Below are 144,179 nucleotides of genomic sequence, written 5' to 3'. Positions count from 1 at the left end.
AACTGAAATAATGGTGACTTCTGACGCAATTCAGAGGATTCTGAAACATCAGGCCTGCAAGTGCCAGAGGATATCTCTGGTGTACCAAGAACATGTTCTCCAGCTAAAAGCAGCATGCTCAGGCCTCCCATTTGAGTAGGATCAGCCATCCCAAAGTCAAGCTGAGGCATTTCTTCAGGCTTTGTTTTCTTGGGGCTTGGCAAGTCTCTTGAAGAGTCAGATGGGAAGGCCCATAGTTTCTCCCGTGGATTGACAGTGGATGTTGGGGATTTCACAGGCTTGTTTGTGGTAGCACACCATTTGTAGCCAGGATTTGCTTTCATAAATGCATGTTTATACTCCTTGGCCATGTCTGTGTATTTCTGCTTTTCCTTTGGATTGAGAACAGCCCACCAATCAGCTAGTATCTTGGTAGCACCTCGGTTATCAAGCCTGTTCCTGTGTTCCTGACGTACAAGAGAGCGATGACGTTTGCAAAATAAGAGAAATGCATTCATTGGTCTCCGGGCTCGCTGTTCTGGTGATTCATCATCTTCAGTTTCACCATCTTGCTCTAGACCAGCGGCCCCAACAAGTTGAACCTTATCAATATCCTCCTCTTCGTCTTCCTCTTCTTCCTCTTCTGAAAAGTCAAGAAGTTTCTTTGCTAGCAATGGATGCCACTGAAGGCACTTTCGTTTTGGTCGTTTTCCAGCTCCTTCTCCTTCTGCGGAATAATCTTTATTTCTATACTGCCTTTCATTACTCTGACCGGTCAAGTCAAGACTTTCCATCATGAGTTCAATGGAACATCAGAACTTCCAGCTTCTGTGATGCAGCAGAATTCCAGGAAGGCAAACGGAAAGTACACAGGGAGGAAGATGAACTGCGGCAAAGCCTGTGTCCTATGATACTGACCGCGCGGGTTCGCCAGGCACGAGGGCGTGTGTGTGGCTCGCCCTCAGCGGCCAGTCAGGGCTTCTCTATGGGAAAGTGGAGAGAGAGGAGCTTGCGGAGCCGCTTGGCCTCCCTTCACTGTACACTCCAAGATTCTGATTTTTAAAGATGGACTCTCATAACCACTAAGGACCTACTCTAGAGCACAGGGAACTATACTCAATATTTTGTAATAACCTATAATGGAAAAGAATCTGAAGAAGAATATATATATATGAATCAATGTGCTGTACACCTAAAACTAACACAACATTGTAAATCAACTATACTTCAACTTAAAATGATGAATTAATTAATCTAATTAAATACAATTTCTTCCCTAAAAAAATAAGAATGACTCTCAACTCTTCTAAACATATAAAATATTTTCTTAAACCTTAATCCACCCACTCCTGACACGTTAGGACCTGAGGCAAGACTGCGCTGTGCTGGAGGCTGAGGCCCTGCCCTCCAGCTCTGGGTCTGCCCCGTGTCCTGTAGGGCCTTGCTTACGGGACGGAACGTGGACGCCCAGCCACGTAGCCAAGCTCCCGCCTCCCCTGCTGCACACAGATGAGCTTGGCCCCCTGGGTCCTGCAAGCGTCACATCTGTGGCTGGGCTCGTCTTCTAGACCATGGTCGTCACCTGGAAGCTTCTTAGAAATGCAGAATCTCAGGTCCCACCCAGACCTACTGAACAGTAGTCTACTTTTTCATAAAATCTCTACGTGACTTATGTGCAAGTTAGAGCTTGAGAGCCTTTGCTCTCACGTGGGAGGCTGAGGTCAGAGGCACCCATCTCTTAAGTTTAAGAGACTCCCTGTTAAAATGCTTTGTTCGTCTTCTGACCTCTGAAGGACTTGAGAAGATTCTGGCCAATGATCAGTTCTGTTCAATTCCTTGTTGGACTTAAGGTACATTCCAAACTATAGCTGATTTTTCCTCTTCTACATTTCATTTTTTTCGGTCGGGTAATTTTCCTTAAGCTGTTTTCCTAGTTGGAATGCACCCCACCCATCGTACTCTGTCAATATCACATGCATCAGGGTGGCCACCTCTTCCGTGAAGCCCACCGCAATACCCCCAAGGAAGAGCTTCGGTTCTGACCCCATCCTCCTTATTTGAAAACTCTGGTAGCTCATTCACTGGGTCTGCTCTGGTTATACAACTGAATCCTCCGTGAGACAATCAGCTCCCTGACATAGGAGCTGAGTCCCATTCAGATTTAGATTCTCCATTACCCATAGCTGAGTCTATTAGATTTTAAATACACATGTGAAATTAAATCTGCCTCTCTTAAGTTTATTTTTGTGGCTCCTGCAATTCTCTGCTTGTGCCAGAAAGGAGATGAAAATAGCCCTGCAATTTTAATGAAGGTGGGTTTTACTCCTGGGTCTTACCACATTTAGGAAAGTGTATACATTTTGTACTTTCATGCAAAATTGTGCTTGGCACCGACCTGGTGGTCACGAAGGGAAGCAAGGGTGTTCTTCGATGAGAATTCTTGGGCAGCTGGGTCTAGTTCTGTTAGTGAACAGTATTCAAATGGAGGAATTGCTTTAGCTTGGAAAGTAGACCTCAGATATAGGAGGAATAGAGCAGAAGAAAAAGGAACTTATGAAAAACGGAATACAGAAGTGTAAAGGAAAGGTCAATGTCTATGACTGGCCCAGCCTTCTGGCTCTCTGTGTCCATGGATCATAACTCAGGAGTCATGGGAGTGCAGAGAGGGGGCAGGAACCTGCAACGGGGAGTCTGTGCTCTAGTTTTGGCTCTTCTGCTAATTAACTGAGCCCCTGAGAAACTCACTAAACATTTGTGGGTCTCTGTTGTCACATCTGAAACATGAATAGTTGGTCAATGCTTCTTAACCAGAGAAGAAAGCTAGAAAAATGGGGGGGGGTAGGGGATCTTGTTTAAAGACACGTGGCCAGGTGGGACACCCAGAAATGCGTATTTGCTGGGTTTGTGATGGGCCCCAAGTATGAGGTGCCTTTCTGATATTCAGTTCTGGTTAAGCATCAGTAAATCAGATGCTCTCTTAACATTCCTTCTAGCTCAAATGTTCCCCAATTTCATGACTACCAGCCCCGTAGTGAATGCATGGTTAGGAGTCTACGGGTCTGGCAGACACTGCTGGTTGTACCCCTCTTCCTTTAGGAACAAAACCCAAAGTTTTTGCTCCACACACGCCTCCCAGAATAACTATGACATTTCCCAGCTTTCCTTTCGGTATGTCCGTGGACTAAATTCTGGCCAAAGGGAAGTGGTGAGTGTAGGTTCTGGGAGCGCTCTTAAAAGACAGAGGTGTGCCCTCTTGCTTCTTCTTGCTGACAGGCATGCATAGATGATAGTGGAAGATGGGCCAGCTGGGTCAGTGCCGGACATGGGAGCTGCCATAGGAGATGGGAGGGAACCAAGACAGTGTGGCCTGGGTCCAGGACACCAGGGAGTTATGTCAGGAGGGAACTTCCTACCCCCAGACTTCCTTTATGTGTGAGAGAGAGACATTATCATCTAGTTAAAGTAACTGCAATTTTGCTCTTACTCTTTCTTTCAGCCAAACCCATTTTAAACTAAAACAATATGGAGCATGGAAAACACTTTACGGACTCCAGTTATGCTTCCCAATCTTCATGTCAGCACGAATTCGAATGTCTGTTTACTGTGGCTTCTTGTTTTCTACTTCTGTAAGTGTAGTATGTTTATAAGACAGAGAATACTATTGTCTTTTACAGAGAGCACTTCTTTCACAGCCAAAAATTCATGGAGAGGTATCACAATTTTAGGAAGCACAGTTTTCTTTTTATGATTTTATCTTATTCTCTACAAACATATATTATTTCCTTACCATATGCCATATATATATATATATATATAATTTTTGCCCTCAAAAATGGTCAGTCACCATTAATTTTGTGTGAAATTTGGTAGGACCTGAGCTACAGTGAAATACCAAGAACTGCCATTTAAATTACATATTATTGCTAATAATGTTATGATTGGCAATAAGCAAACATGTGGTGTTGAGTTTTTTAAACGCTTCTACATTTTTTTTGAAAGTTTGGGCTTTGACAAGAGCTCATTAGGAAAAAACCTTTAATTCTTTTCCTTCTTATTTATAGTTGAACAAAAACGCACACCTCCACACACCATATATGTATACGATAATGGAATTTGTTTCTTGTGAACTTGCATTTAGCCTGTGAAAATTACCTTTAATGACTTTGAAAGATATTGTGCTTTTTGCACATTTTAAGTTTCTGATGGGGGACAGGGATAAGGGGCAGGGATGGGAGGATGGTGAAAGAAAAATTATATATATACGTATATATATATATGTATATATATATGTGTATATATATATATATATATATGTATATATATATATATGTGTATATATATATAATTCAGGGCATAAGACCTGCAAAATTCTGGGATTAAAAGTCATGTAAATAATCCTTTCCATTTCCAAACCTCTCTTAATGAATAATGGTAAAATGCCACAGTAGATATTTCAGGCTATTTAATAAAACTCTCTTTCTCTCTCTCTCTGTCTCCTCTCTTTCATACACACACACACACACACACAGAACACCCCAAAACAAACTCATTCTCACATACAGAATAGAAACTAAACCAAATCAAACCATAAAGAAAGATGATTGGGTGGGGAAAGGAAACGGGGACTCTTATGAAGAGCTCTCTCTGTTTACCTTCATTCCTCTCATCCAGGTCAGTGTAGATGGAAGCCAGAGTAAAGAGGGAAAAGATAACAAAAGCCAATAAAATGAATGCCATTTCCAGGTTGGTAAATGGAAGCTCCATGAAAGACCACAAACTTCTTCGCCTGCAATAGAAAGCAGACACTGGCTTAGTATACCCTGGTCCAGAGAGAACTTGTTGAGTAATTATTTATTGTAGAATGAGATTTACTAAGACTTTTTAGGATACTTCTGTGCACCTGGAACAACACACCTGGCACTAGCAGAAATGGAGGGTGCTCTCGTTTTTTGAAATTTGGCATCAGTCTTGGTGTAATTGAACTTAGACTTTGCTGTGTAGACTGCAGGAGAACATGGGAGTCTGAAGGGCAGAGTCAATTTATGTTTTATGAGTTTTTTGGACAAAACCCTGGGAGTAAAGATAGAGTATATTTCATATCATGAAGGAAAAAATAATGTTGGTTTCTATCTCACTGACCACACCCAGGTTCAGAGTAATGTTCTTGTGCCTGAAGTTATCCAGCGTTTGCCAACCAGGTGATAAATCTACAATTGAAGCAATTTTTAGTGAAGAAACCATAGTCTTCAGAGTAGCTGGATCAAACTCAACGCAAATAAAGATAAATGTGTTAACAATTCAACCATGAGAACTTCCAATCTCAGACTCGAAAAAGGAGAGCTCATGTGTCTAGAAAGGAAAGCATAGTTCCATTGGGGGGAAAGGATAACATCTAGTTGGAAATAACCTCTGTCTTTCTGTCTTTCAATGTTTACTACATAAATGGAAAATATTTAAAACACTGCAGACATATGTGGGAATGTTATAATTTTAAGAAGACCCAAAGAAAGATTTCACATCTATCCACTGCAACTCATTCCAAATTCTTTATTTACTGTCTCTTTTAGGGAAATAACTTATTGGGGTCTTTCACCGAAGGGTTCAGTCTCCTTTAAATATATATTTTAAATGACTTCATCATACCCTGTAGTTGAGAGACAAGATTTGAGGTGGGAGTTAGGCTTGCTCTCTTTCCTAGTTGCAGTCTTCCAGTGTTGCTATAGCAGAACAGAGGTGGGTGAGGGGATAATAAGTTCTTTAAAATCTGCTGGTTTTGAACAGATTTCTGATTCTTTTTTTTTCTTTTGGACATACTTCTTACAATAGACAATAGTTTGGGGGATATTGATCAGAAGTCTGTAGCTTTTCGTAGGTTTGTAGGACAGAAAATTAGACATGGAATTTATGTGTCATAGGTATGCACATTTTAAGATATGAAGAATACTACCGGGGCTTCCCTGGTGGCGCAGTGGTTGAGAATCCGCCTGCCAATGCAGGGGACACGGGTTCGAGCCCTGGTCTGGGAAGATCCCACATGCCGTGGAGCAACTAGGCCCGTGAGCCAGAACTACTGAGCCTGCACGTCTGGAGCTTGTGTTCCACAACAAGAGAGGCCGCGACAGTGAGAGGCCCGTGCACCGTGATGAAGAGAGGCCCCCGCTCGCCGCAACTAGAGAAAGCCACGCACAGAAACGAAGACCCAACACAGCCAAAAATAAATAAATTAAATTAAAAGAAACAAAAGAATACTACCAAGGGGGTTAAGATGTATCTTGGAAATTTTTCACATCAGTGCACATTGGTCGAGCTTATTCTGGTTACTGGAAGCTGAGCATTCTAGAGTATGGCTCTACTGTCATTTAACCGCTCATTTGATTGGAATTTGGGTTCCTTCTAATTTTTTGTCATTGCCAACAATGCAGCAGAAAATATGTTTTTGTAAATATAAATTTGCACACAGGTACAGATATCTCTAGGAAAGATTTGTAGAAGTAGAACTGCTGGATGTATAAAATTTTGAAATGTTCTTCACAAATTTCCCTGAAATTTACAACCATATCAGTACTATATGTAAAGAAATGATTCCCAAATCCTTCCTCAACACTCCCTCTTTAGGTTTTCCCCCCAATTTGAAGTTAAAAATACTATCTCATGTTTAAATTGGCTTTTCCCTGGTTTCTAGTGAAGTTGAACATTTTTTTTATGTGTTGATTTATTATTTATACAGTTTGCTCTGTGAATAACTTGTCTTTATCTTCTGCCCAGTTTTAAACTGGGCATTTGCAATTTTCTCAATGATTTGTAGACACTCATTATAAACTTTGGATAAAAAATTCCTTTCAGGGCTTCCCTGATGGTGCAGTGGTTGAGAGTCCACCTGCCGATGCATGGGACACGGGTTCTTGCCCCGGTCCGGGAGGATCCCACCTGCCGCGGAGCCTCTGGACCCGTGAGCCATGGCCGCTGAGCCTGCGCGTCCGGAGCCTGTGCTCCGCAACGGGAGAGGCAGCAACAGTGAGAGGCCCATGTTCCGCAAAAAAAAAAAAAAAAAAAAAAAATCCTTTCAATCTATCTCTTGTCTTTGTTTATGATCGTTTTTGTTATTCAGATTTTCAAAAATTTAATTATCAATTTTTTGGGCTGTGCCATGTTGGACAGCTTGTGGGATTTTAGTTCCCCGACCAAGGATTGAACCCGGATCCTGGCAGTGAAAGCGCCAAGTTCTAACCACTGGATTGCCAGGGAATTCCCTCAAAAATTTATTTTTAACAACGTTAAGTCCACCTTAACTGAAAAACTCTTATCCATCTCTGGTCTCATTCCTAGTTCTCTCTGGTGTCTTGCCATGTCTGGGGTAGGGATTGGAGGTTAATTATTACTTGTGAGTGCCAGTGCTTTGTTAAAAACTTTATGATGCCAACACATCTGCCTCACCATTGCTCTTTATCATCTGTCCCCTGCCACACTGAAACCAAGCTCACAGTTACACACTCAGATGGAGAAGACATGGGGAGAAGTTGTCCAACACAGTGATTAAGGAAAACAGAACTGGGTGTTCCAGATGGTTCAGGGAAATCAGTGTAGGAAAAAGTGATCATGTTATTCCGTGGTATGTCCAGATTTATAACAGTTGATGGATTCTGTTTATTTCTCTAAAAATGTATTGATTTTTAAAAAATTAATTGATTGATTGATTGATTTTGGCTGCATTGGGTTTTCATTGCTGCACGCGGGCTTTCTCTAGTTGCAGCGAGTGGGGGCTACTCTTTGCTGTGGTGCATGGGCTTCTCATTGCTGTGGCTTCTCTTGTTGTGGAGCATGGGTTCTAGGCACAAGGGCTTCAGTAGTTGTGGCGCACAGGCTCAGTAGTTGTGGCTCGCGGTCTCTAAAGCACAGGCTCAGTAGTTGTGGCACACGGGCTTAATTGCTCCACGGGATGTGGGATCTTCCCAGACCGCGGCTCAAACCCACGTCCCCAGCATTGGCAGGTGGATTCTTAACCACTGTGCCACCAGGGAAGCCCTGTATTGATTTTTTTCATTAGTATTGTGTTTCCAAAACCCAAGGTATATCTGTTAGTAGAGACAGAATCTGTCACATCATGTTGACATTAAGAATCTGGGCAGTATTATGGGAACTGGCTGTTAGTAAGTCACCTTGGCATAAGTAAGTCGAATTTAGTGATTTATTCAAATGCACAAATCTTTGCAATAAGTAAAAGAATGTTTTGTGATTTTTAGAGTATGTCAACATGTTATTGGCTGCTTCCAGAGTCACATATACATTTTTCTTCTTACATCATTTATATATTTAAAAATAAGAAACAGCCTTACTTTTGTAGCACAGTTTTCAATTTACAAAAATATTAAACAGCACAGAGAGGTCGGTGTACTCTCCCCGTCTCTGCGATTTCTCCTATTATTAACATCTTGCAATAATATAATACATTTGTTACAATAATGAACAAATACTGACACATTATTAACTAAAATCCATAATTTACATTGTTTAATTCTTCGCACTGTACAGTTTTAACAAACGCACATCAATCACCACTACTGTATCATACAGAATAGCTTCTCTTGTGCTTCCTTTACTCATCCCGGTCCTCCAAACTTCTCAAGTCCTGACAACCACTTATCTCTTTACTGTCCCTAGTTTTGCCTTTTCTAATTGTCATAAAGTTAGAATCATATAGTCTGTAGCTTTTCAGACTGTCTTCTTTCACTTAACAATTAGTATTTACTGTATGTCTCTTTATGGCTTGATAGCTCATTGCTTCTTACCACTGAATAATATGCCATTAGATGGATGTATCACAGTTGGTTTATCCATTCACCTATTGAAAGACATCTTGGGTGTTATGAGTTTTTGGAGATTATGAATAAAATTGTTATAAACATTCAAGTGCAGGTGTTTGTGTGGACATGATTTTTCAGTCTAGGAGAATGTTTGATGGACCATATGGTAAGATCAGTTATATACATACATATATCCCCTCTTTTTTAGATTCTTTTCCCATATAGGTCATTATAGAGTACTGAGTAGAGTTCCCTGTGCTGTACAGTGGGTCCTTACTAGTTATCTATTGTATATACAGTCGTGTGTAGACGTCAATCCCAACCTCCCAATTTATCCCTTCTTCCCCTTCCCCCTTGGTAACTGTAAGTTTGTTTTCTACATCCGTGACTCTGTTTCTATTTTTGTAAATAAGTTCATTTGCACCATTTTTTTTAGATTTCACATATAAGCAATATCATACGATATTTGTCTTTCTCTGTCTGACTTACTTCACTCAGTATGACAATCTCTAGGTCCATCCATGTTGCTGCAGATGACATTATTATTTTTTCACATGTGCTCTCTATCAATCTTTTAATTGTATCTATCCAACTCTAGATGCTAACCACTGGGCAGAAATCATAGCGGGTGCCATGAGAGGGCAAAAAACAAGAGCCTCTGTCCTCAAGAACTCGACCTTCTCACAGAGGGAAACGGGACAAAAGAGAGGTCCGGTCAATATTTACTAACCTGTGTTCCTTATGGAAAGTAAGGTAGATGATAGACACCAAGTGCTAGGGAAATCCGTCTAAGAATGAGAACCCTTGGGGCTGAGGTAGTCAGAAAAGACTTGGAAGAGGAGGTACAGCTCCATTTGGGAGGTGAAGGGTGAATAGAAGTAGGGTAGAAGGGTCTTGTTAAGGTGCTACAGAACTCCACTATCTTTATATCTACTTCACTATTTTTGTTTGCCACCTGAGTTTCTTTTTCTTACCTTATGCTAGACAGTGGAAAAGATCAGATTGAAGAGGCAAAGGAGAATTGATAGAATTTAAGGTGAGGCCTTAGTTTTTATTTAAATGCTATTAGAAAGTAACTATAGGTCTTTAGTCGCATGACAACATGACGAAGCAGCATTTTGAGAACAGTAACTGCATCTCCCTGTGAAGGATAGATTGAAGGAAACGAATCATATTTGGAAAAACTTGGAGTGACTTAGCTCTGCATTAGGTTCAGCAATTGAAATAGAGAGGATGGGGTGAAGCTAAAGCCACTTGGAAGGAAGGATGGGAGGGTTTTGGATGTTTGCTGGCTATATGGGTGCACAGGGTGCCCTGACACTAGTTAAGATGCAGTACAAGGAGGAAGAGGGGAGATGAAATGAGTGGAAAAAAAGATCCATGGAATCATGTGAATTCAGCAGTAGAGAATATTAATTTCTCAAACTTCCTCAAGGTTAGTAGAATAAATTCTCATGTGTTCCACAATCCTTCAGCATTTGGAAATTAGACTGCTCACACTCGTGCTTCTTCAGAGGATATGAGGACTATTTCGGTTTGTTCCAGCAGCTCAGAGAACAAAAAATAATTTTTATTGCCAGTATCTTAGTGAGGACTGTTCCTGAAACAATAGAAGCAAAATAACAGAGAAGAAAAAGAAATGATGCCATCTAGCGGCAACCAAGTGCTGTAGGTCGGAACAAGAAATGAGGAGGAAATACCCAAGGTCGCTAACGTTTCCTTACAGTACATGGTAACCAAGACGCAACTATGCAGACAGTCTCCCATAGCCTTCAGCTGTCCCACACCCAGAATATCCACTGACTTTAAGGTAGCTGTTTCTAGAAGGAGGCATCCATTAGCATTTTCTACACATGTAGATCATACACTGTGAGTTATCTCTAGCTCTGCATACTGGATGCTGTTATCCTAGACATAACGAACCCAAGGTTCTTGTTGTATTTTAAGTAGAATTTGAAAGCTGAGTGAAACGATGTGGTAGGTAATACGTATTGTGAGATATCTGCGAAACCAGGTCCCCCTAAAACCGAGTTCCCTTACCAAGTTTATGCTCAATCTCCCTGTCCAAAACTTTATTCCCTTTCTTGTGCCCCTGACCTCAATCATGTGCTAACTGACCGCTAATCAACCAGAGTCAGGTGACTAAATTGGATGTCATCAATAACATAGTTAGTGCAATAGAACTGCTGTTGTAGGTATCATTGTTAACTTACAAGCTCAGGCTGTTTCTCCAGGGCAAAATGAGCTCACAGACCCTGAGCCATGGACCACTTGGCCAGAGAGTCTAAACCAGAGACATTCTGACTCCTGAGCTAGATGAAGAAATGTCACAAGGTGATGATAATCCTAGCTTCTTCATTCTTCCCCTTTAAAACACTCTCGGGGCTTCCCTGGTGGCGCAGTGGTTGAGAGTCCGCCTGCCGATGCAGGGGACACGGGTTTGTGCCCCGGTCCGGGAATATCCCACATGCCGCGGAGCGGCTGGGCCCGTGAGCCATGGCCACTGAGCGTACACATCCGGAGCCTGTGCTCCACAACAGGAGAGGCCACAGCAGTGAGAGGCCCATGTACTGCAAAAACAAAAACAAAAAATAAATAAAAAGGAAAAAAACCACTCTCAACTCCAAGACCAAGTGGGAGAGGATCTGAGGCTTGTCTCCCACACCCTTGCTTGGTGTCCTGCAATCAACCTTTACCTTGCTGTAAATTCCCGCTGCCAGTGTTTGGCTTTCAGTGCTGTGGGCATGCAGGCTCGGTAACATCTATGGCTCTTGAATGTGGAAACTAATTATGTCCTTCCCGACTGCTGGGGCAGAGAGCCCGTATCCAGCATCCCTCCACCACCATGCCCTCAATTCCAGGAAAGGTGGCTTCTGGGTCTCAAAGTCAAACGTTTACTGTCTGAAGGCAAAGCTGATGCCTTCAGAAGATGAAGCTCTTTGCTCTCTCCCCACTCTTGAGTATTCTTTGTCGGAGCATCTGAAACATAGACGGTTGTGCAACCTGCATTTCTTCCTGGGTCAGGTACCTACCTACAGCCTGATCTCTGGATGCTTTTGTCCATCTCAGGTTACTCCGTGTATAAATGAATCACGTGTCCCCTGTCGTAGGATTAACTGCAATTATAATTTAGTAGCAGGCTGTAGATAAATCATATCTATTTTTACATAATAAAAATAAATCTTACTCCTTTTGTCATATGTATTTAGATCATATCATAGTGCATCTAAGCTTATTTAAGTTGCAGTCGCTTACTAATAACTACAGCATGGCATCTTGGTTTGTCATTATTACTTAGATGATCCCCAGAAACCAACTAACTTCAGACATTATCATCTCGATTTGGGGAGGGAAATGGGTCATTAAATTAATGTCGCCCCACCATCCTGCACTCCTGCTGTCCTTCAACATCTAGAATCATCTTTATAAGTGTAAATCTGATCACGCCACCCTTCTGCTTAACTCGCAAGTGGCTTCCCCTGGAATACAATCCTAATCCCCAGGCCTTCCCTGTGATGCCCTGCATCACTTGCCCTGCATCCCCTCTGATGGTCACACCTGTGACACGTCCTGTGCTCCCTCGAGCTGATCTTGTCTGTATCCCTGGTTGCAGCGAGCTCACGCGTGCTGAGCCCTGCACAGCTCCTCCTGCCCGGGCCTGGCCATCTTCCCTACATTTTCCCTGTGTCTAGTTCCTGTCCCAACACCACCTCTGCACAGAGGCCTTTCCTGACCTTCAGGCTAAACCAGGCTCTGAGCACTCTTCATTGTCCTGTTTTCTGTTGATCACAGTTCTTCTCCCTTGCATATTTTGTTTGTCTCTCCCCATGAAAGCAGGCCCCTCTATTGTTTGCACTTATGTTCTCCCAGTCTGTGGCTTGCCCATTCATTTTCTTAAATATGTAGTTTGACGAGCACTAGTTTTAAATTTGATGAAGTCTAATTACCTATATTTTTGTATGGTTATTAATTTCTGTGTGCTATCTAAAAGCCTTTTTTTAATTCCCAAGTTGCAAAAATACTCTTCTATCTTTTTTGCACTAGAAGCCTTATTATTTAATTTTTTTAGATTTATTTTTATTGAGGTAACATCAGTTTATAACATTATATGTTTCATGTGTACAACGTTATATTTCTACTTCTGTAGAAAATATTTACAAATCATGTATTTGATAAGGGGTTAAGATTCAGAATATAAAAAGAACTGCATATTATATATCTGACACAGGACTTGCAGCTGCAATACATACTTACAAGAACTGCTCCAACTCAGTAATAAAAAGAAAAGCCACTGAATTTTTAAAAAAATGAGCCAAGTACTTAAATAGGCATTCAACAAAGGAAGATATATGAATGACCAATAAACCCCTGGGGAAATGCTTAGCAACATTAGTCATTAGGTTAATGCAAATAAAACCACAGTAAGACAGCATTACCCAAACACCAGAACAACAAAAATTAAAAGGGCTAACCATCCCAAAATTAGCAGGGATGTCGAATAACTGAAGTGAGGGAGATGAAATGATGTAATCATTTTGGAAAGGCTCTGATGGTGTCTTATAAAACTAAAACTATTAGTACATTATGACCCAGCAATTCTACTCCTAGGTGTTTACACAAGAGGCTGAAAACATAAGTCCAGTGAAAGATACATGTAAATGTCCATAGCAGGTTTCCTCATAATAGCCCCAAACTGGATAAAACTCGGGTGTCCATCAACAAAAGAATAGATAAACCGTGGGACATTCGTACAATGGAATACTCATAGTAAAAAAAAAGGAATGACTTACTGATACACTCAAAAACATGAATGAATGTAAAAAGAATCATGCATGTATACTGTATGAAGGAGAATAGTGTTTGCCTCTAGGGTGGGGAAAGGGACTGACTGAGCAGGGGTATGAAGAGCCTTGCTAGATCTGGAGTGATGGTGATGCTCTATATCTTGACAGGGGCTTGGATTACACAGATGTATATATCAAATGGTATACTAAAGATATGCGCATTTCCCTGCATGTGAATTTTACCTCAAGGAATAAACAAGTATTGAACTCTAGTTAGTGATATGTATCCCGAAGTATTTAGGGGTACACTTTAAATTGAGATCTGCAACTTTAAAATGCATCATAAAAGTAAATAAGACAAATTGATGGATGGATAAATGGATATTGGATAGTATGTAGAGAAGCCGATATAGGAAAATGTTTTTATTTTATTTTTATTATTTAAATTTTTTTTTTTCTATTTTCCCACACTGCCCGGCTGTGGTATCTTAGTTCCCCGACCAGGGATCCAACCCATGCCCCCTGCATTGGAAGCGCTGAGTCTTAATCACTGGACCTCCAGGGTAGTCTCAGGAAAATGTTAATTATAGAATCTGCATGGTAGGTATTTGGGTGTTCATGGTATAATTATTTCATTTTTCCCGTATGTTTGAAAATTTTCATAATAAAGAGTCTTCGCTGCTAAATCTTAGGTAAAATGCCTCTAGTTTGGGCCTGTAGATATGAAAAACAGCATTTTGCCTGTGTTTGTATAGGTTGATTATAAATATTGCATCTCAGGGAAATTTTGTCTTTAATTGTTGCTAATGTAATTGCTGGTCTGTCTCAACAGACAGCTGTTCTGTGAGCCTGGGTGGCTTTTCTGTACCTTATTACACGGCACAACAGGCCATGACATCAGTTTGATTTAACCTGAATTTTGAGGCATATTCCATAACATTTTACCTCAGGTTGCTGGTTGAATATCTAGAACAAAATTATGTTGGTCACAGAAAGAAATATTATTTATCTTCTTTATTCTAAATTAAAAATAAATAAATCATTATTTAACTCTGTTCCTCAGAAATATTTGAAATTATTGAATTTCAAATTATTGAAATTGAATTATTGAAATATTATTCAAATATTTGAAATTATTTCTTGCTGTTACCAAAATATAGCACTATATTTCAACACAAGGAAAGTTTGGGAACAGAGTGAGGTCTTGTGATTCCATTTAACTTGCTTAATTCCACCTTGGAATTAAATGAAAATACATATCTTCTAATTTGGAAAAAAAGAAAAACTAGCACAAAGAAACCAATCATAGCAAAGGAGAAGAACAAAATTCAGAGGGGCTATTCTACAAAGTGGAGATTTCTCCTCCACCTTTTAAGCCATATTTCTTTGACTTTAAAAAAACTCTCCGGGCACGAACAATACGTGGAATTTCAAAGATATGGCGATGAAATATATTACTGGTTAATATAGACTAATAAAAAAGAGTTTCATTTTGAGATTAAAAAGTATGTGGAGTTTATGAAAACTTACCAGAAGTATTCCTGTCCCTGAGAAAGGCTAGGAAGAAACCCATGAGTCTGGTTCAGACAGAGGCTTCAGTGTCTTGGGGTCAGGACGGGCCGCGTCACGTCTGTTAATAAACATGTCACTGAACTCGACTCGTCCATGAAAACACAGGCGTGTCCTTGTGCCCCTTTATTAACCAAAGTTTAGTAATCTCCTAGTTGGAGTTTTAATTAGGATTTGTCCAAGGACAATCTGCACCCCTATAGGGAAAAAAAAAAACCCTTCTGAAGAATCAAGAAGGAAACAGGAACAGTATGAATGCAATTCAGTTATTTACTTTTTCTATCGCACCCTTCTGCAAATACCATTGTATATACAGCTCTCAGGAAGCAGAGACGGCCCTCAGCTGACACGCCCTGGAGGTTCAGCAGGTGGTTTATAGGAGTGAGTGCCAGAGCACAATTTCTACAGCCTTCTTTAAGTATAATGTAGGCTGAACAAATATGAGTTTGGTAAACAATTAACTCGACAACCACTTGGGACTTTACAGCTAGTTGTCAGCTTGTCTTGTTTTTTATTGTTGCATTTAAAGCAACCCTTTCGCTGTTTACTTCACCAGGAGGTCTCATTCCTTTACGTTCTCTTATTCGTTATTTTTTTTTACCTTAAAAGCATTAATGAATAAATTAATTAAGGAGTGAAAGCAACACTTATGGAAAGACTTCAGCAATTTTAAATGTTCCCACACTGAGGCCTTTGCATGAAGGGAGTTATTATAAGGGGCTGCTAAATTCTTATGTCCAGTGTATAAAAGTTTGTGATCTCTCCCCAAATGCCAGAAATACTACATTAATGTTAAAAAAGCAGGGGAAACTTGAGGCCCTCTCACAGAGCACATTCCATCGGGTTCTCAGTCAGCCTCTTCACTCCTCAGCAATACTTCCATGACCGGAATACCCGGCAAGTTAGGAGTGGAAGGAATCTTCCTCCATCTGATAAAAGGCATTATAAAAACCTAGAGCAATCATTATACTTAAAGGTGAAATACTGAATGCTTTCCCCCTAAGGCAATCCAGCCACTTTGGATGTTACACTGGAAGTTCTAGCCAGTGCAGGATGTGCCCTTCCTAATATTTGCACATAGAAATTTCCTTCTTTTGCTCGAGCTTTCCAGCATCGAGAGACACTCTACTTCTGGAGGTATTCCGTCCCGTGTTTGTAGAGTTCTGACTGTTAGAAAAGATGAAATTATATTACAGCAAATTTGGTTTCCCTGAAATTTCTTCCAACAGAATTTAGTTTTATCCTTTCAGGCACATTGAACATTTCTACTTCCTCTACCACCTGGAGCAATTGGGATATCTGAGGACAGCTACCATTCCATCTGAGACTTCAGTTTGCTAGTTCTTTTCCCTGTATTTGCTCTCTGTCATGAATTCAAATCCCCTCAGAAGCCTGCTTGTGTTCACTTAAATCATTTCTAGCTTGTCAAGGGTCCATCTAGGAAGTGTGGTGTCCAGGGGTTTCGCATCTACAGGGCTTCAGCTCTGTACACAGTAGAACAGGAATATTGCCTCTGCATTCTAGGTAATGATCTTTCCATAAACAGAAACATCATCCTTACTATGAGCTAACATTCCCAAGTCTCTTTTACACCTGCTGCAGATAAACCAGACCTTCCGTATCCTGCACTAGTGAAGACAATTTCTTTGAGCATAGGTGTAAGTCTTTACATTTCTTTCTCTTAATTTCCATTTTATTAGTTCTCACACAACCTCAGGGCCATCTATTTCTGTTGTAAAATGTATACTACAGCTTTGTGTCTTTCACAAAATTGATAATCATATTGTTTTCTCTGTCTAGTTGCTGGTAACACTCTTGAAAAGCATGGGCTGAAGATAGCACTTGAAATCTGCAAAATGATTGAAATCTATTAATCAATATTTTTTGGTTATGTTGTTCAACTAACTATTAATCCTCATACCAACATTGCCATCCACTTAAGCTTCTCTATTTAATCAGATCATTATGAGGACTCTGTCAAGGACTTGCTGACAGCCATTATATTCTTTTTTTTTTTTTTTTACTAATCATTATTTGTTTTATTTATTTATTTATTTTTATTTAAAAAAATTTCTTTGGCCACACTGCGCAGCATGCGGGAATCATAGTTCCCTGACCAGGGACTGAAATCATACCCCCTACGGTGGAAGCACAGAGTCTTAACCACTGGACTGCCAAGGAAGTCCCTATGCTCTTCTGTTGATTACTCTAAATTAACTCAGGGAAATAAGTTTGGTCCAAGACCACTGTCCTTGATGATACCCTGTGGTCTCGATGACCAGTGTTTTCTCTTCGGGGGTTTGACAATTGTTCCCTTTAATAGTGAACCCTCTCTGGAGATAAGATACTTCTGGCTGCTGATTAGGGACCTTGGACCTCTTAAACTATGGTGAGGATATAGGATGGGGAGCAAACGATGACTTTTTTTTCAGAGTAGAGAACTTCCGGTAGTTTGGTTTTTCTCAGAGTGTTTAAGTTGTCTTCTGGACTGGACCCTAAAGAGATTATTTGGTTCTGTGAACCTCTGAGTTTTATTTCAAGGAAAATCCTACTTTAACATGTGATGCAGATAAGATATATAAATATTAGGGATGTGTTTATAACATCATTACTCTGAAAGTTACACAGAGCAAGAGCAAATTTTCCTTAGGTATGGACTTTGTTTTTAATTCGCATTTTATACTAAGGTTTAAAATTCTAAAGGTTCAAAAGGGAACATACACAAAGGTCCTCCTCTCATCCCTATTTTTTAGCCATTTACTTATCTTCACTAAAGACAACCAACTTCACTGGGGGGCTGTGATTTCAGAGATATTTTATGCATATACAATCAAATATGCAAAAATACTCTGCTTTACTTTTAGTACAAATGATAGACTACTACATATATTTTTCTGTACTTTGATTTTTTCCATTTCATATATCTTGGGGATTATTCTAAGATATATTTTTTTTAGATAAAGTTGTGAGGGTTTGTTCTTTTATTTTTAGTTTTTAAATTATTTTAAATTCTTGATAATTGAGAAATTAAAACATGTACACAAACAGATTCCAATTTACCCACTATGCAACTTCAACAATTATCAACTCAAGGTCAGTTATCAACTCAAACCAATTATCAACTCAAGGCTGACCACTCCTTATCATTTTTTAAGAACAGAGTTATAATTAACACACATTATTATGTTAGTTCCAAGTGTACAACATCGTGATTCATTACTTTTATACTTTATAACATAATCACCACAAAAAGTCCAGTTATTATCCATCTGTCACCATACAAATTTGTTACAATATTATTGACTATATTCCTTATGTATACATTACATCCCTGTGACTTATTTATTATATAACTGGAGGTTTTTACCTCTTAATTACCATTCACCTGTTTCATCTGTCCCCACCCACCCCCTCTGGCAACCACCAGTTTATTCTCTGTATCTATGAGTCTGTTTCTGTTTCACTGTTTGTTTGTTTTCCAGATTCCACATATAAGTGAAATCATAGGGTATTTATCTTTCTCTGTCTGACTTACTTGACTTAACATAATAGAGGGTTTGTTATTTTAAAATGCCTTATTAAAAGTAAGCTTTTCCCTTGCTGTAGTTATTTGTTTTTATTTTAATATTAATATATTATTCAATATCACATAACTTAAAGTTAAAATATTTTAAAAGTTAACATAGACCACTAGATGGTGCTGTCATCACAAAGAAATGAAAAATATACATAGTATTTTAAAAATAATTGGCACACTGTAAGGAAAAAACACAACTACTATGAAACTGTACAAAGCAAAAAGTATAGGCTAAATGTCTAAGTACTATTCTCCAAAGGCAGTCAATGATAACATGGAGACTTTTCTCTCTTCCCAGTTATTTTATCCATACTTGTCTATCTATCTATATCTATATATTAATTTCTCAATTATCTATATATTCTTTAATAAAAACTCTCATACACACATTGTTATTTTGAAACTTACTTCTTTAAACCTAATAATATATAATGGAGTTCTTTCCATGCCAGTACATATAATTAATTTCATTCTTCAGTAAAATGTGTCGAGAAAATTGTTTTAAATGATCAGAATATTATAAAATGTTATGATATTTTACTTGTATAATTAGTATACTTATTTAATGATATGTTTATTTGTTATCATTGATTTCATTGCTCATAATAGATATTTAGGCTGTTTCTGAAGTTTTGCTTATCCAAACAATAGTGCAGGAAACATCCTTGCGCATTTATCCTGGCGTGCTGGCCGTAGAAGTCCACGTTGACATCATTTTCTCTTGGAAACTTAGAGGCATGATCTCCTTGACTTAAAGCTTCTAGCCTTGCTGTAGAGCAGTCCAATGGGCCATTCTTATTCCTGATTCCATTTAACCCCTTTGAATCTGATGTGTTCTCTCTGCCCATCCCACTCCCTTTCTCGGCTTTAGGGACCATTTCTTCTGAACACTCTTGACCATGTCCCTGGGTGCCATTCTTTTCTTCCAAACATTGTTTTGGGCCCTCCGTGAGCCCTTTCAGTCCTTCTTCCTAGCAAATGTTCTTTTTTTTTAAATTTATTTTAATTTATTTTTGGCTGCTTTGGGTCTTCGTTGCTGTGCATGGGCTTTCTCTAGTTGTGGCGAGAGGGGGCTACTCTTTGTAGCGGTGCACGGGCTTCTCACTGCAGTAGCCTCTCCCGTTGCGGAGCACGGGCTCTAGAAGCGTGGGCTTCAGTAGTTGTGGCACACGGGCTCAGTAGTTGTGGCTTGCGGGCTCTAGAGCGCAGGCTCAGTAGTTGTGGCACACGGGCTTCGTTTGTCTGTGGCACGTGGGATCCTCCCAGACCAGGGCCCGAAACCGTGTCCCCTGCATTGGCAGGCAGACTCTCAACCACTGAGCCACCAGGGAAGCCCCCTAGCAAATGTTCCTGATTAGTTCTTTAATAATTTCCTCCCCTCCATTTTCTTTTAAGAATTCCTATCATTCAGATTAATAATCCTATCAGACAGAGTCTACATTTTAAAAAATATTTTTCTCTTCTATTTCTTTTTATCTTTGTCTCTTTGTTCTGTTCCTGCTTCATGTCCTCAACTTTATTTTCTAATCTTCTGGCTTTTTATTTCTGCAGTCGTATCTCTTTTTAAAAATTTATTAATTCTTATGTGCCATATAATCAATAAATTGAGGTGAATCAAGCCGCAGCACTAAAATAAGGTTCAGGTTAATGTTTTAGTCATTCGTTGTGCTTTATGAGACCAAGTGTGGCAAAACGGAGCAGGCGCTGGCTTAGGGGTCAGGAGGTTTACGTTCCTATGCCAGGTAAGCCAATAATTAGTGGTGTCAGCACATCTCTGGGTCTCATTCCTCATTTATTCATTAATTTATTCAGCAGATATTGTACTCAACTATTACTATGAGTCAGGCACCACGTTATAAGAAGAGAATGTTGAACCAGGTGGTGTCTGAGGTGTTTTCCTCCCTTTGAAATTCCAAAGCCCTTGGATTCTAAGGCCCTTGGATTCTACCTCTTAGCTGGTTCCTTCCTTTCTTGTCCTACTTTCACCACCTGAGGTCAGGACCTTACCTTCTATTGAATAAATTTCTGCACCATCTCTTAGCTGGTTTTTGATGCCACAGCAGGAAAGACTAGGGAAGGAGGAGAGGAAGCAGGGCACATGGCATGATTCAGTGAGCCTGTGGGATTTTGGAGTTTTCTAGTCTCACCCCGTATTGCTGCCGTCATATTTTTAATTTTATAGAGCTTTCTCCTTTTCTAGTGGGGTCACCAACTATCCTGGTTTACCTGGGACTGTGAGTTTCCTGGGATGGGGGACATTCTGTGCTAAAATGGAGGCAGTCCAGGACAAACCAGGGTGGTGGTCACCCTACCTCTGGATACTCTTTTTTGGTAGCAGCTTTTTCTTTTTTCTTCGTTGCAATCATTTTTTTTCCTCTCTGCAAATATTAATGATAAGTTTTGTTTTAAAAGGTTTTTGTTTTTCATAGTATTATGTTGTCTCTGCTTCCTTTGAGCTCCTCTGGTTTACTTATTTTAGCCTCTCCTTTGCATTGGAGACTTTTCACAAATGTCTTGTAACAGGCTGATCACATTTGTGAGTATTGACTGAATGCTCTAGGAGTTTGCTGGGGTCTGTCAGCCGCTGGGTTTTACTGTGGGAGGATTGGGAAGGGACCTACCATATCACCGTGAGATTGCCAAATGTCAGCCTAGAGAACCCCTTTTTTTTAGGCGGGCCAGTTTTTTGTTTTACATCTTTATTGGAGTATAACTGCTCCACAATGGTGTGTTAGCTTCTGCTCCATAACAAAGCAAATCAGCTACACACACACACGTGCTCCCATATCTCTTCCCTCCTGCGTCTCCTCCCATCCCACCCTCCCTATCCCACCCCTCTAGGTGGTCACAGAGCACCAAGCTGATCTCCCTGTGCTATGCGTAGGCGGGCCAGTTTTCCCAAACAGAAATCCTCCATGTGCTGCTGGGAGTCTGCCCTTCTGGGGGAGCAGTGTTCGGAGGAGAGGACGCAGTAAGCAGAACGTTCTGGTAAGCGGGCTTCCAGGACTACCCTGTTCTCAAGTAGGGACTTCACTCTCTCTGTTGTGTCTCTGAGACTAAATGCTCTGTAGTTCAAACTTTTCAAGCATGTAAACCTCTAGTCTGCCCCTATAGCTGGAGAGAGGTTCTTTCCTAGCTGTGTTGGAAGAGGAACAGTTTCTGGAAGTCAAACTGCTCTTTGAAGATGACTTTCAGTTAATTCTCCAGATTTCAGCTTCAAACACTTGAAAGTCTCCTTGTCTTATTCCAAGAACCTTGTAATGGTGTCCTAGTTATTTCCTGGTTACCTTCTAATGCCTGTCCTTAAGCCCCCTCCCCAAACTAGCTCCCACAAGCCAGGCACAGTCCCAATTCAGGACACTCACATTTACTGTGCCATCTCCCACCAGGTCTTCGCATGACTGGCCCCTCAGCTCCTTCAGTTTTTGCTCAAATGACACGTTTTCAGCAAGGGCTTTCCAGATCCCCATACGTTAAGACACACTCCCCAGACCATGACTACCTACATGTATTCTGACTTTTTTCCACAGCCCTTGTGACATTATATATATATATATATATATATATATATATATATATATATATATAATATATTTAATATATATTATAATTATATTTAATTATATAAATAATTATATATATATATAAATTAGAATGTAAGCTCCCTATTAGAAGAATTAGAAGATTAGCTTCATGAGGACAGGCCTTTTGACCTCCTCATTTCACACTTTTAAGGAGTGCTTGGAGTTCTGGGCAAACAGAATTATTTGCATTTCATGTCTGCGCTGCATTTGCACTTTTACTAGCAGCTGGCGCCTCGACTCCTGGGTCTTTCCAGAACAGGAGTACTTGGCAAACAGAATGATCTGCATTTCATGTGTGCCCTGTGTTTGCACTTTTAGTAGCAGCTGGCGCCTCGACTCCTGGGTCTTTCCAGAGCAAAGCAAATAGGCTCGATTCTTCCTAGCTAACCCTCTTCCACCTGCTGCTTCCCATAGGCACTGAATTTTTGGACGTCGCTGTTCTAACTCAGTTACCACTTTCTTGCCTGCATTTTGATTCTAAAATTTTGTGATCTCTTTGGTCTTTTGTTCTCATTTCATGCTCTCTTTATCTTTACAAATGTCATAAAAAATCCTCCACTGTAATTTTAGTAGGGATTTGGGAAAGGATGGAGAAAATCATATGTGTTCAGCTCGTGTAATTTAAGAAGTCCTAAAGCATGGCTTTACCTATTTTGGCTACTTGTATTTACTGTCTTTTGAAGCACCTGCTTATGCATTGTGCTCAATTTTCTTTAGGGCTGCTCTTCTTTTGCTGCTTGATTGTGATTTCTTTTGTAAATTCAGAATATGAGCTCTCTGTCTTTTGTGCTGCAAAAATTTTCCTCAGAAAGTTATTTGGTTTGCATTTTGTATGACTGTGTGCTTGCTGTTTCATGAAATTTTGTTTGATCACATCTTTTCCTATGTATCAGTTGTTTTCATTCTTTGATTCCATTTCTGAATTCTCTGGTATGTTTGATCTGCTTGTGTTTTTGTTTGTTTGTTTTATGTATAGCTTTGTTTTTTCCAATAAACACATAAAGTTTACAAGAATAGTGCAAAAAACTCCCCAAATAGTTATATTTTACCACATTTGCTTTATCTTTCTATTATTGTTATTATTATTTTCTGAACCACTTGAGAGTAAGTTGTACACACAAAGACTCTTTACTCCTAAATATTTCACTGTGTATTTCCTACATCTTAAATAGCCTCAATATGGTAATCAAAAGCAGGAAATTAGTATTGATTTAATGCATCCATCTTGAGTAAAGACCTTATTCAAATTTTGCCTATTTTCCTAATAAGTTACTTTATAGCAATAAGGAAAAAGAAAAAGAAGTCCCCTGCCCAGGATCTACCCAGGAATGTGCTCTGCTAGTTGTCATCCCCTCTTAGTCCATAATCTGAAGCAAGCCCTTAGCCGTTTTTGTGTTTTATGATTTGACACTTTGAAGAGTACATTTCCTCTGTTGAGGTTTGTCTGACATTTCCTCAAGATTAGACACAGTTTATGCTTTTGGGGTTGGAATACGGAGTAATGTTGAGACTTCATAGTGATATTAACTTTGATCATTTCGTTATGGTAGTGTGTGACAGGTTTTCCACTGGAAGGAGATGTTGAGACTATATAAATACCTTGTTTTTATTATGGTAGAGTCTAGAGACAGCCACCACCAAATCCTCCTGTACCACGTTGCATGCTGCTTCTCACATCAAGAGGTAGAATCTAATTTTCCTCCCTTGAATCTGAGCTGGCAGTGATGAACTGCCTCACCAATAGGATGAGGTGGAAAGGACGTTCTGGTGCCTCAGAGGCTAAGTCACAAGTAGCTTCCCAGCCTCCACATGGATGTCTTGAACGGCTTGCTCCTTGCATGTTGCCTCTTAGAGCTCAGCTATCATGCTGTGAGAGGCCCAGGTTATGTGGAGAGGTTCTGTGCAGGTGCTCTGGGTAACGGTTCTAGCTGAGCTCCCAGCTCACAGTCAGCATCATTTATAAGTGAGCTAGTTTAGGGGTTCAGTCCACACGATGACTCCAACACGAGATGCCATCTGACTGCAGCCATATGAGTGACCCTAAGTAAGAACCACGTAGCTGGGCCCTGAAAAGCCACAGGGCTATGAGAGGTAATCATAAATTTTTGTCTTAAACTTCTAAGTTTAGGTTGATTTGTTGCATGGTAATAGATACATGCAACAAAAGTTAGCTGGAACTGGGTTTCTGCTGTAATAAAGACCTAAAACTTGTGGCATTGGCTGTGAGACCAGGCAGCAAGCAAATACTGGAAGGGCCTTACGGACACTGTTAACAAAATCTGAGGGACAGTTAGGAAATTCTTATTGGAAGCTGGAGAAGTAAGGACTCTTGCTATGTAGTCTCAGAAAGTTTGGCAGTAATGTTGCCTCCAGAAATGTGGCAGGTAGAAATGAGCTAATGGATTTGGCCCAGGAGATTCCATGTAGAATGTTGAAAGTCCCTCCTGTTTCTTTTAGCTACATAGGTTAAAAGTAAAGGATAGAGAGAATTGAACTAAAAAGAGGTACTCTTAAGTTTGGGGACAGTTCCCCAGGGAATTAAGTTTTCTCAAGATAAGAAAGGGCTTCTGGGTAAAGACCAAACCTAGGACATTAATAGTAACACTGGTGTCAAGGTAAAAACATAGTTAAGGGTGCAGCTGTAATCCCCATCGCTGAGTCGTCAGAAAGACTTAAGGGTGGAATATTTCTTAGTCATGTAAAGAATGAAATCTTGCCATTTGGAACAACGTGGTTGGACCTAAAGGGTACTTATGCTCAGTGAAATAAGTCAGACAGAGAAAGATAAAATATATGAGTTCACTTGTACATGTAAATTCAAACAAAATCACGGTCAATGACTCCCACGTATGAAGGTCTCTTAAGCAAATAAAACACAGAGCAGCAGAATCATCTACCTCAAATGAGTGCTGAAAATCTCTTTCCTAGAGCCAGAAATTACATCCTTCCGTGAGGTGCACTGGCAGGACATCCTCACAAGAGGGCGCCGTTGCTCTGCTCTCACCGCCTTGACACCGGCAATGCTGGTGGTTGTTATTCATCTTTCAGTAAATTGCACAAACTCCCATCCTCTGAGGGGCAGGCTTTTCAGGAAAATGTATCAAATTACTAGCTGTAAAGTCAGTATTAAGGAATACCAAAGGGAAGCCGGAAAGTGACGGCTCTGAAGACAATTCAGTATGAAAACACTTTTCTTTCATATATATATATCAAACGCCAGCGAAAAGTCTCCAGTTTTACTAATGAGTTCAACGGCCAATGCAGTTTTAATAAACCAGAAGAAAGCTGATGAAAGTTTGGACTGAACGTGAGGCAGATTTAACCTATGCTATTTTATATTATCACCAGAAAACATAACCACAACTAAAATCTGTAAAATGTTATGTATGGCTTTGTAAAACATCTTACATAGTAGTTCCCACTGTTCTGAGAGTAGATTATTCAGCTATTTTTAACCCTACTTCATAGAAAAATTAGAAAAGTTAATTAACTTGTCCGAAGACTAACAAGTTTGTGGCAGAATTAGGACCTGCGCTGAAGCAGAATAAGTTCTTGTTTTTGTGTTTTTGTTGTTGCTGTTGATTTTTTTGAATCCATGAAACTACACGTGCAATATGCTTTACTGCTCAACCTAAGGAGGCTTCAGAATTCTGTAAACAAGCCTAGGCCACATTCTTGAAAGTTAACAAGCCCTGTAACTGCTAAAATAAGCAGGACTTCATTTTAGCTCATGACTAGCGCTTCCTCACTAAAGAGTCTCATCGGCGTTCCTCATTGATATCATCAGAAAAGAGTATCACTACACACAATTCTATTATAAATAAATTACTTACCGCCAGCTAACAAGGATGTGAAAACAGCTTGCTAAGGCAACAAAGATCAAGATGAATGAAGAACAGAATTTGACCCCCAGACCACTGTAGCTTTATGAGAGAACCATCTGCTGCAGAGTTTCTGGGCGATGAACCTCCAAGCTGAATATCATGACAGTAGCTCAAAGTATCTTTAGAAACCAAGTCAGAGGTCACACGTCAAATGCCTTAGGTGCTAGACAGATAACCCAGTGATGATGTGGAACAAGCGTAAGAATTTGTTTTGTTTCTGTGAAATACTCACTCCTCTTAGTAGCTTTCATTTTCCAACTTTCAAGAGAGACTGTTATGTAAGAAAGACTTCACTTTTCTCTTAGCTCTGTTCTAGGAAGAACAAGCACACAAACAGCTTGACAGTGGTGCCTGGAACTCCAGGCGTGGGATAAGCCCAGAATTCCAGCCTGGAATAAGGGTTATGGTGATCTGGACTGAACATTCCCACCTAAGGGGGAGCCACTTCCCAAGCCTCACCCTTTGCTAGCTCAAAGGAATGTGGATTCAGCCTTACTAGATTTTCAACTTTTCTTCAAAAAGTTGAAAATCTGGATTTTTCGGTGCAGTCTTCTCTCTCTCTCTCTCTCTCTTTTTTTTTTTTTTTTTTTTTTTTGCGGTACGTGGGCCTCTCACTGTTGTGGCCTCTCCCGTTGCGGAGCACAGGCTCCCGACGCGCAGGCTCGGCGGCGATGGCTCATGGGCCCAGCCGCTCCGCGGCATGTGGGATCTACCCAGACCAGGGCACGAACCCGTGTCCCCTGCATCGGCAGGCAGACTCTCAACCACTGCGCCACCAGGGAAACCCCAGTCTTCTCATTTTTAAGGTTTCAACTAACACAAAAAAATTTTTTTATGTGCTAAGTAAGTCTGTGGGCAGAAAGTTGGCCACTGGTTTGCAGCCACTCAGCTGTGCCTTAATTTCTGGGAGAGATGTGTGTCCTAACTTCCTGACCAGAGTCATCAATCATCTACCAGACTTCCCTACTGAGATGTTCACAGTCCTCATAAGTTTGACATACATGTAAAACCAAACCACAGTCTTCCCTGGCAAACCCTCTCTTCTGCTGTTACTGCATCTGATCCACAGCAGCCCCATCTCCTCAGCTGCTCAGGCTCCAAATCGGCAGTTGCTCTGGACACCTCTACCTTGCCACCCACATGTGGTCAGTAACCACGCTGTTTCTTCTTCTTCTTAAAACTCTGACAACTAGTGCTCATTTCTCCATCCCCACTCATCGGGGCTGCCTCCACCTGGACGTGTGCCACAGCTCCCTGACTTTCTCCACTTGCCCTTCCTCACTCTCCACCAGCATCATCCTTTACCCTGAAATCTGATCATGTAACTTCCGAACTTGAAACCTTTTAATGACTTCTGGTTGCTATTAGGATGGAGTCCAAAGTTTAACCTGGTTTGTAGGGCCTCCAAGATCCGAACACCATTCAATCCTTCACTTGACAAATATTTACTGAGTGCCTGGCAGGCACATTTTGAGCTCTAATGCACAGTAATGAACAGAACACACCAACATCTCCACCTTCAGGACTACTTTCTGGGCATGACTCAGAAAGCATGGTTTCTCATGCATGTGCAGCTCTACTGGATTTACTGTTAGTTCTTCCACTTATACCTAGGACCTATCATGTCCCAGGTAGTGTTCTAGGTACTGAGGGGACAAGGGCTGTGCGGGCACAGCTCCTGTGGTCTTTGTCCCAGTGCTATCATTCATAATTGGGACAGGAAAAAAGAAATATCCCCACGGCTAACATTTCTACCACGATCAGTGGTCCAGTCTTCGAACTCTTTTCTATTTTTTTTTTTTTTTTAGTAATGTTGAAAATGCAAGTATGAGTGAGTCATGTGAGTTTTACTTTGGTTTTTGAAATATAGTCCCCTAATATCAATAATGAATAATAATGAAAAAATCAAATTGTTCAGATTTGCAATATGGCCTCAAGTCCCCAGAGGGTGGTGTTTCACCTGCTGGATGAATAAAACTTTAAATCCACGAGAGCCCCCTGTTAGGGTAGCCTCAGAGCATCACTGTGACAGAGCTGTTGTCACTCACTCAGTCTCCCCTAGAACATGCCTCAAACTTCTTTCAGCTCCATGATCTGCACACAAACTTCTTGCCTCCCCCTGTATGCGGTCAGCCCTTTCTCTCCATTCTGAGTGAGCTTCTTTGGCACGTTTGCTGTAGGCCTAACGTTGGAAAGACAGTGTCAGGTGCTAGGACAGTCCTGGCGATCACGAGCATCGATGTAGAGAAGGAAGCAGACAAGGAATGAGACCCAGACTCTAAGGAATGCGGAGAAAGGAGGAAAGCTGAGGAGATGAGGACATGTGTATTTGACTGATCCTCAAAAATGGGTAGATTTCACCAGGCAGAAAAGAAGATAAAGACAGTACCAGTCCGGTGGAATATTCAGAGTAACTTGAGGGGTGTGAAGGTACTTCTTATGTGTTGGGAGGGTCCTGTAAGGGGAGTGACGGTGTGGAAAGGGAAAGGCAGCGAAGATCCAGCCGGGCTGGGGTCAGCTTATGCTACAGAGGGTGGAGAAGGAGGTCGTGACAAGCAGCGGGACAGAAGGCATGTGCGGGGTTCCCAGGTAGACACCGCCAAGCAATTCCAAGTAACCATTGCGTGTCTGCGAGACCAGAGCCACCACAGACCTCCTGGCTGCAGCCTCAGACGTGCGGTTTTCCTTTTGGATCCACAGCATCGCGCCAAGTATGAATCCAGATAGATTAAACCGATTAAACACTGGTCTATAGTTTTCTTTTCCGAAATGTCATGTAAATGGAATCGTACAGTGTGCAACATTTTAAATGCAGCTTTTTTCACTTTAGCACAGTAGTTCTCAACGGAGAACAATTCTGCCTCCCACAGAGGGTATTTGGAATAGTTGAAGACATATTTGGTAGTAAAACCTGGGGGGAGTGGGAGAGGGCTACATGCTCCAGTGGGCAGAGGCCAGGGATGCTGTGAAACGTCCTAGAACACAGGGACCGCACCCACTACAAAGAAGTCTCTGGTCCAAAACATCAGTGGTGCCAAGGCTGGGCAACGCTAACTTAGCGTAATGCATTTATGACTCATTCGTATTGTTGCGTATATCAGTAAGTAGTCCATTGTTTTTTATCGCTGAGCAATATTCCACTGTGTGAGTGTGTTCTAGCCTTTATCCATTTACCTGCCAAAGGACAGTTTGGTTGCTCCCAGTTATGCAATTACGGAAGTTTTTGAGTGAACGAAAGTACTAGGGGTAGGATTGCTTGGTCATATGGTAAGTGGAGGTTTAACTTTATAAGAAACTCTCCACACTGTTTTCCAGAGTGACTGCACCAGCTTAGTTTGCCTTCTCCCCAGCAACATGCAAACATCCAGGTGTTCTGCATCTTTGGCACTGTTTGGTATTTGTACTGTTTGTTTGAATGTAGTCATTTTACTAGGTGTTTAATGGTATCTCATTGTGGCTTTCAGTTTGTCTGTTTTGGTTCATTTTTAGAATTCTATACTCTAATGCACATATTCTGAGATCACAAAAGTAGTATTATGTAAATGAGGTCTTGAATAATCAGCACAAGCTTATTAATGCCTGTGGACCTTCACTCTGTTCTTCCTCACTGTAGAGCTGCTGGTCCTTTGACAGCTTCTATTGTAAGAGAGACCAGTTTTGCAACATTAGGATGTGCTGATCTACCAGGTCTTCTCAGGACATGCCTGGCCCAGGACTTGAGCCAAGGAGGAGGAGAAGGCAGAAGCCATCCTCTTTTTACGTATCACTAAGGGATTATCCATCTGAGTGGACACCTTCCTCAGAGTTCACTGGGAAGGGACAAAGTGAATTCCACAGAAGCAGCCCCTGAGCACAACACAGCAAGACTGCTTTCTTGGATGCAAGTGTTTGTAAAACATTTCCCTCTACTGGCTGGCTGCTGAAAGTGCTCCTAAGAAATCTGAGGAAACAATTCGCTACCTGCTCTCAAAATCTGCTCTTATTCCCACCTCTAACAACTGATTATTAAATGCTTTCTTGCATGTTTTCCTTCTTTTAAAATATCCCTTTGATCAAATATTAAATTTGGGCTTCCCTGGTGGCGCAGTGGGTGAGAGTCCACCTGCCGATGCAGGGGACGCGGGTTCGTGCCCCAGTCCCGGAAGATCCCCCATGCCGCAGAGCGGCTGGGCCCGTGAGCCATGGCCGCTGAGCCTGCGCGTCCGGAGCCTGTGCTCCACAACGGGAGAGGCCACAGCAGTGAGAGGCCGAAGTACCGCAAAAAAAAAAAAAAAAAATTAAATTCATCCCCCTATTTCCCTCAATTAGTTGTGACAGGAGTATTGATGCAAAGAGGATGCCATGATTTCATTTACAACGAACTTGAAATTTGCCCTCAGAAATAAGCATCTGTAGCCCTGAACCATCCCATCAGGCTCCTGGCTTCCAGGTGGAAGGAACAGAGAGGGTGACACCAGTCCTGTAGCGGCCATGCATTCTTAACCTGGGATATGAATCATAAGGGCGCAAGGCTCACGGTGTCCAATGGGAACATAAAAATTGCAGGAAATACCACTATGCTTACAAACAGTGCATCTACAGACTGGCCAGCAATCTCAAGTGGTCTCTTGCTAATAGGGGCTTTCCTCACTTTTATGAAGTGAAGGCAGAGGAGTCCAGTTTGGGATCCACACATTCTGGCATTTTACTCCCAACAATTTGACTGGAAACCTAGGTGCCTGTGGCCTTCGGCACCCGCAGTATCACAATGTGATATTAGTTCAGCACATCCAGTAGTTCAACCACACAGCACGAGTGAACCTGGGGTGACCAAAACACCAACCCAACTCGAATTCCTAGAGAATCAGAAATGAGCACACACTGTCCTCCCTGACCTTCTTTAAGAGCCCACTGTTACCCTAATGCTCACTTCCCTGGGACCAAAAGACATTTAATTTACATTCCAATTTCGGTAATTTATTTTCAAACTTAGGTCATTGCGAACAAGGCTTTAAGGGAGTCAAGAAGCCCTCAGTTGAAAATGATATAGTTGGTGCTCTGGTTTTCCATGGGTACCATCCATTCTCAATACTATTGATATTTTTACATTTTCTCAGGGTGGGAGGCTACTTTTTATTCACAAAAAGCTCAGGGTAAACAGTGGTGGATGGTCTTTGCTCATGGAATTGAGGTGTAAGGGTTCATTTGGCAACTCGCCCTCACAGAGCTAGCTGTGCCCTCAACACAGCTAGGTTGGTGCCCTCAACCTCACAGCTGGTTCTGAATGAATCCCACTTTCCACACGCATGTCTGCGTGCCCCGTGCTGAGTAACAACGCGAACTGCAGTCATGCACCAGACCAAGACCCTGCCTCTTCCCAGCTGGGGCCCTGGGCATGTTGCTCATGGGACTTTCCTGTCCTCATCTCTCGAGCAGAGATGATGATCCATTTTTACAACGTGGTCATGAGTCTCGAACAAGGACTAAACATGTCAAGGGCTTGGCATGAAGTAAGCGCTCAAAATCATGTTCTTTGCTCTATAGATATCAATTCTTGCAAATGTGTTATTTTACAGACAACTCAAATTGTGTACAAAGGGGAATAACCTTGTATCAAGTCAAATTACATGGGTAAAATCTGCACGCTCCGTACTCTGTTTCTGCCTCACTGCTCCTGATGCTGTAAGGATCCTGTCTTTTGGCTACTTGTTGACTGTCATTTGTAAGCCAGGTCTAGAAAAAAAGGTAGGAATTTTCTTAAATGATAAATGTATTGTACTCGGTGCTGTTTGATTAGCGTGAAATAATTGCGGGGTGATTTTCCTTTACAAACAGACATCTTCAAATCCACCCTTCTTGATTGGCAGATCCATGAAACCTACAGAGCAATTTGTTCTAAGATGAGAAATCTGTTCACTTTATGCTCATCTGATTTCATGGTTTTTGAAATTATTCTTTTTCATTTTTATTTTTCAATGACATTTCTTTCAGAGTCCCAGTGGTGCTGAGTGGAAACGCATCCAGTGACCCTTCCTTGCCCAGGCTACGTCTTGCCAGGCTACCTCTTAACAATGCATACCTAGTCACGTCCCCCCACCCCTACCCGCCCAGCTTAAAATCATTAACTGCTGTCCCTTTGCTCCTGGGGTAAAACCAGAGACCCTGAACATGGCCTCTGGTGCTCTGACCTCCTTTGTCCCAGCCACCCTGCCTGACCCTTGGTCATCAAACCATACTAGACGTCCGGGTAGTTCTTTGTGTCCCTTTCCATTGAACGGCCTGCCCATTCAGTGACTCCAGAGAAAGAATGTGGCTCTCTTTCCTCCTCCGCCCTTGCCTTACGCTGAAGTCCGTCAACCTTCAACTTATATGTCATTTGTCCAGAGGTGTTTTCCTGGCTCTCCTCTGTGTAGTCAAATTTACATATTATACGCACTTCGCCCGTTTGTATTTCTTCCTAGCATTTATCATAGCTGTAACAAAATAGGTAGTGGTTAGATATTCACCCAACACTGTGTATGTAAGCTTTATGAGGGCAATTTTATTGATTGAAAGAGTCAACATCCGCCCAAACCAAACATTAGTTTAGTGAACGCAGACCACACTTTCAATCAATATTTGTCAAATGCACCATTGAACGGCATATTCAGTACCACTCCGTCAATGTCTAGTATATAGCAGATGCTCAACAAACGTTTGTTCAATGAATAAATGAACATTTTGATTGTTCAGAAGGAAAAGGGGAGCTACCGCAGTGTGGAGAGAGTTTCAGGGGATTACAGTGAAAGGATCTTCTGCAGGAGAGCCAGAGATCCTATCTGCCTGACCATCAGTTCACAGGGCTTTCTGGGCGGAGACTTCTGCTTACCTGGGAGTTTACAGGTCACTGCACTCGTGTCAGGGCATATGGTCTCTGCCGCCAGAGGGCTGGCTGCGTAACTTCAGGAAGTCACGTGTCTCCATTTCCTACATAAGGAAGGACACAGGGCTCTTCCTGCCTCCCCAGCCAATGTCACAGGTTTATGAGAGTCCGGTGAAAAATGTGAGAGTACTTTGTAAACTCCAAACAGCTCTAGACGTTTGAGTACTGAACTGTGAAAGCATTTATAACATGTTAGGAGGAAAATCGTTAACAGTCAATCAGTTCAGAAGGGTGTAAAGCCCCTCCTCCCAATTCCTCCGTCCAGAGTTACCCACTCTTGCCAGTTTCTGTGTGTTCCTGTCCTTGTCAATATGGTCAATAGACTGATTTATCTGTATATACATACAGATAAACGTATACATATATATATATATATATTTATATATATACTTATAAACACACACGCAAATACCTACGTAAACTTAAAAGTACGAACCAGATCTCATCCCGTTCAGCAGTGTTCCGCTCCACTTACTGCATTGTGGGCTTTTTCAGCGACAGTGCACGTGGAGGTTTCCCAGCCACTACATAGGACTCCCCCTGTGTGCACCTGCTATGATTTGTCTTTTCCATATTGGTGGATGTCTGGCTTGTTTCCATTTTCACCACTGTAAACAGGGCTTCAACAAACATCCTTGTCCAATTTGATTTCTTACCTTCTCTGCTTAAAATGATTGAATAGTTTCCTCTTTTTACACTCTGCACTGATATCTCATGCCACGTGACAGAAGCCTGGTGCTCATTGATGGTATAGCTGTAGAGCCAAAGTTGTCTTTATCATGTTACCTCTAGCTCTGGGGCGGCTTCAGAATTATCTCTGGTGTAGCCTACCTGCTCAGGCAAAGTCGGGCTGTTTACTGCTTGTGACTTTCCACATCTATCTTTTTGCCTTTACCGCTTAAATGGTGGTGCCTTTACCACCCTGCTTAAACACGTTTCCTGAATTCTCTCTTTATGATTTTCCATGTGTTTTTTCTTCCCTCAAGAAACAGCCCCAAATCCACCTCCTCTCAAAAGTCTGTGTAGGCTAATTCCATGACAGTTTTCTGATGCCTTAAATGTTCTGTTATTTTTTAAAACCAGCATTTATTGACTGTCCATCTCACTGCACTAGAAATGCATGTGGATATGAGTACCTTGTGAGATTTCTTCAGCTCTTCCTTGTCCATAAACTGCCACATCTAAGTGAACGATGGATAACAAGGTGCCATAGTCTGCCCTTCAGAGCTCTACTGTCAAATTCTATCAGCATCTAAAATTTTGCCTTTGCTTCAGCTAGGTGCATGGGGCTCTCTGTGAGATGGCATGCTATGACCAAAGTGGGATGAAGTGAAAAAGAAAGAGGAGTTTCTTAGCATCAGATCAGTCCCAAAAGATTATGTATTCACTACAATGTGCAGGAATTTTGCCTCAGGAGTATCTGAAAAGCTTGTGGTCAGAGCAGCGAGGTGTCTGATCAACAGTGACGTACACGGGTCCAGCTGTCCAGGGGAGTAACTATGGAGGCCTTTATAGGCTAGGTAAGAGTTGACTGGGCTGGAACCGTGACTGGGCTCTAACCACTGCTCTTTGTGATCTGTTTTGATCTGTTCAATGATCCTCTACAGACACAGACAGCTAAATTCTAGAATTCAAAAATGTACTGGGGGGCTTCCTGGTGGCGCAGTGGTTGAGAGTCTGCCTGCCGATGCAGGGGACACGGGTTCGTGCCCCGGTCCAGGAAGATCCCACATGCCGCAGAATAGCTGGGCCCGTGAGCCATGGCCACTGAGCCTGCACGTCCGGAGCCTGTGCTCCGCAATGGGAGAGGCCACAGCAGTGAGAGGCCCGCGTACCGCAAAAAAAAAAAAAAAAAAAAAAAAAAAAAAAAAAAATATATATATATATATATATATATATATATATATATATACTGGGAACTATTTTTTGGCCAATCAGCAAGTCTTTCCAGATCAGAGGAGGTGTCTTTTCTTGTTTTGAAGAAAGGTCATCTCTGCTACGGATCTCCAAAACAAAAAACCACAATGAGAATAAAATCAGAATAGCTTATATGTCACTATAGAAAAGAGTCTTACTTCAACATAATTCTGCTTCTGTGGAGCAAATAGACAGCATGTATAGGAGATATGCCAAAAGAGTATTCTATTAACAACAGCAAAGCATCAACTTAGCAGACAGCGGTCTCCCTAACTGCAGCAGGCTGGTAGTTACAGAGTCATGAACAGTTTCACCCTACAGACAGCTGATTACAGACACAAACCAAACAACAGTCAGAACAACAACAGCATAATAATAAAATAATGAAAGCAGCAGCTATGATTTCATTCTTAAAATAAGGAGGTAGTGCTTGTTTTAAATGTTTCATCATATTTTAATTTTCACAACAGCCTTGTGTGGCCAATTACTATTATATAGATAAAGTGAGCCTTGGAGCATTTATGCAGTTTGCTCAAGTCACACAGAGCAAGTAGCAGGGACAGGAGTCCAACCATTCCTCTCTAACAAGTAGATTCTAACCACTGTTTTCTACTGACCCTCCATCCAGTCTCTTCGGATGTAAGGGTGGGAAGGATCCTTCATAGGGCTTTTTGCTCACACTGACACAGCTGGATAACAGCAGCTGAAACATGTGAAGGACTTCTTAAAAAGGTTTTTGGATCTTACTAAAGGGTTTCAACATAATTTAAAATTTTTCTTAATGAGGAGGGTGGCTCACCAGCCTTGGGCTTAATTTCTTTCTCTCAAGCTCCCTGTATCATGGGTGGAGTCACCAAGGCTCTCACCTGGCAGCTCCCACAGGGTCTGGCATGGGGAGGGAGTAGTGGGGGGGTTGGAAGCCCCTGTTTGTCAGGAGGCTGGACACACCTTTGATGAAGGATCATTACCTACCCAGATTATCCTTAACATTCCCTGATGGGTCACTTACATTTTATCACTTCCTATTGGTCATTAGAGCAGACAGCTTTCAAAGACAGGGCCTGGTGCAGGTGGACAATATAATCCGGGCAGGAAATAGCTGCATCACGCCGTGCTCTTCTCTAAAGGTATCAGGAGGTCGTCACACTTAGCTCTTCTAAACTTATGCTCCAGCTTCACAGTGTTCAATTTGAAAACTAAGGGGTGATAAAATGGGTGGAAAATGATTCTTCATAATTCAAGGAAATAAAAGGAAGCAGTTGTCTGGATGATACAAAACGTGGAAATCCACAAATCCTTCATCCCTGACTCTGGCATGCATTAATAATTTCTTCTATCCAGCAGGTATACCCTTCCCAGTTATGTTTTATTTGACTGAGGTTAAAATGTATTTTCCATTCATGGATATATCAAACCTGAACATTACAGAAGGGTGATCCAATGTACGTCAAGCACACGGAGAGCCTTTCTCTATTGAGTTGTGTTTTCTCAGGTCGTTTGTGCTGCCTTATCACTGAGTTTTCAAGAAGGAGGTTTATAAATATTTCAGAGGCTGTCTCTGTCCACAAACCAGCTTCATCATGGCAGTTCTGTTGATTCACCAGTTCATGGGACAGGACCCTGCTCACAAACAACATTCCAAGTGGTATTCTTTTGGGATTTTAGATAGAGTACCATAGAAATATCTACCTCATCAGTTTAGGATGAGGATTAACTGACGACTATACATAAAATAATATGAGCTATTAGTAGCGGCAGTAGGAAAAGCTAGAGAATGAGTCAGAAAGATGATGTATTCTGCTAATACTATTTGGTACTCAAGTTGAGCCTGTCTAAAGAAATCAGCTGTAGGTATTTATTAATTCATTCAGTCATGAATTATTGAGAACCACCTATGTCCCAGGCAGTGTTGTAAGTGCTGGAATGAAGCAGTGACTAAGACAGACCCAATCTCTGCCTTATGGATCCGATATTCCAAGGGACACACAAAGTGGCTTTTCTTACTCTCTTTAAAACATGCTTTTGGTGGTTTACTATCTTATCTTTTTTTCTATGAAAAATCCATACAGAGATAAAGAATGTTATTTTGATGTGAACAAGAATTACTATTTTTTACTTTTCTCTACCTATTTCATCTCTCCTGTAAGTCTCTAAAGTTTAAGGGCAAGACTGGGGATTGGTTAATTTTTTATTCTCATTCCATGCCTAGTAGTGTCTTTTTGTAGATAACATGAAATAAAAATATTTTTTCTGAATAGCCAACCAATCTCATAACAAATTATGCAAATCTCTCTCATTATTTTGTAGTTACGTTTCCTATACTCACAAACATAATGAATTTTTCCAGGCACCACAGGCTTGGTTTACTGGTTTTCACCTTTTAGACACTGAAATCTCTCCTCAGAGGATCAGAACTAGCTCTGAGTTTTAATCTACTTATGCTGGGTGTCACAGAAGGGGAAAGGATGGGCATGTGGCTTTACTCCCTGCAGGGCAAAGCCTGCCTCACATATAAACGAGAGCGGATTCATCTTGCTTGGCCACGTGATCCAGGGACTGGGGAACAGTTCTCAGGGCCAGGCTAGGGAGATACAAGGTGATAAAGATAAGTGCCATATTAATGATATATAAAAGATATGTTATGAAATTCCCCAGGAAGAGAGCACATTTGGAGTTACCGTGAATACAGAAGAAAGGAAATGAATTTAGGTTTGAAGAATAAGATTCTGGTAGAAGAGAAGGAGGAGGACACTATTAGTAGGTAAGTGGAAACCTCCCACTTGGAAGAATACCAAGAGCCTTGGGAATTTTTACTTTATTCTCTAGGCAATGGTAAGTTAGCAAAGGTTTCTGCCTGGGAGATTGACATATAGCTTGTGAAAATGGTCTTCCCTGTTAAACTTGATGCTATTGCGTGAATTTAGAATTGAGAAATGATTAGAATTTAATGGAATATGATAGTACTTAATTGGAATTTAATAGGTCACATAGTCTATTAGGTGGATTGCCATCAGCATTAAAAAAAAAGAAAAATAGAATAGAATACAAAGTATTAAAATATATCACCTGTAGTGAGGCTAAGTATTTTTTTATGAAACTTTCACTTTTGCACATGTGGGTAAGTGGGTGGGTAGGGAATCTGGAAGTGGATTTCAGCCAAAAAAGTTCAAAACCACTGAGGTAGAGTCGCTCATGGGATTGTTTACTAGAGTTCTCTTGTTTCTTTCTTCCATACCAGAAATTGTTGTATTCCAACTAGCAACTATAGTATTTATTTTTATCATATACATATCAGATTATCCTATAAGGAAGAAGATTGTGCGTTGTCAAAGACAGTAACGAAGAAAGCAATGATACTGATTTGATTCAGTCTATTGCAATAGGGAGAGCGGCCCAGATCTGAGATCATGGAGCCTCAGCAGCTGGTTTCTCCTTAGCTTCACAGGGAGGAGTGGAGACGCCCCAGGTGGGATGCTTTACCCTATGCATTGTTCTGTCATCAAGGGAAGTCTCCATCAGTTAGCTGTGCAGGAAAAGTTGATCTCTGTGTCTAGTTAATTGCAGGGGGGACAAACAGTTCTAATCTCAGCTAAGCCATCCGTGAGACAAAGAACAAGGAGCTGTCTGTCTTTGCCAGCATGTGCAGGTAAAAGGGGAAAGGTCTGTGTTTGTCCCTGCCATAGGTAAACAACGGGGTCCTCAAGAGTCTCTGGGGGTCACGAGAAAGAGTGGCCAGTGAGTCTTTCTCACATAGTATGGGAAAGGTTGCTCTTTGCGGTCAGCCATTTCCTGGAACACAAGAGTGAGGGGATTTTGGAAAACAAAAGCTTGGGGAATTTCCTACCTGAGAGCTCAGGTTAACTTCAACATTGTCAGTTTTCTCCTCTGGATTGGCTTTAAAGAAAGCACAGGACCAAATTTCACACCCACTTCCTACAAATGGGCAGAGCGTGAATCCAGCTAATTTCTTGGATGATAATTGATGGTGGTTAACGCTGCTGAGTGCATAATTCTGTAACAGGAAACTTCTTTTTAATCTAAGACTACTTAATACTGAAAATGATCATTTAAAATGGATCTCCTTTCAGGGCAAAATTTAATAGAAGACAGAAAAAATAATTTGAATGGACATTTATCTTGAAAAATGACACTTAAAATAATAAAAATAAATTTGCTGAATCACTTATTTAATAAAAGGCAAGTTATAATTGCAGCTGTAAGCTAATTTTAGCACAAAGAATGGATGAGGCATTGATTTGAAGCCATAGCTTCATACAACACACTTTACTTGTGATTTTCATAGCACAATTTGATGGAAGATACCATTTGCAAAAACTATTCAAGACTTCTTCAATTTTCTGAGATGTCTCAGTCTTTTGATGCTCACTTTATTCCTTTTTGAAGTTTCTGTATATCCTCTTCTACATTTGGTAAGCAGTCTAACTCTATTAAATGTTCATTTGTCAGTGGAGTCCTTACCGTTCCCTGACATCAGGTTTTTATCCTTTCCATGTGATGTCATCTTGCAGTTGATTGGCACTGAATATGTTGTATTGCTGGATATTTAAAACATATATGTTGACTCAGTGTGTGGACTGACAGAGTAAACATTTTCTGGGTTCTGCAGTAAATATTTTCCTTTAGTTCAGGATGAACCTCATTGTTCTATTAAATTCCTAATCTTGGGGCTTCCCTGGTGGCGCAGTGGTTGAGAATCCGCCTGCCAATGCAAGGGACACGGGTTCGAGCCCTGGTCTGGGAAGATCCCACGTGCTGTGGAACAACTAAGCCTGTGCACCACCACTACTGAGCCTGCGCTCTAGAACCTGCGAGCCACAACTACTGAATCCTGTGCACCTAGAGCCCGTGCTCCACAATAAGAGAAACCACCGCAATGAGAAGCCCAGGCACCGCAACAAAGAATAGCCCCCGCTCACCACAACTAGAGAAAGCCCGCGCACAGCAACGAAGACCCAACGCAGCAAAAAATAAAATAAATATATTTTTTAAAAAAATTCCTGGGCTTCCGTGGTGGCGCAGTGGTTGAGAGTCCGCCTGCCGATGCGGGGGACACGGGTTCGTGCCCTGGTCCGGGAGGATCCCACAAGCCTGGAGCGGCTGGGCCTGTGAATCATGGCCGCTGGGCCTGCGCATCCGGAGCCTGTGCTCTGCAATGGGAGAGGCCACAACAGTGAGAGGCCCGTGTACCACAAAATATATATATATATATATATATATATATATATATATATATTCCTAATCTTGAAGACTTCAAAACAAAACTCCAATAGCAGCCACCCCTCTGCATTTTCATGCTTTAGTTCATGTAATTCTCACTTCAACTCTATGAGACAGGTGTCATTATTATACCTAGTACATAAAAAATGAAGGCTTTGAGAATTTGTGTAATTTTCCCTAAATCCCACAGTCACCAATGGCAGTGTCAGGACATGAACGCAGGAATCTTAATAACACAATTTGTACTCTTTGCTGAAACGAGATGCTAGCCTTCTCCTCACCAAGACTACCCACTTTCTATTTTTCCTACTTTTATTGTTCCCTTTGCCTGGATTTCTTTATCTACTTATTGGAAATTTAGTTTTATCTTGTTATAGATTTTTAGCCAATTTAAATTCTTTGTAGGAAAAAAGAGAGGTGTATGCATTTTTTAAAAAGCAAATAACTTTTTCAAGGGAATCTGGAGGGAAAGTGCACAAGGTTCTGGATCCTGTGAACTAGAGCCTCACTTGGGATCTTCACTCACTAGCTGAGTGGTCTGAGGTCAAGGTTAGAGCTCCAAGGTCCTCACTTGTAAACAGTGAAGTTATTATTACCTCTCTCATAAGGTTATTTTAAGAGTAAACACAATAATACATCTAAAGTGCTTGGCATCTTGTCTTCTACATGGAAGGCACCTAATAAACATTTCTATCATCAGTGTTTTTATGCTGACAGTGAGACAGGTCTTCCAGGAAACAGTGTCCTGGGCTGGGAAAAAGCAGCCCTACTTCATTCTAGTTCCACTACCATTATGTAACATTTATTTTTCTCGATTTTTAAGTCATGAAGATGAGACGACCATTATTTTTTTCAGGTTGAGTGGATTCTTAAAACTTCTTTGGAGAGGCACCATCTAAGTTAATTCTGTAATGATCAAGTTACAAAAATTTTATTAATTTGAAGATAGACAATATGGCACTGATGTAAGCACCTATGACTCTCAAAGGAAAGCGACACGATCCTGGCATGACTAATTCTGGGTGCTCATGTAATGCTAGAACCTGTTGGTGTGATTAGAAAGTCCATGGGGGGCTTCCCTGGTGGCGCAGTGGTTAAGAATCCACCTGCCAATGCAGGGGACATGGGTTTGAGCCCTCGTTTGGGGAGATCCCACATGCCATGGAGCAACTAAACCCAGGAGCCACAACTACTGAAGCCTATATGCCTAGAGCCCGTGCTCTGCAACAAGAGAAGCCACCACAATGAGAAGCCCGTAGATCGCAACGAAGAGCAGCCCCTGCTCGCCGCAACTAGAGAAAGCCTGCATGCAGCAATGAAGACTCAACACAGCCAAATAAATAAATAAATAAAAGAAAGTCCACATGCGATCATGCTTTTGATCACGGTGGTGGTAGATGAAATTTCCTTGCCCAGTCAAGATTTCTGTGGGCTACATGTTTTTCTACAGTGACTGATTTCTGTTCTTATTTGGACTCATATTTGCAAAGAAGCACTATATGTTATGTTTCAACTTTAAATTTTAAAATATATCATATGGTCCAGAACAAAAGCAATGTTCTTAAGTACCTCTGAAAGGTCAAATGTAGATGATCTATGTAAATTCAGTTAGGGATCAAAATAGCCAGACTTCTTCCAGTGAGAAGAACTGAACTGACAGTCTTTGAAAATCTTTCTCTGGAGACTTCTTACAGTAACAGGGAAAAATGTGGGTTCTTGGTCAGTTTCTCAACAAATACAATTTCCTGAAATATCTGAGGGCTTTGTCATACCTTATACCCTTTTCAACAAAGAAAGTTGTCTTAACTATTCCCTTATAAAAAGGCATAGAGTAAGAGAATTGAGAATGTTAATTACAAATGAGATAGTGGATTTACAAACTATTAAGAGCTGCAGAACTCTTGCAATACTAAAATATTCTGAGTTTTTTTTTTATTTTTTATTTTTTTGCAGTACGCGGGCCTCTCACTGCTGTGGCCTCTCAGGTTGCGGAGCACGGGCTCCGGACGCGCAGGCTCAGCGGCCATGGCTCACGGGCCCAGCCACTCCACGGCATGTAGGATCTTCCCAGACCGGGGCACAAACCCGCGTCCCCTGCATCGGCAGGTGGACTCTCAAACACTGCGCCACCAGGGAAGCCCAATATTCTGATTTTTCATTAAATATTTTTTATTCAGTTTTAAGATCACAGTTAAAGTACTTTAGCATGTTATACACATGACTTACATGTCCAATTTTTAGAAATATCAAATTAAGTATAAGATTTTGAAGAAAGAAATTATATAAATGTGTATATTGACTTTTACTACACATACATCTAAGAAAGCAATAATTCTGTTGTACCATTAAGTGGAAATCATTTATTACATTGCACGTTTACATCAACTCTAAAGAGAACCATACCAATTTCTGAAAGCAAGAAAAATGAGCGATTCTGTCATGCTGAAAACTGTCAACAGACTTAAGACCTCGTGGCCAAATGAAGCTGTAGTTAATTTATAATAGGTAAGTAAGCAATTCAAACCTATTGGAAAAGTTCATAATCTGGTAATATGGACTCTCAGGTGGTTTTTATTCCTTTTCGACAGATTCCTGAGAGCAAGCCACGAGTGCTAAGGAAATGAGAAACATGTTGCCGAGCATGTGCTGAGCTCCAAATCACAAACCTCCCCCACCCCAGTTCTGCCGCTACAAGCTGAGGCACTAAAGTGAGGTGTCAGGGGACATGAGCACTCCCCTGAGGCTGCCAGGGGAGGTCATGGTTAGTCCACGAAACGCGTGCCTCTGTGATTGAGGTTAGAGCTTTTGAGGTAAGACGTGTGGTGCGGTTCAGTGGTAGGGTGTGGAGGCATGGAATTAGGGCCTTGCTGCTCGGTAACCAGTCCTGGCCCAAGTTATTAGAAAATCTTTGGAAAGAGTAGTAATTTTCACAATGACTAATTCTGTGCATAAAGATCAAATTAAGGGCAGGATCAATTTTGACCACTGACAGCAACAAGGAAACAGTGGCCACCGAACTTCTAAGTACAAGGTTTCTTCTTTTCCATTATTAGTATAAATCATACCACCACAAATAAAATTTGGCCAGGAGAGGAAACTTTTTTGTATGTGTGAAGAAAATGTATATTGATATTTTTAAGGAAAGCATAGCACAAACAGATGGACGTGTATGAGGGGAATCAAATGTACTTGTCTTGTTCACTCCTTTGCTGCTTCTTTTTCTAAAATGTAAGATAATGTCCCCAGTGAAAAGGACAAGGTCATTTAATATGGGGTATAATAAACTTCACTATCACTTCCAAACTATATAAAAGCAAAGCAGTCCATCAAACCCTTAATACATCACCAGACATATCTGGTAAGATGAACTGAACCACTGTTTCTTTTTTTATTGTAAGTATGAGGTTAGTCAATCTAAATAAGATAACTGTAAAATAAAAAATCCCCAAACTCAAAGAAACACAAAATCCAAATCTAATTCTTTGGGAATGCTTGTCTAAATAAAAGCAACACCTAATTAACAATTAGTACACTCTTTATAAGGTGCAAAACAAGATCCTATGTGGGGAAAGCTAAATTTTAATTCCCACCTAGCAGTCACTCTGAATACTTTATAGGTCAAATGTAATAAGAGCATTTGCTTCTACTGCCCATTTTCAGCAATACATTGTTCTCTCTGGAGAAGGTGGTTTGGGAAGTCAAAACACTGCAGTGGAAAACAGTGGCCCTGACGGTAGAAGCAAAAAAAGACAAACCTTTGAAACAGGACTTACTGAAATTAACCGTTAAAGCCGAGGTAGCCCATTAGGATTGGCCTTATCTGAGGGCTCTGTGGAGCAGTGCAATCAAAGGTGAACCTTCTCACAGCATCACGTACACCCCGACTTCCCCTTTACAAATGATGACTCCAGGCCTTGCACGACTTCCTTCCTTTTCCCCCAAGAAGCGGCGATGCTTCCCCTTTGCTGTATGGATGCTGGCCTCCAGCCTCCAGCTGCTGGTCTCCAGAACACTTAGGATTCATACAGTACTTTAGCAGGCAGCATGGTCCCACTGCTTCACATTAATGCCAAATGCCAAACTTGGAACAGAGTTACTTGATATTCCCCATCCCTCCCCCGGAACTGTATAAACAAAACAAGTCATTCAGTTTTCAGCTTACTCCTAGTGCTGTATCGATTTATAATCTGCTTGAGATTTTACATAGGTGCAAACATTTCCAGAGGATGAGCCAAGGACTACAGAGTGCAAACAAAATTTTCTGTGACTCAGGCAGAGTAGCATCTGACTTGATAAGAGAGTGACAGGGATTACACAAGTTGGATTCTAAATAACCAGACCCGTTCAGATGCTTCATTTTGTTCACAGTGTTCGATCACTTTTTTTCTCGGCAGCAGTTTGAATGGCAGGAACTATAATAACAGTGATAACGTGGGAGTGAGTTGAGCATGGCTTTGAGGGGGCACTGGTAGAAAGCTCATCTGACGGAATTAAATAAATATATTTTCGGGGGGGAAAAGACTGTCAGAATTACAATGGTATGATATATCCTTTTAAAAAAGAGGGCTTTAAAGAATTCACCATTTTCATCTAAAATCTGGGACCTAACCTAGTTTGGGGATAAGAACCTGTGTCTTCAAAGTGGCTGTGGGACCTTTTGCCTTTTCCTGGCCTCATTACAGTTATCCAAACAAATAAACACTTAAGAAGGGCGTCTTACAGTATTTTCTCTCTTTCACTCAGCTTCTTGGAGCTGCAGCTTCAGTAACTATAGTATACTCTACACACTTCAAAATTACATAGGAAAATACCCAGAATAACTAAATAAATAAAAGGCTAAAGAAAACTGGAACAGTACTGTGTCTCCATCTGAGACTAAATCATCCACTTCCAGCAACACAGAGAAGGGCTAGGACAATTTTGTTCCAAAGATTTATATACAGGTTTGAATCTAGAAATTAAGGTAAAAGCATAAATATTGAGAATTTCAACTAGATTCAGAATGGTTTCAGAAAGATATGATACAACAATTTAGAATAAAACAAAGGCAGAAGAGCATCATATTTTGGTTCGCTTGAGATATACATAAGGTGCAACAACTTTTTCTCTTGAGGATGCTTGTGGGACAAATGTTAGTGTAGATGGTGTTTGCTGGCAGATTAAGGTACACACCATAGCAATATGATTTTCCAAAATAAAAAAGAATGACAGAAGTGAAATGAAAATGATAAATGGGGGAGGGTGTTACATGTTGGTCTGCAATATGTGTGCTCACAAATGTTGTTACCTGAAAATACCAACACCCCTCTCCAGTGGATTCAGGGCATAAGAAAAGCACTATTTTTGAAATCAAGACATTACTCAGAGAAATGACAAGGTGAGGGTCTAAAAGACTACAAAGCTTGGCAGGATTTCTGCTACACTCAGTGCCTAACCGCTTAAAAATTAAGCATGTCTACAAAAAGGTGGGTTTTTTTTTTTTTCTAAAGTATCTGAGAACAGTCGTATCCAGTAGGTTGCCCTCCACCCCGACCCCTGCCTAAGGGAAAAGCCACTGAGGTTGAGGAAAAGCAGATCAAGTAAGATATATTAATCACATAGAAAAAAGTCATCTTTTGTTTTGCTTCTTTTTAAAAAACGTCCCATGAATATACAGCACTCTGTTAAGGAACTCTAGTGAAATGTAATCAGAGGACTGGAGGAGAGGGCACTGGCAAAAATAGACCTATTCTAACATGTTCTAGAGAATAACAAGTTAGTGCCATTGTCAAGGTGCATGTTCTGCACCAAACAACTTTTGTTGTTGATTTTATTTTTTTTTGGATTTTAGCTAATTATAATTTTTAAATCACTGCTAGCAAGTGGTCCAGAAACTCCAACAGCCACCAACACTGGGACCCAGCAATTTTCAAACATTCACTTTGTGTTTCGAAATTTAGAAAATATTAATACAACAGCATCGTAGTAAAAATATCATGCTAAAATCTAGGGTTGCTCACCTGATTTATTTCTGTGTGAATGGGGCTAAGCTTCTGCCTCTGATTAACCTTGCTTACTAATTCCTTCTTCCTCCATGCCCACAAGGAATAAGCATTTTTGAGGACACCGTTCCAATGCCCTGATGCCGTCTTTACCTGCTTTGAAAAAAAAAAAGCCCAAATCTCTCTGTTCTTTTTCAATTCTGTTAGTATGTTGTACATATTTTCCATCACCGAAACTGAAGTAATATCTACAACCGTGAAAAGCTAAACCTAGTCAGTACTAATAGAGTCATTTTTTTGTATGGCTATTAGGTCAAATTACGATGAGAAAAAAAATCATCATTACAATTCAGTCAAGTATAAATAAGATAGCTAGATAAAACCTTGTAAACTGTCACCATTTAGAGATCTAATTCAAAAGTTTCAAACTTGAACTAACACTATCAAAATTCCGCCAGTTAGAAAACCAGTAAAAATTATTGCTGGAATCCAATACTTAAAAGTTGGTAGTTTGTGCTGTGATGCAAGAGTGGGGAAATACTTTGTGCTATGGAACAAATACCCTGTAAAATCTGTAGCCGCCGACGAATTTTGATTTATCACTTTGCATCTGTTGCTAAGAAACAAGATACTGTGAACGTCAGGTGGTGGAGTCAATATTTTGAACGTTCTAAGCCAGTTAATCCAGTTGCACTGGCATATGTATGGTTGGTTTTATGTTCAAAAGCAACAAAACATGAAAAGGAAACAGGAAACTTGCAGGTGGATCTATAACTGTGAGTCCCACTCTGGTCAGGCACACCTCCATCATCAATACGTCCGTAACCACAAAAACACAAAATGGCTCTAAAAACCTGCAGTGCCAATTAGGCTGTGCATAGCAATTGCTACCTGTCCAGTTTGTCTGGGATGGATGTAAAGGGGCTGTAGCTCAAAGACCACACAAAGTGAGTGTGTCTTCAACGTGTTCTGAATAGTGAAGTAATCCTAAGGTCACTTCTGAATACTGTTTTTCTTTTTTTGTCTGTATGAACGATCCATTGGTCACTCAGACCCTTGTGTAAAAATAAAAGAATCCTCAAGGCATGAAAACATCAGTAATCTGTAATCTGCTGGACTCTTCCCCTGTCTGGGAAAATATTCGCCACAAATGGACCCAAGCAAATTCTTCTTGGTCACTCCAGGCTAAGAAAAAAATTCTGCTTGTAAGAACTGTAATTTTTCTTCTTCTCTCTCTTTCTCTTTGTGCCAGCAAACTACCACTCTGGTGGCAAATATAAAAGTGCAGAATATATGGACCACAAGGCCGAGCATACACCGCTAACAGCGGTACATCTGCCTGCCCGTGCTGTTTGGGAGTCTCTGGAAGAGGCTTTTTAATATTATTCTACAATGTAAATGTAGGTATAGCCTATTATAAAAACCATCTTAGAACATAAACCTCCATGTACAAAAAAGACTAAGAATATCTAATAATAACTAGTGCAGTGTGTCAGTTTTTGTTTTTTTGCTTTTGGTTTTTGTTTTGAAAGAATAACTAGGTAATATATGAAACTAGTTTCACACTCTCTGGTTGGTAAAAGAGATGCTGGATGAGCTACAGTAAAGGCAGCCTTTTACCAAGTTACCACCTATTACCATCAAAAGCCTTCCATAGAAAGCAAAGCTCTAGGATCATCCCATTTCTGCTCATTATCAGACAGAAAACATCACCCTCAAAGACTCTGGGTTCTGAAAGAACAAACTGGCCCAGGGTGCCAACTTCTGCTTCAAGTGAATCTGGTCCGTGTAGGGCAACAAGCACTTGTTTGCTGTCTCTATTTGCCACCACATGGACTCACTAGCATCTCTCAATAAAGACAAGGCTAGGGTAGTAGGTAAAGCACAATGTTTTACAATTAAAGGGCGCTTCACTGGTCAGCGCAAGAAATAAGTACAGGAGTCTGGGGCATTTCTTTTGGCTGTCCATCATGGGGGAGCGGAGTTGATCTCTGACTTCTATGCATGTTCCATGGCAGCCACTTCGGCCGGCACAGCGAGGCTGAAGAACGCAGACACGGCGGGCATCTCCGGGGTGCTGCTCCGCGTCTCCGTGGCCTCTTGGTTGTGTGAGCATGCGTCATTGCAGCCTGTCTCGGTCACCTTAACAAGACTCCTCTGCAGGTGTTCCTTTGGTTTGTCATCCAAAGTACCTCCTGCTGGTGATACCCGGCCATCTGCTGTCCTGACAAGGTGTGTGATCTTGGTTTTCCTTGCTTTTCTCTTTTGACTGCCCACCAAGGGTTCTTGCGCCCTTGTTGGCTCTGGAGTGTTGGGAATGGATGGGGCATTTGTAACCTTATAAGCAGGCTCTGTGGTGTTTCTGTCTTCTGAAAATATGGCTTCTGTAGGGTGAATGGCAGCCAAGAAGAGTTGCCTGTTTGACCATTTATCCCCACTTCCTTTTTCCGGAACATTAGGCTTCTCCTTTTTGTGCTTGTATTTGCTGACAATTTTGTGGAATAAGTTCTTTTTCTGAGACTGGAAAGGACCTTTGCTGGTTTGGGTCGGTTCTGGGGACATATGTCCGGTCTTCTTCTTTTTTCTTGGGACAGGTACACATTTCTGGTCAAATGTAACAGGACTATACTGAGGGAGGCTGTTGAATTTCTTTTCAAATTCTTCATCCAGCTTTGCTGAGCCAAGGAGAGAGTCTTCCTTTGGCTTTGTCTTCTTGAACTTCTTGCTTCCACTGGTCCCACTCTGGTGAAATGTCCAGCTTTCTTCATGCCAACACTCTTCATGATCAGAGGACTTTCCTTTTCCTGACCTTCGTTTCCCTCTGCCAACATTAGCTCGCAGAGAGGTGAGCATACCCTCAGACACCAGGGTTTTATAAAGAGCACCTTTGCAAGACCTCTCAGATTTCCGGGAGCCACAAGTCTCTATTTTTCTGTGACACTCACTGTCCTCAGGCTTGGCCTGTCCCGATAGACTGGGTGGTAATGCATCCTCCGTAGGGGTCAAAGGTTCTGCTTTTATACCCTCTGGGACCTCACCAGAAATGTTCTTGCTGGCAGAAATACTGATAAAATCTTGAGGTCTTGACTCTTGGGTGGTGTCTGAGGATCTCTCCTTTGACATTTTCTTCTCTCTTGATTTCACTTTCTTCTTTGGTGGCTTGGCATCCAAAATGCTTCCCTTGCCACTCGAGGATGTATGCACCTGCTTGCGAGGGGTATCTCCAAGCTTCTCGATGCCCCAGTCTCCCTTTGCAACAGCTTCAATGGTGTACATGACACTCTCGATATCAGATTCCGAGGACTGCCTCTTTTTGCAAGTCTTCTTGGGTGTGGATTTATCATTTCCCTGTCGATCCATTTTGGTTTTCTTCTTTTCCTTTTTTAGCTTTTCTGGTTTGCTTAACGCTGTGGGAATCTCGATGATCCTAATGCCATGAGGATGGCACATGTGATCCTTCCTACTGGGAACATCGCTTATTATTATCTTGCTACTGCCAGAGTAAGAAAAATCAGGGAAGTGACTACATTTTTGATCTTCCTCTAATTCTTCCTTTTTAATTGCTTTAGGAGCTTCCATTTTTATACCCATTATATCATCCATTCGCAGCTCCTCAAAATTTCTTAATTCCTTAGAATCTCTTACATTTTCCTTAGCTGATTTTTCAAATTCTGCTTCTTTCTGGAACCTGGCTTCATCTATTTTCTCCATTTTCATTTCTCTTTCTTCCTTGCCCTTCTCCAGTTCTTGAATTCTTCCGCCATCTGATTCTTTGGCTTTTATTAGCTTTGATTCTTCCATTTTCACCCCCTCTGATGCCAGGCACATCTCTGCCAGTTGAAAGAGTGCAGACTCTCCACAGCGTTTTACAGGTTCAGCACCGCCCAACTGTGAAGTCTTCGAACAGATCTCTGCAAACTGAAACAAGGCTGATGCTTGACATTGTTTTGACGGAACATCAGGGTGGGAGGTACCTGAAGATATCTCGGCAAACTGAAATAATGGTGACTCCTGACGCAATTCAGAGGATTCTGAAACATCAGGCCTGCAAGTGCCAGAGGATATCTCTGGTGTACCAAGAACATGTTCTCCAGCTAAAAGCAGCATGCTCAGGCCTCCCATCTGAGTAGGATCAGCCATCCCAAAGTTAAGCTGAGGCATTTCTTCAGGCTTTGTTTTCTTGGGGCTTGGCAAGGCTCTTGAAGAGTCAGATGGGAAGGCCCATAGTTTCTCCCGTGGATTGACAGTGGATGTTGGGGATTTCACAGGCTTGTTTGTGGTAGCACACCATTTGTAGCCAGGATTTGCTTTCATAAATGCATGTTTATACTCCTTGGCCATGTCTGTGTATTTCTGCTTTTCCTTTGGATCGAGAACAGCCCACCAATCAGCTAGTATCTTGGTAGCACCTCGGTTATCAAGCCTGTTCCTGTGTTCCTGACGTACAAGAGAGCGATGACGTTTGCAAAATAAGAGAAATGCATTCATTGGTCTCCGGGCTCGCTGTTCTGGTGATTCATCATCTTCAGTTTCACCATCTTGCTCTAGACCAGCGGCCCCAACAAGTTGAACCTTATCAATATCCTCCTCTTCGTCTTCCTCTTCTTCCTCTTCTGAAAAGTCAAGAAGTTTCTTTGCTAGCAATGGATGCCACTGAAGGCACTTTCGTTTTGGTCGTTTTCCAGCTCCTTCTCCTTCTGCGGAATAATCTTTATTTCTATGACTGCCTTTCATTACTCTGACCGGTCAAGTCAAGACTTTCCATCGTGAGTTCAATGGAACATCAGAACTTCCAGCTTCTGTGATGCAGCAGAATTCCAGGAAGGCAAACGGAAAGTACACAGGGAGGAAGATGAACTGCGGCAAAGCCTGTGTCCTATGATACTGACCGTGCGGGTTCGCCGGGCGCGAGGGCGTGTGTGTGGCTCGCCCTCAGCGGCCAGTCAGGGCTTCTCTATGGGAAAGTGGAGAGAGAGGAGCTCGCGGAGGCGCTCGGCCTCCCTTCACTGTACACTCCAAGATTCTGATGTTTAAAGAGTGACTCTCATAACCACTAAGGACCTACTCTATAGCACAGGGAACTATACTCAATATTTTGTAATAACCTATAATGGAAAAGAATCTGAAGAAGAATATATATATATGAATCACTGTGCTGTACACCTAAAACTAACACAACATTGTAAATCAACTATACTTCAACTTAAAATGATGAATTAATTAATCTAATTAAATACAATTTCTTCCCTAAAAAAATAAGAATGACTCTCAACTCTTCTAAACATATAAAATATTTTCTTAAACCTTAATCCACCCACTCCTGACACGTTAGGACCTGAGGCAAGACTGCGCTGTGCTGGAGGCTGAGGCCCTGCCCTCCAGCTCTGGGTCTGCCCCGTGTCCTGTAGGGACTTGCTTACGGGACGGAACGTGGACGCCCAGCCACGTAGCCAAGCTCCCACCTCCCCTGCTGCACACAGATGAGCTTGGCCCCCTGGGTCCTGCAAGCGTCACATCTGTGGCTGGGCTCGTCTTCTAGACCATGGTCGTCACCTGGAAGCTTCTTAGAAATGCAGAATCTCAGGTCCCACCCAGACCTACTGAACAGTAGTCTACTTTTTCATAAAATCTCTAGGTGACTTATGTGCAAGTTAGAGCTTGAGAGCCTTTGCTCTCACGTGGGAGGCTGAGGTCAGAGGCACCCATCTCTTAAGTTTAAGAGACTCCCTGTTAAAATGCTTTGTTCGTCTTCTGACCTCTGAAGGACTTGAGAAGATTCTGGCCAATGATCAGTTCTGTTCAATTCCTTGTTGGACTTAAGGTACATTCCAAACCATAGCTGATTTGTCCTCTTATACATTTCATTTTTTTCGGTCAGGTAATTTTCCTTAAGCTGTATTCTTAGTTAGAATGCACCCCACCCACCCTACTCTGTCAATATCACCTGCATCAGGGTGGCCACCTCTTCCGTGAAGCCCACCGCAATACCCTCAAGGAAGAGCTTCCGTTCTGACCCCATCCTCCTTAGTTGAAAACTCTGGTAGCCCATTCACTGGGTCGGCTCTGGTTATACAACTGAATCCTCCATGAGACAATCAGCTCCCTGACATAGGAGCTGAGTCCCATTCAGATTTAGATTCTCCATTGCCCATAGCTGAGTCTATCAGATTTTAAATACACATGTGAAATTAAATATGCCTCTCTTAAGTTTATTTTTGTGGCTCCTGCAATTCTCTGCTTGTGCCAGAAAGGAGATGAAAATAGCCCTGCAATTTTAATGAAGGTGGGTTTTACTCCTGGGTCTTACCACATTTAGGAAAGTGTATACATTTTGTACTTTCATGCAAAATTGTGCTTGGCACCGACCTGGTGGTCACGAAGGGAAGCAAGGGTGTTCTTCGATGAGAATTCTTGGGCAGCTGGGTCTAGTTCTGTTAGTGAACAGTATTCAAATGGAGGAATTGCTTTAGCTTGGAAAGTAGACCTCAGATATAGGAGGAATAGAGCAGAAGAAAAAGGAACTTATGAAAAACGGAATACAGAAGTGTAAAGGAAAGGTCAATGTCTATGACTGGCCCAGTCTTCTGGCTGTCTGTGTCCATGGATCATAACTCAGGAGTCATGGGAGTGCAGAGAGGGGGCAGGAACCTGCAACGGGGAGTCTGTGCTCTAGTTTTGGCTCTTCTGCTAATTAACTGAGCCCCTGAGAAACTCACTAAACATTTGTGGGTCTCTGTTGTCACATCTGAAACATGAATAGTTGGTCAATGCTTCTTAACCAGAGAAGAAAGCTAGAAAAATGGGGGGGGGTAGGGGATCTTGTTTAAAGACACGTGGCCAGGTGGGACACCCAGAAATGCGTATTTGCTGGGTTTGTGATGGGCCCCAAGTATGAGGTGCCTTTCTGATATTCAGTTCTGGTTAAGCATCAGTAAATCAGATACTCTCTTAACATTCCTTCTAGCTCAAATATTCCCCAATTTCATGACTACCAGCCCCGTAGTGAATGCATGGTTAGGAGTCTACGGGTCTGGCAGACACTGCTGGTTGTACCCCTCTTCCTTTAGGAACAAAACCCAAAGTTTTTGCTCCGCACACGCCTCCCAGAATAACTATGACATTTCCCAGCTTTCCTTTCGGTATGTCCGTGGACTAAATTCTGGCCAAAGGGAAGTGGTGAGTGTAGGTTCTGGGAGCGCTCTTAAAAGACAGAGGTGTGCCCTCTTGCTTCTTCTTGCTGACAGGCATGCATAGATGATAGTGGAAGATGGGCCAGCTGGGTCAGTGCCGGACATGGGAGCTGCCATAGGAGATGGGAGGGAACCAAGACAGTGTGGCCTGGGTCCAGGATACCAGGGAGTCGTGTCAGGAGGGAACTTCTACCCCCAGGCTTCCTTTATGTGTGAGAGAAAGACATTATCATCTAGTTAAAGTAACTGCAATTTTGCTCTTACTCTTTCTTTCAGCCAAACCCATTTTAAACTAAAACAATATGGAGCATGGAAAAGACTTTACGGACTCCAGTTACGCTTCCCAATCTTCATGTCAGCAGAAATTAAATGTCTGTTTACTGTGGCTTCTTGTTTTCTACTTCTGTAAGTGTAGTATGTTTATAAGACAGAGAATACTATTGTCTTTTACAGAGAGCACTTCTTTCACAGCCAAAAATTCATGGAGAGGTATCACAATTTTAGGAAGCACAGATTTCTTTTTATGATTTTATCTTATTCTCTACAAACATATATTATTTCCTTACCATATGCCATATATATATATATATAAATATATATATATATATATATATATATATACATATATAATTTTTGCCCTCAAAAATGGTCAGTCACCATTAATTTTGTGTGAAATTTGGTAGGACCTGAACTACAGTGAAATACCAAGAACTGCCATTTAAATTACATATTATTGCTAATAATTGTTATGACTGGCAATAAGCAAACATGTGGTGTTGAGTTTTTTAAACGCTTCTACATTTTTTTTGAAAGTTTGGGCTTTGACAAGAGCTCATTAGGAAAAAACCTTTAATTCTTTTCCTTCTTATTTATAGTTGAACAAAAGCGCACACCTCCACACACCATATATGTATACGATAATGGAATTTGTTTCTTGTGAACTTGCATTTAGCCTGTGAAAATTACCTTTAATGACTTTGAAAGATATTGTGCTTTTTGCACATTTTAAGTTTCTGAAGGGGGACAGGGATGAGGGGCAGTGATGGGAGGATGGTGAAAGAAAAATTATATATATACATATACATATATATATAGATATAGATATAGCTATAGATATAGATATAAAATTCAGGGCATAAGACCTGCAAAATTCTGGGATTAAAAGTCATGTGAATAATCGTTTCCATTTCCAAACCTCTCTTAATAAATAATGGTAAAATGCCACAGTAGATATTTCAGGCTATTTAATAAAACTCTCTTTCTCTGTCTCTCTGTCTCCCTTCTCTCATACACACACACACACACAGCACACCCCAAAACAAACTCATTCTCACATACAGAATAGAAACTAAACCAAATCAAACCATAGGGAAAGATGCTTGGGTGGGGAAAGGAAATGGGGACTCTTATGAAGAGCTCTCTCTGTTTACCTTCATTCCTCTCATCCGGGTCAGTGTAGATGGAAGCCAGAGTAAAGAGGGAAAAGATAACAAAAGCCAATAAAATGAATGCCATTTCCAGGTTGGTAAACCGAAGCTCCATGAAAGACCACAAACTTCTTTGCCTGCAATAGAAAGCAGACACTGGCTTAGTATACCCTGGTCCAGAGAGAACTTGTTGGGTAATTATTTATTGTAGAATGAGATTTACTAAGACTTTTTAAGATACTTCTGTGCACCTGGAACAACACACCTGGCACTAGCAGAAATGGAGGGTGCTCTCGTTTTTTGAAATTTGGCATCAGTCTTGGTGTAATTGAACTTAGACTTTGCTGTGTAGACTGGAGGAGAGCATGGGAGTCTGAAGGGCAGAGTCAATTTATGTTTTATGAGTTTTTTGGACAAAACCCTGGGAGTAAAGATAGAGTATATTTCATATCATGAAGGAAAAAATAATGTTGGTTTCTATCTCACTGACCACACCCAGGTTCAGAGTAATGTTCTTGTGCCTGAAGTTATCCAGCGTTTGCCAACCAGGTGATAAATCTACAATGGAAGCAATTTTTAGTGAAGAAACCATAGTCTTCAGAGTAGCTGGATCAAACTCAACCCAAATAAAGATAAATGTGTTAACAATTCAACCATGAGAACTTCCAATCTCAGACTCGAAAAAGGAGAGCTCATGTGTCCAGAAAGGAAAGCATAGTTCCATTGGGGGGAAAGGATAACATCTAGTTGGAAATAACCTCTGTCTTTCTGTCTTTCAATGTTTACTACATAAATGGAAAATATTTAAAACACTGCAGACATATGTGGGAATGTGATAATTTTAAGAAGACCCAAAGAAAGAGATTTCACATCTTTCCACTGCAACTCATTCCAAATTCTTTATTTACTGTCTATTTTAGGGAAATAACTTATTGGGGTCTTTCACCTAAGGGTTCAGTCTCCTTTAAATATATTTTTTAAATGACTTCATCATACCCTGTAGTTGAGAGACAAGATTTGAGGTGGGAGTTAGGCTTGCTCTCTTTCCTAGTTGCAGTCTTCCAGTGTTGCTATAGCAGAACAGAGGTGGGTGAGGGGATAATAAGTTCTTTAAAATCTGCTGGTTTTGAACAGATTTCTGATTCTTTTTTTTTCTTTTGGACATACTTCTTACAATTGACAATAGTTTGGGGGATATTGATCAGAAGTCTGTAGCTTTTCGTAGGTTTGTAGGACAGAAAATTAGACATGGAATTTATGTGTCATAGGTATGCACATTTTAAGATATGAAGAATACTACCGGGGCTTCCCTGGTGGCGCAGTGGTTGAGAATCCACCTGCCAATGCAGGGGACACGGGTTCGAGCCCTGGTCTGGGAAGATCCCACATGCCGTGGAGCAACTAGGCCCGTGGGCCACAACTACTGAGCCTGCGCGTCTGGAGCTTGTGTTCCACAACAAGAGAGGCCGCGACAGTGAGAGGCCCGCGCACCGTGATGAAGAGAGGCCCCCGCTCGCCGCAACTAGAGAAAGCCACGCACAGAAACGAAGACCCAACACAGCCAAAAATAAATAAATTAAAAAAAAAAAAAAAAAGAATACTACCAAGGGGGTTAAGATGTATCTTGGAAATTTTTCACATCAGTGCACATTGGTCGAGCTTATTCTGGTTACTGGAAGCTGAGCATTCTAGAGTATGGCTCTACTGTCATTTAACCACTCATATTGATGGGAATTTGGGTTCCTTCTAATTTTTTGTCATCGCCAACAACGCAGCAGAAAATATTTTTTTGTAAATATAAATTTGCACACAGGTACACATATCTCTAGGAAAGATTTATAGAAGTAGAACTGCTGGATGTATAAACTTTTGAAATGTTCCTTCACAAATTTCCCTGAAATTTACAACCTTATCAGTACTATATGTAAAGAACTGGTTCCCAAATCCTTCCTCAACACTCCCTCTTTCGGTTTTCCCCCCCAATTTGAAGTTAAAAATACGATCTCATGTTTAAATTGGCTTTTCCCTGATTTCTAGTGAGGTTGAACATTTTTTTATGTGTTGATTTATTATTTATACAGTTTGCTCTGTGAATAACTTGTCTTTATCTTTTGCCCAGTTTTAAACTGGGCATTTGTAATTTTCTCACTGATTTGTAGACACTCATTATAAACTTTGGATAAAAAATTCCTTTCAGGGCTTCCCTGGTGGCGCAGTGGTTGAGAGTCCGCCTGCCGATGCAGGGGATGCGGGTTCGTCCCTAGGTGAAGTAGGTGAAGCTTCCTTGCCCAGTCAAGATTTCTGTTGGGCTACATGTTTTTCTACAGTGACTGATTTCTGTTCTTATTTGGACTCATATTTGCAAAGAAGCACTATATGTTATGTTTCAACTTTAAATTTTAAAATACATCATATGGTCCAGAACAAAAGCAATGTTCTTAAGTACCTCTGAATGTTCAAATGTAGATGATCTATGTAAATTCAGTTAGGGATCAAAATAGCCAGACTTCTTCCAGTGAATACTGAACTGACAGTCTTTGAAAATCTTTCTCTGGAGACTTCTTACAGTAACAGGGAAAAATGTGGGTTCTTGGTCAGTTTCTCAATAAATACAATTTCCTGAAATATCTCAGGGCTTTGTCATACCTTATACCCTTTTCAACAAAGAAAGTTGTCTTAACTATTCCCTTATAAAAAGGCATAGAGTAAGAGAATTGAGAATGTTAATTACAAATGAGATAGTGGATTTACAAACTATTAAGAGCTGCAGAACTCTTGCAATACTAAAATATTCTGAGTTTTTTTTTATTTTTTATTTTTTTGCGGTACGCGGGCCTCTCACTGCTGTGGCCTCTCCCGTTGTGGAGCATGGGCTCCGGACGCGTAGGCTCAGCAGCCATGGCTCACGGGCCCAGCCACTCCGCGGCATGTAGGATCTTCCCGGACCGGGGCACGAACCCGCGTCCCCTGCATCGGCAGGTGGACTCTCAAACACTGCGCCACCAGGGAAGCCCAATATTCTGATTTTCTATTAAATATTTTTTATTCAGTTTTAAGATCACAGTTAAAGTACTTTAGCATGTTATACACATGACTTACATGTGCAATTTTTAGAAATTAAATTAAGTATAAGATTTTGAGGAAAGAAATTATATAAACGTGTATATTGACTTTTACTACACATACATCTAAGAAAGCAATAATTCTGTTGTACCATTAAGTGGAAATCATTTATTACATGGCACGTTTACACCAACTCTAAAGACAACCAAGCCAATTTCTGAAAGCAAGAAAAATGAGCAATTTGGTCATGCTGAAAACTGTCAACAGACTTAAGACCTGGTGGCCAAATGAAGCTGTAGTTAATTTATAATAGGTAAGTAAGCAATTCAAACCTATGGGAAAAGTTCATAATCTGGTAATGTGGACTCGCAGGTGGTTTTTATTCCTTTTCGACAGATTCCTGAGAGCAAGCCATGAATGCTAAGGAAATGAGAAACATGTTGCCGAGCATGTGCTGAGCTCCAGATCACAAACCTCCCCCACCCCAGTTCTGCCGCTACGAGCTGACGCACTAAAGGGAGGTGTCAGTGGACGTGAGCACTCCCCTGAGGCCGCCAGGGGATGTGATGGTTAGTCCACGAAACGCGTGCCTCTGTGATTTAGGTTAGAGCTTGTGAGGTAATACGTGTGGTGCGGTGCAGTGGGAGGGTGTGGAGGCATGGAATTAGGTCCTTGCTCCTCGGTAACCAGTTCTGGCCCAAGTTATTAGAAAATCTCTGGAAAGAGTAGTAATGTTCACAGTAACTAATTCTGTGCATAAAGATCAACTTAAGGAATTGACAGACCATTAGCCAGACTCATCAAGAAAAAAAGGGAGAAGACTCAAATCAATAGAATTAGAAATGAAAAAGGAGAAGTAACAACTCACGCTGCAGAAATACAAAAGATCATGAGAGATTACTACAAGCAACTCTATGCCAATAAAATGGACAACCTGGAAGAAATGGACAAATTCTTAGAAATGCACAACCTGCCAAGACTGAATCAGGAAGAAATAGAAAATATGAATAGACCAATCACAAGCCCTGAAATTGAAACTGTGATTAAAAATCTTCCAACAAACAAAAGCCCAGGACCAGATGGCTTCACAGGCGAATTCGATCAAACATTTAGAGAAGAGCTAACACCCATCCTTCTCAAACTCTTCCAAACAATTTCAGAGGAAGGAACACTCCCAAACTCATTCTACGAGGTCACCATCACCTTGATACCGAAACCAGGCAAGGATGTCCCAAAGAAAGAAAACTACAGGCCTATATCACTGATGAACATAGATGCAAAAAGCCTCAACATAAGACTAGCTAACAGAATCCAACAGCACATTAAAAGGATCATACACCATGATCAAGTGGGGTTTATTCCAGGAATGCAAGGATTACTCAATATACGCAAATCAATCAATGTGATACACCATATTAACAAATTGAAGGAGAAAAACCATAGGATCCTCTCAATAGATGCAGAGAAAGCTTTTGACAAAATTCAACACCCATTTATGATAAAAACACTGCAGAAAGTAGGCATAGAGGGAACTTTCCTCAACCTAATCAAGGCCATATATGACAAACCCACAGCCAACATTGTCCTCAATGGTGGAAAACTGAAACCATTTCCACAAAGATCAAGAACAAGACAAGGTTGCCCACTCTCACCACTCTTATTCAACCTAGTTTTGGAAGTTTTAGCCACAGCAATCAGAGAAGAAAAGGAAATAAAAGGAATCCAAATCGGAAAAGAAGAAGTAAAGCTGTCACTGTTTGCAGATGACATGATACTATACATAGAGAATCCTAAAGATGCTACCAGAAAACTACTAGAGCTAATCAATGAATTTGGTAAAGTAGCAGGATACAAAATTAATGCACAGGAATCTCTGGCATTCCTGTACACTAATGATGAAACATCTGAAAATGAAATCAAGAAAACACTCCCATTTACCATTGCAACAAAAAGAATAAAATATCTAGGAATAAACCTACCTAAGGAGACAAAAGACCTGTATGCAGAAAATTATAAGACACTGATGAAAGAGATTAAAGATGATACAAATAGATGGAGAGATATACCATGCTTCTGGATTGGAAGAATCAATATTGTGAAAATGACTCTACTACCCAAAGCAATCTACAGATTCAATGCAATCCCTATCAAACTACCAGTGGCATTTTTCACAGAACTAGAACAAAACATTTCAAAATTTGTTTGGAAAAAAAAAAGACCCCGAATAGCCAAAGCAATCTTGAGAACGAAAAACGGAGCTGGAGGAATCAGGCTCCCTGACTTCAGACTATACTACAAAGCTACAGTAATCAAGACAGTGTGGTACTGGCACAGAAACAGAAAGATAGATCAATGGAACGGGATAGAAAGCCCAGAGATCAACCCATGCACATATGGTCAACTTATCTTTGATAAAGGAGGCAGGAATGTACAGTGGAGAAAGGACAGCCTCTTCAATAAGTGGTGCTGGGAAAACTGGACAGGGACATGTAAAAGTATGAGATTAGATCATTCCCTAACACCATACACAAAAATAAGCTCAAAATGGATTAAAGGCCTCAATGTAAGGCCAGAAACTATCAAACTCTTAGAGGAAAACATAGGCAGAACACTCTATGACATAAATCACAGCAAGATCCTTTTGGACCCACCTCCTAGAGAAATGGAAATAAAAACAAAGATAAACAAATGGGACCTCATGAAACTTCAAAGCTTTTGCACAGCAAAGGAAACCATAAACAAGACCAAAAGACAACCCTCAGCATGGGAGAAAATATTTGCAAATGAAGCAACTGACAAAGGATTAATCTCCAAAATTTATAAGCAGCTCATGCAGCTCAATAGCAAAAAAACAAACAACCCAATCCAAAAATGGGCAGAAGACTTAAATAGGCATTTCTCCAAAGAAGATATACAGACTGCCAACAAACACATGAAAGGATGTTCAACATCATTAATCATTAGAGAAATGCAAATCAAAACTACAATGAGATATCATCTCACACCAGTCAGAATCGCCATCATCAAGAAATCTAGAAACAATAAATGCTGGAGAGGGTGTGGAGAAAGGGAACACTCTTGCACTGCTGGTGGGAATGTGAATTGGTACAGCCACTATGGAGAACAGTATGGAGGTTCCTTAAAAAACTAAAAATAGAACTACCATATGACCCAGCAATCCCACTACGAGGCATATACCCTGAGAAAACCATAATTCAAAAAGAGACATGTACCAAAATGTTCATTGCAGCTCTATTCACAATAGCCCGGAGATAGAAACAACCTAAGTGTCCATCATCCGATGAATGGATAAAGAAGATGTGGCACATATATACAATGGAATATTACTCAGCCATAAAAAGAAACGAAACTGAGCTATTTGTAATGAGGTGGATAGACCTAGAGTCTGTCATACAGAGTGAAGTAAGTCAGAAAGAGACAGACAAATACCGTATGCTAACACATATATATGGAATTTTTTAAAAAAATGTCATGAAGAACCTAGGGGTAAAACGGGCATAAAGACACAGACCTAACTTGAGAATGGACTTGAGGATATGGGGAGGGGGAAGGGTAAGCTGTGACAAAGCGAAAGAGAGGCATGGACATATATACACTACCAAACGTAAGGTAGATAGATAGTGGGAAGCAGCCGCAGAGCACAGGGAGATCAGCTCGGTGCTTTGTGACCACCTGGAGGGGTGGGATGGGGAGGGTGGGAGGGAGGGAGATGCATGAGGGAAGGGATGTGGGAACAGATGTATATGTATGACTGATTCACTTTGTTATTAAGCAGAAACTAATAAATAAATAAATAAATAAATAAATAAATAAATAAATAAAAAAGATCAACTTCAGGGCAGGATCAATTTTGACCACTGACTGCAACAAGGAAACAGTGGCCACCGAACTTCTAAGTACAAGGTTTCCTCTTTTCTGTTATTATTATAAATCATACCACCACAAATAAAATTTGGCCAGGAGAGGAAACTTTGTGTATGTGTGAAGAAAATGTATATTGATATTTTTAAGGAAAGCGTAGCACAAACAGATGGACGTGTATGAGGGGAATCAAATGTACTTGTCTTGTTGTTCACTCTTTTGCTGCTTCTGTTTCTAAAATGTAAGATAATGTCCCCAGTGAAAAGGACAAGGTCATTTAATATGGGGTATAATAAACTTCACTATCACTTCCAAACTATATAAAAGCAAAGCAGTCCATCAGACTCTGAATACATCACCAGACATATCTGGTAAGATGAACTGAACCACTGTTTCTTTTTTTATTGTAAGTATGAGGTTAGTCAATCTAAATAAGATAACTGTAAAATAAAAAATCCCCAAACTCAAAGAAACACAAAATCCAAATCTAATTCTTTGGGAACGCTTGTCTAAATAAAAGCAACACCTAATTAACAATTAGTACACTCTTTATAAGGTGCAAAACAAGATCCTATGTGGGGAAAGCTAAATTTTAATTCCCACCTAACAGTCACTCTGAATACTTTATAGGTCAAATGTAATAAGAGCATTTGCTTCTACTGCCCATTTTCAGCAATACATTGTTCTCTCTGGAGAAGGTGGTTTGGGAAGTCAAAACACTGCAGTGGAAAACAGTGGCCCTGACGGTAGAAGCAAAAAAAGACAAACCTTTGAAACAGGACTTACTGGAATTAACCGTTAAAGCCGAGGTAGCCCATTAGGATTGGCCTTATCTGAGGGCTCTGTGAAGCAGTGCAATCAAAGGTGAACCTTCTCACAGCATCACGTACACCCCGACTTCCCCTTTACAAATGATGACTCCAGGCCTTGCACGACTTCCTTCCTTTTCCCCCAAGAAGCGGCGATGCTTCCCCTTTGCTGTATGGATGCTGGCCTCCAGCCTCCAGCTGCTGGTCTCCAGAACACTTAGGATTCATACAGTAGTTTAACAGGCAGCATGGTCCCACTGCTTCACATTAATGCCAAATGCCAAACTTGGAACAGAGCTACTTGATATTCCCCATCCCTCCCCCGGAACTGTATAGACAAAACATGTCATTCAGTTTTCAGCTTACTCCTAGTGCTGTATCGATTTATAATCTGCTTGAGATTTTACATAGGTGCAAACATTTCCAGAGGATGAGCCAAGGACTACAGAGTGCAAACAAAATTTTCTATGACTCAGGCAGAGTAGCATCTGACTTGATAAGAGAGTGACAGGGATTACACAAGTTGGATTCTAAATAACCAGACCCGTTCAGATGCTTCATTTTGTTCACAGTGTTCGATCACTTTTTTTCTCGGCAGCAGTTTGAATGGCAGGAACTATAATAACAGTGATAACGTGGGAATGAGTTGAGCATGGCTTTGAGGGGGCACTGGTAGAGAGCTCATCTGACGGAATTAAATAAATATATTTTCGGGGGGGAAAAGACTGTCAGAATTACAATGGTATGATATATCCTTTTAAAAAAGAGGGCTTTAAAGAATTCACCATTTTCATCTAAAATCTGGGACCTAACCTAGTTTGGGGATAAGAACCTGTGTCTTCAAAGTGGCTGTGGGACCTTTTGCCTTTTCCTGGCCTCATTACAGTTATCCAAACAAATAAACACTTAAGAAGGGCGTCTTACAGTATTTTCTCTCTTTCACTCAGCTTCTTGGAGCTGCAGCTTCAGTAACTATAGTATACTCTACACACTTCAAAATTACATAGGAAAATACCCAGAATAACTAAATAAATAAAAGGCTAAAGAAAACTGGAACAGTACTGTGTCTCCATCTGAGACTAAATCATCCACTTCCAGCAACACAGAGAAGGGCTAGGACAATTTTGTTCCAAAGATTTATATACAGGTTTGAATCTAGAAATTAAGGTAAAAGCATAAATATTGAGAATTTCAACTAGATTCAGAATGGTTTCAGAAAGATATGATACAACAATTTAGAATAAAACAAAGGCAGAAGAGCATCATATTTTGGTTTGCTTGAAATATATATAAGGTGCAACAACTTTTTCTCTTGAGGATGCTTGTGGGACAAATGTTAGTGTAGATGGTGTTTGCTGGCAGATTAAGGTACACACCATAGCAATATGATTTTCTAAAATAAAAAAGAATGAGAGAAGTGAAATGAAAATGATAAATGGGGGAGGGTACTACATGTTGGTCTGCAATATTTGTGCTCACAAATGTTGTTACCTGAAAATACCAACACCCCTCTCCAGTGGATTCAGGGCATGAGAAAAGCACTATTTTTGAAATCAAGACATTACTCAGAGAAATGACAAGGTGAGTGTCTAAAAGACTATAGAGCTTTGCAGGATTTCTGCTACTCTCAGTGCCTAACCGCTTAAAAATTAAGCATGTCTACAAAAAGGTGGGTTTTTTTTTTTTTTTCTGAAGTACCTGAAAACAGTCGTATCCAGTAGGTCGCCCTCCACCCCGACCCCTGCCTAAGGGAAAAGCCACTGAGGTTTAGGAAAAGCAGATCAAGTAAGATATATTAATCACATAGAAAAAAGTCATCTTTTGTTTTGCTTCTTTTTAAGAAAGGTCCCATGAATATACAGCACTCTGTTAAGGAACTCTAGTGAAATGTAATCAGAGGACTGGAGGAGAGGGCACTGGCAAAAATAGACCTATTCTAACATGTTCTAGAGAATAACAAGTTAGTGCCATTGTCAAGGTGCATGTTCTGCACCAAACAACTTTTGTTGTTGATTTTATTTTTTATTTTTTTGGATTTTAGCTAATTATAATTTTTAAATCACTGCTAGCAAGTGGTCCAGAAACTCCAACAGCCACCAACACTGGGACCCAGCAATTTTCAAACATTCACTTTGTGTTTCGAAATTTAGAAAATATTAATACAACAGCATCGTAGTAAAAATATCATGCTAAAATCTGGGGTTGCTCACCTGATTTATTTCTGTGTGAATGGGGCTAAGCTTCTGCCTCTGATTAACCTTGCTTACTAATTCCTTCTTCCTCCATGCCCACAAGGAATATGCATTTTTGAGGACACCGTTCCAATGCCCTGATGCCCTCTTTACCTGCTTTGAAAAAAACAAAAGCCCAAATCTCTCTGTTCTTTTTCAATTCTGTTAGTATGTTGTACATATTTTCCAGCACCGAAACTGAAGTAACATCTACAACCGTGAAAAGCTAAACCTAGTCAGTACTAATAGAGTCATTTTTTGGTATGGCTATTAGGTCAAATTACGATGAGAAAAAAAATCATCATTACAATTCAGTCAAGTATAAATAAGATAGCTAGATAAAACCTTGTAAACTGTCACCATTTAGAGATCTAATTCAAAAGTTTCAAACTTGAACTAACACTATCAAAATTCCGCCAGTTTGAAAACCAGTAAAAATTATTGCTGGAATCCAATACTTAAAAGTTGGTAGTTTGTGCTGTGATGCAAGAGTGGGGAAATACTTTGTGCTATGGAACAAATACCCTGTAAAATCTGTAGCCGAAGACTAATTTTGATTTATCACTTTGCATCTGTTGCTAAGAAACAAGATACTGTGAACGTCAGGTGATGGAGTCAATATGTTGAATGTTCTAAGCCAGTTAATCCAGTTGCACTGGCATATGTATGGTTGGTTTTATGTTCAAAAGCAACAAAACATGAAAAGGAAACAGGAAACTTGCAGGTGGATCTATAACTGCGAGTCCCACTCTGGTCAGGCACACCTCCCTCATCAATACCTCCGTAACCACAAAAACTCAAAATGGCTCTAAAAACCTGCAGTGCCAATTAGGCTGTGCATAGCAATTGCTACCCGTCCAGTCTGTCTGGGATGGATGTAAAAGGGCTGTAGCTCAAAGACCACACAAAGTGAGTGTGTCTTCAATGTGTTCTGAATAGTGAAGTAATCCTAAGGTCACTTCTGAATACTATTTTTCTTTTTTTGTCTGTATGAACGATCCATTGGTCACTCAGACCCTTGTGTAAAAATAAAAGAATCCTCAAGGCATGAAAACATCAGTAATCTGTAATCTGCTGGACTCTTCCCCTGTCTGGGAAAATATTCGCCACAATTGGACCCAAGCAAATTCTTCTTGGTCACTCAAGGCTAAGAAAAAAATTCTGCTTGTAAGAACTGTAATTTTTCTTCTTCTCTCTCTTTCTCTTTGTGCCAGCAAACTACCACTCTGGTGGCAAATATAAAAGTGCAGAATATATGGACCACAAGGCCGAGCATACACCGCTAACAGCGGTACATCTGCCTGCCCGTGCTGTTTGGGAGTCTCTGGAAGAGGCTTTTTAATATTATTCTACAATGTAAATGTAGGTATAGCCTATTATATAAACCATCTTAGAACATAAACCTCCATGTACAAAAAAGACTAAGAATATCTAATAATAACTAGTGCAGTGTGTCAGTTTTTGTTTTTTTGCTTTTGGTTTTTGTTTTGAAAGAATAACTAGGTAATATATGAAACTAGTTTCACACTCTCTGGTTGGCAAAAGAGATGCTGGATGAGCTACAGTAAAGGCAGCCTTTTACCAAGTTACCACCTATTACCATCAAAAGCCTTCCATAGAAAGCAAAGCTCTAGGATCATCCCATTTCTGCTCATTATCAGACAGACAACATCACCCTCAAAGACTCTGGGTTCTGAAAGAACAAACTGGCCCAGGGTGCCAACTTCTGCTTCAAGTGAATCTGGGCCGTGTAGGGCAACAAGCACTTGTTTGCTGTCTCTATCTGCCACCACATGGACTCACTAGCATCTCTCAATAAAGACAAGGCTAGGGTAGTAGGTAAAGCACAATGTTTTACAATTAAAGGGCGCTTCACTGGTCAGCGCAAGAAATAAGTACAGGAGTCGGGGGCATTTCTTTTGGCTGTCCATCATGGGGGAGCGGAGTTGATCTCTGACTTCTATGCATGTTCCATGGCAGCCACTTCGGCCGGCACAGCGAGGCTGAAGAACGCAGACACGGCGGGCATCTCCGGGGTGCTGCTCCGCGTCTCCGTGGCCCCTCGGTTGTGTGAGCATGCGTCATTGCAGCCTGTCTCGGTCACCTTAACAAGACTCCTCTGCAGGTGTTCCTTTGGTTTGTCATCCAAAGTACCTCCTGCTGGTGATACCCGGCCATCTGCTGTCCTGACAAGGTGTGTGATCTTGGTTTTCCTTGCTTTTCTCTTTTGACTGCCCACCAAGGGTTCTTGCGCCCTTGTTGGCTCTGGAGTGTTGGGAATGGATGGGGCATTTGTAACCTTATAAGCAGGCTCTGTGGTGTTTCTGTCTTCTGAAAATATGGCTTCTGTAGGGTGAATGGCAGCCAAGAAGAGTTGCTTGTTTGACCATTTATCCCCACTTCCTTTTTCCGGAACATTAGGCTTCTCCTTTTTGTGCTTGTATTTGCTGACAATTTTGTGGAATAAGTTCTTTTTCTGAGACTGGAAAGGACCTTTGCTGGTTTGGGTCGGTTCTGAGGACATATGTCCGGTCTTCTTCTTTTTTCTTGGGACAGGTACACATTTCTGGTCAAATGTAACAGGACTATACTGAGGGAGGCTGTTGAATTTCTTTTCAAATTCTTCATCCAGCTTTGCTGAGCCAAGGAGAGAGTCTTCCTTTGGCTTTGTCTTCTTGAACTTCTTGCTTCCACTGGTCCCACTCTGGTGAAATGTCCAGCTTTCTTCATGCCAACACTCTTCATGATCAGAGGACTTTCCTTTTCCTGACCTTCGTTTCCCTCTGCCAACATTAGCTCGCAGAGAGGTGAGCATACCCTCAGACACCAGGGTTTTATAAAGAGCACCTTTGCAAGACCTCTCAGATTTCCGGGAGCCACAAGTCTCTATTTTTCTGTGACACTCACTGTCCTCAGGCTTGGCCTGTCCCGATAGACTGGGTGGTAATGCATCCTCCGTAGGGGTCAAAGGTTCTGCTTTTATACCCTCTGGGACCTCACCAGAAATGTTCTTGCTGGCAGAAATACTGATAAAATCTTGAGGTCTTGACTCTTGGGTGGTGTCTGAGGATCTCTCCTTTGACATTTTCTTCTCTCTTGATTTCACTTTCTTCTTTGGTGGCTTGGCATCCAAAATGCTTCCCTTGCCACTCGAGGATGTATGCACCTGCTTGCGAGGGGTATCTCCAAGCTTCTCGATGCCCCAGTCTCCCTTTGCAACAGCTTCAATGGTGTACATGACACTCTCGATATCAGATTCCGAGGACTGCCTCTTTTTGCAAGTCTTCTTGGGTGTGGATTTATCATTTCCCTGTCGATCCATTTTGGTTTTCTTCTTTTCCTTTTTTAGCTTTTCTGGTTTGCTTAACGCTGTGGGAATCTCGATGATCCTAATGCCATGAGGATGGCACATGTGATCCTTCCTACTGGGAACATCGCTTATTATTATCTTGCTACTGCCAGAGTAAGAAAAATCAGGGAAGTGACTACATTTTTGATCTTCCTCTAATTCTTCCTTTTTAATTGCTTTAGGAGCTTCCATTTTTATACCCATTATATCATCCATTCGCAGCTCCTCAAAATTTCTTAATTCCTTAGAATCTCTTACATTTTCCTTAGCTGATTTTTCAAATTCTGCTTCTTTCTGGAACCTGGCTTCATCTATTTTCTCCATTTTCATTTCTCTTTCTTCCTTGCCCTTCTCCAGTTCTTGAATTCTTCCGCCATCTGATTCTTTGGCTTTTATTAGCTTTGATTCTTCCATTTTCACCCCCTCTGATGCCAGGCACATCTCTGCCAGTTGAAAGAGTGCAGACTCTCCACAGCGTTTTACAGGTTCAGCACCGCCCAACTGTGAAGTCTTCAAACAGATCTCTGCAAACTGAAACAAGGCTGATGCTTGACATTGTTTTGACGGAACATCAGGGTGGGAGGTACCTGAAGATATCTCGGCAAACTGAAATAATGGTGACTCCTGACGCAATTCAGAGGATTCTGAAACATCAGGCCTGCAAGTGCCAGAGGATATCTCTGGTGTACCAAGAACATGTTCTCCAGCTAAAAGCAGCATGCTCAGGCCTCCCATTTGAGTAGGATCAGCCATCCCAAAGTTAAGCTGAGGCATTTCTTCAGGCTTTGTTTTCTTGGGGCTTGGCAAGGCTCTTGAAGAGTCAGATGGGAAGGCCCATAGTTTCTCCCGTGGATTGACAGTGGATGTTGGGGATTTCACAGGCTTGTTTGTGGTAGCACACCATTTGTAGCCAGGATTTGCTTTCATAAATGCATGTTTATACTCCTTGGCCATGTCTGTGTATTTCTGCTTTTCCTTTGGATCGAGAACAGCCCACCAATCAGCTAGTATCTTGGTAGCACCTCGGTTATCAAGCCTGTTCCTGTGTTCCTGACGTACAAGAGAGCGATGACGTTTGCAAAATAAGAGAAATGCATTCATTGGTCTCCGGGCTCGCTGTTCTGGTGATTCATCATCTTCAGTTTCACCATCTTGCTCTAGACCAGCGGCCCCAACAAGTTGAACCTTATCAATATCCTCCTCTTCGTCTTCCTCTTCTTCCTCTTCTGAAAAGTCAAGAAGTTTCTTTGCTAGCAATGGATGCCACTGAAGGCACTTTCGTTTTGGTCGTTTTCCAGCTCCTTCTCCTTCTGCGGAATAATCTTTATTTCTATGACTGCCTTTCATTACTCTGACCGGTCAAGTCAAGACTTTCCATCGTGAGTTCAATGGAACATCAGAACTTCCAGCTTCTGTGATGCAGCAGAATTCCAGGAAGGCAAACGGAAAGTACACAGGGAGGAAGATGAACTGCGGCAAAGCCTGTGTCCTATGATACTGACCGCGCGGGTTCGCCGGGCGCGAGGGCGTGTGTGTGGCTCGCCCTCAGCGGCCAGTCAGGGCTTCTCTATGGGAAAGTGGAGAGAGAGGAGCTCGCGGAGCCGCTCGGCCTCCCTTCACTGTACACTCCAAGATTCTGCTGTTTAAAGAGTGACTCTCATAACCACTAAGGACCTACTCTATAGCACAGGGAACTATACTCAATATTTTGTAATAACCTATAATGGAAAAGAATCTGTAGAAGAATATATATATATGAATCACTGTGCTGTACACCTAAAACTAACACAACATTGTAAATCAACTATACTTCAACTTAAAATGATGAATTAATTAATCTAATTAAATACAATTTCTTCCCTAAAAAAATAAGAATGACTCTCAACTCTTCTAAACATATAAAATATTTTCTTAAACCTTAATCCACCCACTCCTGACACGTTAGGACCTGAGGCAAGACTGCGCTGTGCTGGAGGCTGAGGCCCTGCCCTCCAGCTCTGGGTCTGCCCCGTGTCCTGTAGGGCCTTGCTTACGGGACGGAACGTGGACGCCCAGCCACGTAGCCAAGCTCCCACCTCCCCTGCTGCACACAGATGAGCTTGGCCCCCTGGGTCCTGCAAGCGTCACATCTGTGGCTGGGCTCGTCTTCTAGACCATGGTCGTCACCTGGAAGCTTCTTAGAAATGCAGAATCTCAGGTCCCACCCAGACCTACTGAACAGTAGTCTACTTTTTCATAAAATCTCTACGTGACTTATGTGCAAGTTAGAGCTTGAGAGCCTTTGCTCTCACGTGGGAGGCTGAGGTCAGAGGCACCCATCTCTTAAGTTTAAGAGACTCCCTGTTAAAATGCTTTGTTCGTCTTCTGACCTCTGAAGGACTTGAGAAGATTCTGGCCAATGATCAGTTCTGTTCAATTCCTTGTTGGACTTAAGGTACATTCCAAACCATAGCTGCTTTTTCCTCTTATACATTTCATTTTGTTTCGGTCAGGTAATTTTCCTTAAGCTGTATTCTTAGTTAGAATGCACCCCACCCACCCTACTCTGTCAATATCACCTGCATCAGGGTGGCCACCTCTTCCGTGAAGCCCACCGCAATACCCCCAAGGAAGAGCTTCCGTTCTGACCCCATCCTCCTTAGTTGAAAACTCTGGTAGCGCATTCACTGGGTCGGCTCTGGTTATACAACTGAATCCTCCATGAGACAATCAGCTCCCTGACATAGGAGCTGAGTCCCATTCAGATTTAGATTCTCCATTGCCCATAGCTGAGTCTATCAGATTTTAAATACACATGTGAAATTAAATCTGCCTCTCTTAAGTTTATTTTTGTGGCTCCTGCAATTCTCTGCTTGTGCCAGAAAGGAGATGAAAATAGCCCTGCAATTTTAATGAAGGTGGGTTTTACTCCTGGGTCTTACCACATTTAGGAAAGTGTATACATTTTGTACTTTCATGCAAAATTGTGCTTGGCACCGACCTGGTGGTCACGAAGGGAAGCAAGGGTGTTCTTCGATGAGAATTCTTGGGCAGCTGGGTCTAGTTCTGTTAGTGAACAGTATTCAAATGGAGGAATTGCTTTAGCTTGGAAAGTAGACCTCAGATATAGGAGGAATAGAGCAGAAGAAAAAGGAACTTATGAAAAACGGAATACAGAAGTGTAAAGGAAAGGTCAATGTCTATGACTGGCCCAGTCTTCTGGCTGTCTGTGTCCATGGATCATAACTCAGGAGTCATGGGAGTGCAGAGAGGGGGCAGGAACCTGCAACGGGGAGTCTGTGCTCTAGTTTTGGCTCTTCTGCTAATTAACTGAGCCCCTGAGAAACTCACTAAACATTTGTGGGTCTCTGTTGTCACATCTGAAACATGAATAGTTGGTCAATGCTTCTTAACCAGAGAAGAAAGCTAGAAAAATGGGGGGGGGGTAGGGGATCTTGTTTAAAGACACGTGGCCAGGTGGGACACCCAAAAATGCGTATTTGCTGGGTTTGTGATGGGCCCCAAGTATGAGGTGCCTTTCTGATATTCAGTTCTGGTTAAGCATCAGTAAATCAGATGCTCTCTTAACATTCCTTCTAGCTCAAATATTCCCCAATTTCATGACTACCAGCCCCGTAGTGAATGCATGGTTAGGAGTCTACGGGTCTGGCAGACACTGCTGGTTGTACCCCTCTTCCTTTAGGAACAAAACCCAAAGTTTTTGCTCCGCACACGCCTCCCAGAATAACTATGACATTTCCCAGCTTTCCTTTCGGGATGTCCGTGGACTAAATTCTGGCCAAAGGGAAGTGGTGAGTGTAGGTTCTGGGAGCGCTCTTAAAAGACAGAGGTGTGCCCTCTTGCTTCTTCTTGCTGACAGGCATGCATAGATGATAGTGGAAGATGGGCCAGCTGGGTCAGTGCCGGACATGGGAGCTGCCATAGGAGATGGGAGGGAACCAAGACAGTGTGGCCTGGGTCCAGGATACCAGGGAGTCGTGTCAGGAGGGAACTTCTACCCCCAGGCTTCCTTTATGTGTGAGAGAAAGACATTATCATCTAGTTAAAGTAACTGCAATTTTGCTCTTACTCTTTCTTTCAGCCAAACCCATTTTAAACTAAAACAATATGGAGCATGGAAAAGACTTTACGGACTCCAGTTACGCTTCCCAATCTTCATGTCAGCAGAAATTAAATGTCTGTTTACTGTGGCTTCTTGTTTTCTACTTCTGTAAGTGTAGTATGTTTATAAGACAGAGAATACTATTGTCTTTTACAGAGAGCACTTCTTTCACAGCCAAAAATTCATGGAGAGGTATCACAATTTTAGGAAGCACAGTTTTCTTTTTATGATTTTATCTTATTCTCTACAAACATATATTATTTCCTTACCATATGCCATATATATATATATAAATATATATATATATATATATATTTATATATATAATTTTTGCCCTCAAAAATGGTCAGTCACCATTAATTTTGTGTGAAATTTGGTAGGACCTGAACTACAGTGAAATACCAAGAACTGCCATTTAAATTACATATTATTGCTAATAATTGTTATGACTGGCAATAAGCAAACATGTGGTGTTGAGTTTTTTAAACGCTTCTACATTTTTTTTGAAAGTTTGGGCTTTGACAAGAGCTCATTAGGAAAAAACCTTTAATTCTTTTCCTTCTTATTTATAGTTGAACAAAAGCGCACACCTCCACACACCATATATGTATACGATAATGGAATTTGTTTCTTGTGAACTTGCATTTAGCCTGTGAAAATTACCTTTAATGACTTTGAAAGATATTGTGCTTTTTGCACATTTTAAGTTTCTGATGGGGGACAGAGATGAGGGGCAGTGATGGGAGGATGGTGAAAGAAAAATTATATATATACATATACATATATAGAGAGATATAGATATAGATATAGATATAGATATAAAATTCAGGGCATAAGACCTGCAAAATTCTGGGATTAAAAGTCATGTGAATAATCGTTTCCATTTCCAAACCTCTCTTAATAAATAATGGTAAAATGCCACAGTAGATATTTCAGGCCATTTAATAAAACTCTCTTTCTCTGTCTCTCTGTCTCCCTTCTCTCATACACACACACACACACAGCACACCCCAAAACAAACTCATTCTCACATACAGAATAGAAACTAAACCAAATCAAAGAAAGATGATTGGGTGGGGAAAGGAAATGGGGACTCTTATGAAGAGCTCTCTCTGTTTACCTTCATTCCTCTCATCCGGGTCAGTGTAGATGGAAGCCAGAGTAAAGAGGGAAAAGATAACAAAAGCCAATAAAATGAATGCCATTTCCAGGTTGGTAAATGGAAGCTCCATGAAAGACCACAAACTTCTTCGCCTGCAATAGAAAGCAGACACTGGCTTAGTATACCCTGGTCCAGAGAGAACTTGTTGAGTAATTATTTATTGTAGAATGAGATTTACTAAGACTTTTTAAGATACTTCTGTGCACCTGGAACAACACACCTGGCACTAGCAGAAATGGAGGGTGCTCTCGTTTTTTGAAATTTGGCATCAGTCTTGGTGTAATTGAACTTAGACTTTGCTGTGTAGACTGGAGGAGAACATGGGAGTCTGAAGGGCAGAGTCAATTTATGTTTTATGAGCTTTTTGGACAAAACCCTGGGAGTAAAGTTAGAGTATATTTCATATCATGAAGGAAAAAATAATGTTGGTTTCTATCTCACTGACCACACCCAGGTTCAGAGTAATGTTCTTGTGCCTGAAGTTATCCAGCGTTTGCCAACCAGGTGATAAATCTACAATGGAAGCAATTTTTAGTGAAGAAACCATAGTCTTCAGAGTAGCTGGATCAAACTCAACCCAAATAAAGATAAATGTGTTAACAATTCAACCATGAGAACTTCCAATCTCAGACTCGAAAAAGGAGAGCTCATGTGTCTAGAAAGGAAAGCATAGTTCCATTGGGGGGAAAGGATAACATCTAGCTGGAAATAACCTCTGTCTTTCTGTCTTTCAATGTTTACTACATAAATGGAAAATATTTAAAACACTGCAGACATATGTGGGAATGTGATAATTTTCAGAAGACCCAAAGAAAGAGATTTCACATCTTTCCACTGCAACGCATTCCAAAGTCTTTATTTACTGTCTATTTTAGGGAAATAACTTATTGGGGTCTTTCACCTAAGGGTTCAGTCTCCTTTAAATATATTTTTTAAATGACTTCATCATACCCTGTAGTTGAGAGACAAGATTTGAGGTGGGAGTTAGGCTTGCTCTCTTTCCTAGTTGCAGTCTTCCAGTGTTGCTATAGCAGAACAGAGGTGGGTGAGGGGATAATAAGTTCTTTAAAATCTGCTGGTTTTGAACAGATTTCTGATTCTTTTTTTTTCTTTTGGACATACTTCTTACAATTGACAATAGTTTGGGGGATATTGATCAGAAGTCTGTAGCTTTTCGTAGGTTTGTAGGACAGAAAATTAGACATGGAATTTATGTGTCATAGGTATGCACATGTTAAGATATGAAGAATACTACCGGGGCTTCCCTGGTGGCGCAGTGGTTGAGAATCCGCCTGCCAATGCAGGGGACACGGGTTCGAGCCCTGGTCTGGGAAGATCCCACATGCCGTGGAGCAACTAGGCCCGTGGGCCACAACTACTGAGCCTGCGCGTCTGGAGCTTGTGTTCCACAACAAGAGAGGCCGCGACAGTGAGAGGCCCGCGCACCGTGATGAAGAGAGGCCCCCGCTCGCCGCAACTAGAGGAAGCCACGCACAGAAACGAAGACCCAACACAGCCCAAAATAAATAAATTAAATTAAAAAAAAATAAAAGAATACTACCAAGGGGTTAAGATGTATCTTGGAAATTTTTCACATCAGTGCACATTGGTCGAGCTTATTCTGGTTACTGGAAGCTGAGCATTCTAGAGTATGGCTCTACTGTCATTTAACCACTCATATTGATGGGAATTTGGGTTCCTTCTAATTTTTTGTCATTGCCAACAACGCAGCAGAAAATATTTTTTTGTAAATATAAATTTTCACACAGGTACACATATCTCTAGGAAAGATTTATAGAAGTAGAACTGCTGGATGTATAAACTTTTGAAATGTTCCTTCACAAATTTCCCTGAAATTTACAACCTTATCAGTACTATATGTAAAGAACTGGTTCCCAAATCCTTCCTCAACACTCCCTCTTTCGGTTTTCCCCCCCAATTTGAAGTTAAAAATACGATCTCATGTTTAAATTGGCTTTTCCCTGATTTCTAGTGAGGTTGAACATTTTTTATGTGTTGATTTATTATTTATACAGTTTGCTCTGTGAATAACTTGTCTTTATCTTTTGCCCAGTTTTAAACTGGGCATTTGTAATTTTCTCACTGATTTGTAGACACTCATTATAAACTTTGGATAAAAAATTCCTTTCAGGGCTTCCCTGGTGGCACAGTGGTTGAGAGTCTGCCTGCCGATGCAGGGGACGCGGGTTCGTCCCTAGGTGAAGTAGGTGAAGCTTCCTTGCCCAGTCAAGATTTCTGTTGGGCTACATGTTTTTCTACAGTGACTGATTTCTGTTCTTATTTGGACTCATATTTGCAAAGAAGCACTATATGTTATGTTTCAACTTTAAATTTTAAAATACATCATATGGTCCAGAACAAAAGCAATGTTCTTAAGTACCTCTGAATGTTCAAATGTAGATGATCTATGTAAATTCAGTTAGGGATCAAAATAGCCAGACTTCTTCCAGTGAATACTGAACTGACAGTCTTTGAAAATCTTTCTCTGGAGACTTCTTACAGTAACAGGGAAAAATGTGGGTTCTTGGTCAGTTTCTCAATAAATACAGTTTCCTGAAATATCTCAGGGCTTTGTCATACCTTATACCCTTTTCAACAAAGAAAGTTGTCTTAACTATTCCCTTATAAAAAGGCATAGAGTAAGAGAATTGAGAATGTTAATTACAAATGAGATAGTAGATTTACAAACTATTAAGAGCTGCAGAACTCTTGCAATACTAAAATATTCTGAGTTTTTTTTTATTTTTTATTTTTTTGCGGTACGCGGGCCTCTCACTGCTGTGGCCTCTCCCGTTGTGGAGCATGGGCTCCGGACGCGTAGGCTCAGCAGCCATGGCTCACGGGCCCAGCCACTCCGCGGCATGTAGGATCTTCCCGGACCGGGGCACGAACCCGCGTCCCCTGCATCGGCAGGTGGACTCTCAAACACTGCGCCACCAGGGAAGCCCAATATTCTGATTTTCTATTAAATATTTTTTATTCAGTTTTAAGATCACAGTTAAAGTACTTTAGCATGTTATACACATGACTTACATGTGCAATTTTTAGAAATTAAATTAAGTATAAGATTTTGAGGAAAGAAATTATATAAACGTGTATATTGACTTTTACTACACATACATCTAAGAAAGCAATAATTCTGTTGTACCATTAAGTGGAAATCATTTATTACATGGCACGTTTACACCAACTCTAAAGACAACCAAGCCAATTTCTGAAAGCAAGAAAAATGAGCAATTCGGTCATGCTGAAAACTGTCAACAGACTTAAGACCTGGTGGCCAAATGAAGCTGTGGTTAATTTATAATAGGTAAGTAAGCAATTCAAACCTATGGGAAAAGTTCATAATCTGGTAATGTGGACTCGCAGGTGGTTTTTATTCCTTTTTGACAGATTCCTGAGAGCAAGCCATGAATGCTAAGGAAATGAGAAACATGTTGCCGAGCATGTGCTGAGCTCCAGATCACAAACCTCCCCCACCCCAGTTCTGCCGCTACGAGCTGACGCACTAAAGGGAGGTGTCAGTGGACGTGAGCACTCCCCTGAGGCCGCCAGGGGATGTGATGGTTAGTCCACGAAACGCGTGCCTCTGTGATTTAGGTTAGAGCTTGTGAGGTAAGACGTGTGGTGCGGTGCAGTGGGAGGGTGTGGAGGCATGGAATTAGGTCCTTGCTCCTCGGTAACCAGTTCTGGCCCAAGTTATTAGAAAATCTCTGGAAAGAGTAGTAATGTTCACAGTAACTAATTCTGTGCATAAAGATCAACTTAAGGAATTGACAGACCATTAGCCAGACTCATCAAGAAAAAAAGGGAGAAGACTCAAATCAATAGAATTAGAAATGAAAAAGGAGAAGTAACAACTCACGCTGCAGAAATACAAAAGATCATGAGAGATTACTACAAGCAACTCTATGCCAATAAAATGGACAACCTGGAAGAAATGGACAAATTCTTAGAAATGCACAACCTGCCAAGACTGAATCAGGAAGAAATAGAAAATATGAATAGACCAATCACAAGCCCTGAAATTGAAACTGTGATTAAAAATCTTCCAACAAACAAAAGCCCAGGACCAGATGGCTTCACAGGCGAATTCGATCAAACATTTAGAGAAGAGCTAACACCCATCCTTCTCAAACTCTTCCAAACAATTTCAGAGGAAGGAACACTCCCAAACTCATTCTACGAGGTCACCATCACCTTGATACCAAAACCAGGCAAGGATGTCCCAAAGAAAGAAAACTACAGGCCTATATCACTGATGAACATAGATGCAAAAAGCCTCAACATAAGACTAGCTAACAGAATCCAACAGCACATTAAAAGGATCATACACCATGATCAAGTGGGGTTTATTCCAGGAATGCAAGGATTACTCAATATACGCAAATCAATCAATGTGGTACACCATATTAACAAATTGAAGGAGAAAAACCATAGGATCCTCTCAATAGATGCAGAGAAAGCTTTTGACAAAATTCAACACCCATTTATGATAAAAACACTGCAGAAAGTAGGCATAGAGGGAACTTTCCTCAACCTAATCAAGGCCATATATGACAAACCCACAGCCAACATTGTCCTCAATGGTGGAAAACTGAAACCATTTCCACAAAGATCAAGAACAAGACAAGGTTGCCCACTCTCACCACTCTTATTCAACCTAGTTTTGGAAGTTTTAGCCACAGCAATCAGAGAAGAAAAGGAAATAAAAGGAATCCAAATCGGAAAAGAAGAAGTAAAGCTGTCACTGTTTGCAGATGACATGATACTATACATAGAGAATCCTAAAGATGCTACCAGAAAACTACTAGAGCTAATCAATGAATTTGGTAAAGTAGCAGGATACAAAATTAATGCACAGAAATCTCTGGCATTCCTGTACACTAATGGTGAAACATCTGAAAATGAAATCAAGAAAACACTCCCATTTACCATTGCAACAAAAAGAATAAAATATCTAGGAATAAACCTACCTAAGGAGACAAAAGACCTGTATGCAGAAAATTATAAGACACTGATGAAAGAGATTAAAGATGATACAAATAGATGGAGAGATATACCATGCTTCTGGATTGGAAGAATCAATATTGTGAAAATGACTCTACTACCCAAAGCAATCTACAGATTCAATGCAATCCCTATCAAACTACCAGTGGCATTTTTCACAGAACTAGAACAAAAAATTTCAAAATTTGTTTGGAAAAAAAAAAGACCCCGAATAGCCAAAGCAATCTTGAGAACGAAAAACGGAGCTGGAGGAATCAGGCTCCCTGACTTCAGACTATACTACAAAGCTACAGTAATCAAGACAGTGTGGTACTGGCACAGAAACAGAAAGATAGATCAATGGAACGGGATAGAAAGCCCAGAGATCAACCCATGCACATATGGTCAACTTATCTTTGATAAAGGAGGCAGGAATGTACAGTGGAGAAAGGACAGCCTCTTCAATAAGTGGTGCTGGGAAAACTGGACAGGGACATGTAAAAGTATGAGATTAGATCATTCCCTAACACCATACACAAAAATAAGCTCAAAATGGATTAAAGACCTAAATGTAAGGCCAGAAACTATCAAACTCTTAGAGGAAAACATAGGCAGAACACTCTATGACATAAATCACAGCAAGATCCTTTTGGACCCACCTCCTAGAGAAATGGAAATAAAAACAAAGATAAACAAATGGGACCTCATGAAACTTCAAAGCTTTTGCACAGCAAAGGAAACCATAAACAAGACCAAAAGACAACCCTCAGCATGGGAGAAAATATTTGCAAATGAAGCAACTGACAAAGGATTAATCTCCAAAATTTATAAGCAGCTCATGCAGCTCAATAGCAAAAAAACAAACAACCCAATCCAAAAATGGGCAGAAGATTTAAATAGGCATTTCTCCAAAGAAGATATACAGACTGCCAACAAACACATGAAAGGATGCTCAACATCATTAATCATTAGAGAAATGCAAATCAAAACTACAATGAGATATCATCTCACACCAGTCAGAATCGCCATCATCAAGAAATCTAGAAACAATAAATGCTGGAGAGGGTGTGGAGAAAGGGAACCCTCTTGCACTGCTGGTGGGAATGTGAATTGGTACAGCCACTATGGAGAACAGTATGGAGGTTCCTTAAAAAACTAAAAATAGAACTACCATATGACCCAGCAATCCCACTACGAGGCATATACCCTGAGAAAACCATAATTCAAAAAGAGACCATGTACCAAAATGTTCATTGCAGCTCTATTCACAATAGCCCGGAGATAGAAACAACCTAAGTGTCCATCATCCGATGAATGGATAAAGAAGATGTGGCACATATATACAATGGAATATTACTCAGCCATAAAAAGAAACGAAACTGAGCTATTTGTAATGAGGTGGATAGACCTAGAGTCTGTCATACAGAGTGAAGTAAGTCAGAAAGAGACAGACAAATACCGTATGCTAACACATATATATGGAATTTTTTTTTTAAATGTCATGAAGAACCTAGGGGTAAAATGGGCATAAAGACACAGACCTAACTTGAGAATGGACTTGAGGATATGGGGAGGGGGAAGGGTAAGCTGTGACAAAGCGAAAGAGAGGCATGGACATATATACACTACCAAACGTAAGGTAGATAGATAGTGGGAAGCAGCCGCAGAGCACAGGGAGATCAGCTCGGTGCTTTGTGACCGCCTGGAGGGGTGGGATGGGGAGGGTGGGAGGGAGGGAGATGCATGAGGGAAGGGATGTGGGAACAGATGTATATGTATGACTGATTCACTTTGTTATTAAGCAGAAACTAATAAATAAATAAATAAATAAATAAATAAATAAATAAATAAATAAATAAAAAAGATCAACTTCAGGGCAGGATCAATTTTGACCACTGACTGCAACAAGGAAACAGTGGCCACCGAATTTCTAAGTACAAGGTTTCCTCTTTTCTGTTATTATTATAAATCATACCACCACAAATAAAATTTGGCCAGGAGAGGAAACTTTCTGTACGTGTGAAGAAAATGTATATTGATATTTTTAAGGAAAGCGTAGCACAAACAGATGGACGTGTATGAGGGGAATCAAATGTACTTGTCTTGTTGTTCACTCTTTTGCTGCTTCTGTTTCTAAAATGTAAGATAATGTCCCCAGTGAAAAGGACAAGGTCATTTAATATGGGGTATAATAAACTTCACTATCACTTCCAAACTATATAAAAGCAAAGCAGTCCATCAGACTCTGAATACATCACCAGACATATCTGGTAAGATGAACTGAACCACTGTTTCTTTTTTTATTGTAAGTATGAGGTTAGTCAATCTAAATAAGATAACTGTAAAATAAAAAATCCCCAAACTCAAAGAAACACAAAATCCAAATCTAATTCTTTGGGAACGCTTGTCTAAATAAAAGCAACACCTAATTAACAATTAGTACACTCTTTATAAGGTGCAAAACAAGATCCTATGTGGGGAAAGCTAAATTTTAATTCCCACCTAACAGTCACTCTGAATACTTTATAGGTCAAATGTAATAAGAGCATTTGCTTCTACTGCCCATTTTCAGCAATACATTGTTCTCTCTGGAGAAGGTGGTTTGGGAAGTCAAAACACTGCAGTGGAAAACAGTGGCCCTGACGGTAGAAGCAAAAAAAGACAAACCTTTGAAACAGGACTTACTGGAATTAACCGTTAAAGCCGAGGTAGCCCATTAGGATTGGCCTTATCTGAGGGCTCTGTGAAGCAGTGCAATCAAAGGTGAACCTTCTCACAGCATCACGTACACCCCGACTTCCCCTTTACAAATGATGACTCCAGGCCTTGCACGACTTCCTTCCTTTTCCCCCAAGAAGCGGCGATGCTTCCCCTTTGCTGTATGGATGCTGGCCTCCAGCCTCCAGCTGCTGGTCTCCAGAACACTTAGGATTCATACAGTAGTTTAACAGGCAGCATGGTCCCACTGCTTCACATTAATGCCAAATGCCAAACTTGGAACAGAGCTACTTGATATTCCCCATCCCTCCCCCGGAACTGTATAGACAAAACATGTCATTCAGTTTTCAGCTTACTCCTAGTGCTGTATCGATTTATAATCTGCTTGAGATTTTACATAGGTGCAAACATTTCCAGAGGATGAGCCAAGGACTACAGAGTGCAAACAAAATTTTCTATGACTCAGGCAGAGTAGCATCTGACTTGATAAGAGAGTGACAGGGATTACACAAGTTGGATTCTAAATAACCAGACCCGTTCAGATGCTCCTTTTTGTTCACAGTGTTCGATCACTTTTTTTCTCGGCAGCAGTTTGAATGGCAGGAACTATAATAACAGTGATAACGTGGGAATGAGTTGAGCATGGCTTTGAGGGGGCACTGGTAGAAAGCTCATCTGACGGAATTAAATAAATATATTTTCGGGGGGGAAAAGACTGTCAGAATTACAATGGTATGATATATCCTTTTAAAAAAGAGGGCTTTAAAGAATTCACCATTTTCATCTAAAATCTGGGACCTAACCTAGTTTGGGGATAAGAACCTGTGTCTTCAAAGTGGCTGTGGGACCTTTTGCCTTTTCCTGGCCTCATTACAGTTATCCAAACAAATAAACACTTAAGAAGGGCGTCTTACAGTATTTTCTCTCTTTCACTCAGCTTCTTGGAGCTGCAGCTTCAGTAACTATAGTATACTCTACACACTTCAAAATTACATAGGAAAATACCCAGAATAACTAAATAAATAAAAGGCTAAAGAAAACTGGAACAGTACTGTGTCTCCATCTGAGACTAAATCATCCACTTCCAGCAACACAGAGAAGGGCTAGGACAATTTTGTTCCAAAGATTTATATACAGGTTTGAATCTAGAAATTAAGGTAAAAGCATAAATATTGAGAATTTCAACTAGATTCAGAATGGTTTCAGAAAGATATGATACAACAATTTAGAATAAAACAAAGGCAGAAGAGCATCATATTTTGGTTTGCTTGAAATATATATAAGGTGCAACAACTTTTTCTCTTGAGGATGCTTGTGGGACAAATGTTAGTGTAGATGGTGTTTGCTGGCAGATTAAGGTACACACCATAGCAATATGATTTTCTAAAATAAAAAAGAATGAGAGAAGTGAAATGAAAATGATAAATGGGGGAGGGTACTACATGTTGGTCTGCAATATTTGTGCTCACAAATGTTGTTACCTGAAAATACCAACACCCCTCTCCAATGGATTCAGGGCATGAGAAAAGCACTATTTTTGAAATCAAGACATTACTCAGAGAAATGACAAGGTGAGTGTCTAAAAGACTATAGAGCTTTGCAGGATTTCTGCTACTCTCAGTGCCTAACCGCTTAAAAATTAAGCATGTCTACAAAAAGGTGGGTTTTTTTTTTTTTCTGAAGTACCTGAAAACAGTCGTATCCAGTAGGTCGCCCTCCACCCCGACCCCTGCCTAAGGGAAAAGCCACTGAGGTTTAGGAAAAGCAGATCAAGTAAGATATATTAATCACATAGAAAAAAGTCATCTTTTGTTTTGCTTCTTTTTAAGAAAGGTCCCATGAATATACAGCACTCTGTTAAGGAACTCTAGTGAAATGTAATCAGAGGACTGGAGGAGAGGGCACTGGCAAAAATAGACCTATTCTAACATGTTCTAGAGAATAACAAGTTAGTGCCATTGTCAAGGTGCATGTTCTGCACCAAACAACTTTTGTTGTTGATTTTATTTTTTATTTTTTTGGATTTTAGCTAATTATAATTTTTAAATCACTGCTAGCAAGTGGTCCAGAAACTCCAACAGCCACCAACACTGGGACCCAGCAATTTTCAAACATTCACTTTGTGTTTCGAAATTTAGAAAATATTAATACAACAGCATCGTAGTAAAAATATCATGCTAAAATCTGGGGTTGCTCACCTGATTTATTTCTGTGTGAATGGGGCTAAGCTTCTGCCTCTGATTAACCTTGCTTACTAATTCCTTCTTCCTCCATGCCCACAAGGAATATGCATTTTTGAGGACACCGTTCCAATGCCCTGATGCCCTCTTTACCTGCTTTGAAAAAAACAAAAGCCCAAATCTCTCTGTTCTTTTTCAATTCTGTTAGTATGTTGTACATATTTTCCAGCACCGAAACTGAAGTAACATCTACAACCGTGAAAAGCTAAACCTAGTCAGTACTAATAGAGTCATTTTTTGGTATGGCTATTAGGTCAAATTACGATGAGAAAAAAAATCATCATTACAATTCAGTCAAGTATAAATAAGATAGCTAGATAAAACCTTGTAAACTGTCACCATTTAGAGATCTAATTCAAAAGTTTCAAACTTGAACTAACACTATCAAAATTCCGCCAGTTTGAAAACCAGTAAAAATTATTGCTGGAATCCAATACTTAAAAGTTGGTAGTTTGTGCTGTGATGCAAGAGTGGGGAAATACTTTGTGCTATGGAACAAATACCCTGTAAAATCTGTAGCCGAAGACTAATTTTGATTTATCACTTTGCATCTGTTGCTAAGAAACAAGATACTGTGAACGTCAGGTGATGGAGTCAATATGTTGAATGTTCTAAGCCAGTTAATCCAGTTGCACTGGCATATGTATGGTTGGTTTTATGTTCAAAAGCAACAAAACATGAAAAGGAAACAGGAAACTTGCAGGTGGATCTATAACTGCGAGTCCCACTCTGGTCAGGCACACCTCCCTCATCAATACCTCCGTAACCACAAAAACTCAAAATGGCTCTAAAAACCTGCAGTGCCAATTAGGCTGTGCATAGCAATTGCTACCCGTCCAGTCTGTCTGGGATGGATGTAAAAGGGCTGTAGCTCAAAGACCACACAAAGTGAGTGTGTCTTCAATGTGTTCTGAATAGTGAAGTAATCCTAAGGTCACTTCTGAATACTATTTTTCTTTTTTTGTCTGTATGAACGATCCATTGGTCACTCAGACCCTTGTGTAAAAATAAAAGAATCCTCAAGGCATGAAAACATCAGTAATCTGTAATCTGCTGGACTCTTCCCCTGTCTGGGAAAATATTCGCCACAATTGGACCCAAGCAAATTCTTCTTGGTCACTCAAGGCTAAGAAAAAAATTCTGCTTGTAAGAACTGTAATTTTTCTTCTTCTCTCTCTTTCTCTTTGTGCCAGCAAACTACCACTCTGGTGGCAAATATAAAAGTGCAGAATATATGGACCACAAGGCCGAGCATACACCGCTAACAGCGGTACATCTGCCTGCCCGTGCTGTTTGGGAGTCTCTGGAAGAGGCTTTTTAATATTATTCTACAATGTAAATGTAGGTATAGCCTATTATATAAACCATCTTAGAACATAAACCTCCATGTACAAAAAAGACTAAGAATATCTAATAATAACTAGTGCAGTGTGTCAGTTTTTGTTTTTTTGCTTTTGGTTTTTGTTTTGAAAGAATAACTAGGTAATATATGAAACTAGTTTCACACTCTCTGGTTGGCAAAAGAGATGCTGGATGAGCTACAGTAAAGGCAGCCTTTTACCAAGTTACCACCTATTACCATCAAAAGCCTTCCATAGAAAGCAAAGCTCTAGGATCATCCCATTTCTGCTCATTATCAGACAGACAACATCACCCTCAAAGACTCTGGGTTCTGAAAGAACAAACTGGCCCAGGGTGCCAACTTCTGCTTCAAGTGAATCTGGGCCGTGTAGGGCAACAAGCACTTGTTTGCTGTCTCTATTTGCCACCACATGGACTCACTAGCATCTCTCAATAAAGACAAGGCTAGGGTAGTAGGTAAAGCACAATGTTTTACAATTAAAGGGCGCTTCACTGGTCAGCGCAAGAAATAAGTACAGGAGTCGGGGGCATTTCTTTTGGCTGTCCATCATGGGGGAGCGGAGTTGATCTCTGACTTCTATGCATGTTCCATGGCAGCCACTTCGGCCGGCACAGCGAGGCTGAAGAACGCAGACACGGCGGGCATCTCCGGGGTGCTGCTCCGCGTCTCCGTGGCCTCTTGGTTGTGTGAGCATGCGTCATTGCAGCCTGTCTCGGTCACCTTAACAAGACTCCTCTGCAGGTGTTCCTTTGGTTTGTCATCCAAAGTACCTCCTGCTGGTGATACCCGGCCATCTGCTGTCCTGACAAGGTGTGTGATCTTGGTTTTCCTTGCTTTTCTCTTTTGACTGCCCACCAAGGGTTCTTGCGCCCTTGTTGGCTCTGGAGTGTTGGGAATGGATGGGGCATTTGTAACCTTATAAGCAGGCTCTGTGGTGTTTCTGTCTTCTGAAAATATGGCTTCTGTAGGGTGAATGGCAGCCAAGAAGAGTTGCTTGTTTGACCATTTATTCCCACTTCCTTTTTCTGGAACATTAGGCTTCTCCTTTTTGTGCTTGTATTTGCTGACAATTTTGTGGAATAAGTTCTTTTTCTGAGACTGGAAAGGACCTTTGCTGGTTTTGGTCGGTTCTGAGGACATATGTCCGGTCTTCTTCTTTTTTCTTGGGACAGGTACACATTTCTGGTCAAATGTAACAGGACTATACTGAGGGAGGCTGTTGAATTTCTTTTCAAATTCTTCATCCAACTTTGCTGAGCCAAGGAGAGAGTCTTCCTTTGGCTTTGTCTTCTTGAACTTCTTGCTTCCACTGGTCCCACTCTGGTGAAATGTCCAGCTTTCTTCATGCCAACACTCTTCATGATCAGAGGACTTTCCTTTTCCTGACCTTCGTTTCCCTCTGCCAACATTAGCTCGCAGAGAGGTGAGCATACCCTCAGACACCAGGGTTTTATAAAGAGCACCTTTGCAAGACCTCTCAGATTTCCGGGAGCCACAAGTCTCTATTTTTCTGTGACACTCACTGTCCTCAGGCTTGGCCTGTCCCGATAGACTGGGTGGTAATGCATCCTCCGTAGGGGTCAAAGGTTCTGCTTTTATACCCTCTGGGACCTCACCAGAAATGTTCTTGCTGGCAGAAATACTGATAAAATCTTGAGGTCTTGACTCTTGGGTGGTGTCTGAGGATCTCTCCTTTGACATTTTCTTCTCTCTTGATTTCACTTTCTTCTTTGGTGGCTTGGCATCCAAAATGCTTCCCTTGCCACTCGAGGATGTATGCACCTGCTTGCGAGGGGTATCTCCAAGCTTCTCGATGCCCCAGTCTCCCTTTGCAACAGCTTCAATGGTGTACATGACACTCTCGATATCAGATTCCGAGGACTGCCTCTTTTTGCAAGTCTTCTTGGGTGTGGATTTATCATTTCCCTGTCGATCCATTCTGGTTTTCTTCTTTTCCTTTTTTAGCTTTTCTGGTTTGCTTAACGCTGTGGGAATCTCGATGATCCTAATGCCATGAGGATGGCACATGTGATCCTTCCTACTGGGAACATCGCTTATTATTATCTTGCTACTGCCAGAGTAAGAAAAATCAGGGAAGTGACTACATTTTTGATCTTCCTCTAATTCTTCCTTTTTAATTGCTTTAGGAGCTTCCATTTTTATACCCATTATATCATCCATTCGCAGCTCCTCAAAATTTCTTAATTCCTTAGAATCTCTTACATTTTCCTTAGCTGATTTTTCAAATTCTGCTTCTTTCTGGAACCTGGCTTCATCTATTTTCTCCATTTTCATTTCTCTTTCTTCCTTGCCCTTCTCCAGTTCTTGAATTCTTCCGCCATCTGATTCTTTGGCTTTTATTAGCTTTGATTCTTCCATTTTCACCCCCTCTGATGCCAGGCACATCTCTGCCAGTTGAAAGAGTGCAGACTCTCCACAGCGTTTTACAGGTTCAGCACCGCCCAACTGTGAAGTCTTCGAACAGATCTCTGCAAACTGAAACAAGGCTGATGCTTGACATTGTTTTGACGGAACATCAGGGTGGGAGGTACCTGAAGATATCTCGGCAAACTGAAATAATGGTGACTCCTGACGCAATTCAGAGGATTCTGAAACATCAGGCCTGCAAGTGCCAGAGGATATCTCTGGTGTACCAAGAACATGTTCTCCAGCTAAAAGCAGCATGCTCAGGCCTCCCATTTGAGTAGGATCAGCCAGCCCAAAGTTAAGCTGAGGCATTTCTTCAGGCTTTGTTTTCTTGGGGCTTGGCAAGGCTCTTGAAGAGTCAGATGGGAAGGCCCACAGTTTCTCCCGTGGATTGACAGTGGATGTTGGGGATTTCACAGGCTTGTTTGTGGTAGCACACCATTTGTAGCCAGGATTTGCTTTCATAAATGCATGTTTATACTCCTTGGCCATGTCTGTGTATTTCTGCTTTTCCTTTGGATCGAGAACAGCCCACCAATCAGCTAGTATCTTGGTAGCACCTCGGTTATCAAGCCTGTTCCTGTGTTCCTGACGTACAAGAGAGCGATGACGTTTGCAAAATAAGAGAAATGCATTCATTGGTCTCCGGGCTCGCTGTTCTGGTGATTCATCATCTTCAGTTTCACCATCTTGCTCTAGACCCGCGGCCCCAAGAAGTTGAACCTTATCAATATCCTCCTCTTGGTCTTCCTCTTCTTCCTCTTCTGAAAAGTCAAGAAGTTTCTTTGCTAGCAATGGATGCCACTGAAGGCACTTTCGTTTTGGTCGTTTTCCAGCTCCTTCTCCTTCTGCGGAATAATCTTTATTTCTATGACTGCCTTTCATTACTCTGACCGGTCAAGTCAAGACTTTCCATCGTGAGTTCAATGGAACATCGGAACTTCCAGCTTCTGTGATGCAGCAGAATTCCAGGAAGGCAAACGGAAAGTACACAGGGAGGAAGATGAACTGCGGCAAAGCCTGTGTCCTATGATACTGACCGCGCGGGTTCGCCGGGCGCGAGGGCGTGTGTGTGGCTCGCCCTCAGCGGCCAGTCAGGGCTTCTCTATGGGAAAGTGGAGAGAGAGGAGCTCGCGGAGCCACTCGGCCTCCCTTCACTGTACACTCCAAGATTCTGATGTTTAAAGAGTGACTCTCATAACCACTAAGGACCTACTCTATAGCACAGGGAACTATACTCAATATTTTGTAATAACCTATAATGGAAAAGAATCTGAAGAAGAATATATATATATGAATCACTGTGCTGTACACCTAAAACTAACACAACATTGTAAATCAACTATACTTCAACTTAAAATGATGAATTAATTAATCTAATTAAATACAATTTCTTCCCTAAAAAAATAAGAATGACTCTCAACTCTTCTAAACATATAAAATATTTTCTTAAACCTTAATCCACCCACTCCTGACACGTTAGGACCTGAGGCAAGACTGCGCTGTGCTGGAGGCTGAGGCCCTGCCCTCCAGCTCTGGGTCTGCCCCGTGTCCTGTAGGGCCTTGCTTACGGGACGGAACGTGGACGCCCAGCCACGTAGCCAAGCTCCCACCTCCCCTGCTGCACACAGATGAGCTTGGCCCCCTGGGTCCTGCAAGCGTCACATCTGTGGCTGGGCTCGTCTTCTAGACCATGGTCGTCACCTGGAAGCTTCTTAGAAATGCAGAATCTCAGGTCCCACCCAGACCTACTGAACAGTAGTCTACTTTTTCATAAAATCTCTACGTGACTTATGTGCAAGTTAGAGCTTGAGAGCCTTTGCTCTCACGTGGGTGGCTGAGGTCAGAGGCACCCATCTCTTAAGTTTAAGAGACTCCCTGTTAAAATGCTTTGTTCGTCTTCTGACCTCTGAAGGACTTGAGAAGATTCTGGCCAATGATCAGTTCTGTTCAATTCCTTGTTGGACTTAAGGTACATTCCAAACCATAGCTGATTTTTCCTCTTATACATTTCATTTTTTTCGGTCAGGTAATTTTCCTTAAGCTGTATTCTTAGTTAGAATGCACCCCACCCACCCTACTCTGTCAATATCACCTGCATCAGGGTGGCCACCTCTTCCGTGAAGCCCACCGCAATACCCCCAAGGAAGAGCTTCCGTTCTGACCCCATCCTCCTTAGTTGAAAACTCTGGTAGCCCATTCACTGGGTCTGCTCTGGTTATACAACTGAATCCTCCATGAGACAATCAGCTCCCTGACATAGGAGCTGAGTCCCATTCAGATTTAGATTCTCCATTGCCCATAGCTGAGTCTATCAGATTTTAAATACACATGTGAAATTAAATCTGCCTCTCTTAAGTTTATTTTTGTGGCTCCTGCAATTCTCTGCTTGTGCCAGAAAGGAGATGAAAATAGCCCTGCAATTTTAATGAAGGTGGGTTTTACTCCTGGGTCTTACCACATTTAGGAAAGTGTATACATTTTGTACTTTCATGCAAAATTGTGCTTGGCACCGACCTGGTGGTCACGAAGGGAAGCAAGGGTGTTCTTCGATGAGAATTCTTGGGCAGCTGGGTCTAGTTCTGTTAGTGAACAGTATTCAAATGGAGGAATTGCTTTAGCTTGGAAAGTAGACCTCAGATATAGGAGGAATAGAGCAGAAGAAAAAGGAACTTATGAAAAACGGAATACAGAAGTGTAAAGGAAAGGTCAATGTCTATGACTGGCCCAGTCTTCTGGCTGTCTGTGTCCATGGATCATAACTCAGGAGTCATGGGAGTGCAGAGAGGGGGCAGGAACCTGCAACGGGGAGTCTGTGCTCTAGTTTTGGCTCTTCTGCTAATTAACTGAGCCCCTGAGAAACTCACTAAACATTTGTGGGTCTCTGTTGTCACATCTGAAACATGAATAGTTGGTCAATGCTTCTTAACCAGAGAAGAAAGCTAGAAAAATGGGGGGGGGGGGTAGGGGATCTTGTTTAAAGACACGTGGCCAGGTGGGACACCCAGAAATGCGTATTTGCTGGGTTTGTGATGGGCCCCAAGTATGAGGTGCCTTTCTGATATTCAGTTCTGGTTAAGCATCAGTAAATCAGATGCTCTCTTAACATTCCTTCTAGCTCAAATATTCCCCAATTTCATGACTACCAGCCCCGTAGTGAATGCATGGTTAGGAGTCTACGGGTCTGGCAGACACTGCTGGTTGTACCCCTCTTCCTTTAGGAACAAAACCCAAAGTTTTTGCTCCACACACGCCTCCCAGAATAACTATGACATTTCCCAGCTTTCCTTTCGGTATGTCCGTGGACTAAATTCTGGCCAAAGGGAAGTGGTGAGTGTAGGTTCTGGGAGCGCTCTTAAAAGACAGAGGTGTGCCCTCTTGCTTCTTCTTGCTGACAGGCATGCATAGATGATAGTGGAAGATGGGCCAGCTGGGTCAGTGCCGGACATGGGAGCTGCCATAGGAGATGGGAGGGAACCAAGACAGTGTGGCCTGGGTCCAGGATACCAGGGAGTCGTGTCAGCAGGGAACTTCTACCCCCAGGCTTCCTTTATGTGTGAGAGAAAGACATTATCATCTAGTTAAAGTAACTGCAATTTTGCTCTTACTCTTTCTTTCAGCCAAACCCATTTTAAACTAAAACAATATGGAGCATGGAAAAGACTTTACGGACTCCAGTTACGCTTCCCAATCTTCATGTCAGCAGAAATTAAATGTCTGTTTACTGTGGCTTCTTGTTTTCTACTTCTGTAAGTGTAGTATGTTTATAAGACAGAGAATACTATTGTCTTTTACAGAGAGCACTTCTTTCACAGCCAAAAATTCATGGAGAGGTATCACAATTTTAGGAAGCACAGTTTTCTTTTTATGATTTTATCTTATTCTCTACAAACATATATTATTTCCTTACCATATGCCATATATATATATATAAATATATATATATATATATATATATATATATATATATATATATATATATGTATATAATTTTTGCCCTCAAAAATGGTCAGTCACCATTAATTTTGTGTGAAATTTGGTAGGACCTGAACTACAGTGAAATACCAAGAACTGCCATTTAAATTACATATTATTGCTAATAATTGTTATGACTGGCAATAAGCAAACATGTGGTGTTGAGTTTTTTAAACGCTTCTACATTTTTTTTGAAAGTTTGGGCTTTGACAAGAGCTCATTAGGAAAAAACCTTTAATTCTTTTCCTTCTTATTTATAGTTGAACAAAAGCGCACACCTCCACACACCATATATGTATACGATAATGGAATTTGTTTCTTGTGAACTTGCATTTAGCCTGTGAAAATTACCTTTAATGACTTTGAAAGATATTGTGCTTTTTGCACATTTTAAGTTTCTGATGGGGGACAGGGATGAGGGGCAGTGATGGGAGGATGGTGAAAGAAAAATTATATATATACATATACATATATAGAGAGATATAGATATAGATATAGATATAGATATAAAATTCAGGGCATAAGACCTGCAAAATTCTGGGATTAAAAGTCATGTGAATAATCGTTTCCATTTCCAAACCTCTCTTAATAAATAATGGTAAAATGCCACAGTAGATATTTCAGGCCATTTAATAAAACTCTCTTTCTCTGTCTCTCTGTCTCCCTTCTCTCATACACACACACACACACAGCACACCCCAAAACAAACTCATTCTCACATACAGAATAGAAACTAAACCAAATCAAAGAAAGATGATTGGGTGGGGAAAGGAAATGGGGACTCTTATGAAGAGCTCTCTCTGTTTACCTTCATTCCTCTCATCCGGGTCAGTGTAGATGGAAGCCAGAGTAAAGAGGGAAAAGATAACAAAAGCCAATAAAATGAATGCCATTTCCAGGTTGGTAAATGGAAGCTCCATGAAAGACCACAAACTTCTTCGCCTGCAATAGAAAGCAGACACTGGCTTAGTATACCCTGGTCCAGAGAGAACTTGTTGAGTAATTATTTATTGTAGAATGAGATTTACTAAGACTTTTTAAGATACTTCTGTGCACCTGGAACAACACACCTGGCACTAGCAGAAATGGAGGGTGCTCTCGTTTTTTGAAATTTGGCATCAGTCTTGGTGTAATTGAACTTAGACTTTGCTGTGTAGACTGGAGGAGAACATGGGAGTCTGAAGGGCAGAGTCAATTTATGTTTTATGAGCTTTTTGGACAAAACCCTGGGAGTAAAGTTAGAGTATATTTCATATCATGAAGGAAAAAATAATGTTGGTTTCTATCTCACTGACCACACCCAGGTTCAGAGTAATGTTCTTGTGCCTGAAGTTATCCAGCGTTTGCCAACCAGGTGATAAATCTACAATGGAAGCAATTTTTAGTGAAGAAACCATAGTCTTCAGAGTAGCTGGATCAAACTCAACCCAAATAAAGATAAATGTGTTAACAATTCAACCATGAGAACTTCCAATCTCAGACTCGAAAAAGGAGAGCTCATGTGTCTAGAAAGGAAAGCATAGTTCCATTGGGGGGAAAGGATAACATCTAGCTGGAAATAACCTCTGTCTTTCTGTCTTTCAATGTTTACTACATAAATGGAAAATATTTAAAACACTGCAGACATATGTGGGAATGTGATAATTTTCAGAAGACCCAAAGAAAGAGATTTCACATCTTTCCACTGCAACGCATTCCAAAGTCTTTATTTACTGTCTATTTTAGGGAAATAACTTATTGGGGTCTTTCACCTAAGGGTTCAGTCTCCTTTAAATATATTTTTTAAATGACTTCATCATACCCTGTAGTTGAGAGACAAGATTTGAGGTGGGAGTTAGGCTTGCTCTCTTTCCTAGTTGCAGTCTTCCAGTGTTGCTATAGCAGAACAGAGGTGGGTGAGGGGATAATAAGTTCTTTAAAATCTGCTGGTTTTGAACAGATTTCTGATTCTTTTTTTTTCTTTTGGACATACTTCTTACAATTGACAATAGTTTGGGGGATATTGATCAGAAGTCTGTAGCTTTTCGTAGGTTTGTAGGACAGAAAATTAGACATGGAATTTATGTGTCATAGGTATGCACATGTTAAGATATGAAGAATACTACCGGGGCTTCCCTGGTGGCGCAGTGGTTGAGAATCCGCCTGCCAATGCAGGGGACACGGGTTCGAGCCCTGGTCTGGGAAGATCCCACATGCCGTGGAGCAACTAGGCCCGTGGGCCACAACTACTGAGCCTGCGCGTCTGGAGCTTGTGTTCCACAACAAGAGAGGCCGCGACAGTGAGAGGCCCGCGCACCGTGATGAAGAGAGGCCCCCGCTCGCCGCAACTAGAGGAAGCCACGCACAGAAACGAAGACCCAACACAGCCCAAAATAAATAAATTAAATTAAAAAAAAAATAAAAGAATACTACCAAGGGGTTAAGATGTATCTTGGAAATTTTTCACATCAGTGCACATTGGTCGAGCTTATTCTGGTTACTGGAAGCTGAGCATTCTAGAGTATGGCTCTACTGTCATTTAACCACTCATATTGATGGGAATTTGGGTTCCTTCTAATTTTTTGTCATTGCCAACAACGCAGCAGAAAATATTTTTTTGTAAATATAAATTTTCACACAGGTACACATATCTCTAGGAAAGATTTATAGAAGTAGAACTGCTGGATGTATAAACTTTTGAAATGTTCCTTCACAAATTTCCCTGAAATTTACAACCTTATCAGTACTATATGTAAAGAACTGGTTCCCAAATCCTTCCTCAACACTCCCTCTTTCGGTTTTCCCCCCCAATTTGAAGTTAAAAATACGATCTCATGTTTAAATTGGCTTTTCCCTGATTTCTAGTGAGGTTGAACATTTTTTATGTGTTGATTTATTATTTATACAGTTTGCTCTGTGAATAACTTGTCTTTATCTTTTGCCCAGTTTTAAACTGGGCATTTGTAATTTTCTCACTGATTTGTAGACACTCATTATAAACTTTGGATAAAAAATTCCTTTCAGGGCTTCCCTGGTGGCACAGTGGTTGAGAGTCTGCCTGCCGATGCAGGGGACGCGGGTTCGTCCCTAGGTGAAGTAGGTGAAGCTTCCTTGCCCAGTCAAGATTTCTGTTGGGCTACATGTTTTTCTACAGTGACTGATTTCTGTTCTTATTTGGACTCATATTTGCAAAGAAGCACTATATGTTATGTTTCAACTTTAAATTTTAAAATACATCATATGGTCCAGAACAAAAGCAATGTTCTTAAGTACCTCTGAATGTTCAAATGTAGATGATCTATGTAAATTCAGTTAGGGATCAAAATAGCCAGACTTCTTCCAGTGAATACTGAACTGACAGTCTTTGAAAATCTTTCTCTGGAGACTTCTTACAGTAACAGGGAAAAATGTGGGTTCTTGGTCAGTTTCTCAATAAATACAGTTTCCTGAAATATCTCAGGGCTTTGTCATACCTTATACCCTTTCAACAAAGAAAGTTGTCTTAACTATTCCCTTATAAAAAGGCATAGAGTAAGAGAATTGAGAATGTTAATTACAAATGAGATAGTAGATTTACAAACTATTAAGAGCTGCAGAACTCTTGCAATACTAAAATATTCTGAGTTTTTTTTTATTTTTTATTTTTTTGCGGTACGCGGGCCTCTCACTGCTGTGGCCTCTCCCGTTGTGGAGCATGGGCTCCGGACGCGTAGGCTCAGCAGCCATGGCTCACGGGCCCAGCCACTCCGCGGCATGTAGGATCTTCCCGGACCGGGGCACGAACCCGCGTCCCCTGCATCGGCAGGTGGACTCTCAAACACTGCGCCACCAGGGAAGCCCAATATTCTGATTTTCTATTAAATATTTTTTATTCAGTTTTAAGATCACAGTTAAAGTACTTTAGCATGTTATACACATGACTTACATGTGCAATTTTTAGAAATTAAATTAAGTATAAGATTTTGAGGAAAGAAATTATATAAACGTGTATATTGACTTTTACTACACAAACATCTAAGAAAGCAATAATTCTGTTGTACCATTAAGTGGAAATCATTTATTACATGGCACGTTTACACCAACTCTAAAGACAACCAAGCCAATTTCTGAAAGCAAGAAAAATGAGCAATTCGGTCATGCTGAAAACTGTCAACAGACTTAAGACCTGGTGGCCAAATGAAGCTGTGGTTAATTTATAATAGGTAAGTAAGCAATTCAAACCTATGGGAAAAGTTCATAATCTGGTAATGTGGACTCGCAGGTGGTTTTTATTCCTTTTCGACAGATTCCTGAGAGCAAGCCATGAATGCTAAGGAAATGAGAAACATGTTGCCGAGCATGTGCTGAGCTCCAGATCACAAACCTCCCCCACCCCAGTTCTGCCGCTACGAGCTGACGCACTAAAGGGAGGTGTCAGTGGACGTGAGCACTCCCCTGAGGCCGCCAGGGGATGTGATGGTTAGTCCACGAAACGCGTGCCTCTGTGATTTAGGTTAGAGCTTGTGAGGTAAGACGTGTGGTGCGGTGCAGTGGGAGGGTGTGGAGGCATGGAATTAGGTCCTTGCTCCTCGGTAACCAGTTCTGGCCCAAGTTATTAGAAAATCTCTGGAAAGAGTAGTAATGTTCACAGTAACTAATTCTGTGCATAAAGATCAACTTAAGGAATTGACAGACCATTAGCCAGACTCATCAAGAAAAAAAGGGAGAAGACTCAAATCAATAGAATTAGAAATGAAAAAGGAGAAGTAACAACTCACGCTGCAGAAATACAAAAGATCATGAGAGATTACTACAAGCAACTCTATGCCAATAAAATGGACAACCTGGAAGAAATGGACAAATTCTTAGAAATGCACAACCTGCCAAGACTGAATCAGGAAGAAATAGAAAATATGAATAGACCAATCACAAGCCCTGAAATTGAAACTGTGATTAAAAATCTTCCAACAAACAAAAGCCCAGGACCAGATGGCTTCACAGGCGAATTCGATCAAACATTTAGAGAAGAGCTAACACCCATCCTTCTCAAACTCTTCCAAACAATTTCAGAGGAAGGAACACTCCCAAACTCATTCTACGAGGTCACCATCACCTTGATACCAAAACCAGGCAAGGATGTCCCAAAGAAAGAAAACTACAGGCCTATATCACTGATGAACATAGATGCAAAAAGCCTCAACATAAGACTAGCTAACAGAATCCAACAGCACATTAAAAGGATCATACACCATGATCAAGTGGGGTTTATTCCAGGAATGCAAGGATTACTCAATATACGCAAATCAATCAATGTGATACACCATATTAACAAATTGAAGGAGAAAAACCATAGGATCCTCTCAATAGATGCAGAGAAAGCTTTTGACAAAATTCAACACCCATTTATGATAAAAACACTGCAGAAAGTAGGCATAGAGGGAACTTTCCTCAACCTAATCAAGGCCATATATGACAAACCCACAGCCAACATTGTCCTCAATGGTGGAAAACTGAAACCATTTCCACAAAGATCAAGAACAAGACAAGGTTGCCCACTCTCACCACTCTTATTCAACCTAGTTTTGGAAGTTTTAGCCACAGCAATCAGAGAAGAAAAGGAAATAAAAGGAATCCAAATCGGAAAAGAAGAAGTAAAGCTGTCACTGTTTGCAGATGACATGATACTATACATAGAGAATCCTAAAGATGCTACCAGAAAACTACTAGAGCTAATCAATGAATTTGGTAAAGTAGAAGGATACAAAATTAATGCACAGGAATCTCTGGCATTCCTGTACACTAATGATGAAACATCTGAAAAGGAAATCAAGAAAACACTCCCATTTACCATTGCAACAAAAAGAATAAAATATCTAGGAATAAACCTACCTAAGGAGACAAAAGACCTGTATGCAGAAAATTATAAGACACTGATGAAAGAGATTAAAGATGATACAAATAGATGGAGAGATATACCATGCTTCTGGATTGGAAGAATCAATATTGTGAAAATGACTCTACTACCCAAAGCAATCTACAGATTCAATGCAATCCCTATCAAACTACCAGTGGCATTTTTCACAGAACTAGAACAAAAAATTTCAAAATTTGTTTGGAAAAAAAAAAGACCCCGAATAGCCAAAGCAATCTTGAGAACGAAAAACGGAGCCGGAGGAATCAGGCTCCCTGACTTCAGACTATACTACAAAGCTACAGTAATCAAGACAGTGTGGTACTGGCACAGAAACAGAAAGATAGATCAATGGAATGGGATAGAAAGCCCAGAGATCAACCCATGCACATATGGTCAACTTATCTTTGATAAAGGAGGCAGGAATGTACAGTGGAGAAAGGACAGCCTCTTCAATAAGTGGTGCTGGGAAAACTGGACAGGGACATGTAAAAGTATGAGATTAGATCATTCCCTAACACCATACACAAAAATAAGCTCAAAATGGATTAAAGACCTCAATGTAAGGCCAGAAACTATCAAACTCTTAGAGGAAAACATAGGCAGAACACTCTATGACATAAATCACAGCAAGATCCTTTTGGACCCACCTCCTAGAGAAATGGAAATAAAAACAAAGATAAACAAATGGGACCTCATGAAACTTCAAAGCTTTTGCACAGCAAAGGAAACCATAAACAAGACCAAAACACAACCCTCAGCATGGGAGAAAATATTTGCAAATGAAGCAACTGACAAAGGATTAATCTCCAAAATTTATAAGCAGCTCATGCAGCTCAATAGCAAAAAAACAAACAACCCAATCCAAAAATGGGCAGAAGACTTAAATAGGCATTTCTCCAAAGAAGATATACAGACTGCCAACAAACACATGAAAGGATGCTCAACATCATTAATCATTAGAGAAATGCAAATCAAAACTACAATGAGATATCATCTCACACCAGTCAGAATCGCCATCATCAAGAAATCTAGAAACAATAAATGCTGGAGAGGGTGTGGAGAAAGGGAACCCTCTTGCACTGCTGGTGGGAATGTGAATTGGTACAGCCACTATGGAGAACAGTATGGAGGTTCCTTAAAAAACTAAAAATAGAACTACCATATGACCCAGCAATCCCACTACGAGGCATATACCCTGAGAAAACCATAATTCAAAAAGAGACCATGTACCAAAATGTTCATTGCAGCTCTATTCACAATAGCCCGGAGATAGAAACAACCTAAGTGTCCATCATCCGATGAATGGATAAAGAAGATGTGGCACATATATACAATGGAATATTACTCAGCCATAAAAAGAAACGAAACTGAGCTATTTGTAATGAGGTGGATAGACCTAGAGTCTGTCATACAGAGTGAAGTAAGTCAGAAAGAGACAGACAAATACCGTATGCTAACACATATATATGGAATTTTTTTTTAAAATGTCATGAAGAACCTAGGGGTAAAACGGGCATAAAGACACAGACCTAACTTGAGAATGGACTTGAGGATATGGGGAGGGGGAAGGGTAAGCTGTGACAAAGCGAAAGAGAGGCATGGACATATATACACTACCAAACGTAAGGTAGATAGATAGTGGGAAGCAGCCGCAGAGCACAGGGAGATCAGCTCGGTGCTTTGTGACCGCCTGGAGGGGTGGGATGGGGAGGGTGGGAGGGAGGGAGATGCATGAGGGAAGGGATGTGGGAACAGATGTATATGTATGACTGATTCACTTTGTTATTAAGCAGAAACTAATAAATAAATAAATAAATAAATAAATAAATAAATAAATAAAAAAGATCAACTTCAGGGCAGGATCAATTTTGACCACTGACTGCAACAAGGAAACAGTGGCCACCGAACTTCTAAGTACAAGGTTTCCTCTTTTCTGTTATTATTATAACTCATACCACCACAAATAAAATTTGGCCAGGAGAGGAAACTTTCTGTATGTGTGAAGAAAATGTATATTGATATTTTTAAGGAAAGCGTAGCACAAACAGATGGACGTGTATGAGGGGAATCAAATGTACTTGTCTTGTTGTTCACTCTTTTGCTGCTTCTGTTTCTAAAATGTAAGATAATGTCCCCAGTGAAAAGGACAAGGTCATTTAATATGGGGTATAATAAACTTCACTATCACTTCCAAACTATATAAAAGCAAAGCAGTCCATCAGACTCTGAATACATCACCAGACATATCTGGTAAGATGAACTGAACCACTGTTTCTTTTTTTATTGTAAGTATGAGGTTAGTCAATCTAAATAAGATAACTGTAAAATAAAAAATCCCCAAACTCAAAGAAACACAAAATCCAAATCTAATTCTTTGGGAATGCTTGTCTAAATAAAAGCAACCCCTAATTAACAATTAGTACACTCTTTATAAGGTGCAAAACAAGATCCTATGTGGGGAAAGCTAAATTTTAATTCCCACCTAACAGTCACTCTGAATACTTTATAGGTCAAATGTAATAAGAGCATTTGCTTCTACTGCCCATTTTCAGCAATACATTGTTCTCTCTGGAGAAGGTGGTTTGGGAAGTCAAAACACTGCAGTGGAAAACAGTGGCCCTGACGGTAGAAGCAAAAAAAGACAAACCTTTCAAACAGGACTTACTGGAATTAACCGTGAAAGCCGAGGTAGCCCATTAGGACTGGCCTTATCTGAGGGCTCTGTGAAGCAGTGCAATCAAAGGTGAACCTTCTCACAGCATCACGTACACCCCGACTTCCCCTTTACAAATGATGACTCCAGGCCTTGCACGACTTCCTTCCTTTTCCCCCAAGAAGCGGCGATGCTTCCCCTTTGCTGTATGGATGCTGGCCTCCAGCCTCCAGCTGCTGGTCTCCAGACCACTTAGGATTCATACAGTAGTTTAACAGGCAGCATGGTCCCACTGCTTCACATTAATGCCAAATGCCAAACTTGGAACAGAGCTACTTGATATTCCCCATCCCTCCCCCGGAACTGTATAAACAAAACATGTCATTCAGTTTTCAGCTTACTCCTAGTGCTGTATCGATTTATAATCTGCTTGAGATTTTACATAGGTGCAAACATTTCCAGAGGATGAGCCAAGGACTACAGAGTGCAAACAAAATTTTCTATGACTCAGGCAGAGTAGCATCTGACTTGATAAGAGAGTGACAGGGATTACACAAGTTGGATTCTAAATAACCAGACCCGTTCAGATGCTTCATTTTGTTCACAGTGTTCGATCACTTTTTTTCTCGGCAGCAGTTTGAATGGCAGGAACTATAATAACAGTGATAACGTGGGAATGAGTTGAGCATGGCTTTGAGGGGGCACTGGTAGAAAGCTCATCTGACGGAATTAAATAAATAAATTTTCGGGGGGGAAAAGACTGTCAGAATTACAATGGTATGATATATCCTTTTAAAAAAGAGGGCTTTAAAGAATTCACCATTTTCATCTAAAATCTGGGACCTAACCTAGTTTGGGGATAAGAACCTGTGTCTTCAAAGTGGCTGTGGGACCTTTTGCCTTTTCCTGGCCTCATTACAGTTATCCAAACAAATAAACACTTAAGAAGGGCGTCTTACAGTATTTTCTCTCTTTCACTCAGCTTCTTGGAGCTGCAGCTTCAGTAACTATAGTATACTCTACACACTTCAAAATTACATAGGAAAATACCCAGAATAACTAAATAAATAAAAGGCTAAAGAAAACTGGAACAGTACTGTGTCTCCATCTGAGACTAAATCATCCACTTCCAGCAACACAGAGAAGGGCTAGGACAATTTTGTTCCAAAGATTTATATACAGGTTTGAATCTAGAAATTAAGGTAAAAGCATAAATATTGAGAATTTCAACTAGATTCAGAATGGTTTCAGAAAGATATGATACAACAATTTAGAATAAAACAAAGGCAGAAGAGCATCATATTTTGGTTTGCTTGAAATATATATAAGGTGCAACAACTTTTTCTCTTGAGGATGCTTGTGGGACAAATGTTAGTGTAGATGGTGTTTGCTGGCAGATTAAGGTACACACCATAGCAATATGATTTTCTAAAATAAAAAAGAATGAGAGAAGTGAAATGAAAATGATAAATGGGGGAGGGTACTACATGTTGGTCTGCAATACTTGTGCTCACAAATGTTGTTACCTGAAAATACCAACACCCCTCTCCAGTGGATTCAGGGCATGAGAAAAGCACAATTTTTGAAATCAAGACATTACTCAGAGAAATGACAAGGTGAGTGTCTAAAAGACTATAGAACTTTGCAGGATTTCTGCTACTCTCAGTGCCTAACCGCTTAAAAATTAAGCATGTCTACAAAAAGGTGGGTTTTTTTTTTTTCTAAAGTACCTGAAAACAGTCGTATCCAGTAGGTCGCCCTCCACCCCGACCCCTGCCTAAGGGAAAAGCCACTGAGGTTTAGGAAAAGCAGATCAAGTAAGATATATTAATCACATAGAAAAAAGTCATCTTTTGTTTTGCTTCTTTTTAAGAAAGGTCCCATGAATATACAGCACTCTGTTAAGGAACTCTAGTGAAATGTAATCAGAGGACTGGAGGAGAGGGCACTGGCAAAAATAGACCTATTCTAACATGTTCTAGAGAATAACAAGTTAGTGCCATTGTCAAGGTGCATGTTCTGCACCAAACAACTTTTGTTGTTGATTTTATTTTTTATTTTTTTGGATTTTAGCTAATTATAATTTTTAAATCACTGCTAGCAAGTGGTCCAGAAACTCCAACAGCCACCAACACTGGGACCCAGCAATTTTCAAACATTCACTTTGTGTTTCGAAATTTAGAAAATATTAATACAACAGCATCGTAGTAAAAATATCATGCTAAAATCTGGGGTTGCTCACCTGATTTATTTCTGTGTGAATGGGGCTAAGCTTCTGCCTCTGATTAACCTTGCTTACTAATTCCTTCTTCCTCCATGCCCACAAGGAATATGCATTTTTGAGGACACCGTTCCAATGCCCTGATGCCCTCTTTACCTGCTTTGAAAAAAAAAAAAGCCCAAATCTCTCTGTTCTTTTTCAATTCTGTTAGTATGTTGTACATATTTTCCAGCACCGAAACTGAAGTAACATCCACAACCGTGAAAAGCTAAACCTAGTCAGTACTAATAGAGTCAGTTTTTGGTATGGCTATTAGGTCAAATTACGATGAGAAAAAAAATCATCATTACAATTCAGTCAAGTATAAATAAGATAGCTAGATAAAACCTTGTAAACTGTCACCATTTAGAGATCTAATTCAAAAGTTTCAAACTTGAACTAACACTATCAAAATTCCGCCAGTTTGAAAACCAGTAAAAATTATTGCTGGAATCCAATACTTAAAAGTTGGTAGTTTGTGCTGTGATGCAAGAGTGGGGAAATACTTTGTGCTATGGAACAAATACCCTGTAAAATCTGTAGCCGAAGACTAATTTTGATTTATCACTTTGCATCTGTTGCTAAGAAACAAGATACTGTGAACGTCAGGTGATGGAGTCAATATGTTGAATGTTCTAAGCCAGTTAATCCAGTTGCACTGGCATATGTATGGTTGGTTTTATGTTCAAAAGCAACAAAACATGAAAAGGAAACAGGAAACTTGCAGGTGGATCTATAACTGCGAGTCCCACTCTGGTCAGGCACACCTCCCTCATCAATACCTCCGTAACCACAAAAACTCAAAATGGCTCTAAAAACCTGCAGTGCCAATTAGGCTGTGCATAGCAATTGCTACCCGTCCAGTCTGTCTGGGATGGATGTAAAAGGGCTGTAGCTCAAAGACCACACAAAGTGAGTGTGTCTTCAATGTGTTCTGAATAGTGAAGTAATCCTAAGGTCACTTCTGAATACTATTTTTCTTTTTTTGTCTGTATGAACGATCCATTGGTCACTCAGACCCTTGTGTAAAAATAAAAGAATCCTCAAGGCATGAAAACATCAGTAATCTGTAATCTGCTGGACTCTTCCCCTGTCTGGGAAAATATTCGCCACAATTGGACCCAAGCAAATTCTTCTTGGTCACTCAAGGCTAAGAAAAAAATTCTGCTTGTAAGAACTGTAATTTTTCTTCTTCTCTCTCTTTCTCTTTGTGCCAGCAAACTACCACTCTGGTGGCAAATATAAAAGTGCAGAATATATGGACCACAAGGCCGAGCATACACCGCTAACAGCGGTACATCTGCCTGCCCGTGCTGTTTGGGAGTCTCTGGAAGAGGCTTTTTAATATTATTCTACAATGTAAATGTAGGTATAGCCTATTATATAAACCATCTTAGAACATAAACCTCCATGTACAAAAAAGACTAAGAATATCTAATAATAACTAGTGCAGTGTGTCAGTTTTTGTTTTTTTGCTTTTGGTTTTTGTTTTGAAAGAATAACTAGGTAATATATGAAACTAGTTTCACACTCTCTGGTTGGCAAAAGAGATGCTGGATGAGCTACAGTAAAGGCAGCCTTTTACCAAGTTACCACCTATTACCATCAAAAGCCTTCCATAGAAAGCAAAGCTCTAGGATCATCCCATTTCTGCTCATTATCAGACAGACAACATCACCCTCAAAGACTCTGGGTTCTGAAAGAACAAACTGGCCCAGGGTGCCAACTTCTGCTTCAAGTGAATCTGGGCCGTGTAGGGCAACAAGCACTTGTTTGCTGTCTCTATTTGCCACCACATGGACTCACTAGCATCTCTCAATAAAGACAAGGCTAGGGTAGTAGGTAAAGCACAATGTTTTACAATTAAAGGGCGCTTCACTGGTCAGCGCAAGAAATAAGTACAGGAGTCGGGGGCATTTCTTTTGGCTGTCCATCATGGGGGAGCGGAGTTGATCTCTGACTTCTATGCATGTTCCATGGCAGCCACTTCGGCCGGCACAGCGAGGCTGAAGAACGCAGACACGGTGGGCATCTCCGGGGTGCTGCTCCGCGTCTCCGTGGCCTCTCGGTTGTGTGAGCATGCGTCATTGCAGCCTGTCTCGGTCACCTTAACAAGACTCCTCTGCAGGTGTTCCTTTGGTTTGTCATCCAAAGTACCTCCTGCTGGTGATACCCGGCCATCTGCTGTCCTGACAAGGTGTGTGATCTTGGTTTTCCTTGCTTTTCTCTTTTGACTGCCCACCAAGGGTTCTTGCGCCCTTGTTGGCTCTGGAGTGTTGGGAATGGATGGGGCATTTGTAACCTTATAAGCAGGCTCTGTGGTGTTTCTGTCTTCTGAAAATATGGCTTCTGTAGGGTGAATGGCAGCCAAGAAGAGTTGCTTGTTTGACCATTTATTCCCACTTCCTTTTTCTGGAACATTAGGCTTCTCCTTTTTGTGGTTGTATTTGCTGACAATTTTGTGGAATAAGTTCTTTTTCTGAGACTGGAAAGGACCTTTGCTGGTTTTGGTCGGTTCTGAGGACATATGTCCGGTCTTCTTCTTTTTTCTTGGGACAGGTACACATTTCTGGTCAAATGTAACAGGACTATACTGAGGGAGGCTGTTGAATTTCTTTTCAAATTCTTCATCCAACTTTGCTGAGCCAAGGAGAGAGTCTTCCTTTGGCTTTGTCTTCTTGAACTTCTTGCTTCCACTGGTCCCACTCTGGTGAAATGTCCAGCTTTCTTCATGCCAACACTCTTCATGATCAGAGGACTTTCCTTTTCCTGACCTTCGTTTCCCTCTGCCAACATTAGCTCGCAGAGAGGTGAGCATACCCTCAGACACCAGGGTTTTATAAAGAGCACCTTTGCAAGACCTCTCAGATTTCCGGGAGCCACAAGTCTCTATTTTTCTGTGACACTCACTGTCCTCAGGCTTGGCCTGTCCCGATAGACTGGGTGGTAATGCATCCTCCGTAGGGGTCAAAGGTTCTGCTTTTATACCCTCTGGGACCTCACCAGAAATGTTCTTGCTGGCAGAAATACTGATAAAATCTTGAGGTCTTGACTCTTGGGTGGTGTCTGAGAATCTCTCCTTTGACATTTTCTTCTCTCTTGATTTCACTTTCTTCTTTGGTGGCTTGGCATCCAAAATGCTTCCCTTGCCACTCGAGGATGTATGCACCTGCTTGCGAGGGGTATCTCCAAGCTTCTCGATGCCCCAGTCTCCCTTTGCAACAGCTTCAATGGTGTACATGACACTCTCGATATCAGATTCCGAGGACTGCCTCTTTTTGCAAGTCTTCTTGGGTGTGGATTTATCATTTCCCTGTCGATCCATTTTGGTTTTCTTCTTTTCCTTTTTTAGCTTTTCTGGTTTGCTTAACGCTGTGGGAATCTCGATGATCCTAATGCCATGAGGATGGCACATGTGATCCTTCCTACTGGGAACATCGCTTATTATTATCTTGCTACTGCCAGAGTAAGAAAAATCAGGGAAGTGACTACATTTTTGATCTTCCTCTAATTCTTCCTTTTTAATTGCTTTAGGAGCTTCCATTTTTATACCCATTATATCATCCATTCGCAGCTCCTCAAAATTTCTTAATTCCTTAGAATCTCTTACATTTTCCTTAGCTGATTTTTCAAATTCTGCTTCTTTCTGGAACCTGGCTTCATCTATTTTCTCCATTTTCATTTCTCTTTCTTCCTTGCCCTTCTCCAGTTCTTGAATTCTTCCGCCATCTGATTCTTTGGCTTTTATTAGCTTTGATTCTTCCATTTTCACCCCCTCTGATGCCAGGCACATCTCTGCCAGTTGAAAGAGTGCAGACTCTCCACAGCGTTTTACAGGTTCAGCACCGCCCAACTGTGAAGTCTTCGAACAGATCTCTGCAAACTGAAACAAGGTTGATGCTTGACATTGTTTTGACGGAACATCAGGGTGGGAGGTACCTGAAGATATCTCGGCAAACTGAAATAATGGTGACTCCTGACGCAATTCAGAGGATTCTGAAACATCAGGCCTGCAAGTGCCAGAGGATATCTCTGGTGTACCAAGAACATGTTCTCCAGCTAAAAGCAGCATGCTCAGGCCTCCCATTTGAGTAGGATCAGCCATCCCAAAGTTAAGCTGAGGCATTTCTTCAGGCTTTGTTTTCTTGGGGCTTGGCAAGGCTCTTGAAGAGTCAGATGGGAAGGCCCATAGTTTCTCCCGTGGATTGACAGTGGATGTTGGGGATTTCACAGGCTTGTTTGTGGTAGCACACCATTTGTAGCCAGGATTTGCTTTCATAAATGCATGTTTATACTCCTTGGCCATGTCTGTGTATTTCTGCTTTTCCTTTGGATCGAGAACAGCCCACCAATCAGCTAGTATCTTGGTAGCACCTCGGTTATCAAGCCTGTTCCTGTGTTCCTGACGTACAAGAGAGCGATGACGTTTGCAAAATAAGAGAAATGCATTCATTGGTCTCCGGGCTCGCTGTTCTGGTGATTCATCATCTTCAGTTTCACCATCTTGCTCTAGACCAGCGGCCCCAACAAGTTGAACCTTATCAATATCCTCCTCTTCGTCTTCCTCTTCTTCCTCTTCTGAAAAGTCAAGAAGTTTCTTTGCTAGCAATGGATGCCACTGAAGGCACTTTCGTTTTGGTCGTTTTCCAGCTCCTTCTCCTTCTGCGGAATAATCTTTATTTCTATGACTGCCTTTCATTACTCTGACCGGTCAAGTCAAGACTTTCCATCGTGAGTTCAATGGAACATCGGAACTTCCAGCTTCTGTGATGCAGCAGAATTCCAGGAAGGCAAACGGAAAGTACACAGGGAGGAAGATGAACTGCGGCAAAGCCTGTGTCCTATGATACTGACCGCGCGGGTTCGCCGGGCGCGAGGGCGTGTGTGTGGCTCGCCCTCAGCGGCCAGTCAGGGCTTCTCTATGGGAAAGTGGAGAGAGAGGAGCTCGCGGAGCCACTCGGCCTCCCTTCACTGTACACTCCAAGATTCTGATGTTTAAAGAGTGACTCTCATAACCACTAAGGACCTACTCTATAGCACAGGGAACTATACTCAATATTTTGTAATAACCTATAATGGAAAAGAATCTGAAGAAGAATATATATATATGAATCACTGTGCTGTACACCTAAAACTAACACAACATTGTAAATCAACTATACTTCAACTTAAAATGATGAATTAATTAATCTAATTAAATACAATTTCTTCCCTAAAAAAATAAGAATGACTCTCAACTCTTCTAAACATATAAAATATTTTCTTAAACCTTAATCCACCCACTCCTGACACGTTAGGACCTGAGGCAAGACTGCGCTGTGCTGGAGGCTGAGGCCCTGCCCTCCAGCTCTGGGTCTGCCCCGTGTCCTGTAGGGCCTTGCTTACGGGACGGAACGTGGACGCCCAGCCACGTAGCCAAGCTCCCACCTCCCCTGCTGCACACAGATGAGCTTGGCCCCCTGGGGCCTGCAAGCGTCACATCTGTGGCTGGGCTCGTCTTCTAGACCATGGTCGTCACCTGGAAGCTTCTTAGAAATGCAGAATCTCAGGTCCCACCCAGACCTACTGAACAGTAGTCTACTTTTTCATAAAATCTCTACGTGACTTATGTGCAAGTTAGAGCTTGAGAGCCTTTGCTCTCACGTGGGAGGCTGAGGTCAGAGGCACCCATCTCTTAAGTTTAAGAGACTCCCTGTTAAAATGCTTTGTTCGTCTTCTGACCTCTGAAGGACTTGAGAAGATTCTGGCCAATGATCAGTTCTGTTCAATTCCTTGTTGGACTTAAGGTACATTCCAAACCATAGCTGATTTTTCCTCTTATACATTTCATTTTTTTCGGTCAGGTAATTTTCCTTAAGCTGTATTCTTAGTTAGAATGCACCCCACCCACCCTACTCTGTCAATATCACCTGCATCAGGGTGGCCACCTCTTCCGTGAAGCCCACCGCAATACCCCCAAGGAAGAGCTTCCGTTCTGACCCCATCCTCCTTAGTTGAAAACTCTGGTAGCCCATTCACTGGGTCTGCTCTGGTTATACAACTGAATCCTCCATGAGACAATCAGCTCCCTGACATAGGAGCTGAGTCCCATTCAGATTTAGATTCTCCATTGCCCATAGCTGAGTCTATCAGATTTTAAATACACATGTGAAATTAAATCTGCCTCTCTTAAGTTTATTTTTGTGGCTCCTGCAATTCTCTGCTTGTGCCAGAAAGGAGATGAAAATAGCCCTGCAATTTTAATGAAGGTGGGTTTTACTCCTGGGTCTTACCACATTTAGGAAAGTGTATACATTTTGTACTTTCATGCAAAATTGTGCTTGGCACCGACCTGGTGGTCACGAAGGGAAGCAAGGGTGTTCTTCGATGAGAATTCTTGGGCAGCTGGGTCTAGTTCTGTTAGTGAACAGTATTCAAATGGAGGAATTGCTTTAGCTTGGAAAGTAGACCTCAGATATAGGAGGAATAGAGCAGAAGAAAAAGGAACTTATGAAAAACGGAATACAGAAGTGTAAAGGAAAGGTCAATGTCTATGACTGGCCCAGTCTTCTGGCTGTCTGTGTCCATGGATCATAACTCAGGAGTCATGGGAGTGCAGAGAGGGGGCAGGAACCTGCAACGGGGAGTCTGTGCTCTAGTTTTGGCTCTTCTGCTAATTAACTGAGCCCCTGAGAAACTCACTAAACATTTGTGGGTCTCTGTTGTCACATCTGAAATATGAATAGTTGGTCAATGCTTCTTAACCAGAGAAGAAAGCTAGAAAAATGGGGGGGGGGGGGTAGGGGATCTTGTGCAAAGACACGTGGCCAGGTGGGACACCCAGAAATGCGTATTTGCTGGGTTTGTGATGGGCCCCAAGTATGAGGTGCCTTTCTGATATTCAGTTCTGGTTAAGCATCAGTAAATCAGATGCTCTCTTAACATTCCTTCTAGCTCAAATATTCCCCAATTTCATGACTACCAGCCCCATAGTGAATGCATGGTTAGGAGTCTACGGGTCTGGCAGACACTGCTGGTTGTACCCCTCTTCCTTTAGGAACAAAACCCAAAGTTTTTGCTCCACACACGCCTCCCAGAATTACTATGACATTTCCCAGCTTTCCTTTCGGTATGTCCGTGGACTAAATTCTGGCCAAAGGGAAGTGGTGAGTGTAGGTTCTGGGAGCGCTCTTAAAAGACAGAGGTGTGCCCTCTTGCTTCTTCTTGCTGACAGGCATGCATAGATGATAGTGGAAGATGGGCCAGCTGGGTCAGTGCCGGACATGGGAGCTGCCATAGGAGATGGGAGGGAACCAAGACAGTGTGGCCTGGGTCCAGGATACCAGGGAGTCGTGTCAGGAGGGAACTTCTACCCCCAGGCTTCCTTTATGTGTGAGAGAAAGACATTATCATCTAGTTAAAGTAACTGCAATTTTGCTCTTACTCTTTCTTTCAGCCAAACCCATTTTAAACTAAAACAATATGGAGCATGGAAAAGACTTTACGGACTCCAGTTACGCTTCCCAATCTTCATGTCAGCAGAAATTAAATGTCTGTTTACTGTGGCTTCTTGTTTTCTACTTCTGTAAGTGTAGTATGTTTATAAGACAGAGAATACTATTGTCTTTTACAGAGAGCACTTCTTTCACAGCCAAAAATTCATGGAGAGGTATCACAATTTTAGGAAGCACAGTTTTCTTTTTATGATTTTATCTTATTCTCTACAAACATATATTATTTCCTTACCATATGCCATATATATATATATATAAATATATAAATATATATATATATATATATATATATATACACATATATAATTTTTGCCCTCAAAAATGGTCAGTCACCATTAATTTTGTGTGAAATTTGGTAGGACCTGAACTACAGTGAAATACCAAGAACTGCCATTTAAATTACATATTATTGCTAATAATTGTTATGACTGGCAATAAGCAAACATGTGGTGTTGAGTTTTTTAAACGCTTCTACATTTTTTTTGAAAGTTTGGGCTTTGACAAGAGCTCATTAGGAAAAGACCTTTAATTCTTTTCCTTCTTATTTATAGTTGAACAAAAGCGCACACCTCCACACACCATATATGTATACGATAATGGAATTTGTTTCTTGTGAACTTGCATTTAGCCTGTGAAAATTACCTTTAATAACTTTGAAAGATATTGTGCTTTTTGCACATTTTAAGTTTCTGATGGGGGACAGGGATGAGGGGCAGTGATGGGAGGATGGTGAAAGAAAAATTATATATATACATATACATATATAGAGAGATATAGATATAGATATAGATATAGATATAAAATTCAGGGCATAAGACCTGCAAAATTCTGGGATTAAAAGTCATGTGAATAATCGTTTCCATTTCCAAACCTCTCTTAATAAATAATGGTAAAATGCCACAGTAGATATTTCTGGCTATTTAATAAAACTCTCTTTCTCTGTCTCTCTGTCTCCCTTCTCTCATACACACACACACACACAGCACACCCCAAAACAAACTCATTCTCACATACAGAATAGAAACTAAACCAAATCAAAGAAAGATGACTGGGTGGGGAAAGGAAACGGGGACTCTTATGAAGAGCTCTCTGTGTTTACCTTCATTCCTCTCATCCGGGTCAGTGTAGATGGAAGCCAGAGTAAAGAGGGAAAAGAGGGCCTCCCTGGTGGCGCAAGTGGTTAAGAGTCCGCCTGCCGATGCAGGGGATACGGGTTCGTGCCCCGGTCTGGGAGGATCCCATATGCCGCGGAGCGGCTGGGCCCGTGAGCCATGGCCGCTGGGCCTGCGCATCCGGAGCCTGTGCTCCGCAACGGGAGAGGCCACAACAGTGAGAGGCCCACATACCGCAAAAAGAAAAAAAAAAAAAAAGATGGAAAAGATAACAAAAGCCAATAAAATGAATGCCATTTCCAGGTTGGTAAATGGAAGCTCCATGAAAGACCACAAACTTCTTCGCCTGCAATAGAAAGCAGACACTGGCTTAGTATACCCTGGTCCAGAGAGAACTTGTTGAGTAATTATTTATTGTAGAATGAGATTTACTAAGACTTTTTAAGATACTTCTGTGCACCTGGAACAACACACCTGGCACTAGCAGAAATGGAGGGTGCTCTCGTTTTTTGAAATTTGGCATCAGTCTTAGTGTAATTGAACTTAGACTTTGCTGTGTAGACTGGAGGAGAACATGGGAGTCTGAAGGGCAGAGTCAATTTATGTTTTATGAGTTTTTTGGACAAAACCCTGGGAGTAAAGTTAGAGTATATTTCATATCATGAAGGAAAAAAAATGTTGGTTTCTATCTCACTGACCACACCCAGGTTCAGAGTAATGTTCTTGTGCCTGAAGTTATCCAGCGTTTGCCAACCAGGTGATAAATCTACAATGGAAGCAATTTTTAGTGAAGAAACCATAGTCTTCAGAGTAGCTGGATCAAACTCAACCCAAATAAAGATAAATGTGTTAACAATTCAACCATGAGAACTTCCAATCTCAGACTCGAAAAAGGAGAGCTCATGTGTCTAGAAAGGAAAGCAAGGTTCCATTGGGGGGAAAGGATAACATCTAGCTGGAAATAACCTCTGTCTTTCTGTCTTTCAATGTTTACTACATAAATGGAAAATATTTAAAACACTGCAGACATATGTGGGAATGTGATAATTTTAAGAAGACCCAAAGAAAGAGATTTCACATCTTTCCACTGCAACGCATTCCAAAGTCTTTATTTACTGTCTATTTTAGGGAAATAACTTATTGGGGTCTTTCACCTAAGGGTTCAGTCTCCTTTAAATATATTTTTTAAATGAGTTCATCATACCCTGTAGTTGAGAGACAAGATTTGAGGTGGGAGTTAGGCTTGCTCTCTTTCCTAGTTGCAGTCTTCCAGTGTTGCTATAGCAGAACAGAGGTGGGTGAGGGGATAATAAGTTCTTTAAAATCTGCTGGTTTTGAACAGATTTCTGATTCTTTTTTTTTCTTTTGGACATACTTCTTACAATTGACAATAGTTTGGGGGATATTGATCAGAAGTCTGTAGCTTTTCGTAGGTTTGTAGGACAGAAAATTAGACATGGAATTTATGTGTCATAGGTATGCACATTTTAAGATATGAAGAATACTACCGGGGCTTCCCTGGTGGCGCAGTGGTTGAGAATCCGCCTGCCAATGCAGGGGACACGGGTTCGAGCCCTGGTCTGGGAAGATCCCACATGCCGTGGAGCAACTAGGCCCGTGGGCCACAACTACTGAGCCTGCGCATCTGGAGCTTGTGTTCCACAACAAGAGAGGCCGCGACAGTGAGAGGCCCGCGCACCGTGATGAAGAGAGGCCCCCGCTCGCCGCAACTAGAGAAAGCCACGCACAGAAACGAAGACCCAACACAGCCCAAAATAAATAAATTAAATTAAAAAAAAAAAAAAAAGAATACTACCAAGGGGGTTAAGATGTATCTTGGAAATTTTTCACATCAGTGCACATTGGTCGAGCTTATTCTGGTTACTGGAAGCTGAGCATTCTAGAGTATGGCTCTACTGTCATTTAATCACTCATATTGATGGGAATTTGGGTTCCTTCTAATTTTTTGTCATTGCCAACAACGCAGCAGAAAATATTTTTTTGTAAATATAAATTTTCACACAGGTACACATATCTCTAGGAAAGATTTATAGAAGTAGAACTGCTGGATGTATAAACTTTTGAAATGTTCCTTCACAAATTTCCCTGAAATTTACAACCTTATCAGTACTATATGTAAAGAACTGGTTCCCAAATCCTTCCTCAACACTCCCTCTTTCGGTTTTCCCCCCAATTTGAAGTTAAAAATACGATCTCATGTTTAAATTGGCTTTTCCCTGATTTCTAGTGAGGTTGAACATTTTTTATGTGTTGATTTATTATTTATACAGTTTGCTCTGTGAATAACTTGTCTTTATCTTTTGCCCAGTTTTAAACTGGGCATTTGTAATTTTCTCACTGATTTGTAGACACTCATTATAAACTTTGGATAAAAAATTCCTTTCAGGGCTTCCCTGGTGGCGCAGTGGTTGAGAGTCTGCCTGCCGATGCAGGGGACGCGGGTTCGTCCCTAGGTGAAGTAGGTGAAGCTTCCTTGCCCAGTCAAGATTTCTGTTGGGCTACATGTTTTTCTACAGTGACTGATTTCTGTTCTTATTTGGACTCATATTTGCAAAGAAGCACTATATGTTATGTTTCAACTTTAAATTTTAAAATACATCATATGGTCCAGAACAAAAGCAATGTTCTTAAGTACCTCTGAATGTTCAAATGTAGATGATCTATGTAAATTCAGTTAGGGATCAAAATAGCCAGACTTCTTCCAGTGAATACTGAACTGACAGTCTTTGAAAATCTTTCTCTGGAGACTTCATACAGTAACAGGGAAAAATGTGGGTTCTTGGTCAGTTTCTCAATAAATACAATTTCCTGAAATATCTCAGGGCTTTGTCATACCTTATACCCTTTTCAACAAAGAAAGTTGTCTTAACTATTCCCTTATAAAAAGGCATAGAGTAAGAGAATTGAGAATGTTAATTACAAATGAGATAGTGGATTTACAAACTATTAAGAGCTGCAGAACTCTTGCAATACTAAAATATTCTGAGTTTTTTTTTATTTTTTATTTTTTTGCGGTACGCGGGCCTCTCACTGCTGTGGCCTCTCCCGTTGTGGAGCACGGGCTCCGGACGCGTAGGCTCAGCAGCCATGGCTCACGGGCCCAGCCACTCCGCGGCATGTAGGATCTTCCCGGACCGGGGCACGAACCCGCGTCCCCTGCATCGGCAGGTGGACTCTCAAACACTGCGCCACCAGGGAAGCCCAATATTCTGATTTTCTATTAAATATTTTTTATTCAGTTTTAAGATCACAGTTAAAGTACTTTAGCATGTTATACACATGACTTACATGTGCAATTTTTAGAAATTAAATTAAGTATAAGATTTTGAGGAAAGAAATTATATAAACGTGTATATTGACTTTTACTACACAAACATCTAAGAAACCAATAATTCTGTTGTACCATTAAGTGGAAATCATTTATTACATGGCACGTTTACACCAACTCTAAAGACAACCAAGCCAATTTCTGAAAGCAAGAAAAATGAGCAATTCGGTCATGCTGAAAACTGTCAACAGACTTAAGACCTGGTGGCCAAATGAAGCTGTGGTTAATTTATAATAGGTAAGTAAGCAATTCAAACCTATGGGAAAAGTTCATAATCTGGTAATGTGGACTCGCAGGTGGTTTTTATTCCTTTTTGACAGATTCCTGAGAGCAAGCCATGAATGCTAAGGAAATGAGAAACATGTTGCCGAGCATGTGCTGAGCTCCAGATCACAAACCTCCCCCACCCCAGTTCTGCCGCTACGAGCTGACGCACTAAAGGGAGGTGTCAGTGGACGTGAGCACTCCCCTGAGGCCGCCAGGGGATGTGATGGTTAGTCCACGAAACGCGTGCCTCTGTGATTTAGGTTAGAGCTTGTGAGGTAAGACGTGTGGTGCGGTGCAGTGGGAGGGTGTGGAGGCATGGAATTAGGTCCTTGCTCCTCGGTAACCAGTTCTGGCCCAAGTTATTAGAAAATCTCTGGAAAGAGTAGTAATGTTCACAGTAACTAATTCTGTGCATAAAGATCAACTTAAGGAATTGACAGACCATTAGCCAGACTCATCAAGAAAAAAAGGGAGAAGACTCAAATCAATAGAATTAGAAATGAAAAAGGAGAAGTAACAACTCACGCTGCAGAAATACAAAAGATCATGAGAGATTACTACAAGCAACTCTATGCCAATAAAATGGACAACCTGGAAGAAATGGACAAATTCTTAGAAATGCACAACCTGCCAAGACTGAATCAGGAAGAAATAGAAAATATGAATAGACCAATCACAAGCCCTGAAATTGAAACTGTGATTAAAAATCTTCCAACAAACAAAAGCCCAGGACCAGATGGCTTCACAGGCGAATTCGATCAAACATTTAGAGAAGAGCTAACACCCATCCTTCTCAAACTCTTCCAAACAATTTCAGAGGAAGGAACACTCCCAAACTCATTCTACGAGGTCACCATCACCTTGATACCAAAACCAGGCAAGGATGTCCCAAAGAAAGAAAACTACAGGCCTATATCACTGATGAACATAGATGCAAAAAGCCTCAACATAAGACTAGCTAACAGAATCCAACAGCACATTAAAAGGATCATACACCATGATCAAGTGGGGTTTATTCCAGGAATGCAAGGATTACTCAATATACGCAAATCAATCAATGTGATACACCATATTAACAAATTGAAGGAGAAAAACCATAGGATCCTCTCAATAGATGCAGAGAAAGCTTTTGACAAAATTCAACACCCATTTATGATAAAAACACTGCAGAAAGTAGGCATAGAGGGAACTTTCCTCAACCTAATCAAGGCCATATATGACAAACCCACAGCCAACATTGTCCTCAATGGTGGAAAACTGAAACCATTTCCACAAAGATCAAGAACAAGACAAGGTTGCCCACTCTCACCACTCTTATTCAACCTAGTTTTGGAAGTTTTAGCCACAGCAATCAGAGAAGAAAAGGAAATAAAAGGAATCCAAATCGGAAAAGAAGAAGTAAAGCTGTCACTGTTTGCAGATGACATGATACTATACATAGAGAATCCTAAAGATGCTACCAGAAAACTACTAGAGCTAATCAATGAATTTGGTAAAGTAGCAGGATACAAAATTAATGCACAGGAATCTCTGGCATTCCTGTACACTAATGATGAAACATCTGAAAAGGAAATCAAGAAAACACTCCCATTTACCATTGCAACAAAAAGAATAAAATATCTAGGAATAAACCTACCTAAGGAGACAAAAGACCTGTATGCAGAAAATTATAAGACACTGATGAAAGAGATTAAAGATGATACAAATAGATGGAGAGATATACCATGCTTCTGGATTGGAAGAATCAATATTGTGAAAATGACTCTACTACCCAAAGCAATCTACAGATTCAATGCAATCCCTATCAAACTACCAGTGGCATTTTTCACAGAACTAGAACAAAAAATTTCAAAATTTGTTTGGAAAAAAAAAAGACCCCGAATAGCCAAAGCAATCTTGAGAACGAAAAACGGAGCCGGAGGAATCAGGCTCCCTGACTTCAGACTATACTACAAAGCTACAGTAATCAAGACAGTGTGGTACTGGCACAGAAACAGAAAGATAGATCAATGGAATGGGATAGAAAGCCCAGAGATCAACCCATGCACATATGGTCAACTTATCTTTGATAAAGGAGGCAGGAATGTACAGTGGAGAAAGGACAGCCTCTTCAATAAGTGGTGCTGGGAAAACTGGACAGGGACATGTAAAAGTATGAGATTAGATCATTCCCTAACACCATACACAAAAATAAGCTCAAAATGGATTAAAGACCTCAATGTAAGGCCAGAAACTATCAAACTCTTAGAGGAAAACATAGGCAGAACACTCTATGACATAAATCACAGCAAGATCCTTTTGGACCCACCTCCTAGAGAAATGGAAATAAAAACAAAGATAAACAAATGGGACCTCATGAAACTTCAAAGCTTTTGCACAGCAAAGGAAACCATAAACAAGACCAAAACACAACCCTCAGCATGGGAGAAAATATTTGCAAATGAAGCAACTGACAAAGGATTAATCTCCAAAATTTATAAGCAGCTCATGCAGCTCAATAGCAAAAAAACAAACAACCCAATCCAAAAATGGGCAGAAGACTTAAATAGGCATTTCTCCAAAGAAGATATACAGACTGCCAACAAACACATGAAAGGATGCTCAACATCATTAATCATTAGAGAAATGCAAATCAAAACTACAATGAGATATCATCTCACACCAGTCAGAATCGCCATCATCAAGAAATCTAGAAACAATAAATGCTGGAGAGGGTGTGGAGAAAGGGAACACTCTTGCACCGCTGGTGGGAATGTGAATTGGTACAGCCACTATGGAGAACAGTATGGAGGTTCCTTAAAAAACTAAAAATAGAACTACCATATGACCCAGCAATCCCACTACGAGGCATATACCCTGAGAAAACCATAATTCAAAAAGAGACCATGTACCAAAATGTTCATTGCAGCTCTATTCACAATAGCCCGGAGATAGAAACAACCTAAGTGTCCATCATCCGATGAATGGATAAAGAAGATGTGGCACATATATACAATGGAATATTACTCAGCCATAAAAAGAAACGAAACTGAGCTATTTGTAATGAGGTGGATAGACCTAGAGTCTGTCATACAGAGTGAAGTAAGTCAGAAAGAGACAGACAAATACCGTATGCTAACACATATATATGGAATTTTTTTTAAAAATGTCATGAAGAACCTAGGGGTAAAACGGGCATAAAGACACAGACCTAACTTGAGAATGGACTTGAGGATATGGGGAGGGGGAAGGGTAAGCTGTGACAAAGCGAAAGAGAGGCATGGACATATATACACTACCAAACGTAAGGTAGATAGATAGTGGGAAGCAGCCGCAGAGCACAGGGAGATCAGCTCGGTGCTTTGTGACCGCCTGGAGGGGTGGGATGGGGAGGGTGGGAGGGAGGGAGATGCATGAGGGAAGGGATGTGGGAACAGATGTATATGTATGACTGATTCACTTTGTTATTAAGCAGAAACTAATAAATAAATAAATAAATAAATAAATAAATAAATAAATAAAAAAGATCAACTTCAGGGCAGGATCAATTTTGACCACTGACTGCAACAAGGAAACAGTGGCCACCGAACTTCTAAGTACAAGGTTTCCTCTTTTCTGTTATTATTATAAATCATACCACCAGAAATAAAATTTGGCCAGGAGAGGAAACTTTTTGTATGTGTGAAGAAAATGTATATTGATATTTTTAAGGAAAGCGTAGCACAAACAGATGGAGGTGTATGAGGGGAATCAAATGTACTTGTCTTGTTGTTCACTCTTTTGCTGCTTCTGTTTCTAAAATGTAAGATAATGTCCCCAGTGAAAAGGACAAGGTCATTTAATATGGGGTATAATAAACTTCACTATCACTTCCAAACTATATAAAAGCAAAGCAGTCCATCAGACTCTGAATACATCACCAGACATATCTGGTAAGATGAACTGAACCACTGTTTCTTTTTTTATTGTAAGTATGAGGTTAGTCAATCTAAATAAGATAACTGTAAAATAAAAAATCCCCAAACTCAAAGAAACACAAAATCCAAATCTAATTCTTTGGGAATGCTTGTCTAAATAAAAGCAACACCTAATTAACAATTAGTACACTCTTTATAAGGTGCAAAACAAGATCCTATGTGGGGAAAGCTAAATTTTAATTCCCACCTAACAGTCACTCTGAATACTTTATAGGTCAAATGTAATAAGAGCATTTGCTTCTACTGCCCATTTTCAGCAATACATTGTTCTCTCTGGAGAAGGTGGTTTGGGAAGTCAAAACACTGCAGTGGAAAACAGTGGCCCTGACGGTAGAAGCAAAAAAAGACAAACCTTTCAAACAGGACTTACTGGAATTAACCGTTAAAGCCGAGGTAGCCCATTAGGATTGGCCTTATCTGAGGGCTCTGTGAAGCAGTGCAATCAAAAGTGAACCTTCTCACAGCATCACGTACACCCCGACTTCCCCTTTACAAATGATGACTCCAGGCCTTGCACGACTTCCTTCCTTTTCCCCCAAGAAGCGGCGATGCTTCCCCTTTGCTGTATGGATGCTGGCCTCCAGCCTCCAGCTGCTGGTCTCCAGAACACTTAGGATTCATACAGTAGTTTAACAGGCAGCATGGTCCCACTGCTTCACATTAATGCCAAATGCCAAACTTGGAACAGAGCTACTTGATATTCCCCATCCCTCTCCCGGAACTGTATAGACAAAACATGTCATTCAGTTTTCAGCTTACTCCTAGTGCTGTATCGATTTATAATCTGCTTGAGATTTTACATAGGTGCAAACATTTCCAGAGGATGAGCCAAGGACTACAGAGTGCAAACAAAATTTTCTATGACTCAGGCAGAGTAGCATCTGACTTGATAAGAGAGTGACAGGGATTACACAAGTTGGATTCTAAATAACCAGACCCGTTCAGATGCTTCATTTTGTTCACAGTGTTCGATCACTTTTTTTCTCGGCAGCAGTTTGAATGGCAGGAACTATAATAACAGTGATAACGTGGGAATGAGTTGAGCATGGCTTTGAGGGGGCACTGGTAGAAAGCTCATCTGACGGAATTAAATAAATAAATTTTCGGGGGGGAAAAGACTGTCAGAATTACAATGGTATGATATATCCTTTTAAAAAAGAGGGCTTTAAAGAATTCACCATTTTCATCTAAAATCTGGGACCTAACCTAGTTTGGGGATAAGAACCTGTGTCTTCAAAGTGGCTGTGGGACCTTTTGCCTTTTCCTGGCCTCATTACAGTTATCCAAACAAATAAACACTTAAGAAGGGCGTCTTACAGTATTTTCTCTCTTTCACTCAGCTTCTTGGAGCTGCAGCTTCAGTAACTATAGTATACTCTACACACTTCAAAATTACATAGGAAAATACCCAGAATAACTAAATAAATAAAAGGCTAAAGAAAACTGGAACAGTACTGTGTCTCCATCTGAGACTAAATCATCCACTTCCAGCAACACAGAGAAGGGCTAGGACAATTTTGTTCCAAAGATTTATATACAGGTTTGAATCTAGAAATTAAGGTAAAAGCATAAATATTGAGAATTTCAACTAGATTCAGAATGGTTTCAGAAAGATATGATACAACAATTTAGAATAAAACAAAGGCAGAAGAGCATCATATTTTGGTTTGCTTGAAATATATATAAGGTGCAACAACTTTTTCTCTTGAGGATGCTTGTGGGACAAATGTTAGTGTAGATGGTGTTTGCTGGCAGATTAAGGTACACACCATAGCAATATGATTTTCTAAAATAAAAAAGAATGAGAGAAGTGAAATGAAAATGATAAATGGGGGAGGGTACTACATGTTGGTCTGCAGTATTTGTGCTCACAAATGTTGTTACCTGAAAATACCAACACCCCTCTCCAGTGGATTCAGGGCATGAGAAAAGCACTATTTTTGAAATCAAGACATTACTCAGAGAAATGACAAGGTGAGTGTCTAAAAGACTATAGAGCTTTGCAGGATTTCTGCTACTCTCAGTGCCTAACCGCTTAAAAATTAAGCATGTCTACAAAAAGGTGGGTTTTTTTTTTTCTAAAGTACCTGAAAACAGTCGTATCCAGTAGGTCGCCCTCCACCCCGACCCCTGCCTAAGGGAAAAGCCACTGAGGTTTAGGAAAAGCAGATCAAGTAAGATATATTAATCACATAGAAAAAAGTCATCTTTTGTTTTGCTTCTTTTTAAGAAAGGTCCCATGAATATACAGCACTCTGTTAAGGAACTCTAGTGAAATGTAATCAGAGGACTGGAGGAGAGGGCACTGGCAAAAATAGACCTATTCTAACATGTTCTAGAGAATAACAAGTTAGTGCCATTGTCAAGGTGCATGTTCTGCACCAAACAACTTTTGTTGTTGATTTTATTTTTTTTTTGGATTTTAGCTAATTATAATTTTTAAATCACTGCTAGCAAGTGGTCCAGAAACTCCAACAGCCACCAACACTGGGACCCAGCAATTTTCAAACATTCACTTTGTGTTTCGAAATTTAGAAAATATTAATACAACAGCATCGTAGTAAAAATATCATGCTAAAATCTGGGGTTGCTCACCTGATTTATTTCTGTGTGAATGGGGCTAAGCTTCTGCCTCTGATTAACCTTGCTTACTAATTCCTTCTTCCTCCATGCCCACAAGGAATATGCATTTTTGAGGACACCGTTCCAATGCCCTGATGCCCTCTTTACCTGCTTTGAAAAAAAAAAAAGCCCAAATCTCTCTGTTCTTTTTCAATTCTGTTAGTATGTTGTACATATTTTCCAGCACCGAAACTGAAGTAACATCTACAACCGTGAAAAGCTAAACCTAGTCAGTACTAATAGAGTCATTTTTTGGTATGGCTATTAGGTCAAATTACGATGAGAAAAAAAATCATCATTACAATTCAGTCAAGTATAAATAAGATAGCTAGATAAAACCTTGTAAACTGTCACCATTTAGAGATCTAATTCAAAAGTTTCAAACTTGAACTAACACTATCAAAATTCCGCCAGTTTGAAAACCAGTAAAAATTATTGCTGGAATCCAATACTTAAAAGTTGGTAGTTTGTGCTGTGATGCAAGAGTGGGGAAATACTTTGTGCTATGGAACAAATACCCTGTAAAATCTGTAGCCGAAGACTAATTTTGATTTATCACTTTGCATCTGTTGCTAAGAAACAAGATACTGTGAACGTCAGGTGATGGAGTCAATATGTTGAATGTTCTAAGCCAGTTAATCCAGTTGCACTGGCATATGTATGGTTGGTTTTATGTTCAAAAGCAACAAAACATGAAAAGGAAACAGGAAACTTGCAGGTGGATCTATAACTGCGAGTCCCACTCTGGTCAGGCACACCTCCCTCATCAATACCTCCGTAACCACAGAAACTCAAAATGGCTCTAAAAACCTGCAGTGCCAATTAGGCTGTGCATAGCAATTGCTACCCGTCCAGTCTGTCTGGGATGGATGTAAAAGGGCTGTAGCTCAAAGACCACACAAAGTGAGTGTGTCTTCAATGTGTTCTGAATAGTGAAGTAATCCTAAGGTCACTTCTGAATACTATTTTTCTTTTTTTGTCTGTATGAACGATCCATTGGTCACTCAGACCCTTGTGTAAAAATAAAAGAATCCTCAAGGCATGAAAACATCAGTAATCTGTAATCTGCTGGACTCTTCCCCTGTCTGGGAAAATATTCGCCACAATTGGACCCAAGCAAATTCTTCTTGGTCACTCCAGGCTAAGAAAAAAATTCTGCTTGTAAGAACTGTAATTTTTCTTCTTCTCTCTCTTTCTCTTTGTGCCAGCAAACTACCACTCTGGTGGCAAATATAAAAGTGCAGAATATATGGACCACAAGGCCGAGCATACACCGCTAACAGCGGTACATCTGCCTGCCCGTGCTGTTTGGGAGTCTCTGGAAGAGGCTTTTTAATATTATTCTACAATGTAAATGTGGGTATAGCCTATTATATAAACCATCTTAGAACATAAACCTCCATGTACAAAAAAGACTAAGAATATCTAATAATAACTAGTGCAGTGTGTCAATTTTTGTTTTTTTGCTTTTTGTTTTTGTTTTGAAAGAATAACTAGGTAATATGTGAAACTAGTTTCACACTCTCTGGTTGGTAAAAGAGATGCTGGATGAGCTACAGTAAAGGCAGCCTTTTACCAAGTTACCACCTATTACCATCAAAAGCCTTCCATAGAAAGCAAAGCTCTAGGATCATCCCATTTCTGCTCATTATCAGACAGACAACATCACCCTCAAAGACTCTGGGTTCTGAAAGAACAAACTGGCCCAGGGTGCCAACTTCTGCTTCAAGTGAATCTGGGCCGTGTAGGGCAACAAGCACTTGTTTGCTGTCTCTATTTGCCACCACATGGACTCACTAGCATCTCTCAATAAAGACAAGGCTAGGGTAGTAGGTAAAGCACAATGTTTTACAATTAAAGGGCGCTTCACTGGTCAGCGCAAGAAATAAGTACAGGAGTCGGGGGCATTTCTTTTGGCTGTCCATCATGGGGGAGCGGAGTTGATCTCTGACTTCTATGCATGTTCCATGGCAGCCACTTCGGCCGGCACAGCGAGGCTGAAGAACGCAGACACGGTGGGCATCTCCGGGGTGCTGCTCCGCGTCTCCGTGGCCTCTCGGTTGTGTGAGCATTCGTCATTGCAGCCTGTCTCGGTCACCTTAACAAGACTCCTCTGCAGGTGTTCCTTTGGTTTGTCATCCAAAGTACCTCCTGCTGGTGATACCCGGCCATCTGCTGTCCTGACAAGGTGTGTGATCTTGGTTTTCCTTGCTTTTCTCTTTTGACTGCCCACCAAGGGTTCTTGCGCCCTTGTTGGCTCTGGAGTGTTGGGAATGGATGGGGCATTTGTAACCTTATAAGCAGGCTCTGTGGTGTTTCTGTCTTCTGAAAATATGGCTTCTGTAGGGTGAATGGCAGCCAAGAAGAGTTGCTTGTTTGACCATTTATCCCCACTTCCTTTTTCCGGAACATTAGGCTTCTCCTTTTTGTGCTTGTATTTGCTGACAATTTTGTGGAATAAGTTCTTTTTCTGAGACTGGAAAGGACCTTTGCTGGTTTGGGTCGGTTCTGAGGACATATGTCCGGTCTTCTTCTTTTTTCTTGGGACAGGTACACATTTCTGGTCAAATGTAACAGGACTATACTGAGGGAGGCTGTTGAATTTCTTTTCAAATTCTTCATCCAGCTTTGCTGAGCCAAGGAGAGAGTCTTCCTTTGGCTTTGTCTTCTTGAACTTCTTGCTTCCACTGGTCCCACTCTGGTGAAATGTCCAGCTTTCTTCATGCCAACACTCTTCATGATCAGAGGACTTTCCTTTTCCTGACCTTCGTTTCCCTCTGCCAACATTAGCTCGCAGAGAGGTGAGCATACCCTCAGACACCAGGGTTTTATAAAGAGCACCTTTGCAAGACCTCTCAGATTTCCGGGAGCCACAAGTCTCTATTTTTCTGTGACACTCACTGTCCTCAGGCTTGGCCTGTCCCGATGGACTGGGTGGTAATGCATCCTCCGTAGGGGTCAAAGGTTCTGCTTTTATACCCTCTGGGACCTCACCAGAAATGTTCTTGCTGGCAGAAATACTGATAAAATCTTGAGGTCTTGACTCTTGGGTGGTGTCTGAGGATTTCTCCTTTGACATTTTCTTCTCTCTTGATTTCACTTTCTTCTTTGGTGGCTTGGCATCCAAAATGCTTCCCTTGCCACTCGAGGATGTATGGACCTGCTTGCGAGGGGAATCTCCAAGCTTCTCGATGCCCCAGTCTCCCTTTGCAACAGCTTCAATGGTGTACATGACACTCTCGATATCAGATTCCGAGGACTGCCTCTTTTTGCAAGTCTTCTTGGGTGTGGATTTATCATTTCCCTGTCGATCCATTTTGGTTTTCTTCTTTTCCTTTTTTAGCTTTTCTGGTTTGCTTAACGCTGTGGGAATCTCGATGATCCTAATGCCATGAGGATGGCACATGTGATCCTTCCTACTGGGAACATCGCTTATTATTATCTTGCTACTGCCAGAGTAAGAAAAATCAGGGAAGTGACTACATTTTTGATCTTCCTCTAATTCTTCCTTTTTAATTGCTTTAGGAGCTTCCATTTTTATACCCATTATATCATCCATTCGCAGCTCCTCAAAATTTCTTAATTCCTTAGAATCTCTTACATTTTCCTTAGCTGATTTTTCAAATTCTGCTTCTTTCTGGAACCTGGCTTCATCTATTTTCTCCATTTTCATTTCTCTTTCTTCCTTGCCCTTCTCCAGTTCTTGAATTCTTCCGCCATCTGATTCTTTGGCTTTTATTAGCTTTGATTCTTCCATTTTCACCCCCTCTGATGCCAGGCACATCTCTGCCAGTTGAAAGAGTGCAGACTCTCCACAGCGTTTTACAGGTTCAGCACCGCCCAACTGTGAAGTCTTCGAACAGATCTCTGCAAACTGAAACAAGGCTGATGCTTGACATTGTTTTGACAGAACATCAGGGTGGGAGGTACCTGAAGATATCTCGGCAAACTGAAATAATGGTGACTCCTGACGCAATTCAGAGGATTCTGAAACATCAGGCCTGCAAGTGCCAGAGGATATCTCTGGTGTACCAAGAACATGTTCTCCAGCTAAAAGCAGCATGCTCAGGCCTCCCATTTGAGTAGGATCAGCCATCCCAAAGTTAAGCTGAGGCATTTCTTCAGGCTTTGTTTTCTTGGGGCTTGGCAAGGCTCTTGAAGAGTCAGATGGGAAGGCCCATAGTTTCTCCCGTGGATTGACAGTGGATGTTGGGGATTTCACAGGCTTGTTTGTGGTAGCACACCATTTGTAGCCAGGATTTGCTTTCATAAATGCATGTTTATACTCCTTGGCCATGTCTGTGTATTTCTGCTTTTCCTTTGGATCGAGAACAGCCCACCAATCAGCTAGTATCTTGGTAGCACCTCGGTTATCAAGCCTGTTCCTGTGTTCCTGACGTACAAGAGAGCGATGACGTTTGCAAAATAAGAGAAATGCATTCATTGGTCTCCGGGCTCGCTGTTCTGGTGATTCATCATCTTCAGTTTCACCATCTTGCTCTAGACCCGCGGCCCCAAGAAGTTGAACCTTATCAATATCCTCCTCTTCGTCTTCCTCTTCTTCCTCTTCTGAAAAGTCAAGAAGTTTCTTTGCTAGCAATGGATGCCACTGAAGGCACTTTCGTTTTGGTCGTTTTCCAGCTCCTTCTCCTTCTGCGGAATAACCTTTATTTCTATGACTGCCTTTCATTACTCTGACCGGTCAAGTCAAGACTTTCCATCGTGAGTTCAATGGAACATCGGAACTTCCAGCTTCTGTGATGCAGCAGAATTCCAGGAAGGCAAACGGAAAGTACACAGGGAGAAAGATGAACTGCAGCAAAGCCTGTGTCCTATGATACTGACCGCACGGGTTCGCCAGGCGCGAGGGCGTGTGTGTGGCTCGCCCTCAGCGGCCAGTCAGGGCTTCTCTATGGGAAAGTGGAGAGAGAGGAGCTCGCGGAGCCACTCGGCCTCCCTTCACTGTACACTCCAAGATTCTGATGTTTAAAGAGTGACTCTCATAACCACTAAGGACCTACTCTATAGCACAGGGAACTATACTCAATATTTTGTAATAACCTATAATGGAAAAGAATCTGAAGAAGAATATATATATATGAATCACTGTGCTGTACACCTAAAACTAACACAACATTGTAAATCAACTATACTTCAACTTAAAATGATGAATTAATTAATCTAATTAAATACAATTTCTTCCCTAAAAAAATAAGAATGACTCTCAACTCTTCTAAACATATAAAATATTTTCTTAAACCTTAATCCACCCACTCCTGACACGTTAGGACCTGAGGCAAGACTGCGCTGTGCTGGAGGCTGAGGCCCTGCCCTCCAGCTCTGGGTCTGCCCCGTGTCCTGTAGGGCCTTGCTTACGGGACGGAACGTGGACGCCCAGCCACGTAGCCAAGCTCCCGCCTCCCCTGCTGCACACAGATGAGCTTGGCCCCCTGGGGCCTGCAAGTGTCACATCTGTGGCTGGGCTCGTCTTCTAGACCATGGTCGTCACCTGGAAGCTTCTTAGAAATGCAGAATCTCAGGTCCCACCCAGACCTACTGAACAGTAGTCTACTTTTTCATAAAATCTCTACGTGACTTATGTGCAAGTTAGAGCTTGAGAGCCTTTGCTCTCACGTGGGAGGCTGAGGTCAGAGGCACCCATCTCTTAAGTTTAAGAGACTCCCTGTTAAAATGCTTTGTTCGTCTTCTGACCTCTGAAGGACTTGAGAAGATTCTGGCCAATGATCAGTTCTGTTCAATTCCTTGTTGGACTTAAGGTACATTCCAAACTATAGCTGATTTTTCCTCTTATACATTTCATTTTTTTCGGTCAGGTAATTTTCCTTAAGCTGTTTTCTTAGTTGGAATGCACCCCACCCACCCTACTCTGTCAATATCACCTGCATCAGGGTGGCCACCTCTTCCGTGAAGCCCATCGCAATACCCACAAGGAAGAGCTTCTGTTCTGACCCCATCCTCCTTAGTTGAAAACTCTGGTAGCCCATTCACTGGGTCTGCTCTGGTTATACAACTGAATCCTCCATGAGACAATCAGCTCCCTGACATAGGAGCTGAGTCCCATTCAGATTTAGATTCTCCATTACCCATAGTTAAGTCTATTAGATTTTAAATACACATGTGAAATTAAATCTGCCTCTCTTAAGTTTATTTCTGTGGCTCCTGCAATTCTCTGCTTGTGCCAGAAAGGAGATTAAAATCGCCCTGCAATTTTAATGAAGGTAGGTTTTACTCCTGGGTCTTACCACATTTAGGAAAGTGTATACATTTTGTACTTTCATGCAAAATTGTGCTTGGCACCGACCTGGTGGTCACGAAGGGAAGCAAGGGTGTTCTTCGATGAGAATTCTTGGGCAGCTGGGTCTAGTTCTGTTAGTGAACAGTATTCAAATGGAGGAATTGCTTTAGCTTGGAAAGTAGACCTCACATATAGGAGGAATAGAACTGAAGAAAAAGGAACTTATGAAAAACGGAATACAGAAGTGTAAAGGAAAGGTAAATTTCTATGACTGGCCCAGTCTTCTGATTCTCCGTGTCCATAGATCATAACTGGGGAGTCATGGGAGTGCAGAGAGGGGGCAGGAACTTGCAACGGGGAGTCTGTGCTCTAGTTTTGGCTCTTCTGCTAATTAACTGAGCCCCTGAGAAACTCACTAAACATTTGTGGGTCTCTCTTGTCACATCTGAAATATGAATAGTTGGTGAATCCTTCTTAACCAGAGAAGAAAGCTAGAAAAATGGGGAGGGCGGGGTAGGAGGTCTTGTTTAAAGACACATGGCCAGGTGGGACACCCAGAAATGCGTAATTGCTGGGTTTGTGATGGGCCCCAAGTATGAGGTGCCTTTCTGATATTCAGTTCTGGTTAAGCATCAGTAAATCAGATGCTCTCTTAACATTCCTTCTAGCTCAAATATTCCCTGATTTAATGAGTACCAGCCCCGTAGTGAATGCATGGTTAGGAGTCTACGTGTCTGGCAGACACTGCTGGTTGTACCCCTCTTCCTTTAGGAACAAAACCCAAAGTTTTTGCTCCGCACATGCCTCCCAGAATAACTATGACATTTCCCAGCTTTCCTTTGGGTATGTCCGTGGACTAAATTCTGGCCAAAGGGAAGTGGTGAGTGTAGGTTCTGGGAGCGCTCTTAAAAGACAGAGGTGTGCCCTCTTGCTTCTTCTTGCTGACAGGCATGCATAGATGATAGTGGAAGATGGGCCAGCTGGGTCAGTGCCGGACATGGGAGCTGCCATAGGAGATGGGAGGGAACCAAGACAGTGTGGCCTGGGTCCAGGACACCAGGGAGTTATGTCAGGAGGGAACTTCCTACCCCCAGGCTTCCTTTATGTGTGAGAGAGAGACATTATCATCTAGTTAAAGTAACTGCAATTTTGCTCTTACTCTTTCTTTCAGCAAAACCCATTTTAAACTAAAACAATATGGAGCATGGAAAACACTTTACGGACTCCAGTTATGCTTCCCAATCTTCATGTCAGCACGAATTCGAATGTCTGTTTACTGTGGCTTCTTGTTTTCTACTTCTGTAAGTGTAGTATGTTTATAAGACAGAGAATACAATTGTCTTTTACAGACAGCACTTCTTTCACAGCCAAAAATTCATGGAGAGGTATCACAATTTTAGGAAGCACAGTTTTCTTTTTATGATTTTATCTTATTCTCTCCAAATATATATTATTTCCTTAGCATATGCCATATACATATATATATATATGTATATAATTTTTGCCCTCAAAAATGGTCAGTCACCATTAATTTTGTGTGAAATTTGGTAGGACCTGAACTACAGTGAAATACCAAGAACTGCCATTTAAATTACATATTATTGCTAATAATTGTTATGATAGGCAATAAGCAAACATGTGGTGTTGAGTTTTTTAAACGCTTCTACAGTTTTTTTGAAAGTTTGGGCTTTGTCAACAGCTCATTAGGAAAAAACCTTTAATTCTTTTCCTTCTTACTTATAGTTGAACAAAAGCGCACACCTCCACACAGCATATATGTATACGATAATGGAATTTGTTTCTTGTGAACTTGCATTTAGCCTGTGAAAATTACCTTTAATGACTTTGAAAGATATTGTGCTTTTTGCACATTTTAAGTTTCTGATGGGGACAGGGATGAGGGGCAGGGATGGGAGGATGGTGAAAGAAAAATTATATATATACATATACATATACATATACATATATATATATAAAATTCAGGGCATAAGACCTGCAAAATTCTGGGATTAAAAGTCATGTGAATAATCGTTTCCATTTCCAAACCTCTCTTAATAAATAATGGTAAAATGCCACAGTAGATATTTCAGGCTATTTAATAAAACACTCTTTGTCTCTCTCTCTGTCTCCTCTCTCTCATACACACACACACACAGCACACACCAAAACAAACTCATTCTCACATACAGAATAGAAACTAAACCAAATCAAACCATAGAGAAAGATGATTGGGTGGGGAAAGGAAACAGGGACTCTTATGAAGAGCTCTCTCTGTTTACCTTCATTCCTCTCATCCGGGTCAGTGTAGATGGAAGCCAGAGTAAAGAGGGAAAAGATAACAAAAGCCAATAAAATGAATGCCATTTCCAGGTTGGTAAACGGAAGCTCCATGAAAGACCACAAACTTCTTTGCCTGCAATAGAAAGCAAACACTGGCTTAGTATACTCTGGTCCAGAGAGAACTTCTTGAGTAATTATTTATTGTAGAATGAGATTTGCTAAGACTTTTTAAGATACTTCTGTGCACCTGGAACAACACACCTGGCACTAGCAGAAATGGAGGGTGCTCTCGTTTTTTGAAATTTGGCATCAGTCTTGGTGTAATTGAACTTAGACTTTGCTGTGTAGATTGGAGGAGAACATGGGAGAGTGAATGGCAGAGTCAATTTATGTTTTATGAGTTTTTTGGACAAAACCCTGGGAGTAAAGTTAGAGTATATTTCATATCATGAAGGAAAAAATAATGTTGGTTTCTATCTCACTGACCACACCCAGGTTCAGAGTAATGTTCTTGTGCCTGAATTTATCCAGCGTTTGCCAACCAGGTGATAAATCTACAATGGAAGCAATTTTTAGTGAAGAAACCATAGTCTTCAGAGTGGCTGGATCAAACTCAACCCAAATAAAGATAAATGTGTTAACAATTCAACCATGAGAACTTCCAATCTCAGACTCGAAAAAGGAGAGCTCATGTGTCTAGAAAGGAAAGCATAGTTCCATTGGGGGGAAAGGATAACATCTAGCTGGAAATAACCTCTGTCTTTCTGTCTTTCAATGTTTACTACATAAATGGAAAATATTTAAAACACTGCAGACATATGTGGGAATGTGATAACTTTCAGAAGACCCAAAGAAAGAGATTTCACATCTTTCTACTGCAACTCATTCCAAATTCTTTATTTACTGTCTATTTTAGGGAAATAACTTATTGGGATCTTTCACCTAAGGGTTCAGTCTCCTTTAAATATATTTTTTAAATGACTTCATCATACCCTGTAGTTGAGAGACAAGATTTGAGGTGGGAGTTAGGCTTGCTCTCTTTCCTAGTTGCAGTCTTCCAGTGTTGCTATAGCAGAACAGAGGTGGGTGAGGGGATAATAAGTTCTTTAAAATCTGCTGGTTTTGAACAGATTTCTGATTCTTTTTTTTTTTCTTTTGGACATACTTCTTACAATTGACAATAGTTTGGGGGATATTGATCAGAAGTCTGTAGCTTTTCGTAGGTTTGTAGGACAGAAAATTAGACATGGAATTTATGTGTCATAGGTATGCACATTTTAAGATATGAAGAATACTACCGGGGCTTCCCTGGTGGCGCAGTGGTTGAGAATCTGCCTGCCAATGCAGGGGACACGGGTTCGAGCCCTGGTCTGGGAAGATCCCACATGCCGTGGAGCAACTAGGCCCGTGAGCCACAACTACTGAGCCTGCGCGTCTGTACCTTGTGCTCCACAACAAGAGAGGCCGCGACAGTGAGAGGCCTGCGCACCGTGATGAAGAGAGGCCCCCGCTCGCCGCACCTAGAGAAAGCCACGCACAGAAACGAAGACCCAACACAGCCAAGAATAAATAAATTAAATTAAAAAAAAAAAAGAATACTACCAAGGGGGTTAAGATGTATCTTGCAAATTTTTCACATCAGTGCACATTGGTCGAGCTTATTCTGGTTACTGGAAGCTGAGCATTCCAGAGTATGGCTCTACTGTCATTTAACCACTCATATTGATGGGAATTTGGGTTCCTTCTAATTTTTTGTCATTGCCAACAATGCAGCAGTAAATATTTTTTTGTAAATATAAATTTGCACACAGGTACAGATATCTCTAGGAAAGATTTGTAGAAGTAGAACTGCTGGATGTATAAACTTTTGAAATGTTCCTTCACAAATTTCCCTGAAATTTACAACCATATCAATAGTATATGTAAAGAACTGGTTCCCAAATCCTTCCTCAACACTCCCTCTTTAGGTTTTTCCCCCCAATTTGAAGTTAAAAATACTATCTCATGTTTAAATTGGCTTTTCCCTGGTTTCTAGGGAAGTTGAACATTTTTTATGTGTTGATTTATTATTTATACAGTTTGCTCTGTGAATAACTTGTCTTTATATTTTGCCCAGTTTTAAACTGGGCATTTGCAATTTTCTCAATGATTTGTAGACAGTCATTATAAACTTTGGATAAAAAATTCCTTTCAGGGCTTCCCTGGTGACGCTGTCGTTGAGAGTCCGCCTGCCGTTGCAGTGTATGCGGGTTCGTTCCCCCGTCCCGGAGGATCCCACATGCCGCGGAGCGGCTGGGCCCGTGGGCCATGGCCGCTGAACCTGCACGTCTGGAGCGTGTGCTCCGCAAAGGAGAGGCCACAGCAGTGAGAGGCCCACGTTCCGAAAAAAAAAAAAAAAATTCCTTTCAGTCTATCTCTTGTCTTTGTTTATGATCCTTTTTGTTATTCGGTTTTTCCAAATTTTAATTATTAATTTTTTGGGCTGTGCCATGTTGGGCAGCTTGTGGGATTTTAGTTCCCCGACCAAGGATTGAACCCGGATTCCGGCAGTGAAAGCGCCAAGTCCTAACCACTTGATTGCCAGGGAATTCCCTCAAAAATTTATTTTTAACAACGTTAAGTCCACCTTAACTGAAAAACTCTTATCCATCTCTGGTCTCATTCCTAGTTCTCTCTGGTGTCTTGCCATGTCTGGGGTAGGGATTGGTGGTTAATTATTACTTATGACTGCCAGTGCCTTGTTAAAAACTTTATGATGCCAACACATCTGCCTCACCATTGCTCTTTGTCATCTGTCCCCTGCCACACTGAAACCAAGCTCACAGTTACACACTCAGATGGAGAAGACATGGGGAGAATTTGTCCAACACAGTGAGTAAGGAAAACAAAACTGGGTGTTCCAGATGGTTCAGGGAAATCAGTGTAGGAAAAAGTGATCATGTTATTCTGTGGTATGTCCAGATCTATAACAGTTGATGGATTCTGTTTATTTCTCTAAGAATGTATTGATTTTTAAAAAATTAATTGATTGATTGATTGATTTTGGCTGCATTGGGTTTTCTTTGCTGCACGCAGGCTTTCTCTAGTTGCAGTGAGTGGGGGCTACTCTTTGTTGTGGTGCATGGGCTTCTCATTGCTGTGGCTTCTCTTGTTGTGGAGCACGGGCTCTAGGCACATGGGCTTCAGTAGTTGTGGCGCACGGGCTCAGTAGTTGTGGCTCGCGGTCTCTAAAGCACAGGCTCAGTAGTTGTGGCACACGGGCTTAATTGCTCCACGGGATGTGGGATCTTCCCAGACCGCAGCTCAAACCCACGTCCCCAGCATTGGCAGGTGGATTCTTAACCACTGTGCCACCAGGGAAGCCCTGTATTGATTTTTTTCATTAGTATTGTGTTTCCAAAACCCAAGGTATATCTGTTAGTAGAGACAGAATCTGTCACATCATGTTGACATTAAGAATCTGGGCAGTATTATGGGAACTGGCTGTTAGTAAGTCACCTTGGCATAAGTAAGTCGAATTTAGTGATTTATTCAAATGCACAAATCTTTGCAATAAGTAAAAGAATGTTTTGTGATTTTTAGAGTATGTCAACATGTTATTGGCTGCTTCCAGAGTCACATATACATTTTTCTTCTTACATCATTTATATATTTAAAAATAAGAAACAGCCTTACTTTTGTAGCACAGTTTTCAATTTACAAAAATATTAAACAGCACAGAGAGGTCGGTGTACTCTCCCCCTGTCTCTGCGATTTCTCCTATTATTAACATCTTGCAATAATATAATACATTTGTTACAATAATGAACAAATACTGACACATTATTAACTGAAATCCATAATTTACATTGCTTAATTCTTTGCATTGTACAGTTTGGACAAACTCACGTCAATCACCGCTACTCTATCATACAGAATAGTTTCTCCTGTGCTTCCTTTACTCATCCCTGTCCTCCAAACTTCTCAAGTCCTGACAACCACTTATCTCTTTACTGTCCCTAGTTTTGCCTTTTCTAATTGTCATAAAGTTAGAATCATATAGTCTGTAGCTTTTCAGACTGTCTTCTTTCACTTAACAATTAGTATTTACTGTATGTCTTTTTTTTTTTTTTTTTTCCTTTTTGCGGTATGCGGGCCTCTCACTGTTGTGGCCTCTCCCGTTGCGGAGCACAGGCTCCGGATGCGCAGGCCCAGCGGCCATGGCTCAAGGGCCCAGCCGCTCCGCGGCAAATGGGATCCTCCCAGATCGGGGCACGAACCCGTATCCCCTGCATCGGCAGGCGGACTCTCAACCACTGCGCCACCAGGGAGGCCCTACTGTATGTCTTTTTATGGCTTGATAGCTCATTGCTTTTTACCACTGAATAATACTCTATTAGATGGATGTACCACAGTTGGTTTATCCATTCACCTATTGAAAGATATCTTGGTTGTTATCAGTTTTTGGAGATTATGAATAAAATTGCTATAAACATTCAAGTGCAGGTGTTTGTGTGGACATGATTTTTCAGTCTAGGAGAATGTTTGATGGATCATATGGTAAGATCATATGGTAAGATCAGTTATATACATACATATATCCCCTCTTTTTTAGATTATTTTCCCATATAGGTCATTATAGAGTACTGAGTAGAGTTCCCTGTGCTGTACAGTGTGGGTCCTTACTAGTTATTTATTGTATATACAGTCGTGTGTAGACGTCAATCCTAATCTCCCAATTTATCCCTCTTTCCCCTTCCCCCTTGGTAACCGTAAGTTTGTTTTCTACATCCGTGACTCTGTTTCTATTTTTGTAAATAAGTTCATTTGCACCATTTTTTTAGATTTCACATATAAGCGATATCATACGATATTTGTCTTTCTCTGTCTGACTTACTTCACTCAGTATGACAATCTCTAGGTCCATCCATGTTGCTGCAAATGACATTTATTTTTTAACATGTGCTCTCTATCAATCTTTTAATTGTATCTATCGAACTCTAGACGCTAACCTCTGGGCAGAAATCATAGCGGGTTCCATGACAGGGCAGAAAAGCAAGAGCCTCTGCCCTCAAGAACTCTACCTTCTCACAGAGGGAAATGGGACAAAAGAGAGGTGCGGTCAGTATTTACTAACCTGTGTTCCTTATGGAAAGTAAGATAGACGATAGAAACCAAGTGCTAGGGAAATCCGTCTAAGAATGAGAACCCTTGGGGCTGAGGTAGTCAGAAAAGACTTGGAAGAGGAGGTACAGCTCCATTTGGGAGGTGAAGGGTGAATAGAAGTAGGGTAGAAGGGTCTTGTTAAGGTGCTACAGAACTCCACTATCTTTATATCTACTTCACTATTTTTGTTTGCCATCTGAGTTTCTTTTTCTTACCTTATGCTAGACAGTGGAAAAGATCAGATTGAAGAGGCAAAGGAGAATTGATAGAATTTAAGGTGAGGCCTTAGTTTTTATTTAAATGCTATTAGAAAGTAACTATAGGTCTTTAGTAGCATGACAACATGACGAAGCAGCATCCTGAGAACAGTAACTGCATCTCCCTGTGAAGGATAGATTGAAGGAAATGAATCATATTTGGAAAAACTTGGAGTGACTTAGCTCTGCATTAGGTTCGGCAATTGAAATAGAGAGGAAGGGGTGATGCTAAAGCCGCTTGGAAGGAAGGATGGGAGGGTTTTGAATGTTTGCTGGCTATATGGGGTGCACAGGGTGCCCTGACACTAGTTAAGATGCAGTACAAGGAGGAAGAGGGGAGATGAAATGAGTGGAAAAAAAGATCCACGGAATCATGTGAATTCAGCAGTAGAGAATATTAATTTCTCAAACTTCCTCAAGGTTAGTAGAATAAATTTTCATGTGTTCCACAATCCTTCAGCATTTGGAAATTAGATTGCTCACACTCGTGCTTCTTCCGAGGATATGAGGACTATTTCGGTCTGTTACAGCAGCTCAGAGAACAAAAAATAATTTTTACTGCCAGTATCTTAGTGAGGACTGTTCCTGAAACAATAGAAGCAAAATAACAGAGAAGAAAAAGAAATGATGCCATCTAGCGGCGACCAAGTGCTGTAGGTCGGAACAAGAAATGAGGAGGAAATACCCAAGGTCGCTAACGTTTCCTTACAGTACATGGTAACCAAGACGCACCTAGGCAGACAGTCTCCCATAGCCTTCAGCTGTCCCACACCCAGAATATCCACTGACTTTAAGGTAGCTGTTTCTAGAAGGAGGCATCCATTAGCATTTTCTACACATGTAGATCATACACTGTGAGTTATCTCTAGCTCTGCATACTGGATGCTGTTATCCTAGACATAACGAACACAAGGTTCTTGTTGGATTTTAAGTAGAATTTGAAAGCTGAGTGAAAGGATGTGGTAGGTAATACGTATTGTGAGATATCTGCGAAACCAGGTCCCCCTAAAACCGAGTTCCCTTACCAAGTTTATGCTCAATCTCCCTGTCCAAAACTTTATTCCCTTTCTTGTGCCCCCTGACCTCAATCATGTGCTAAGTGACCGCTAATCCACCAGAGTCAGGTGACTAAAGTTGATGTCATCAATAACATAGTTAATGTAATAGAACTGCTGTTGTAGGTATCATCGTTAACTTACAACCTCAGGCTGTTTCTCCAGGGCAAGATGAGCTCACAGACCCTGAGCCGTGGACCACTTGGCCAGAGAATCTAAACCAGAGACATTCTGACTCCTGAGCTAGATTAAGAAATGTAACAAAATGATGATTAATCCTAGCTGCTTCATTCTTCCCCTTTAAAACACTCTCAACTCCAAGACCAAGCGGGTGTGGATCTGAGGCTTATCTCCCACACACTTTCTTGGTGTCCTGCAATCAACCTTTACCTTGCTGTAAATTCCCGCTGCCAGTGTTTGGCTTTCTGTGCTGTGGGCATGCAGGCTCGGTAACATCTATGGCTCTTGAACGTGGAAACTAATTAGGTCCTTCCCGACTGCTGGGGCAGAGAGCCCGTAACCAGCATCCCTCCACCACCATGCCCTCAATTCCAGGAAAGGTGGCTTCATGGCCATCTTCTGGGTCTCAAAGTCAAACGTTTACTGTCTGAAGGCAAAGCTGATGCCTTCAGAAGATGAAGCTCTTTGCCCCCTCCCCACTCTTGAGTATTCTTTGTTGGAGCATCTGAAACATAGACGGTTGTGCAACCTGCATTTCTTCCTGGGTCAGGTACCTACAGCCTGATCTCTGGATGCTTTTGTCCATCTCAGGTTACTCCGTGTATAAATGAATCACGTGTCCCCTGTCGTAGGATTAACTGCAATTATAATTTAGTAGCAGGCTGTAGATAAATCATATCCATTTTTACATAATAAAAATAAATCTTACTCCTTTTGTCATATGTATTTAGATCATATCATAGTGCATCTAAGCTTATTTAAGTTGCAGTCGCTTACGAATAACTACAGCATGGCATCTTGATTTGTCATGATTACTTAGATGATCCCCAGAAACCAACTAACTTCAGACATTATCTTCTCGATTTGGGGAGGGAAATGGGTCATTAAATTAATGTCGCCCCACCATCCTGCACTCCTGCTGTCCTTCAACATCTAGAATCATCTTTCTAAGTGTAAATCTGATCACGTCACCCTTCTGCTTAACTCGCAAGTGGCTTCCCATGGAATACAATCCTAATCCCCAGGGCTTCCCTGCGAGGCCCTGCATCACTTGCCCCGCATCCCCTCTGATGGTCACACCTGTGACACGTCCTGTGCTCCCTCGAGCTGATCTTGTCTGTATCCCTGGTCGCAGCGAGCTCACGCGTGCTGAGCCCTGCACAGCTCCTCCTGCCCGGGCCTGGCCATCTTCCCTACATTTTCCCTGTGTCTAGTTCCTGTCCCAACACCACCTCTGCACAGAGGCCTTTCCTGACCTTCAGGCTAAACCAGGCTCTGAGCACTCTTCATTGTCCTGTTTTCTGTTGATCACAGTTCTTCTCCCTTGCATATTTTGTTCGTCTCTCCCCATGAAAGCAGGCCCCTCTATTGTTTGCATTTATGTTCTGCCAGTCTGTGGCTTGCCCATTCATTTTCTTAAGTATGTAGTTTGACGAGCACTAGTTTTAAATTTGATGAAGTCTAATTACCTATATTTTTATATGGTTATTAATTTCCGTGTGCTATCTAAAAGCCTTTTTTTATTCCCAAGTTGCAAAGATACTCTTCTATCTTTTTTGCGCTAGAAGCCTTATCATTTAATTTTTTAGATTTGTTTTTATTGAGGTAACATCAGTTTATAACATTATATGTTTCATGTGTACAACATTATATTTCTACTTCTGTAGAAAATATTTACAAATCATGTATTTGATAAGGGGTTAAGATTCAGAATATAAAAAGAACTGCATATTATATATCTGACACAGGACTTGCAGCTGCAATACATACTTACAAGAACTCCTCCAACTCAATAATAAAAAGAAAAGCCACCGAATTTGTAAAAAAATGAGCCAAGTACTTAAATAGGCATTCAACAAAGGAAGATATATGAATGACCAATAAACCCCTGGGGAAATGCTTAGCAACATTAGTCATTAGGTTAATGCAAATAAAACCACAGTAAGACAGAATTACCCAAACACCAGAACAAGAAAAATTAAAAGGGCTAACCATCCCAAAATTAGCAGGGATGTCGAATAACTGAAGTGAGGGAGATGAAATGATGTAATCATTTTGGAAAGGCTCTGATGGTGTCTTATAAAACTAAAACTATTAGTACATTATGACCCAGCAATTCTACTCCTAGGTGTTTACACAAGAGGCTGAAAACATAAGTCCAGTGAAAGATACATGTAAATGTCCATAGCAGGTTTCCTCATAATAGCCCCAAACTGGATAAAACTCGGGTGTCCATCAACAAAAGAATAGATAAACCGTGGGACATTCGTACAATGGAATACCACTGTAATACTACTCATAGTAAAAAAAAAGGAATGACTTACTGATACACTCAAAAACATGAATGAATGTAAAAAGAATCATGCATGTATACTGTATGAAGGAGAATAGTGTTTGCCTCTAGGGTGGGGAAAGGGACTGACTGAGCAGGGGTATGAAGAGCCTTGCTAGATCTGGAGTGATGGTGATGCTCTATATCTTGACAGGGGCTTGGATTACACAGATGTATATATCAAATGGTATACTAAAGATATGCGCATTTCCCTGCACGTGAATTTTACCTCAAGGAATAAACAAGTATTGAACTCTAGTTAGTGATATGTATCCCGAAGTATTTAGGGGTACACTTTAAATTGAGATCTGCAACTTTAAAATGCATCATAAAAGTAAATAAGACAAATTGATGGATGGATAAATGGATATTGGATAGTATGTAGAGAAGCCGATATAGGAAAATGTTTTTATTTTATTTTTATTATTTAAATTTTTTTTTCTATTTTCCCACACCGCCCGGCTGTGGTATCTTAGTTCCCCGACCAGGGATCCAACCCATGCCCCCTGCATTGGAAGCGCTGAGTCTTAATCACTGGACCTCCAGGGTAGTCTCAGGAAAATGTTAATTATAGAATCTGCATGGTAGGTATTTGGGTGTTCATGGTATAATTACTTCATTTTTCCCGTATGTTTGAAAATTTTCATAATAAAGAGTCTTCGCTGCTAAATCTTAGGTAAAATGCCTCTAGGTTGGGCCTGTAGATATGAAAAACAGCATTTTGCCTGTGTTTGTATAGGTTGATTATAAATATTGCATCTCAGGGAAATTTTGTCTTTAATTGTTGCTAATGTAATTGCTGGTCTGTCTCAACAGACAGCTGTTCTGTGAGCCTGGGTGGCTTTTCTGTACCTTATTACACGGCACAACAGGCCATGACATCAGTTTGATTTAACCTGAATTTTGAGGCATATTCCATAACATTTTACCTCAGGTTGCTGGTTGAATATCTAGAACAAAATTATGTTGGTCACAGAAAGAAATATTATTTATCTTCTTTATTCTAAATTAAAAATAAATAAATCATTATTTAACTCTGTTCCTCAGAAATATTTGAAAGTATTGAATTTCAAATTATTGAAATTGAATTATTGAAATATTATTCAAATATTTGAAATTATTTCTTGCTGTTACCAAAATATAGCACTATATTTCAACACAAGGAAAGTATGGGAACAGAGTGAGGTCTTGTGATTCCATTTAACTTGCTTAATTCCACCTTGGAATTAAATGAAAATACATATCTTCTAATTTGGAAAAAAAGAAAAACTAGCACAAAGAAACCAATCATAGCAAAGGAGAAGAACAAAATTCAGAGGGGCTGTTCTACAAAGTGGAGATTTCTCCTCCACCTTTTAAGCCATATTTCTTTGACTTGAAAAAAACTCTCCGGGCACGAACAATACGTGGAATTTCAAAGATATGGCGATGAAATATATTACTGGTTAATATAGACTAATAAAAAAGAGTTTCATTTTGAGATTAAAAAGTATGTGGAGTTTATAAAAACTTACCAGAAGTATTCCTGTCCCTGAGAAAGGCTAGGAAGAAACCCATGAGTCTGGTTCAGACAGAGGCTTCAGTGTCTTGGGGTCAGGACGGGCCGCGCCACGTCTGTTAATAAACATGTCACTGAACTCGACTCGTCCATGAAAACACAGGCGTGTCCTTGGGCCCCTTCATTAACCAAAGTTTAGTGATCTCCTAGTTGGAGTTTTAACTAGGATTTGTCCAAGGAGAATCTGTACCCCTAAAAGGAAAAAAAAAAAAACCCTTCTGAAGAATCAAGAAGGAAACAGGAACAGTATGGATGCAATTCAGTTATTTATTTTTTCTATCACACCCTTCTGCAAATACCATTGTATATACAGCTCTCAGGAAGCAGAGACAGCCCTCAGCTCACACTCCCTGGAGGTTCAGCAGGTGGTTTATAGGAGTGAGTGCCGGAGCACAGGTCAATTTCTACAGCCTTCTTTAAGGATAATGTAGGCTGAACAAATATGAGTTTGGTAAACAATTAACTCGACAACCACTTGGGACTTTACAGCTAGTTGTCAGCTTGTCTTGTTTTTTATTGTTGCATTTAAAGCAACCCTTTCGCTGTTTACTTCACCAGGAGGTCTCATTCCTTTACGTTCTCTTATTCATTTTTTTAAGTTAAAAGCATTAATGAATAAATTAATTAAGGAGTGAGACCAACACTTATGGAAAGACTTTAGCAATTTTAAATGTTCCCACACTGAGGCCTTTGAATGAAGGGAGTTATGACAAGGGGCTGCTAAAGTCTTATGTCCAGTGTATAAAAGTTTGTGATCTCTCCCAAAATGCCAGAAATACTACATTAATGTCAAAAAAGCAGGGGAAACTTGAGACCCTCTCACAGAACACATTCCATCGGGTTCTAAGTCAGCCTCTTCACTCCTCAGCAATACTTCCATGACCGGAATACCTGGCAAGTTAGGAGTGGAAGGAATCTTCCTCAATCTGATAAAAGGCATTATAAAAACCTAGAGCAATCATTATACTTAAAGGTGAAATACTGAATGCTTTTCCCCTAAGGCAATCCAGCCACTTTGGATGTTATACTGGAAGTTCTAGCCAGTACAGGATGTCCCCTTCATAATATTTGCACATAGAAATTTCCTTCTTTTGCTCGAGCTTTCCAGCATCTAGAGACACACTACATCTGGAGGTATTCCGTCCCATGTTTGTAGAGTTCTGACTGTTAGAAAAGATGAAATTATATTACAGCAAATTTGGTTTCCCTGAAATTTCTTCCAACAGAGTTTATTTTTATCCTTTCAGGCACATTGAACATTTCTACTTCCTCTTCCACCTGGAGCAATTGGGATATCTGAGGACAGCTACCATTCCATCTGAGACTTCAGTTTGCTAGTTCTTTTCCCTGCATTTGCTCTCCGTCATGAATTCAAATCCCCTCAGAAGCCTGGTTGTGTTCATTTAAATCATTTCTAGTTTGTCAATGGTCCATCTAGGAAGTGTGGTGTCCAGGGGTTTCGCATCTACAGGACTTCAGCTCTGTACACAGTAGAACAGGAATGTTGCCTCTGCATTCTAGGTAATGATCTTTCCATAAACAGAAACATCATCCTTACTATGAGCTAACATTCCCAAGTCTCTTTTACACCTGCTGCAGATAAACCAGACCTTCCGTATCCTGCACTAGTGAAGACAATTTCTTTGAGCATAGGTGTAAGTCTTTACATTTCTTTCTCTTAATTTCCATTTTATTAGTTCTCACACAACCTCAGGGCCATCTATTTCTGTCGTAAAATGTATACTACAGCTTTGTGTCTTTCACAAAATTGATAATCATATTGTTTTCTCTGTCTAGTTCCTGGTAACACTCTTGAAAAGCACGGGCTGAAGATAGCACTTGAAATCTGCAAAATGATTGGAATCTATTAATCAATATTCTTTGGTTATGTTGTTCAACTAACTATTAATCCTCATACCAACATTGCCATCCACTTAAGCTTCTCTATTTAATCAGATCATTATGAGGACTCTGTCAAGGACTTGCTGACAGACATTATGTTCTTTTTTTTTTTTTACTAATCATTATTTGTTTTATTTATTTATTTATTTTTATTTAAAAATTTTTTTTTGGCCACACTGCGCAGCATGAGGGAATCTTAGTTCCCCGACCAGGGACTGAAATCATACCCCCTACGGTGGAAGCACAGAGTCTTAACCACTGGACTGCCAAGGAAGTCCCTATGCTCTTCTGTTGATTACTCTAAATTAACTCAGGGAAATAAGTTTGGTCCAAGACCACTGTCCTTGATGATACCCTGTGGTCTCAATGACCAGAGTTTTCTCTTCGGGGCTTTGACAATTGTTCCCTTTAATAGTGAACCCTCTCTGGAGATAAGATACTTCTGGCTGCTGATTAGGGACCTTGGACCTCTTAAACCATGGTGAAGATATAGAACGGGGAGCAAACTATGACTTTTTTTTCAGAGTAGAGAACTTCCGGTAGTTTGGTTTTTCTCAGAGTGTTTAAGTTGTCTTCTAGACTCGGACCCTAAAGAGATTATTTGGTTCTGTGAACCTCTGAGTTTCATTTCAAGGAAAATCCTACTTTAACATGTGGTGCAGATAAGATATATAAATATTAGGGATGTGTTTATAACATCATTACTCTGAAAGTTACACAGAGCAAGAGCAAATTTTCCTTAGGTATGGACTTTGATTTTAATTAGCATTTTATATTAAGGTTTAAAATTCTAAAGGTTCGGGCTTCCCTGGTGGCGCAGTGGTTGAGAGTCCGCCTGCGGATGCAGGGGACACGGGTTCGTGCCCCGGTCCGGGAAGATCCCACATGCCGCGGAGCAGCTGGGCCCGTGAGCCATGGCCGCTGAGCCTGCGCGTCCGGAGCCTGTGCTCCGCAACGGGAGAGGCCACAGCAGTGAGAGGCCCACGTGCCGCAAAAAAAAAAAAAAAATTCTAAAGTTTCAAAAGGGAACATACACAAAGGTCTTCCTCTCATCCCTACTTTTTAGCCATTTACTTATCTTCACTAAAGACAACCAACTTCACTGGGGGGGTGTGATTTCAGAGATGTTTTATGCATATACAATCAAATATGCAAAAATACTCTGCTTTACTTTTAGTACAAATGATAGAGTACTACATATATTTTTCTGTACTTTGATTTTTTCCATTTCATATATCTTGGAGATTATTCTAAGATATAATTTTTTTAGATAAAGTTGTGAGGGTTTCTTCTTTTTAATTATTTTAAATTCTTGATAATTGAGAAATTAAATCATGTACACAAACAGATTCCAATTTACCCACTATCCAACTTCAACAGTTATCAACTCAAAGTCAGTTATCAACTCAAACCAATTATCAACTCAAGGCTGACCACTCCTTACCATTTTTTAAGAACAGAGTTATAATTAACATACAGTATTATATTAGTTCCAAGTGTACAACATCGTGATTCAATATTTTTATACTTTATAACATAATCACCACAAAAAGTCCAGTTATCATCCGTCACCATACAAATTTGTTACGATATTATTGACTATATTCCTTATGTATACATCACATCACTGTGACTTATTTATTATATAACTGGAGGTTTTTACCTCTTAATTACCATTCACCTGTTTCATCTGTTCCCACCCACCCCCTCTGGCAACCACCAGTTTATTCTCTGTATCTATGAGTCTGTTTCTGTTTCATTGTTTATTTGTTTTCCAGATTCCACATATAAGTGAAATCAAAGGGTATTTATCTTTCTCTGTCTGACTTACTTGACTTAGCATAATAGAGGGTTTGTTATTTTAAAATGCCTTATTAAAAGTAAGCTTTTCCCTTGCTGTAGTTATTTGTTTTTATTTTAATATTAATATATTATTCAATATCACATAAGTTAAAGTTAAAATATTTTAAAAGTTAACATAGACCACTAGATGGTGCTGTCTTCACAAAGAAATGAAAAATATACATAGTATTTTAAAAATAATTGGCACACTGTAAGGAAAAAACACAACTACTATGAAACTGTACAAAGCAAAAAGTATAGGCTAAATGTCTAAGTACTATTCTCCAAAGGCAGTCAATAATAACATGGAGACTTTACTCTCTTCCCAGTTATTTTATCCATACTTGTCTATCTATCTATATCTATATATTAATTTCTCAATTATCTATATATTCTTTAATAAAAACTCTCACACACACATTGTTATTTTGAAACTTACTTCTTTAAACCTAATAATATATAATGGAGTTCTTTCCATGCCAGTACATATAATTAATTTCATTCTTCAGTAAAATGTGTCGAGAAAATTGTTTTAAATGATCAGAATATTATAAAATGTTGATATTTTACTTTTATAATTATTATACTTATTGAATGATATGTTTATTTGTTATTACTGATTTCA

The 144,179-nt window shown here is 40.8% G+C and overlaps 5 protein-coding genes across 7 annotated transcripts; all 5 read right to left on the bottom strand.

Annotated features, from left to right (window-relative positions):
- Positions 1-48,213: 48,213 nt before the first annotated feature.
- LOC132486692 (HMG box transcription factor BBX-like) lies at positions 48,214-50,949 on the bottom strand. Of its 2 annotated transcripts, XM_060094284.1 has the most exons (2): positions 48,747-50,949; positions 48,214-48,656 (listed from the first exon to the last, which is right to left on the bottom strand). In XM_060094284.1, the coding sequence occupies exons 1-2, from the start codon at positions 50,947-50,949 to the stop codon at positions 48,214-48,216; spliced, it is 2,646 nt and encodes an 881-aa protein (XP_059950267.1). The 2 variants fall into 2 exon arrangements, with proteins under 2 accessions (XP_059950267.1, XP_059950257.1); XM_060094274.1 differs by having other exon boundaries at positions 48,214-50,949.
- Positions 50,950-66,777: 15,828 nt separating this feature from the next.
- Positions 66,778-69,513, bottom strand: LOC132486688 (HMG box transcription factor BBX-like). Its single transcript, XM_060094260.1, has 2 exons — positions 67,311-69,513; positions 66,778-67,220 (listed from the first exon to the last, which is right to left on the bottom strand). Exons 1-2 carry the CDS (start codon positions 69,511-69,513, stop codon positions 66,778-66,780), a joined length of 2,646 nt encoding a protein of 881 aa, XP_059950243.1.
- A 15,824-nt stretch (positions 69,514-85,337) lies between these two features.
- On the bottom strand, positions 85,338-88,073 carry LOC132486677 (HMG box transcription factor BBX-like). Of its 2 annotated transcripts, XM_060094246.1 has the most exons (2): positions 85,871-88,073; positions 85,338-85,780 (listed from the first exon to the last, which is right to left on the bottom strand). In XM_060094246.1, the coding sequence occupies exons 1-2, from the start codon at positions 88,071-88,073 to the stop codon at positions 85,338-85,340; spliced, it is 2,646 nt and encodes an 881-aa protein (XP_059950229.1). The 2 variants fall into 2 exon arrangements, with proteins under 2 accessions (XP_059950229.1, XP_059950220.1); XM_060094237.1 differs by having other exon boundaries at positions 85,338-88,073.
- Positions 88,074-103,911: 15,838 nt separating this feature from the next.
- LOC132486673 (HMG box transcription factor BBX-like) lies at positions 103,912-106,647 on the bottom strand. The gene is made up of 2 exons (XM_060094223.1): positions 104,445-106,647; positions 103,912-104,354 (listed from the first exon to the last, which is right to left on the bottom strand). Exons 1-2 carry the CDS (start codon positions 106,645-106,647, stop codon positions 103,912-103,914), a joined length of 2,646 nt encoding a protein of 881 aa, XP_059950206.1.
- Positions 106,648-122,543: 15,896 nt separating this feature from the next.
- Positions 122,544-125,437, bottom strand: LOC132486669 (uncharacterized). The gene is given in 3 exon segments (XM_060094209.1): positions 122,544-122,709; positions 122,711-123,522; positions 124,511-125,437. Coding segments are annotated over 3 exon segments (1,905 nt in total).
- Between the last annotated feature and the right edge of the window lie 18,742 nt (positions 125,438-144,179).

The sequence above is a fragment of the Mesoplodon densirostris genome, chromosome 1, assembly GCF_025265405.1.
Source record: "Mesoplodon densirostris isolate mMesDen1 chromosome 1, mMesDen1 primary haplotype, whole genome shotgun sequence".
Classification (NCBI taxonomy): domain Eukaryota; kingdom Metazoa; phylum Chordata; class Mammalia; order Artiodactyla; family Ziphiidae; genus Mesoplodon; species Mesoplodon densirostris.
The sequence above is the reverse complement of the archived record's forward strand: the minus strand, read 5'-3'. Positions and strand labels throughout refer to the sequence as shown.

What these genes read in the sequence shown, in the direction of transcription:
- LOC132486673 (XM_060094223.1), bottom strand. Translation starts at nt 106,647, where the DNA reads ATGAAAGGCAGTCATAGAAATAAAGATTATTCCGCAGAAGGAGAAGGA. An exon ending in ACCGACCAAAACCAGCAAAG is followed by an intron (nt 104,355 to 104,444) that starts GTCCTTTCCAGT and finishes TTCCAGAAAAAG; the next exon opens with GAAGTGGGAATAAATGGTCA.
- LOC132486692 (XM_060094274.1), bottom strand. Translation starts at nt 50,949, where the DNA reads ATGAAAGGCAGTCATAGAAATAAAGATTATTCCGCAGAAGGAGAAGGA.
- LOC132486677 (XM_060094237.1), bottom strand. Translation starts at nt 88,073, where the DNA reads ATGAAAGGCAGTCATAGAAATAAAGATTATTCCGCAGAAGGAGAAGGA.
- LOC132486688 (XM_060094260.1), bottom strand. Translation starts at nt 69,513, where the DNA reads ATGAAAGGCAGTCATAGAAATAAAGATTATTCCGCAGAAGGAGAAGGA. An exon ending in ACCGACCCAAACCAGCAAAG is followed by an intron (nt 67,221 to 67,310) that starts GTCCTTTCCAGT and finishes TTCCGGAAAAAG; the next exon opens with GAAGTGGGGATAAATGGTCA.